General features: G+C 43.3%; 1 protein-coding gene, 1 long non-coding RNA gene and 1 pseudogene across 4 annotated transcripts; 1 reads left to right on the top strand and 2 right to left on the bottom strand.

Moving 5' to 3' along the window:
- Positions 1-37590: 37590 nt before the first annotated feature.
- LOC109434641 (large ribosomal subunit protein uL4) lies at positions 37591-38854 on the bottom strand (annotated as a pseudogene).
- A 9967-nt stretch (positions 38855-48821) lies between these two features.
- Positions 48822-65176, bottom strand: LOC109434652 (uncharacterized). The gene is made up of 3 exons (XR_002135847.2): positions 65027-65176; positions 62044-62185; positions 48822-49401 (listed from the first exon to the last, which is right to left on the bottom strand). It is a non-coding gene; the product is annotated as an uncharacterized LOC109434652 (long non-coding RNA).
- On the top strand, positions 63620-143824 carry BAALC (BAALC binder of MAP3K1 and KLF4). Of its 3 annotated transcripts, none has more exons than XR_012490669.1 (4): positions 63620-64228; positions 106264-106336; positions 127957-128123; positions 142505-143824. XR_012490669.1 is itself a non-coding variant. In XM_019711793.2 (3 exons), the coding sequence occupies exons 1-3, from the start codon at positions 64069-64071 to the stop codon at positions 142613-142615; spliced, it is 438 nt and encodes a 145-aa protein (XP_019567352.1). In that variant the 5' UTR covers positions 63635-64068; the 3' UTR covers positions 142616-143824. The 3 variants fall into 3 exon arrangements, 1 of the variants encoding a protein (XP_019567352.1); XR_012490668.1 differs by lacking the exon at positions 142505-143824 and adding an exon at positions 101895-101940 and having other exon boundaries at positions 63863-64228; positions 127957-128124; XM_019711793.2 differs by lacking the exon at positions 106264-106336 and having other exon boundaries at positions 63635-64228.
- Positions 143825-144179: the final 355 nt, after the last annotated feature.

Genomic DNA, 144179 nt, shown 5'->3' with positions numbered 1-144179 from the left:
TCTCCAAAATGCTTTTCATTTCAAAAGTTTATATTATTTCAAAAGTAATTGTTAACTTCAAACCAATACAGACAAACTCCTGTAAAGAAAACCATGAAAGATGATGCCTGCCCCTGCTACCCCTCAGCCCCATTGCTTCTTCCGAAGGAACTGTATGTATCCCAGGCCTCCTCTGTATCTCCACAGCGTATCTCACACGCGCGCACACACACACAGGTTATTTTAAAATCAATATAGGATTATACTGTACATACTCTATCCCTTGCTTTTTGGCTTACTCGTATATCCAAGATACCTTTACATATCGGTATATGTAGAGCTGCCTCATTCTTTTAACCAGTTACATGGTTTTCCATCATGTAGTTGTGCCAAATTATAGCTGGCCAGCTGAATATTTAGGTTTTTAGTTTTTGCTCTTACACTGCTTCAGTAAACATCCTTACACAAATATTTTGTTTCCTTATATTAGTATTTCTGTAAGACAAGTCCGGGAAGTGGGTTTGGTGGGTCACAGGGTGTGTACTGCTAAGTTATCTATTTTAATTCAAGACATGTTTGGAATACGGATTTTATTTTCAATTTTCCTTTGGTAAGAGGAAGCTGAAAACTTTTGGTTTTGATGTCAGAAAATTCTGGTTGTCTTTTTTTATTATTATTATTAAATTTATTGGGGTGACAATGGTTAGTAAAATTACATAGGTTTCAAGTATACAATTCAGTAATACATCATCTATATATCACATTGTGTGCTCACCACCCAGACTGGTTCTCTGTCCTTTGCAAGTGTTTTTTGAGTCTTAGTATCTGGAAAGGGGTATAATCTATCATGGAAGATGTGGTTTGATGATTAAAGTAAAAGATTCATAGGCCTACACGATGATTTTAAGGTTTTATTCAGACTTTAATATTGTTCTGATACCAGTGGGTCAGAATTGTGTCAAGCTTAACTTCCATGGTGATTTTTCTCAGGGATGCGGTGCAGCAGAGTGGCCAGGAGTGTGGCTCTGCAGGCAGACGCCAGCTGTGCTATTGAGTAGCTCTGCGATCTCCATGCCCAGTCCCTCCTTCATGGAATGGGGTCACTGGCGTACCCACCTTATAGGGCTGTTGTGCTGAGTAAACAAGACCCCACGGGCACATTAAGTACATAGAAAGGTGCCTGGTAAGCGCTGGCTACATGTACTTACAATCCAATAGGAGTGCCTGTAGCTCCTTTTCACTTGTGTTTAATCTGGGAGTGTCATGGTACATGTTACTGTGGAGCCCGAAGGTTAGAAAGAAGTAATTGTGTGTGAGGGGGCGAGATGAATAATAGAGTCTGTGTCTGTAACATTAAAGCAGTTTGAGTGTCTGAGCTTCAGTGTTGGATTATTTATATTGACCATGGCGGCTCCCAGTCCTGGGAAGAGACTGTTCCCATTGCTTACCTTGCTTGGCCTGCCAAGGAGTCTACTGGTTGTCCTCTAGGATAGAGCTCAGATAACTTTGAGATTCATTAAACATTTATCCAGTGTCTGTTAGAGACCTCTCTGCCGGTGCTCACACCCATCACCTCACCCCTTCCCGTGGTCACGCTGGAGGGACTGGTTGTCCCCATTCTACTCTTGCAGAGGCTTAAGGTCAGAGAAGTCAGGTGATTTTGTTGTTGTTAAAACTCAAATTTTGAGTCGGAATCAGAATTTGAACCTAAGAATTCTGACTGCCCTGCCTTCTGCCTACCGTGCCTCCTGCACTCCACTAGGTACTTACTGTATAAGGGAGACCAACACATTCCTTAACCACAGTCCAAGTTAGACAGTGATGTAGAAAAGACGTTAGGTGTGGACCATCAGGAAGGAAAATGTGTCGGTATTTGGCAGGAATGCAGGAGCCCAGGACATTTTGTTGATGTTGATGATGGGCGATCATGTGTGTACGTGTTGCATGCTAATTTCAATAGCCTAGTTTATTTGACCTAGATTTTCCTACCTCTGATAGTACCTGCCGGAGTTGCTCTGAACCACCGTGTGGTCCAGGTGGAACACAATCCGTAGGGCTTTTTGAGCACAAATCAAGTAGTACCTTTAAAGTAATACTTTGTACATTACAAATACTCAGCAAATGTGAACTTTTCTTTGCTCTCACTTCAAAATTAAATAGTCCCACATATTGGAAATAAAATACAAGAAATTGATCTAGATACGAGGTTATTTTCCTTCATTTTATTTTTAGCTGCAATTTAAAATAAAGTTTCAAAATAACATGCACAAGATTAAAAACTATATACCCAAATATTATAGAATAGCTTATAAAGAAAAGCTTACCAGCCTTTAGAAAACATGTGGTGGTGGTTTTTCTGTTAACATCAGTAAAAGATGATTTTTTCCTAGAACTTCCATAAAGTAGTCTTATGTTTTGGAGTAAACGTATTGAAAAGTTTCCTAATTTGGTTCTTGTCTGTTGTCTCAAATTGGAGTTTACCCATTTCAATAATATAAACTTATATATGGTCCTTATTTTTCTAGAATAGATAGTTTTAGAGTAATATGTGAATATAATTCTGGCTTAAAAAAATATGAAACCTCAGAACCATTTTATTCACCAGCAGATTTACCCTTAGAATAATTTTAGATCTGAGCCCAATGACTTAGGAGAGAAAAAGGAAACAGAATAAAACCATGCAAGTGATTAGCGGTGAGAGAATACCTCCTGGGATTGTTTAGTTAGAGAAGAAAATGAAACTGAGGGGCAACAAGACAACATCCTTTCTACCAGGAATGGTCAAATAGTGCAAGGATAAAAACGTTTGAAATAAGCAGAAGGCAGTCTGCAAATACAAACAGGACATTTCCTGATAGTTGCTCAGTATTGAAATTGATTATGTCCACAGTGGTTCTTAGTTGGGGAATTTAATAAAAGTACAGATTTATTGCCAAACCCCACAGAAATGAGGTCTGAGAAGTAATCTACATTTTTAACACCCAGGAGATTCAGATGCTAGTGGTCAACCAATTACAATCTGAGACTGCATTTCAAAGATTCTCCCTCTGAACCCCCAGATAGGGTCGTTGACTTATGATTCGTGAGCATCTTGAGGTCTCATTCAAATAGTGATTCTTCTTTATTTCACACAGCCCACACTTGATAGAATTATTATGGGTTAATCAGTTTTTCCTACCCTGTCACCTGAAGAAGCATTTTACATCATTAATCAATAGAACCAGAAAATTCTGCCTCAGCAGAAACTGATCAATGTAGGTGTCCTTTACTCTTGTGAGGTCATAGAATATCAAATTGAAATTTGCAAAAACTGTCTAAAATGATCAAGGTCACAGTTTTATCTTTTAATTCAAAACCCAATTGGGATGTGATTTATGACTGCTTATAATGTTTAAAAGAACAACCAAGACACAGACTTTCAAAGAATGGTTTGTATGAGAAAACAAAAAGGGTATTAAAGTAAAAGTGAAAAAAGAAGTTGGATGCAGCAAAGATTATTGCTGATGTTAGACCAAAAAAGGATAAACTGTATGTACACTACCTGAACTTGAAAGTATATTTTTTAACCAAAGGACTATCAAAAACTAACCAGAATATCAAATCCAAAGAGCAGCTTTCATGTATTTCACCATTTCCTAGGTATGTAGCTGACTTTATTGTATGGTTCTGCAACAAATCATCCTTAACGTATCTTTTTCACCAATAAAACTTGCCAGATTTCATATTTAACTATATACATATTTGGGCCAATTCTCAGAGTAATTACAGGTCAGTACAGGTTTTAATGTGTTACTAGAAGCATAAAGTAACGTAACCTAGTTTTTAAAATAAAAATTGTGACTACTGTACACAGGTACTGTGTTTTACCACAAGAGGGCAGTCTGGTGCCATTGGAAGGCAAACGGGTAATTTCTTCTCCCTACTCCCCCTCATGATTAGTTATGAAACATACAGTCCATTTAGAGAAGCCCGTTCTGGTTTGGATTATTTTATTACAAGTGTTTATTAGTACAAAGTTTTCGGAAAACGTAAGATGACTCATACTCATTTTGTGATTTAATCCAACGTGTGTGTGTGTGTGGGGGGTGTGTGTGTGTACATATAGAAGCACTGATTCAGCAAATAGTATTGAGCACACACTGAATCAGGCATTGTTTTAGGTACTGGCGATATGCTGAGCAGTAACAGGGCACAGTGCTTGCCTTGATGGGCCTCATAGCGTACTAATCTGGTGACAGTCTTGACAAAATATTGTCTGTCCCTCACCTCTCAGCCTAAAATTAGAAAAGTATTTTACTGCTTTGTGAAATCCAAAGTCTGAAAACTTACTGAGGATATCTGTTCAGAAAAGTCAACCTATATTATCAGTCAGTGGGTACAGAATAGACCCATATTTTTTTCAAATCTGACTACACAGTTGGTCTGGTTCAGCAGTGTCCAAAAGATTTGTCTGCGACGGTGGACATTCTGTATCTATATGACCCAGTGTGGTAGCTTCTGCCACATGTGGCTGTAGATCACTTGAAATATGGCTGGTCTGAAGAAAGAACTGTATTTTAAATCTTACTTCACTTGAGCTACATATAGCTAGTAGCTACTGCATTGGACAGCACAGGCCTAGTTGGTCACACTTGAGTAACTCTTTTGCCCTTGAGTTTCCCGAATGCCTGTATCCTTTGGCTTTTTTTTGTTCTTATAACTGGAAGAACCAGCCTACCTCCTATTCACTTTGGTTGCCAGACTTAATTTCCCCAGGAGTCTGAGAAACAAGGAGAGAAAAGGTTTGCTTTCTGAGTCATTGTTGATGAGCCTCAGGTTGCTACACAGCTTTTTCTTTGATCACAAAAGACAACTACACATACTTCGTGCATTTATTTGCAGGAATGCAAACTGGTCGCAATGCTGAAAGACCAAAAGCCGTTTCTGATGGAAAATATTGACTCAGCGGGCTTGAAAACACAGCTGTGATGTTCTGATGGGGACGTAATTTCTGCTGTCAGTCAGTGCTCGCTTAGCACTTGTTGTGTGCAAGGCATTGGCCATGCCAGGCTCTAGGGAGACAGCGAGGAGACGTCCAGCACATGCTCCTGAACGATATTATTTGGCTCTATCGACTATGAGGAATGTAAAAGGTTCATAAACTGTTAAACAGTTCAGGTCTCTAGCAAGAAGTTTTAGCATCTTACAGGGAGCCCTTGGAAAGAGGCAAGTTGTATATGAAAGGGCAGCACACTGTCTGTGGGTTGTTTTCATCAGGGATGTGTTGGCACAGACCTTACCTCTTGCTTGAGCCCAGTAACACCATTCTGCAGGACAACTGGCCCAGGGAAGGAGTCCAGTCAGTGGCCAAGCGCCTTCCCTCTAGCCTGCGCTCCCACTGCTCTTTGCTCATTTGTCCCTCACCCTTTGCATCCAGGACCTCAGGCATTCTGGCGCCCCCCCCCCAGCTCGCCTTTCCCCAGTTGATTGACAGCCTCCAAGCTGGCCATCTTGTCCCCCTCTGCTCACCTCTAGCTCACCCTAGCACTGCTGCCAGAGGAATGTCAAGGCACTGCTCACAGATCCTGAAGAGCTCCTCATTTACCCACAGAATAAAGTCTCTTTGTTCACGATGGAATTTTTCCTTCTTTTTAATTTGCTTCTCTGTCTTTTCTGAAAGAATATTGTTTAGTTTTGTTTTTCAATTTGACCGGAGTCTCTTTGATGGGGGAATTAGACCATGGGTGTTTGGTATGCAGCTGCCGTGGTTGGTGTCTGCTTTTCTGCGCTGCCTCAGAAGTGCCGCATTTGCCAGGCTCAGATCTGTGTGCCCTGAGTGTGATCTTGAGCAGCCTGACGTGCTAGGTTCTGAACCCATTTCCTCATTTGTTAGAAGAGGGATAATTATGATAACACTATGGGATTATTATGAGGATTGAACCTCGTGGTACACATGACTTGCTAGTAAGGTACATGGCACAGAGGAGGTGGCCAACATATTAACTACTACTTTTTTTTAGTATCCTTTTTTATACTAGATTTTTGTTTCTTTTTTGCTTCTATGTCTTATGTTAATTGAAATTAGTTTCCCTGTACATCTATGTAGAAGGCAAAATCTCCCGTTAAAAACCCGCCAAGATCTTATGACTGGCAATTTCACTCCAAGGTATATATCCAAGAGAATTGAAAACATATATCCACACAAAAATGTGAACATGGAGATTCATAGCAGCATTATTAATAGCCTCAAAGTGGAAACAACCCAAGTGCCCATCACCGTAACAATAAATGAATGGATAAGCAAAATGTGCTAAATCCACACAATGGAATATTACTCAGCCATCAAAAGGAGTGAAGTCCTGATCCATGCCATAACACAGATAAACCTTGAAACATCAGGCTAGGTGAGAGGAGGCAGACACGAAAGGTCACATATTGTATGATTCCACTGATGTGAAATGCTAGAAATAGGCAAATCCAAAGATACAGAAGGGTTAGTGGTTGGCAGGGACCAGGGAGAGGGAGGAACCGGTTTGGGAGTGACTGCTAATGGGTACAGTGTTTCTTTTTGGGGTGATAAAAATGTTTTGGGATTAGATAATAATGGTAGTTGCACAACTTTGTGAGCATACCAAAACCACTGAATTGTACACTTTAAAAGTGAATTTTATGATGCATGGTATTTCTCAATTAAACCCCCCCCCCAAGGATTATCTCAAATTTTCTAAAAATTCAATTCTTTGCTCTTATGTTTATATCACTATAGTTTTAAAAAATTCGAATTCCCTTTTATGAAAGATAAGGAGTTTTGCAGGTTAGGGTTTATACTCCTTTCAATACTCTTGCTATTTAATCTGAAATTTTATGGTCTCCTTTTCAGTCAGTTTTTTTTTTTTAACTTTTATTTATTTTAAGTGTGTTTTTCCAGGACCCATCAGCTCCTAGTCAAGTAGTCAGTTTCTCATTATCTTTTGCGTTTTCCTTTGTTCCACTCCTCATCCCAGTTATTCTCAGCTGAGCAGTCATCACACCCCACCTCCATGCCCAGCGCTAAAGTCATACATACGTTTCAACCTGATGTCACTGGTTGTCACCTCGTCGTCAGCACTCATTCCCAGCATTGTCTGAGGAAAAGATAAATTGTCTGAGTACTTTATTGGTCTGATAATTCTTTTTGTTGCTTTAGTATCTGTGTCACTGACCACTTATCTAGGTCAAAGTACCCTTAGTTCATTCATTCACCCAATAACCATTTACTGAGGGTATACAAGTTCCCTGCAGGCAGAATCCTCATTCACTTGGCAAATATTTGGTAGTTGATGAATAGCTGGGTGCTGGGGCAAGAGCAGTTAAATGAGGAAAAGGACCTCGCCTGCCTGCAGCTTACCTGCTAGTGGTTGAGAGGCAACGAACACATAAAACAAGACCTTTCACCTCTGGACTTGTGAGGTGATAGAGGGTGAACTGGGCTGGGAAGGGGTAAGGAGAGCTTCTTCAGACAGGGTGGTGAGTTGCCCTGTAAGATGCCAACCATATGAAGAACTCAGGGAAGAATATCCCTGGCTGAAGAAACAGCAGATGCAAAAGGCCCCACAAGGGAACTAGGTCAGAGAGTTTGTGTCGCAGAAGGCCTGCATGGCAGTAGCTTAATGAGTAAGGGGGTGTAGAAAGTGCAACCCATGCAAATTAGGCAGGGTCTCATAGGAACCACTGGAGGGCCTAATTTGCATTTTTCAAGGACCACTCTCGCAGTGGTCGTACTCATGTTTGTGACCCAGTTTCTTACATCGTATTTGGCACGTTCCTAGTAGGTACTGGTTTCATCCAATGGGTGGATTTGTTGAGTATATTTGTATACTGGGACAAAAAGTGTGCTGGACTCCGCACACGAAAGCCCTCCACCTTGTCACTCTTAAGACTATTTTGCAAACATACTTAATGCTCTCCTGCAAACACCCCTGAAGATCCAGGCAGCATTTCATAATTTGTATACTTTTCTCATTGGTTTCTTTTGCAGCTGCTTCAATTTCTTCAAAATCTTAGTTATTGTGTGTTTATAAAATTAGTTGGCATTTTAAATCATATTTGAACATTACCGGCTCACTGCAGGCTTGCACTAGTCACACAATAGTCCTTTGATAATAACCAACATATGACAACAGGAATTTCGGGAGTGTGGGGGACAATCTGGTTTCCTTCTCATTTTCCTAATAAGCCTATATTTCTCACTTCCACATTCCTTAGAGGGGGAAGTTGTCTTTTTCCTTCAAATTGTTCCAGCATTTTGCCAGGAGACAAGAGGCTATGATCGCCACTCATTAATATAAGAAGGGTAAATCTATCGTATAAATTGTTGCTACTCTAACTTCTCTGTTGGCTCTGCCTCTAAAGTCATTTGTCTCAGCTAAAATGGATCCCTAATATTCTTCCAGGGAAAAGACTGCAGTCTTGGAGAGTTGTGAACATTGGAATGTACGAGTCGATTGCTTGAGAAGTGTTACTGCTGAGTTCTGGAATGGGCCTGTGTAGATAGGTGTGTTGAAAGGAAGTGACAAATTTTCCATAGTCAAAGCTTTCCCGATTTTAATTGGCTGCTTGCCCTTGTGTCAGAATTTCTTTTCTAAAATAAATGATTTGGAAGACTCTTATCTCTACACCCAGGCACACAGCTTCAGTTCCTCCTGCCCGGGAAAGTTAACTCTCTAGCTATAATGTAGTACACATAATCAGCCTCCGAAAACTCATTAAATCCCGCATTGAAGTTGTAAGGCAACAGTAACATTTATTAGACTCCTCTTTTTGTTTTTCTTCTTTGATACCATTGTTTATTTATTTATTTTATTGCCTTGTTTCCCAGTTTATCCCGCTATTCTTTGCTTCTTAATTTTGTATGGTAAAAAAAAATAAAAAATTGTTTTTAACATTCTGGTTCTCATTTGACTATTTCACCTGGGTAATCCTTCTATTTATTCTTTCTTCCTTTTTTCTCCCTTCATTCCAGAACCCCTTTCCAACAAACCTGCTTTTTCTCCTGTAAGAATTGCAGTTTAAAGTGAAGCATACGTGCCTGAAACTTCAGGTCACTAAGCAGCAATTTTAAATCGTTTCTGAAGGTGAGGGGAAGAATGATAAAATCATGCAATTGGGCAGTGTATCAGTCAGGTTCTCTAGAGGAACAGAACCAATAGGATATATATAAGTGATTTTATATTCATAGGATATTTTATATTGATAGGATATATATGTGATAATGAATTGGGGTTATGGGATTATGGATGCTCACGGGATTATGGATGCTGGGAAGTCTGAAATCTCCAGAGCCAATGTCCCAGTTGGAATCCAAAGGCCAGAACCCACTGTAGAACCAGGGAGTGCTGATTTCCCAGATGAAAGGCCATCAGACAGGAGAATTCCCTCTTACTTGGGGGAGGTCAGCTTTTTGGTCTAGTCAGGCCTTCAACTGATTGGACAAGGCCCACCATGTCAGGAAGAGCAATCTGCTTACTCAAGTCCACCTATTTAAATGTCAACCTCATCCAAAAACATCCTCACAGAAATACCTAGAATATGTTCAACCAACTATCTGGGCACTCTGTGGCGCAGTCAAGTTGACACATCAAATTAACCCATCATAGGCAGTTCTTTCTTACTCAGGAACCACACAATCCTGGTCTTGGGGATATTTGTTGTTTGATATATACAAAAGCTGAATCAAAAGAAAAAAAGAACCTGAAATCTCAATCAGAGCTGTCGCATTGTTTTTTAAGTGGTACACCAGTATGGTTTTGCATCCTGGTCATGTACCCTTTTACCGTATTTTGTATGTTCTCTTCTTTACTGATATCTGTTCAACTGTCACCTGCTCCCCACAGGAATTGTTTCAGATCTTTCCATTTTCACGGTCCCTTCCCAACTCCTGCCCCTTTGCTCTCCTCTTAAGATCTGGCCTCTTCTTTAATAGGTGGGAGAAACTGAGACTCAGAGAGGCTACTTACTGTGCCTAAGGTCACACAACTATTGGATGGTCAAACTGGAATTTAACTTGAAGCAATCGGGCTTGTTAGTCCTGGGAGCCTAAGGGTGCTAATGCCAAGTGCTAAACGCCCTCAGTTCCCAACACCTCCACACTCTCTATCCTCTGTCCTCCCCATTTCTGGAAAGGAATGTCCTGCTCCAACCAGTATTTCCCTGCCCTTTCCACATGCAAGGCTCTGCTCCCATCTTACAGTGCAGTGCCCGCCTGTTGGTGCACAGGCTCTAGCACTTTTTCTGCTCCTGTGATTTTCTCTTCTGTCCTGTTTATTTTCCCTCTTTGTATTAGATAAGCCTAAGTCTGTTCTTTCATCCTAAAACTCTCCCTTGACCTTTGTCCCTCTAGAGCTTCTACTGATTCTTCCCTGTTGCTTTTGCTCCCCGTTCTTGATTCTTTTTAACTCCAAATAAGCCCTCAGCCTGCTGAAAGCCACTTTCAGTTCATCCACTGAAACTAGGTAAAGTGATCGAAAGCATCCCATTTAATCAAATGTAGTGGCTGCTCTGCTTGACTCCATAGCATTTTCCACTTTTTGTCACTCCTTTCCCCCAAAACTCGCAGTTCTTTCTTGTGCAGTTTTCCTCTTTACTCATGTCTGTCAACCTGCTCCCTCTGCTCACTTTCCCCCCAAAACACTCTCTTCTCTCTGAAGGGTTCACTGTCCCCGAGCCCCTTCACATTTTCAAGTTTCCTACTTTGCTAGGAAGCACCTGCTCCTTCCAGACCAGCTCAAAGGCCCTTTCTCTTTCTCTGTGGAGTCTTTTTCCTCTCTGCCTCCCTGTACCCTTGGCTCTCCCTGTGTGATGTGTGTGCCTCTGTTTTGGTGAGTATGTTGTCTTTAGCTGATTTCAGGGTTCTCCTTCACTTGCTGAGTGTGACGTGGTGGAAAGAGCATGGACTCTGGGAAGATACACACCTTGGGCTGCATCCTGACTCAGCCACTCCGGAGGCATGTGACCTTGGCACATAGCCCCTTTGTTCATGAGTAACATGGTGGTCGTATCCGCCTCACCGAGTCTGACGAGATCACAACATTAAGGCATCTGGTACAATTCTCAGTAGTAAATAGGTTTGGTAAAACAATGTGGGGTGCTTTCCACTTTCTCTAGACCTTCACCCTTTGAGACTCACTACCTAGGGTCATACCTATAGTATTACTTTTCTATTGTTGCCATAACCAATTACCACAAACTCAGTGGCTTTGACAATACAAGTTTATCATCTTACAGTTTGGTAGGTCGGAAGTCTGACACAGGTCTCACGCAGTCAAATCCAGGTGTTGGCGGGGCTGTGTTCCTTCTGGAGACACTAGAGGATGATCCGTTTCCTTGGTCATTTGGGTTGTGGGCAGACTTCAGTTCCATGAGGTTGAAAGACGGGAGGTCCCCGTTTCCTCGCTGTTGGCTAAGAGCCCTCCTTAGCAAATAGCAGTCTCTCTCTGGTCATTGCACGTGGTGCCCTGGAGCTTAGAACCAGCAATGGGACATCAAATCTGTCATTCTCTGCCTCCTCTGATCCACACTTCTGCCTCACTCTTCCACTTATAAGGACCCTTGTGATTACATCGGATCCACCAGGATAATTGAAAATACTCTCTCCATCCCAAGGTCCATAACCTTACATCTGTAAAGCCTCTTCTGTCATGTAAGGCCACATATGCCCAGGCTCCAGGGACTATGGCGTGGGCATCTTTGAGGCTCCCTATTCTGCCACACTTAAGCATTTCTCTAAATTCTCTGAAATATCACTGTGTACATTATTCCCTTCCATCACTATCCTGTAGTCATTTTCTTCCAAAGAATCCTTTGTTTCTACAGTACCAGACAGCTCTTCTTGTGCGTAGTGAGAGAGGTGGTTATTGTTTGTTCTTGGTATCCCAGATCTGGTCTTCCTTCTTTGGGTGATGATACCCAGATTCTCCTTGGTACCAGCCCCCATCCTCAGTGCAGCTGAGGTGGTGGTGACCCTGCCAGCCAGCTCAGGAGTGGGCCCTGACAACGCAACTTAAAAGTGATTGGGCCAGGGATGGGGACCCGACCCACACCAGGCCAATAAGGTACAGTCTTGGAACCTTTGCTGGAATTGTTGGGAAAGAGGCCTTTCTCCTTCCAGTGGGATAGACAACTGGATAGAATGGCAGCCCAGAGATGGAGGTGGTTATCTTGTGTCCTGCCCACTCCGTTTCTGCCTATTCTTCAGTTGTTCTGCTAAGCAGATGCTGCAGTCACAGACAGACCTAGAGAGATACTCAAATACAAAGATAAGCTTGTGGGGCGGGCCTGGTGGCTCAGGAGGTTGGAGCATCGTGCTCCTAACACTGAGGTCGCCGGTTCGATTCCCACATGGGCCAGTGAGCTATGCCCTCTACAGCTAAGATTGTGAACAATAGCTCTCCCTGGAGCTGGGCTGCCGCAAGCAGCTGGAGGTTGGCGTGAGCTGCTGAGTGCTGCCACGGGCTACCGTGTGCCGGTGTGAGTGTCCGGCAGCCAGTGTGAACGACAGTGGGCTGCCATGAGCGGCCATCAGCTGGCAAGAGCTGCTGTGAGTGGCCTACCAGCGACTGACTGCCTCAGCTGGGGGCAATGCAAGGCTCATAATACCAGCATGGGCCAGGGATCTGTGTCCTACACAACTAGACTGAGAAACAACGGCTTGAACCGATGATATGGGGAGTGTGTGGGGATGTGGGGAGTGTGTGGGGATATGGGGGGGATATGGAAGGGGTGGGGGGGTGGGGGTGAAGAAGGGGGCGAGAAGAAAGATAAGCTTGCATCTGGGAACACCACAGTGTTTAAGGAAAACCAACATGGCGCACAAGAGGCAAAAAACAAACAAAAATAACATGGAAGAAAACATGAATCAGATAAATAGAGCAAGACTTTTGAATAAGAGGATATCATATTTAGGTTTGTAGGTAAAAGCTTTCTCCATCTCAATTCCTTTTGGAATTGTTAAACATTAAAAAGTGTTGATGGTTTTCTAAGAATTAATTTACTCTCAATCTAATTTAACATTTCAACAAATTCTCCAAAAGCAGGTGAATATAATGTGCTTAGCATGGTGGTTTGCACACATGCTCAATAAACATTAGCTATTATTCAACTTAATAAATGTAAAAAAGAAAAAAAACAAGTTGAGCAAAACTCCAACTTTCTATACAGACCTATGTGCCTCAGAAAGACCTGGAAAGAGTCACTGGTGGTGAAAGGCCCAGGGTGGGGAAGGAGGAGTGGTCCATGGGGCTTTGGCTTCAGCTGCATATACACTGAGACTATATTCAAGTCCAGTATTCTGCTTTTAATTAAAACATATTTTTTTTGGTTTAAGTAAAGGAAGAAGTAATAAAATCCCGCAAAAGCCTGCTATTATAGTATAATCTATAACATGGGAATTAGTTTTGTCCCTGTAGCACAGTATAAGTAATTTAAAAAGTATCCTTAGTGTTAATCCTTGTTAATTTAAACTCACTTTTTAACTCAGTGTTTTTCAAGATACAGGCCCCGGTCCATTAGAGGGCTGTAAAAGCAGTGTAGGGGATTTCAGTCAGCCCTTTCTTTATAAAAGGAAAGAAGGAAAAAAGGAAGGAAGAAGAAAGGAGGGAAAGGGAAAGGAGGAGAGGAGGGGCAGGAGAAGAGAGGAAGGGAAGCGAAGACAGCAGAACAGACTAGAATAAAATAAAAAAACATCAATGCACTTCACAAATTGTAAGGGTCAATACTGGCTTGTGAAACTTTGTGATGTGAAATATATTTCTTGCTGTGGCTTGTGGCCCAAAAAGTTTGAAAACACACACTCATTTAACCCATTTTCTTCCTGACTTTTTGAGGCTGCTAAACAAGATTGAATTTGTGTGTGTGTGTGTGTGTGTGTGTGTGTGTGTGTGTGTGTGTGTGTTTGCAGTATACCTTATCTTGAATAACTGAACACTGAAGAAGAAAAAAAAACCAGCACTACAGATTTATCTTGCCATTTTCTTAGTAAGGTCATCTTTGCAAAGCAGAACCAAAAGAACTTGTAAATGTTGATGCAGGAACTTAGTCACTCCTTACATGTACTCATTAGCACGGGCAAAGGGCTCTCTCCAGTGAAGTTCAAGAGGCTTCTTCTGGGTTCTAAAGTGCCTCATCCTTCCTTTGTAACTTAATGAGTGAATGAGCCAGCAACTAAATGACCTGCCAAGAATTTCTTTTAGCCTAGATTCCCTATTGCAAAATATCAAAGAGACATTTGGAATCACGAGTATTTCAGATTTGTCGGTAAAGGATAAAGAAGTCATATCATTAGTGATAGAAGAATTTAGAAGGTGAATTTTCTGAAGTGTCTAGGATAGGTATACAATTTGTTTGTGTTGTGCAATAATATAGTTATATTTATCCATGTAAACCTAATAAATTATATTAATCACATAGAGCATGTTTAAAAGAGAAATCTTCATTTACTTCATTGACTTTAATAAATATTTTCAGAGCCTATGGTGTACCAAGGTCTAAGTGCTAGGTATATAGAGTGTAGTAAATAGACAGAAATCGCTGCCCTCAAGGATTTTGCATTCTAGAGAAGGAAGACAGGTAACAAGCAAATAAAGTAAATCAGAGAATGTCAGAAGATGATAAACTCAGTGGAGAGAAGTGAAGCTGGGAGATGTGGGGGGAGAGGTTGTAGTTTCAAACAGGATGTCAGGGTTCCTGAGAAAGTGAGAGCTTTGAACAAAAGGGATGAAGGAGGGAGCCATACATGTATCTGGGGTAGGAGCGTTCCAGCAGAGGGAACAGCAAGTGCAAATAGCCTGGGGCAGGAGGAGATGGCTCAGCATGGATGACAACAATTTATGTCACAGTGGCTGGAATGGAGTGAGCAAGGGCAAACTAGGACTCCTCCTAGTTTGAAGCTAATTCCAGTTCCAGAGCTAATGGGCAGGCAGCTTCTGGAGGGCCCTGCTTTGGACCAGAGAAGCTCAGAAAAATAACTCTTCACCAGTGCCCCTCTGAACACCCAGCTGGTTGATGCCACCACATCTGATACAATTGGTTCTAGGAGGTCCCAACCTGCCTATGGGTGTATTTTCTGCAAAATGGAAGAGGGCTTCTCTTAAAGTTCCCTGCATATCAGGCAGCTGATGTGTATGGATTTCTGGAAAATCCTGGAAAATTCAAAAGGCATTCTCTTAGGTACTGGGCAGTAGACTATTGTTTGGCTTCAGTTGAATTCAGCCTCTGGTCCATTTTTGTCAACCACATTTCTCTTGCCCAAAGGGAACACTGACATTGTATATATGACATTGAATATTGTGGGCTGCTGCAGATTAAAGGAAACCAAAATTTACATTTTAAAAACCTGATAAAATAATATTTCATCAAACCATACATTTATCACCAGGAATTTTAAAAGTGCTCCCCTTCGCTTGGCCTCTCCAGTGCCTTTAGCTCTCTGGGCATTGATATGGCATCTCCATTGTCTATATGAGTTTCCCTTTGGGTAACTTTTCTCCCTTTCAGGTAACTCTGCTGCTTTCTACCTGGTTCATCTGCCTGTTTTCTACCTGCCTTTGCCTTTTGTCTCTGTGGGCCTTTCTCTTGGGGTGTCAGTGGCAGCTGGAGCTCTGGCTGCAGGAGATGGGTTCAGTGCTATGGCGGGGGGGGGGGGCTCATTCTGGGGAATCACATAGGTTTCATAGCACTGAGAGCAACTACTGCTTCATTTTTTCTCCCATCATTGGTTATTGACCCTCAGGGAGTACTTCTGAAATATTTTTTTTTTTACTTCTGAAATTTTGACCTAACGTGAATCCTTGTACTGACAAGGACAACCCGTTTCTGCCCTCAAACTGTCCTTGGCAGATGAACAAAGTATCTTATAATTCCACCATGTCCACTTAATTCTCTCTACTCAGTTATTGGTATCATGTTCTAGTTAGAAATACCCACCAGCTGCTCATCAACTGCATACTGAACCTCAATATTCTCAAAGAGATGTCTGAGCATTCGGAGTGCAACAGTTATATCATGCATTCCTTTCCTGAGCACAGATTTGTTGAGTGCCTGCTGTAGGTCGGTGTTAACTGAAGGAGAAAGAAAGGGAAAGAAACATTCTGATTCTGGAGAAGCTCATGGGTTTCTTCTTTGGCCGTATTGAAAGGACTCAAAATACCATGTACTCTCCAGCTAAGGGGTTCATTTTGGACTTTTCCTTGTGGACTGAGGATTATTCTGTCCTCCTGGGGCCAGAGGACATGAAGGTGATTGACAAGGTTAGGGCTAGTGCTGACAATCTAGGAAGCTGAGGCTCAGAGAAGGCAGGTGTGGCCTCTGGACCACCTGGTGGTCTGCTGATAGTGTTGGGGAGGGACAAAGTACATGGGGGACGCCTGAGTTCTGGAGGACAAAGGCGGCCTAACTTCTATGAAGCAGGAACATCTCAGGGGAGATGGGGAGGGCTTTCAAGTTCTAGAAAAGAGAAATCTCCTCTTCCTCTTACCTGGCACTCTTCCTTACTCCAGGAATTCAGACTCTGTCCATTTGGGGCCTGAGGACAGAACTGAAGAGTTAATATACATAATGTGCTTAGAATTGTGCCTGGCACAGGGTGAGTGCTATATAAATGTTCGTCTGCCTATTGTTATGTTATTATTATAGTTCCCAAATGACCGAACATATGGACCTGGACTTTTCATTTGAAGAACCCTTATCAGCAGTGGGAATGCTGGTCTGAATTGCATGCAGGCCACTTTTTGGCAGATGGCACATCTCTCCTCCAATGTTATGTGCCTAGATCTCTCTGCTGCCTCTTTGAGAATTTACTTTCTAAAGGGTAGGATGCTGGGGAGGCTCCCAGGCCCTGTCCCTTCCTCAGAGCAGGGCAGAGTGGGGACAATGAGGCATCTGCTCTGGGTAATTCTGGTTGGTATTTATGCAGCAAAGACACCTCCCAGATGCAGTGAGAGGAGGCTCAGTTCTTTGTGAGGAGGTAAGGAGGATGAGGAAAGGGACTCTAGAAGCATCAAGAAGCATCAAGAAATCCCAATGTAGGGCCGGCCCGGTGGCTCAGGTGGTTAGAGCTCCATGCTCCTAACTCCTAAGGCTGCCGGTTCAATTCCCACATGGGCCAGTGGGCTCTCAACCACAAGGTTGCCAGTTCAATTCCTCGAGTCCCGCAAGGGATGGTGGGCTGTGCCCCCTGCAACTAGAAATGGCAACTGGACCTGGAGCTGAGCTGTGCCCTCCACAACTAAGACTGAAAGGACAACAACTTGACTAGGAAAAAAGGCCTGGAAGTACACACTGTTCCCCAATAAAGTCCTGTTCCCCTTCCCCAATAAAATACCTTTTAAAAAAAAGAAAGAAAGAAATCCCAATTTACCCCACCCTTGGAGAGGATGCCCTGTTACTATGGAGAGGACTGGTTTCCTTGTGTGGAACCTGTTCTCATGGATTAACCAATCCTCTTGAGCCTTACTTCCCAGGACTCCTTCTAGAAGGTTCCCAGGAGTTTGTCTGGAAATTGGATGAGAAAAGAACAAACAGACAAAAAAAGGTGGTTAGGGCTCCCCCAACAGTAGGGGGCTCTAGTCACCCATATGACAAATGTAAAATTAATGTTTTCACTATAAGAGATTCGTTTTGGTAGCATATTGGACATAAAGTTTAACATACATGCTTAAACCTTTTACAAAGGAAATCTTAAAATACTGTCATTATATAGGTGCTTAAAAAGCGAGACCAGAGCCATTACTTACAGTATTCAGTATCTATCTCTATGTAGCATGAAATAAGTATTCAAAATTTATAGTATCATCATTTATAGAAGGTTTAATAAGTGCCAGGCTCTGTGCTAAGTGCTCTACATCATTACCTCATGTAATCTTCACAACAATTCTGTGATGACGATAACCGTACACAACTAGATTCAGAGCCACGATCACCTGCCCAGGGTCACACAGGCGTCTTCCCCAAGCCCACCTGGCCCAAAGCTGGGTTCCTAGAACCACAAGAACTCACTGCTTGGGGAATCATCCTTTTCCTTTTTATTTTTATTTTTTATTTTATTTATTTATTTATTTATTTATTTATTTTTTCATCCTTTTCCTTTTGAATAGTCACGAGTGTTCTGGAAACCAGCTAAGCCTTTTATAGATATAATCTTGTTTTGGACTTTGAGGGACAGGGAGAAAATTTATAATCTAAGGTACAAGGGGAAAAAAGGAAATGGTCTCATTTGTTCTGAAATCTGAAATCAAATGTCAGGCAGTTGAATCATTTCAGCCAAAGTACATTTTTGTCTCTGTTCACTTAGCCCACTGCAGGGGCATTTGAAAACAGGGTTCCTTGTTTTCAGACCCAAAGTTCCATTTTCCTCTCTTGTTGGTTCACGATTAGGCTAGGAGGCAGGAAACCTGGGTTCTGGTCCAGGCTGCTCTCTGGCTACCTGGTGTCAAGTCCCTCAACCTCCACAAGTCTTAGTTTTCTCGTGTGTGAAATGGGGGTAGCACTGCCTCCCTGAGAGCTCAGGTTGCCAATGTCAAGTACTGCACAAGCGTGTGAATCACTTTGTCAGGAAGATGCAGATGGAGAATTTCGGCACTTGAGAGAGAAGAAGCTGTGAGCCAGATCCCTGCGGCCTGCCTTTACGTGGGCCTGAGGGAGGGAACAGGCAGGCTGCTGAGAGTGGAAATCTCCACAGAGGTATATTTTGAGACTGATGCAAAATCTCAGGCAGTGACGTTCCAGTGACTCAGCCCAGTGGGTGGAAGTGATTTTAAATAATGACAGTATCAACCATCTTCCTCTCACGCAGTGTCACACATCACTGAACACAAACTCTAGCCCTGCGTCCACTGAGTCAGCTACTCTACTCGGGCTGAAATGAATGGAACAATACATGTGTATCACAGCGCATGCCTCTCAGCCAATGGGAAAAAATAACCCATCTGTCAAGCAATGTCCTTCTCTTTCCCAGAAACCAAGCCCAGATAAACAAGGGGTGACAGAAAGGTCACTCTGTACATCCCCCAATTTTAAACAATCCTCGCAGAGTTAAGTGGGGCATAATTGTAGCTGCCACCATCAGGGAAGGGGTCACTTGAGTTAATTAGAAAGGAAGCCACCCAGTTTCAGTTAAAAATGTTTAGAAATTGGTGGCATTTTATTGAGAAAGAAACTGCAGTAATTGGATCGGGCAGCTTATCGATGTCTCTTTTCAGACAGAACTATAGGGGCATCAGCTCAGGAAAGAGCACAAGTCATGGTTTGGATCGAATGAGTTTCTCTGTGACTGGTGCAGAGGTTGACTTATGGAACCAAAAAGTGCCCGGCCACTATGTGAGTCTTGTATGGTTCCTTGACCCCAGGTGGCGTCAGAGGTGAGGGGTCTACTAGGGACTTTGCTGGGGCTTCCGAAGGATTGCAGGGACTCAAGCAAGACTCAAAGCCCTCAAGCTAGGAGTGGGAGGAGAGGGGAGGGTGGTTTCTTAGGAGCATTCTCCTCATGAATAAAAACGAGTTGGAGATGGAAAGGGCTGAGTAGGAAGATGAATGCCGAGCAGAGCCCATCACATGAGCCAAAGGATGTAGTGGGTTTTGGGCTCGTTCCCACCCCTCACCTTCCTCATCCCAAAGCCTGAGGCTCCAGACTGGGAGCTGGGCCCAAAACTGATGTACTTTTATGTGCATCATTTTCAGGAACAGTCGTGAGCTGTCCGGACAAATGCAAATTAAGAAGAGGTTTACTTCCCGTGTCGAAAATAAAGGAAGAGATTTCCCTCCTTTCTGTTTGAGCGTTGACTAGAAAACGTGTCATGGTGAGGGCATTCTCCCCTCGTTGAAAGATAGATAAGTCCTTTTGAAGACTAGATTGGCATTTTGTCAGCTTAAAGTCTTCCTTGGGAAACCGGGAGCCATCTCTTTGAAGTGTAAACAGGAAGGAAGATAGGGCCTCAGCCTCCCAACTTTGGTGGGAGGGTCAGACCTAACATCAGAGGGTGCAAAATAACCTCCTGGTAAAGTAGAAGTTTGTTTTGCATCAGGATGAAGCCAGTTAGTTAACAGATGGTCACCCCAATTACCAGGTAAAGTAAAGATAAACTGTGTGTGACCAGTGGTGCCACCATGTCCTCTCACATGAAGTCTAATGACTGTTTGTCTTGAGAACATGTGTATGTAACAGGTTGTGTCAAGCTGGCTCGACAGGAAAGGGTGAGCTTTCTTTTTGTCTCTGCAATTTTTTGTGGATTGCCTGTGCCATGCATCCCATTCTGGTTTATTGCTTATTCCATAAGACAACAGATTTTGCTCTCTACTTCCTTTGTGGAGAGGATTTCTGGGTTGGGAGAAGATTTTGTGTTTAGTTCTATTTCTGTAACAGTACCTACCACATTGTCTATTCTGTGCCTGACCTCCTGGACTCAGTCCTTATTTGTAAGTACAATGTATATCACCTCGGCTTTTTATAGCTAAAGGTCTCTTAAAGCCCCCAACCTTTTTCTAAGAGATGATCTAAAGGGTAATGAAGTAAGGACCAGCTATTATTACAGTAAGTCCTCACTTAACATCATCAATAGATTCTATGACTTTAAGTGAAACAAGATACAAGAAACCAATTTTAGGATAGGGTAATTGATATCAACAAGAGTTAACTTCCTACAGCATTTCATCAATGCTATAACTAAAATCACAATTAACGAAAGGATGTTATTTGAGGACCTGCTGTACTTTCATTTTTTTTTTTTTTTTTTTTTGAGGTTCCGGAAGGCTTGTCCAATCTCATGCAGACTGGAGAAAAGCAAGGAATAGTTAAATCCCTTTACTCCAGGACACTCTTACTGCTGCCAGATTGCCCACCGCATAGGAATCCCCACCGTGTGGATTTTCACTCTATTATAATGTTATAATTTTCTTTTCTAATCACTTGCAATAGTCACATTCCTCCCCCCCACATCCAATTCTGGGTCATGGTCTGCATCATCCCATTTTATGAATTCTTAAAAATGCAGTTTGCTTCACTTCTAGGTATGTATGCAAGAGAAATAAGTATATATTTCCACAGAAAGAGTTGCACATTAGCATTCATAGCGGTTTTCTTCATAATAGCCAAAACCAGAAAACAACTCAGACGCCTATAAACAGGTCAATTGGTGAGCCAATTGTGATATATCCGTATAATGGAATACTACTCAGCCATTAAAATGAATAGACTGCTGATACATGTAAAAACTTTAGTGAATCTCAAAAACATTACACTGAGCTAAAGAAGCTAGGCACAAAACAGTACACACTATATGATTTCATTTATTTGAAATTTTATAATAAGCAAAATCAATCTAGAGTGACAGAAAGAACTCAGCGGTTGCCTGGGTTGGAAACGGGAGAGCTTGACTGCAAATGAACATGAGGGAATTTGGGGGATGGTGGAAATGTTCTATACCTTGATTAGAGGAGAGGTTGCACAGATGTATCCATTTAGCAAAACTCAAACTATACATAAATTGGGTGTAGTTGGTCGTGCGAAAATTATACTTCAGTACAGTGTACAAATTTTTTCTTTATGCACAAAATTTGAGATAAAAACCAAATGCAGTTTGCTTTCTCAGGCAAGGTGAGCTGGTTCATGTGTTGATGGGAGAGTGGCACCTTCAGTAGAGCCCTCTGAATACGTCACACACTCAAAGTGGCCTGAAGGTTATCCCAGTTCATCACCCATTTCTGAAAACAGTAAACAGAGGGCTGGCTCACGCAGCTGGGAGTGGTGTGTTCTGAGTTCTCTGGGGAAAGCCTGCATTGTCAGAAGAATAACGTTCAGCTCACAGCTGGCAGGGCTCGTGATGAATCATGATGCTTTTACAGGAACAAAAAACTTGTGATTCACACGTGTCAAAGTTGATGGGAATATTAAGGGCTCCCTTCCCCAACGGGGGAAAATAAAAAACTCTCTCTTTAAATATTACGTTTCTTTTTTAAAAAGTGTCACTTCAGCTCCTCCCCACTGACTCATTTGGGAGCAATACCTGTCAGGTTTTGTATTTGGTGCAGACACATCCTTCCTCAGAACATGACAGTGTAGTGTGCAGGGTACAGGAAAAAAACCCTACCTCTCTGTCATGTGAGCCATGGCTCCTGCTCCTTGAAGGCCGGCAGTGACATAGTCCTTCTCTGAATGAGTTTCCCACCCCCAATGGAAGGTCAGGCAGGGGAAGATGGGGCTGAATTGTAATTCAGTGTTTGAAAAGAGACATAATGAAGCCAGCAGATATCAGAATGGGATCCTAGAGGGATTTCTAAAGAAGCCTTTGTACATTCATTAGATTTCCATCCACTGTAAGTGTGGGTTTCCTTGAAGGTCTGGGGAAGAAAGTGACCGAGCAGAGATTGGAGTGATACATCTACAAGCTAAGGTGTTCTGGATACCAGGAGCAGGAAGAACCCAAGCAGCACTCAGAGTTAGGAGAGTCAGCTTTATTACGCCGGCGGGCTCAGCGGGATCCTTCCCAAATACTGAATCCCTAGCAAGGTTTTGAGCAGGTTTTTATGGGTTGGGGACTTCCTTGAGTTGGGGAAGGGGTCGGTGTCGTCTGGTGATTGGCTCGGGGTGTGGCTTGGAGGGGGTTATGAGGAAGTAGGCTGGGGCTTAGGCAGGGGACTTCTCTCTCTGCTCGGGCCACCATTTTAGGTCAGTTCCACGTGGCAGGGAACCGTTTTAGGTCAGTTTCTCCATCAAAGGGACACTAAGGATTTCTGGTTGTCACCAGAAGCTAGGAGAGAGGCATGGAACAGATTTGCCCTCAGAGCCCTCAGAACAAACCAACCCTGCTGACAACTTGGTTCCAGAATTCCAGCCTCCAGAACTGTGAGACAATACATTTCAGTTGTTTTAGCACCCAGTCTGTGGTCCTTTGTTCTGGTGGCCATAGGAAGCTAACACAGGAGAAAGTACTCGGTATGTCTGAGGAAACATCCAAAGGCCGGTGTTGCTGGAGGTGATGCATGAGAATGAGGCCTCGGTGACCCCTCTGGCTGGGCTGTGGGCTGCTGTGACCAGTATGCTGGTGACTGCCCCCAGGTGGCCATCGGGGGGTAGTCCCAGCCCCACCATGGCCTTTTGCTACAGAAAGAGCTTCCAGAGTGAGTCAAAGGAGCTGGGTTCAGCCTCCACCTCCATCTGCTTGTAGCTGTGTAACTCACATTTCCACATTCCTCATCTGTGACATGGGAGGAGGACCATGACAATGCTTGGCCCTTACCTCTCTCAGGGTGCTGGCGAGGAGCTGAGGAAACTGTTGGGAAGCCTGCTGTGAATCATATGCACCAGGTGTGAGATGCAACTACTCCTGATGTTTCAGAGTGTCAGCAGAGACCCTGAAGGAGCTGCTTGTCTAGGCAGAATTCACTAAATGTTATGAAATTAGTTTTAAGACCTTTGACTTGTCACCTACCTGGACACTACATAAGAAAAGGCTGAGGGACACTGCAAGAAACAGGCAGAGAGTTGTTAAGAGTGAGAGCTGTTGGAGGCATGAGGTATGGGCTTCTTTCTTTATACCCCCTGACTGTCCCCACCCCCTCCCCACAATAAGCCAGTGAAACTTTGAGGCTTCAAAACACCCACAGGGGGCTGGCCCGGTGGCTCAGGCGGTTAGAGCTCCATGCTCCTAACTCCGAAGGCTGCCGGTTTGATTCCCACATGGGCCAGTGGGCTCTCAACCACAAGGTTGTCAGTTCAATTCCTCGAGTCCCGCAAGGGATAGTGGGCTCCGCCCCCTGCAACTAAGATTGAACATGGCACCTTGAGCTGAGCTGCCACTGAGCTCCTGGATGGCTCAGTTGGTTGGAGCACACCCTCTCAACCACAGGTTTGCCGGTTCAACTCCCACAAGGGATGGTGGGCTGCGCCCCCTGCAACTAGCAACGGCAACTGGACCTGGAGCTGAGCTGCGCCCTCCACAACTAAGACTGAAAGGACAACAACTTGAAGCTGAACGGCACCCTCCACAACTAAGATTGAAAGGACAACAACTTGACTTGGAAAAAAAAAAAGAAAGTCCTGGAAGTACATACTGCTCCCCCAATAAAGTCCTGTTTAAAAAAAAAAAAAATGTATGTTGATACCTTTAAAAAAAAAAACAAAAAACACCCACAGGGAGCTTGACAGGTGCCCTTTGGAGTTGGAGGGACAAACGGACACATACTCAAGTCACATTTCAAGCTATAACGGTAGAGCCTGGTTGGAGTGGTCTATAGTGGCAGGATGAGGAGAAGGGTCCATGGCAGTGAGCTGCCCTCACAACCACAGGGCTCAGGAGGGCATTTCCCACAGCTGCATGAGGACCCCACGGAAAAGAGGTGGCACTGAGTTACCTTGAAAGGGACACTGTCCCAAAGGACCATCAGCAAGACAAGGTGACCCTAGCAGAATGACTCAGGGTGGGGCGGATGTCAAAAGCCAAGGGCTGAGGGCAGTTTATAAATGGGCAACTTGAGGACATCACCTGTGTCTAACATTCCCTCCCAGAGGGCTCTCTGAGGAATCTGCATAAGTCTCACGTGGGAGAGAGTAAGCTTTTGGGCAGGCCACATCCAGGGCACTGGTTCCAGAAACCTCCTATACTGATCAAGTACTGTACTGGAGCTTTCCGCCCTTTACCTGTCCCCCACCCTGCTCCAAGTCTGGGGGGCGGGCAGAACAGTATTTGAGCAAGACGAGGAATTGGGGAGAAGCCCACTATGCGCCTCCTCACTTAGTTTGAGCTTCGTAGACCGAGTCAGGCCTGAGTTTTAAATTGGATGTGGAATTATAGCTTTGATAGTGGACTGAACTGGACTTTCCAACACCTGAAAAAGATGACTACTCATTAATAGAGTGACTGAAAAAGCTATGGAACTTCTCTTAGAATTCATCCAGGGACAGAGAAAAACAACCTGAGAGGAGTTAGTTTAAAGAAGCAGTGGTCAGAAAGAATCAAGATTTTTTTTTTCTGCTTGTACCACACTGAATCTTACTCTCTTAAAAAAGAAGTTATAGTAGATAAATGTTAACATTGGAACTTCCTTTCCTGGGAATAAAAGAATCAACAGAGTCTAATCCTCTTATAGCTAAATAAATAATCCACACAAGGGACATGTTTTAAACAATTATCAAATATAGGATGCTAGAAACCATTGTTCTCTTTCATTAATTTTATTTAGATTGAATCCTGAGTTAGCAATAAAACCGTAGGCTTCCATTTAAGAAATGGCATTTATATTCAAAGAAGGAAATGAGGCTATTCCTTAAATTGTACTTTACCAAGATGCTTGTGAATTGAGATGACTGGAGGAAATTATAATTAAGTTCTATAGGTTTTCAGGCACTTTGAAATGGATAGGAATGCATTAAATCATAAAATATTGTTAGAACAGCTGCATAGTTTACAAAGAATCTGATGTATCTTGAGTACCACAAATTCTAGTGCTTGAGTCTAATGTATATTGCTCTTGACATTAGTTAGGACTTCTTTGTTTGACAGTAACAGAAACCCAACTCAGACTAACTTGAGCTGAAAGGGAATACATTGGTTCATGTCCTGGGAGGTCCAGGGTGGACTTGACTTTAGACATGGCTGGATGTAGGTCTGCTTCTCTATCTCTTAGCTCTGCTAGTTATGCTTCACTTCATTCAACAAAATTTCTTCATATGGTGAGCAAGATATCTCCTGGGCTCATCTCCCATGCTCTCTTCTTTCCAGCTCAGCAACCACAGAAGACAGTGCACGTGTGTCAGCAGTGTCCACAGAGCTATAAACCAAAGACAATTCAGGTTATATTCCACTCCTGAACCAACCTCTTTTGCTAGGAGACCGGAAACTCTGGCCAGTATGGGTCATGTGGCCATCTCTGTAGTGGGAGGCTGGGGCACCAATGTTTGACAGTCTCTTTTGGACCTCACAGAATAGGCAAGAAATTCCTCCAGAAGAACTAGTAGAAGTGGATGGAATAGCATGCTACCTTAGCATACTACGAGCTCCATTTTCTTCTATTTGCAGAGAATATTCAGTTGGCACTTTCTAGTTCTGGAGTTGAAATGATGTTCTTTCACCTTGTGTCGTGTGGTCACACAGCAGCCTAGCCGTTTGTCCCCCCAAACCTTTCCCTAAGGAAAGAAGAATCTGTGGGCCTGTGCCTCTCTGGGACTGAGTTTGTAATACCTTGTGTCTCTCCACCTGGTCTGCAAAATGAAGGGTTTGCAGTCAAAGACGAGTACGATTCCTCATGGGAGGAACAACTCAAGCCAGTCGGGACCCCCTTGAGACCCCAATGAGCTGTTATAAGAAATAATAAAAAGGAGACTTGCCCCTCCTTCCTCTTGTTCTTGTGGGAAGCTGCTGCCTGCCTCTGCTACTCCCTCTCACCTTATTGTGAGAGAGGCCCATTAGAGCGATAAGATCAAGCTCTTTCTGCTCAGCTCATGGGACAGTTTCACCAGGAGAGACTCTCTCCCCCAGGGAGGTGCATACCGCACCTTAGTCATCATGGGACGGCATGCTTCGGCTGCTTTGGGACAAATAATTGGGTATTGAAATCATTTTTTTGAAATGGTGTAAGAGTTTCACAGACCCCGCCTCTAATCACGTGATGTTCATTGTTTGTAATCAATAAATACCGACAGTCGGCCCGATTCGGGGCTCCAGTCTCTTGAGGCTGCGAGTCCCTTGGTCCTCTGTGATTTAACTGTATTGAGTCTCTGTCTCTTTATTATAGTTTAACCCTCGCTGCCCCCCTCGCCTTCCCACGGCTTGTGTTGTGCAGGTCGCAACATCTGGCACCCCACGTGGGGGTCGAGAAGGGAAGGACGACCCAGAGTCATGAGGTCTGCAGATACGGCTGAAGGGCTCCGAGCATCCGCCGCGGCAGCTACCTAGGGTAAGGAGGTAGTCTTTGGACTTGGAGAATTTAACCAGGGTAACAGAGGGAATTTAACAGAGAACAAACTACTAACATTTTCGTGTGAAAGAGTGTGATTGTGTGAGTGAATGCTTACAATCCCACGGTCCTCATGGCTACGGGATTTGAGTGGGCTCGTTACCGAGGTTCCATCACCACGTCATAAGGCATAACGGCGATTTGGGGTCTCCCCAACCAGGGTCGGGAGTTATACGACCACGCCTCTAGCTACGACGGGTGCTAAGGTCCCGAGAGGGGCACGGCCGGCCGAGCATCAGAGTGGGGATCAAGTGAAAGTCCTTCTCTTTCCTTTCCTGTTCATTAACTAACATGGGTAACACAGAGAGCAAGTATAGACCTTACATTTGTCTGCTTAAGCAGCTTCTGATAAAAGGGAAGCATAAGACTTCAGAAAAAAAGTTGGAAGAACTTCTTAAAGTAATTGAAACTCATTGTTCTTGGTTTCTAAACCTGGAGACGTTAGACTTAGATAAATGGGAAGCAGTTGGCCAGGACCTCCGTGGTTTACATGTTAACGGAACACCCTTTCCTGGCTCAATTTGGGAAACGTTTGAGCTGGTTCATTCAGTTTTAGAACCGCTCCAAACAGATTCAGAAGAAGAGGGAGAAGGGGATGACAGAGATTCCTGTAAAAAGACCAAAGAAGGACAAGATGAGGATGAGGGATCTGAGTCATTCTCCACAACTATTCCTAGAAATTTGTACCCAGATCGGGAGGATTGTTTCAGGGATGATTTCTGCCCTCCTCCAGCTCATTGGCCTCCTCCACCACCGCCTTGTATAGAACAGGTGTGGAAACCTCCTAAAGTTCCCTATGGGAACAATAATCCTTTCAATAAGGATGTCCCTAAGGCAACCAAAAAAGGCTTACGCTCACCATTGTCAGCTATAGAGCGTAGTGTATATCAGGCCAGACTAGAAGGAGATATAGATGCCCTTCATTTTCCAGGACCTCTCAGACAGACTGCTCCACCAGATGATAATAACCCTGATGGGACTCATGAGGCTATTTATGAGCCTTTTCCTTTTAAATTGCTAAAAGAATTAAAACAGGCAGTTTTGCAGTTTGGGGCCACTTCTCCGTATACCATTGGCCTCATTAAAAGCATCACCAATGGTAATCAGATGATTCCTGCTGATTGGCATGTTCTAGCTAAAACCTGTCTGACTCCATCTCAATTCCTCCAATTTAAGACTTGGTGGGTTGAGGGAGCAGAAGCACAGGAAAGACAAAACCGGGAACGTAAGTTGAATATTTCTGCTGATGAACTTCTAGGACAAAGACAGTGGGCTGAAATTCGCCAACAATTAACCATAGAAGAATTAGGCATTGAACAGCTCAAACAAATTTGTTTAACTGCCTGGGGAAAGATTGAGGTCGAGGGAAAAACTCATTGCTCCTTTCAAAAAATCCTACAAGGCCCACAAGAGCCGTATTCTGATTTTCTGGCTCGGTTACAAGAGGCAATTCATAAACAGGTTAACAACCCTGTTGCTGCAGATGTTATCTTACAAATTATGGCCTATGAAAATGCTAATAAAGATTGCAAACGTATGATTGGAGCTCAAAAGGGAAAAACTGATGCTATGGGCTATCTCCGCTTGTGCCAAGAGGTAGAGACAGAGGGTCATAAGGCAGCCCTGTTAGCTAATGCTATTACAGGTGCCTTGCAAAAGAAGGATAAGTTCTCCGGCACTTGCTATAATTGTGGCAAGGCTGGCCATTCTAAAAAGAATTGTAGGGTTAAAAATAAAAATAATTCTCAGCCACAACAGCCTGCTCCTTCCCAAGGCGCTAGACAGCCTGGGGTGTGTCCACGCTGTCAAAAAGGAAATCATTGGGCATCAGCATGTAGATCCAAATATCATCAAGATGGAACCCTGCTTCAGGGAAACAGGAAGCAGGGCCAGCCCCAGGCCCAGAAAACAACCAGGGCGTTTGTGAGCCAGCCAGTGCCTCAGGCCGGAACGTTTGTGAACCCGGCAATGCCTCAAAATTACCAGTCAGTTCCCCCTCCTCAAGGTTATTAATAGAACAATTAACTCCTGCCACTGAAGAAAGTGCTGCAGTTGATGTTTGTACAGCTCAAGATATTTTGCTGCTTCCAGGAGAAGCCCCCCTTCGTGTGCCCACATGCTTAGTTGGACCAATTCCTCAAAATACAGTTGGCTTACATTCAAGCTTAACATAAAAAGGAATTACAGTCCACACTGGAATAATAGACCCAGATTTTAAAGGAGAAATTCAAATTATTATGCCCTCCTCAGTTCCTTGGTCCACAAAATAGGGAGAAAGAGTTGCTCAGCTTCTTTTAATTCCTTATATTCCACCTAAGATGCAAGGAACTCAAAAAAGAACTGGAGGATTTGGGAGTACCAGCTTGGCAAGTACTTTCCCAGCAGAAAAGATTTCTAATATTCACCCTGTTTGTCAAGTTAAACTTCAAAATAGGAAATTCTTAGGACTTATGGATACTGGTGCTGACATCTCTATAATATGTTCCCAAGATTGGCCAGCTAATTGGCTCACCCAACAAGCTAATATCAATGTTGTTGGAGTAGGTGAGGCTACGGGACTGCTTCAAAGCACTTGCATTCTCCCGTGCCCAAAAAGGATTTTTACAGCCTTACATCGCTGACATTCCTATCAGTTTGTGGGGTTGAGATCTGCTTTCTCAGTGGGGAGCGGAAATCAGGATACCCCCCGGACAATATAGCCCACAAAGTCAAAATATGATAAAACAAATAGGATATCAGTCAGGACAAGGATTAGGAAAATTTAATCAAGGTATTACTCAACCTATTCAGCCAGAATCTCAGATGGGACGCGAAGGATTGGAATTTCATTCACAAGATCAACAGCCTTTTTATTAGGGGCCACTGTTGCTGAGCTAAAAACTCCTTTAGCTCTTAAATGGAATAGTGATAAGCCTCATTGGATCGAACAGTGGCCCCTTTCAAAAGAAAAATTAGAGGCTTTAATAGAATGAGTACAAATTCAATTAGAACAAGATCATATAGAACATTCAACTAGTCCTTGGAATTAACCTGTGTTTGTTATAAAAAAGATGAGGAAAATGGAGACTGCTTACTGATTTGCGAATAGTTAATTCTTTAATTGAGCCTATGGGTCCATTACAACCTGGACTCCCCCAGCCATCAATGATTCCTAAAAATTGGCCATTAGTAGTAATAGACTTACAAGACTGCTTTTATTCAATTCCTTTGCATCCTGAGGATTGCCCTAGATTTGCATTTTCAGTGCCCTCTTTAAGTAATAAAGAGCCAATTAAAAGATATCAATGGAAAGTGGTTCCTCAGGGCATGTTAAATAGTCCCACAATTTGTCAGTTTTTTTGTGGCCAGAGCTGTTTCTCCGGTCAGGGAAAAATTTCCAGATTTTTATATCATGCATTATATGGGTGATATTCTTTGCGCTGCACCCTCTCCAGAAATTTTGGCAGATTGTTTTAAATTGCTTCAAGAACAACTTGAGTTAGCAGGACTTTGTATTGCTCCTGATAAAATTCAAACCACAACTCCTATAAAATACCTTGGAGCTATTCTAGATAGACAGACAATTAGACCTCAAAAGGTACAAATCAGAAGAGATCAGATTTCCCCATTAAATGATTTACAAAAGTTGTTGGGAGATATTAATTGGCTGCGTCCCACTCTGGGAATCCAAACCTATGCGCTCAGTAATTTGTTTGGTCTCTTGAGGGGTCCTTCTTAATTAAATAGTCCCTGTACTCTGACTCCTCAAGCCAGTCAGGAGTTAGAATTAGTGCAAAAGAAAATTCAAGAAGCTCAGATTCAGCGCATAGATCCATCACAACCTTTACAGATTTTGATTTTTTCCATTCCTCATTCACCTAAAGCGGTCATTGTTCAACAAGATGACCTTGTAGAGTGGTTGTTTCTGCCTAATAATTTTGTTAAGTCCCTTCCAGCATATTTAGAGTTAATTTCAGAACTTGTTTCACGAGCTCGCACCAGAGTTCTCCATTTAAACGGAATTGAGGCTAATAAGATAGAAGTTCCGTTTAAAAAACAACAAATTATACATTTAAATACCCATTCTGAAATTTGGCAAGTTGCTATTTGTGGATATTTTGGAATAATTGATAATCATTATCCAAAAAATAAGTTGTTTAAATTTTTATTCAAAACCAGCTGGATTCTCCCTAAGAGATTGAAACTAATTGCACCTCTGAACAGAGAACAGAGCTAGTTGCAGTCTTGACTGCCTTAGAAGATCATATAGAGCCTTTAAATATTGTTTCTGATTCAGCATATGTTGTACATACAGTACAAAATGTTGAGACGGCACTTCTAACAACCCCAACCCGTCTCTCCAGTTTCTTTTTAATCAACTCCAACAAGTTGTCAGAAACCGACAATATCCATTTTTCATTACCCATATCCATGCTCACACTCCCTTACCAGGAGCATTGAGGTGTGGCAATGCTCTTGCAGATTCATTGGTTGCTAATGTGTTGGTTACCGAGGCAACCAAGTTTCATTCTTTAACCCATACCAATGCCGCTGGCCTTCAGACTCGTTTTCCAATTACTTTTAAACAAGCTAAACATGTAGTTCAAACCTGCCCAACCTGTCAAATTCTCAATGTTCCTCAAAATGTCCAGAAGGGGTTAATCCCAGAGGTTTGGTTCCTAATGCTATCTGGCAAATGGATATGACCCATGTTCCTTCGTTTGGATGCTTGTCTTTTGTTCATGTCACTATTGATACATCTTCGGTTTTATCACGGCCACCGCTCAAAGCAGCAAGACAACGGACCGGACATTCTTGCAGACATTTGCTTATCTGTTTCTCCATTATGGGACTGCCTCAAGCCATTAAAACAGATAATGGCCCAGCCTATACTAGTAACAAGTTCACAAAATTTTGTGAACAGTGGAACATTAATCATACTACTGGGATTCCTTATAATCCCCAAGGACAAGCTATTGTAGAACGTACTAATTGTACTCTTGACAAACAACTTCAAAAACAGAAGGGGGGAGACTATAAGGATCTTCCGCAAGTACAATTAGCCAGAGCTATGTTTACTTTAAATTTTTTGAATTTTTCTGGCTCTAGCAGTAATACAGAACGACACCTTGGGTGCACAGCTGCAGAAAGACATTTCAATAAGCTCCATAGCCCCAAAGGTTTGGAAGATGTGCCCATTTGGTGGAAGGACATTCAGACTAATCAATGGCAGTTAGGGACTTTGTTAACATGGGCAGGAGGTTTTGCCTGTGTTTCTCCAGGACCAAAAGAACGTCCTTTGTGGGTGCCTAGTTGGTGCATCAAGCCATACCATGGAGTCCGGTCCCCTGCCCGATGTGACTATCACTCTCCGGTCCGGATCACCACTGATTGCCAGCGTGTATGCCACTTGTCGGATGATTCCCGCCCGAGTGACCCGAACCGTTGGATGAATCGCTTCATGGGCCCCCGTTTATCCGGCTCTGGCTCCCCAGATGGCACGCCCACTGTGTCGGCCCTATCCGGCGCCAGCGCCTCTGCCACGTGTGACGACCCCTCCGCAGTCCCCTGAGCCTGAACCACGCGGCGCTTCTCTGTGGTCGGATCCTGTCATCCTCGGCCGAGCTCCTTGTGGGGCTACTGCACTTCCTACTTAGAGACAACTCAGAACGCTGTCTCGCGAGGCTGAGAAAAAATTAATTGAGGAAAGGCTCCCTATGACAGCCACTAATATGTTTGTCTCTATAATGGCTGTTCTCACAGCTGTAAGTTGTTTTCCTTTGGGTGTTCAAGCAGATAATGTTACCTATTGGGCTTATGTTCCCAACCCCCCCATTGCTGACACCTGTGACCTGGAATGATGATCCTCCCTTAGTTTATATAAATGACAGTTCCTGGTTTCCAGGATGGGAGGATCAAAGAGGCCCAGAGCTTCCTAATGAAGAAGGCAGAGAGTTTAATCTTTTTGGTGCTACAGCTATGGGATATACATATATCCCCCTCTCTGCATCGGCCCCATTCCTCCCTGTGTTCTGATTTTTTATCAAGTTTGGGTAATCCCAAAGGGAGAAGGAAATAATTCTTATAAAGATTTATTTATGCTTTCAGGAAAAGGATTTCAGACAGAAGGGTTAAGTATCCATCTTTTTCCTCCTCCCATCCATCCGTGTCCTCAGGACAAATGGGTTGACACTCATTCCCACATTCATTGGGAAGAATGCAGAGGAAGCTGAGATAGAGTGTTGGCTCTACCTCTTTAGGTACAATTGTTGATTGGGACCTTTTGGTATTGTTATGCACACCTGTTCACAAGGAAGGTGTTCTGATCCCCACTCTCTTCAAGATAAATTAGTTCTGGGAGATTTTCCCAAGATTATTAAATCTTCATTTGATATTTCAGTTTATTGGATAGATAAAGTTCTGGCCCCACCACAATTAAGAATAATTACTCTTCTTCGGGGTCCAGTACAAAAAACTTGTGGAAAGTTGCCCTAGACTTGGGCCCAATTAAATTGTATAATGGAAATTATACTAAAGATGATACTAAACAATATACCTTTAGATTTGAAGAGACGCCGATGTTTAATCTACAGGTGTGTCTTAAAATCCCCTATGTTTTTCTGGTTGGAACATTTACACTTAATTCATCTCTTAATGTTGTTGAATGTCCTCATTTTACCTGTATAGATTCTTCCATTTATATTTCATCTCAAGATAAGGTTATGATCTGGAGAAAAAGAAGGGGTCTATGGATTCCTGTTCAAGCCCCTAGAGTGTGGAAGGGCTCTCCCACTGTTCATATTGTTCTTCAATTGCTTCATAAGATTGTATATAGAGCTAAAAGATTTATTGGATTGTTAATTGCTGCTATTATGGGAATAATTGCTGTAACTACTGTTGCTGCTGTTTCTGGTGTTGCTCTTCATCAAACAGTTCAGACCACAGAATTTGTACAAAAGTGGCATGAAAATGCTAGTAAAACTCGGAATCAACAAGTTAAGATAGATCAAGAAATTAATGTTAGATTAACTGATTTAGAAACAACTGTTGTTTTTCTTGGTGATCAATTAGAAAATTTGTGTACCATGATTATTCTTAAATGTGATTGGAATGTGTCCACTTATTGTGTAACCCATTTTCTTATAATCAGACTCGTACTCCTTGGTCTGAAGTCTGTGCTCACCTTTTGGGACATATGCCTAATCTCACTGTAGATATTGTTCAATTACAACAGGAAGTTGATCAAATGTCTAGTGCTAAGTCCAATTTCTCCCAGGAGAAGATACCTTTCTGCTGCTGCAGAGGGACTTTCCACCTTAAACCCTGTTAATTGGATAAAAAATTTGGGTGGTGGGTTTATTGGTGTTATTGCTGTATTAATTGTTATATTTTGTTTGTTTTGTTTAGTCCTCGGATGCGGACAGGCCTCCCTCCAAAGGGCGTTAAATGAAGAAACGGCACGGTCTGTGTTTCTCACACTACAAAAACAAAAATGGGGAGATGTGGTCACACAGCAGCCTAGCCGTTTGTCCCCCCAAACCTTTCCCTAAGGAAAGAAGAATCTGTGGGACTGTGCCTCTCTGGGGTTGAGTTTATAATATCCTGAGTCTCTCCATCTGGTCTTCAAGAGAAGGGTCTGCAGTCAAAGACGAGTAAGATTCCTCATGGGAGGAACAACTCAAGCCAGACGGGACCCTGTTGAGACCCCCAATGAGCTGTTATAAGAAATAACAAGAAGGAGCCTTGCCCCTCCTTCCTCCTGCTTTGAGAGAAGCTGCTGCCTACTCCTGCTGCTCCCTCTCACCTAATTGTGAGAGAGGCCCATTAGAGCAATAAGATCAAGCTCTTTCTGCTCAGCTCATGGGACAGTTTCACCAGGAGAGACTCTCTCCCCCAGAGAGGTGCATACCGCACCTTAGTCATCATGGGACGGCATGCTTCGGCTGCTTTGGGACAAATAATTGGGCATTGAAATCATTTTTCTGATGTGGTTGTAAGATTTTCACAGACCCTGCTGCTAATCATGTGATGCTCTTTGTTTGTAATCAATAAATACCGACAGTCGGCCCGATTCGGGGCTCCAGTCTCTTGAGGCTGCGAGTCCCTTGGTCCTCTGTGGTTTAACTGTATTGAGTCTCTGTCTCTTTATTATAGTTTAACCCTCGCCACCTTCCTCGCCTTCCCATCGCTTGTGTTGTGCAGGTTGCACAGTGTCGCTATTCTCCCCTCTACCCAGAGTCAGCCTAGTTGTCTGAGCCCCAGTTACAGAACCACTGGGAGAATGAACCTATTTTGAGTATGTGTAACTTTCTTCTTAAGGCAGCAGAGTTTATTTTATTAGGCTATCCATTTATTTATAAGTTACTTATACACCATTTGCTTCTGATTTAAGGCACCTTATAATGACATAAATAGCATATAACCAATAAGATCAAGGCAAAAAAGAGCAAACACCAAGTAAGAAGGGTACCAAGGAAACTAAAATAAAAACTCTAGGCTAAAGATGACTGCAAACACTTCTGCTACCGTGTTTCCCTGAAAATAAGACCTAACCGGAAAATAAGCCCTACCGTGATTTTTCAGGATGCTCCTAATATAAAATAAGCCCTAATGCGTCTTTTAGAGCAAAAATTAATACAAGACCCGGTCTTATTTTGGGGGAAATATGGTATTGATAATGGTTGAGTAAGGTTCTTGTTAGGTTCTGCCTCTAGGGAGCATGAGAGGGAAGACTGGAAGGTTAGAGAATGGAAAAGGGACTTCATTTCTGTTTGCTTACTATTCCAGCATTTTCCCTGGCCCTTGCCCCTTGCAGTTGCAATTTCTAGTGTCCAACTTCTTTCAACACTTCCCCTCAGAGGCACCAGCACCAACTGGGCGGTGTCTCTTTCTTAGAAGCCTGTTGTTCTAGCTTTTGGGGGCCCCTCCTCCAAGTATTTAATTTTTGATAGCCCCAAACTATTCCCTTTGTTCTCCTAACCTTAGGGGTGATAGCTGCTTCCCGCATTTACTATGTCTGTGTGACTTCAGTTTGTATTTTGAAATTTTCAGTGTTTTAATACTTGTTTTAAATTTTCTGTTCGAATAACTCATGTGGTTTCTGTTTTCCTGACTGGCCCCCAATGGATACACATTCCTTTGAGATTGATCATCACGTGTCAAGCAGGATATGGAAAAATCGTGAACAACTTTTGTTTGGAGTTTGTTCTTGGATCCAGGACACCTCCTTTCAGGGCTCTGTCTCCTAGATACTCACTGCCAGCCTTAGCCTCTTTCCTTCCCATCACCCACACCTCATTCTGATAGGTAGCAATGTGTAGTCATGGATCTTGGTAAAACAAACTAATCCCATAGTTTCCCTCCCAGGTAACCTATTGTCTTGGTTGAGATAAACATGCTTCTTCAGAGGGCTTTACAGAATGTCAAAAAGGGAGGAAATCTTGTGCCCAGTGGCTCACCATTGGTTTCCATGCAAACAGACAGAGCCACCTACTGTACTCTGTCCATGTGTAAGGCAACGTGGGAGTGCTGGGATGTTCCTTCTTTCTTTGACACCTTCCCATCTGGGCCACTGGGAAGGTTAAAGGAGCTCATGAATAAGAACAAAAGCAGATTAATGCATTCCAATGCTGCATAGTAAGACAAAGGGAGGCTGCCAGAGCCTCAAAGATGCTATTTGTTACAAATACAGTGAATTACTTTGAGCTGGTACAGATAAATTAATTTTCTCAAGTAGTCAATTTAAACAAATTTCCTCAGCTTTGCTTAGAGTAATTGAATGCAATTCAAGTTATGGGTTGTGTATTTGATAATGAACAACTATCCCCAATCCCCCTTTCTGTGGAAAAGGATTTTATGTTTTGTGATTCTTTCAGATCCCTCATATTATGTATATTTCCATGCTCAGCTCCTAACCTGCAATTTAATCAGCAAATCTAGTGCTTTAAGATATTTCAAGATAATACACGGAAGTTACAAGACATACACATGGCAGGTGTTCAGTAAATGGTAATTATAATACTTTGTCAGGTTGTATTTTCCAAAAATGGTTATAACAATTTTTTCCGCCCCATATATTCTTTCAGAACCTTGCCACTTCCCCCATCAAGAGGTGGAGTCTATGTCCCCCCCCCCCTTGAAACTGGTTGGGCTTTTGTGACTGTCCTAGACTTCTGATGCTAGCTCATAAAAGGTCTCTCTCTCTCTCTGTCTCTTCCTCTCTCTCTCTCTCTCTCTCTCTCTCTCTCTCTCTCTCTCTCCCCCCCCCCCTTTCCTCTCTCCACTTTCTTTGGAGTCCTGAGCCTCCATATAAGAAATGTATCTACCTGAAGCCTCCATGCTTGAGAGTCGAGATAGCAAAATGACATAGAGACAGAGAATGTTATCTGAGGAGCCTTGCTATCCACATCAGCTCTTGAGTCTTCCCAGCCCACGTGCCAGACACATAAGTGAATTAGGTGATCCTAGCCCTACTCATCATCTGACTGTACCTGCATGAGGGAGCCCAAGGGAGAACCCCCAGATCCACGAGGTAACAATAAATTATTGTTATTGTTTTAAGCCACCAAGTTTTTTTTGTTTTTCACATTTCTCACTGTCTCGTTGATCAGGTTTTTATTCAAAATGAGCTGTCCAAAGTGATTTAACCTTTATGTGATAAACAAATGTAAGTTTATGCTACAGCATTTTTTCCACTGTGGTGGATTTCTTTTCCTCAGGCTTCTTCTCGGCTGCTGGTATCTTGGTAGCTGCAGCCTTTCTTCCCACCAAAGGCTTCTTCTGCTTTGTAATACCAACAGCCTTCTTTCCTTTCTTCCCTACAGCTGGCTTCTTGCCTGGAATCCCCTTCTCATGTGATTTGGCTTCTCGTGCTGCTGCTGCTTTATCCACCCGGAGCTGGTGGTTCTCGGTCTCGTGAAGAAAGGTGTTCCGGTGCATGGTCTTTGACTATGGGTTTCGCTTCAACATGTGGCTCAGGTTTTTCAGTGGATTCTTCTTTAGGACTCTGTGATGAATCTTCTTATGTGGCACTTGGGGGGCTCTTTGGATCTCTGGACTTTTCAAGATCCTGTGAAGGTCTGTATTGAGCATCTTGTGTACGTGAAGGTTGTAGTTACTTTTGATGGAGGCAGCTTTATACCAAGTGACATACAGATCAGCTAAACTTGCACAAAGCACTTTCGTTCCAAATGCAGAAACGGCCCACGTGCCCACCACGAGCGAGTTTCAAAGTGTTCAGTTTGCTTACGTTGAGCAGAGTAATTCTAGGGATGTTTCTGAAGGCTCTGATGATGCCATTGTCCTTATTATAGATGATGCAAGGTCCCCTGTGCTGGATACAATGACAGTTTCTCATTTGGCCCCTGTGAGCTCTCATTCACTGAAAGGCAGAGACATTTTTTATATCATTCCAGGCCTTAATTTTCTTAAGAAGCAAAACAGCTTTCTCAGTTTTCTTGAAGGTTCAACTGTATCTTCAGCCACCAAAGGAAGTTCAGGAACTTCCTCAATATGGTGACTCTTAGACATGATCAGTGCTGGTAAGACCAAGGCAGCCAGGGCAGAACAGATGCCATATGGGTTCTGTGTTGTGTTCACTCTGCAGTGCCAATGGCGCCGGGTTTTGGTTGATGCAAACGTGTGGCCTCCAGGACACATTTTGCCAAAAGCACCGTGGCCAGAATGATGAATCCCATCACCTGAGCTCTGGGAATTCGAGCCACAGCTCTGCCCAGACCCCTCGACCCAGCACTGGTTTGATGACCTGCTAATTCTTCACAAGTTGGTGTGAACAGAGTTCACAATATCTGGTCAACTGGGAGCCTTGAACACAGCAGGCAAAGTGACATTTTTTGCCAGATGATTCCCCCTTTTCATAGTACACCGATATCAGTGGACGAGCGCACACCATGGCAGGGAGAGGAGATGGCCATGCTCCTCTCAGTCCCGTAATTCCCACAGGAAAAGGTTTAAGCCACTAAGTTTTGAAGTGATTTGTTATGTCACATCGCTAACTGATACAATATTTACTATTTGGCAAGTACTGACTATGAACCAAATACTAGGCTACTAAGTGCTGTACATGAATTGCCTCACTTAATCTTGACGATCCTTATGTGATGAGCATTTTTCACTTACCCTTAGAGAAGTGAAGTGATCATTCTAAGATCACACAACAACGAATGACAATCTGATCTGGGGTCCAGGCACCCAACCACTAAGACTCCCAAGTGCAGTGTTCCCCTCATTTATGACTTTTCTGCTGGGAAATAGCATCTCCTCTGACCCTCACACTCCTATTGCTCTGCTCCCAGCAGTGGAGAAGTGTAGTGAGAGAGCAGAGGAGGGGCCAGACGGGCTCAGGACCCAAGACAATCATCTCCAGCCCATGCCTGAACCTCAATATTATAGTTGTATTACTTTAGCTTTAAAACTGTGGTTGTACTAAAAAAGAAATACCCGTTGGTAGTGGCAATGGTGGATGGAGATACGTTATGTCATATTAGTCATTTATACTTAGTGAGGATGAGTTTATAGTAAGCTTTCCTGTGGGAAGATTTTAAAGGCAGCTGGGGGTAGGGAAGGGAAGGGAAAAGAAAGGAAGGAAGGAGGGAAGGAAGGAAGGAAGGAAAGGAAAAGAGAAAGGGAGGGTGGGAGGGAGAAAGGGAGTGGGGAAGAGAGAGGGAGGAAGAAAAAGGAAGGAAAGAAAACAGTGAAAATGTGGAACAGACATTCAGAAGGAAAAGCGTTCAGAGGAAGTTGCAGTGCCAGAGGTAAACATTCCTTCGTGTACAAATGCATTCATTCATCGTCATTCAAAAAGTGTATTGAATGTTCACAACATTCCAGGCTCTGCATTAAACGCTAGGGATGGATATCTCCTATCTTCAGTTAGTTCATAGGAATAGAGAAGCATACAATGTACTATGGGAGCACTTACTCCCGTAATAGGCATAATAGGCAGAGAGATCACGAAGGCTTCCTATAAGAGGTGACAGTTGAGCAGGGGCTTAGAGGATAACAGTTAACCAGGCAAACAGGAAGTGGAACAGCATGTACAAGGGCATAGGATGGTATATGTGGGGGCCAGGAGCAGCTCTGAGGTACAGGAAGGTGAAGTGCAAGTTCAGCTGTGTTGAGAGATGAGCCTGGACTGGAAGTTGCAGACAGTGCTTTGGTGGTCATTACGGAGCCTGAATTTTGTCTTGTGGGTAACGAGGAGCCACTGAAAGGTTGTCAGGGGGCTTTGAGAAATTGCTCATTGCCAGCTTTCCCTCCTCACTTCTGCCAAGCTCTGCCCAGCAAGATTGTTGTCTCAATTCCACAAGTTAAAGACCTTCCCTTTAAAACCAAATTTGTTCAAATTCCAGTGGCAAAATCAAAGTGGGTGAAAGCGGCCTGCTTACCAGGGTGAGGAAAACTGCCCAACCGTGTCTGCAGCTCTTACTCTGTGAGGTCAGCAAGCCCGGCGGGGTGTTCTCCTGACAGAGGTGTTCCTGCTGCCACCACCAGCATACTTCTAAGGGGAGAACTTAATTGACTTTAACAGCATTCAAATGCTCAGTTAGGAAAAATAAAAATAAAAAAGAGAAGTTATTAAAAATCAGGAGTGAAAGTCCGATGAGGAAGAGCTGTATGTGTCTGGGGTGTGGGTCCTGGGTCCAGAGAGTCAGCCACACAGGAGGGCTGGACAGAAGGACGTAAGGTCCCAGCCGAGGGCCCCAGCTACTCAGGGGTAGGGAGGGAAAGAAAAGAGGGCTAGGGCAAGTGAAGAAAAAGCCTAGGGTCTCAGATGTTAAAGCCAAACTGCCAAGGCTCCTGGTTCCCAGGAGGTTAGTAGGAGCCAGCCAGCCACTGGGTGTAGGCCTCATGAGGAGGCGGCTTGCATGGCTCCTTCCGCTTTCCTGTGACGTAGGGGCTGACAGTAGGGTGGTGGCTGCAGGCTGCCTTGTCTCCTTCCTCAACTGCTCCTTCTTTGAATTCCTTTGAATTCCAATGTGTCCTTCTTTGAATACACATATGGCACTTGTATTGTGTTACCTTGTATGGTTAATTGGTGTTTACTCTATAAATACTAACTCTTGGACAAGGTCATAAACTCTTTCTTTATTTTTTTATTAGTTTCAGGTGTACAAAACAATGTAATAGTTCTAAAGATTTTGTAGGGTATCCGGTGGACACTTGTCTTATTAAGGAGACCACTTCAGGAATGATGTAGATGCCTGATCACTGCACTGTACACCTGAAGCTGAAGCTGAACAATAATGAATGTCAACTATCATTTTATATATATATATATATATATATATATATATATATATATATATATATACACACACACAAAGTATACATGTATATATTTACAGGAAGTGGAGTACAGCATTAGGAATAGAGATGGTGGAAAAATAACAGCTGCGTGTGATGTCAGAGGGGTAGTGATGTAGGTGATGTTGGATCTGCAGCAGTTTCTGAGTGTGGGCCAGGATCGTGTCTGGTGAAGCCGAAGAACGGAAACACGGACCAGGGAGAGGCAAAAAGTTTTAAAAATAGGATAGTTTATTAGAGGCAGGAGAAGAGGTTGCAGCTTCCCAGCAGGAGGGGGTCCCGAATGGGGGTGCCTGTGACTGAGGCAAAAGCTCCTACCTTTATACCCTCCCTTTGTCTGTTTGGGGAAGGGGAGCGGTTTGGAGAAGGGAACTGGCACCTTCTAATGAAATTCATCTACCAGGTTGGATCTGCTTGCCCATCCTAAAGGAATTAGCAAAGCAACGCACTCTTATCTATCAGATTTGCTCCATTTGTCAGGCCAAAAGGAATTTTATGATTTACCTCAAGGCCTTGTTACATTATGTCCTGGAGCGAAGGAGTGATTTCAAAACCTGAAGTTTTAGGATATGGCTGTCTTTTCTTTATCTTACCAGGGACCTACCTATCTACCTAACAATCATACTCACTAATCTACTATTGTCTCAGTAGTAGAGTGGGGGAGGGGGGTTATTACTCTGTGAGGGATATAAATGTCTAGCTATTACATAAACTCTTTCAAAGTTAGAGTCTTGCTTTGAACATCTTGTGTCCTCATTGATTATTTGTTCCAAATAAGGTATGGCAGATGAGTTGCCAGGGGTGAATATGGAGATTAGAGATTTGGTCCACCTTCAGGGAGGTACAGTCTTCCTGGGGAGATAGGTAAGTAAACAGAAGATGTTGGCTGTGTTTGCTCTGGGCTACGCATTGTGATGGTTTGGGGCCATCCTGTATCCATTCCCCAAGGTTCTCTTTTGAAAACTGTACCCTACCTGAGAGGCTGCGTCCTCCCAACGGCAGTGTTCAAAGCCACAGGTATAATATTAACAATCCTGTACTCGTTTCCTTAGCTACAGTGATTAGGCAGGTGACCAATCAGATGGGCCTGCTGAAGGAGCCAAGTGCCTGCTTTCCTGCTGAACTTGAACTTGGGAGAGAGTAAGGCAGGAAGTGCTGCAGCAACATGTCTCTAGTGCCTGAGCCTACAAATTCTCCTTTAGCTCTAGCCAGTCTGAGCTGAATTTTCTATCAATCAATAGAAAATAGAGTGAGGCATTATAAGAGAGTGGTGTTATGGAATCATATATGATTACGTGTTGTGTGTATGTAAAAATAATATTATGTGTGTGTGTGTGTGTGTGTGCACGCGTGCACACATGTGGCTGTCTGTCTGTCTGATGGCTTCTAGGAGGCAGTGACACCTGAACCAGACCTTGAAAGACTGGTAGGAGTTAGCCAAAGATGTTCCAGGCAGAGTGGCAGCCCTGAGCTTGCATCCTGACTTCAGAGTGGGTGAAATTCCAAAAGCTGTTAGGGCCTCTACACTTTATTCCAGTGCTCCCCCAAACAGCTGTTGAGGGAAAACTCTTTCAGAAAATGTTACTAGATAGACATGCAGAAAGAAAGCTGAACAAAATTCCTGAGAACAAAATTGCTCTATTTTCTGCATTGCTGATTTTCTCTGAGCCTGTAATATTATATGTTAATGTGTATCTAACAACAGGATCCTTTGTCTGCAGAGCACAGATTACGCTCTCTCTGTTGGACAGTTTTGGAAAGTTTATGCACAACACTTTTCTATGAGGTGTGGAGTAATAAATCATTCAGAAACACTTACATCCTGCCATCCTGCGTCTAATTGGCTTCTCTGTCATAAAATCAAATTACATGGTACCAAAGACAGTATGAACACAATCCATTGGGTAAACAATAGCAAGACAGATTACTGTAGACTTGCATAGTTCCTGCATCAATCAGCCTTTTTCTGTTTTGCATAGGAATGGCTCTCACCCAATCATCGGTCTGTAGTGCATCGGAATCCAGTAGAGATGGCCTGGATAAGAGGAACGTGCCCAGAGAGTGTATGCAAATCGGCTCAGTTAGTGGAAACCTCTAAGAGAGGAACCCTTTATTATTAATAATGCCACGGGCATTTGCAGACACCCAGCAAGCAAGCGCCTGGACCAACAGGTGGTGGCAGGAACAGGGAGTCGGGATTTCATCCTCTAGGGAATAGGAAGCGTCTGGCGGCTCTTAGCTGGGGGAGTGCAATGACTAGGTGTATTTTAGAAAGTTCATTAATGGGAGAGAAAATTTGGAGTGGGGGGTTGTTGCTAGAGACAAAGAAACTAGTTAGGAAGCTATTTCAGAAATGAGGGAGAAAGAATTTAGGGGCTGAACTAAGGGAGTGGCCATAGAATGGAGAAGAGGTAGGATCTGAGGAATATTTAGGTGGTAGAATTGATTGACTTAGTTCTGGAGCAGCTGTGGGGTGAGAAGTGGAGGTGTGGGGTGGGTGGAGTCAAGGATCACCCACAACTTCTGGCTTGTTCAACAGAGCAAACAGCTGCGGCCCTACAGTGACCTTCCCAGATAGTGGGAACAATACAGAATGGAGCTCAGTTGGAATCCTGGCTCTGTCAACTGCTTAGCACTATGACCTTTCGCAAGTAAGTTAGCATCTCTGAGCCTTGGTTTCTTCATCTATAAAATGGAACGGTAATAACCCCTATCATCAAGGTGACTGGCTTAACAAGGAGAAGAGCTGCAGGAAATACCCAGATTTAAAACACACACACACACACACACACACACACACACACACACACACTCGCTCTCAGTCAATTCACCAAAAGCTAATACTATGTACATTTCCTGATTTATTAAAAAATGGCATTAGAGCTTTCCAAAGAGTATCTAAACAGCTTTAATAGATCTATTCCACCTTAGCATTTGATGCAGGGTTACTGTACATTTTCTATATAATCAATTTAATAATTAATTTTAAATACATTAAAATAAAAAGAATGGTAAGAGCTACAGTTGCTGAGGTAGAGATCACAGAAGGAGATGCAGCTTAAGGAGAAAGCCAGGGAGCTTCATTTTAGAAACGTTGCACTTGGGGTGACTTGGGCAGCCATATGGAGGTGTCCAATAGGATATTAGGTATATGGGTATGGAACTCAGGAGAAAGGTCTGGGCTGGAGAGAGAAAATGGGGGCCATCAGCCTTTTGGAATTAGACCAAGGCAAGGAAGTAAATGAGAACAACCAGAGAGAGTACAGATAGGGAGAGGAATGGAGGGCCTAAGAGAGAAACTTGAGAGTATCAGCATTTGGGAGCTGGGCAGGGGCAGAGGCTTTAGTAATGAGGAATCAGAAGCAGGTGCAAACTGGAATCAGAAGACTTAGGTTTGAGTCTCAGCTTCATCACTTAATGACTGAATGACCCTGGGTGATCAGTATAACCTCTCTAAGCCTCTGTTTTCCCATCTGTAAAATGGGAATTCTACCGATAATGCCTACTTCAGGAGACTTTGATGAGCTAAAGCATGTGAAATTATTTCTTAAGATAGAAAGGCTTATAAGTGGTTCCATGAGATCATTTTCCCCCACAGACTGAATCAGCCTGGGCCTGGAAACAAGGTAATTTTAAGAGGGACTCTGTGAGTCCGGCTTTACTTGCTTAGCCATTAAAATTCCTTCCGGGCAGTTCTGGGATTCCTGGGCAGGAGGATTCCTGGACAGAAAAGGAGTTCACAGTTCCTCCTTATCCATGGGGGATAAGTTCCAAGACCCCCAGTGGAAGCCTGAAACCGTGGATAGTACAGAACCCTATATATACTGTTTTTTCCAATACATGCAAACCTTTTCACTTAAAGGAAGCACTTTCCGGCTTCTTTCTGGCATATCTGAATTGCCAGCATCACTATTCGTGCACTTTGGGACCATCATTAAGTAAAATAAGGGTGACTTGAGCACAAGCACTAGGTACCATGACAGTCAATCTGATAACCAAGACAGCTACTAAGTCATGGGCAGGGAGGGTCTACAGCGTGGAGACACTGGACAAAGGGATAATTCATGTCCTGGGCAGGACAGAGTGGGAAGGCATGAGATTTCATCATGCTACTCAGAACAGCATGCGATTTAAAACTTGTGAATTATTTCTGGAATTTTCTTTTTTTTCTTTCATTTATTTTTCAATGGAATTTTCCATTTAATATTTTCTGACTCTGGTTGACGGTGGGTAACAGAAACCATGGAAAGCGAAACCATGGATAAGGGAGGTCTCCTTGTATTTTACCCTTTGCTCTAAGCCCCTTCTGAGGAAAGAGGCCCTTATGCACAGGGCCTTCCATTCTCTCCTGCTTAACCCCACTAACCTGGCTACACCTGGTGGGACTAGGGGTGGGCCCTGCTCCCAGGGCAGCTATCAGGCCAGCAGTTCCCCAAGCCTGCCCAAGGGACCATGTGCTGGAGACCCTGCTCCTCTCCTGTGGGAAGTTTGGACTCAGATGCACCAGAGGGAGCCCAATAACTGATAACGGGGTGGGGGTGGGGGTGAGCCTTGGTGACAGAAGGAGGGTAGCTCCTGGCGCAGTTAACAAAGATGGGGGCAAAGGTGCCTGGTGCCAGGGTGGAGCTGCTCTGCCTCCTGCCGCTCTCCAGCTGTTTCCAGTTTCCTTTCTTTTGTGCCTGCACAATAAACTCCCACAGTTCGAGGTAACCTAGGAGTGTTGCTGTGTCTAGCAGCTTAGAGGAACCTAATTATCACAGAGCGTGAGCAGAGAGAGGGGAGTTTGCTCAGCAAAAAGCACATGGGCTACTCGAAGAATGGAAATGTGGATAAGTCTTTTGACCCAGGACCGGTAAACAGGATCCGAGCATCCACCCAACAATGCTACAGCCGGAAAAGAGAACAAGGAAGATCTTTATGTACTGGTCTGTGAAAAGTGTGAGGTTCAGAACAGTGTGTATACTCTACCACTTGTGTAGCAAATGTAAATTCATAAAATATCTCTGGAATCTCATGCATGATCTAATGACACTGGTTTTCTATGAGGAAGGGAGCTGGGTGTCAGGCAGCAGTGGTGAGACAAGGGGTTTTCACTGAACATCGTGTAATAACTTTTCTAAATCTTAAACTGTGAAGTTAAATCATCTCCTTAATCAAATCAGAAAAAAAAAATCTCAAGAACACGGCCTATAAAGTTGAGCAGTCTTGAGTTCAAGTTGGGCTCTGTGATTGACTGCAGTGTAACATCAAACAAGTTACTCAACCTCTCTGAACTCAGTTTTCTTGAAAAAAGTTTTCTTTTTGGAACTCAGCTTTCTCATCTCAGCTGTAAAATAATAACAGTAATGCCTGCCTGGTAGGACTGTTGTAATACTCTACCCTGCCTGGCACACAGTAGCCATTCAGCTTTGATTGGCTATTGCTGTCATTGCCACAAGGCATTTTCTATTTCCCTCTTAGCCTGTCCCGTGCTCCTTAAACTACAAAACTCCAAAGCAGTGCTATCTTTGTGTTTTTGCTCTTTTTGGGGGTCCAATATTCTGTGTAGGATAAAAGCTGTGGGGAATGGGCCAAGAAAATTAGAATCAGCCTCTGTTGTACTTAAAATCAGCTCTTCTATTTGCAATATGCTTCTTGTCCTTGGACCCAGGACCTATGTCTGTCTCTCTCTTCCTTTAGAGTAAGCTCGTCTCCCAGCCCCACCTTGGCCCCTCCTACAAAGAGTCTCCTGACAGCCCACCCACGGACTAAACACTTCCAAGTTCTTGGTGTTTAGTGTAACATAAGCCATTATGATATTAGTTAGTATTATGGCCCTCACTTCCCGTCATCTTCAATCACAGTATTTTGTGCATTACAGTCACTCAAGTGTGACCAGGATTCCAGCACAGCAATGGCTCCAGGGCTCAGGGGCTGGAAAGACCAAGGTCCTGCTGTGTTCAGACAGGAGGCCAACAGCACCCAAGGCGACTCAGTCCCTATTGTCTGGCTGGCATTAGGGGGTGCTATCTTTTTAGCTATTTTCTTAGTTTTGCTTTAGCCTTCTATGGATGGGCCTGCTGTGTTCATATTGCGATGAATAGACAGCAACAGCTACAGGAATGTGATTGTGGAAAGGAAAGCTGGGTCTGTGTGCCTAGTTTTCCCTCGGTGGGGACTGAGTGTTAATGCAGATTCCCAGATTCAACCCTCAGAGCCCAGGCTTAGTAGGTGTGGAATGGGACCCAGTAATGAGCATTTTAGTAAGCATTCAGGTGATGGTGGTACGCGTGTTCCAAAGGGCAGACTTGGCAAAGCAACACATAGGTTTTAATCTCCTTTTCTTATCTTTTCTTTAGAATGTGTCTGCTGACTCTCACTCATAGTGGTGTAGCCCTCCTAGACCTGCTGGTCTCTGAGGGTGTGGTCATATTCCTCAGACCTTTATCTGTGGGAATCTTTCAGACTTAAATTGAGGGTGCTCTCTTCAGGGAAGATACGCATCTGCTTCTGCCAAGAGCCAGGGGGCATTGCCATCAAGGAACCACTTAGACATTTTCCAGAGTTCTGGCTTAACGGAAGGGTTGAAGGTTTGGCTCCCCCTGCTGGCCCAATGGTATGTGGATTTTGCCCCGGCTGCCAGGGCACTTCTGTTCCTCCCTGTTTGATCGCTACTTCCAGCTCTATTTCCACTTATAGTTTGCTTCTTTTTGTGGGCAGGGGTCCCTTGATAATCTCCCCTATTTCCTATAAGCCCAAGATTGTATCAGTAAGGATGCTTTATCTGGGAGGTAGTTGCTTTGCAGCAGGAGAAGGTCCACTAGAATATTAAATCCAACATGTTACCTGTGGAAGTCTTTTTGTTTTCAAATGTAGATGTTCTTATTTCTGTGAGACAAAAGAGGAATACATCCACTGAGGGAGAGTGATCCATCAAGCAGAGGCAATTTGGCATTCCACAGCCATCACAGGAGGGTTGAAAGAACATGTCTGTTGTAGTCAGTGTGTTACTTCTCATGGAATTGCTAGTGTATTGCATTGTGCTCTGCTCTGGGTGTTGTGAGGCCTGGTGAGACAAGAAGCAGGGTCATGACCAAGCCTACACGTCTATTCGTGTCTGCACCTATTTTTTCTTCCCTCTTTTTTCAGTGAAGGAGGTGCTTCTTCCATATCAAAGTCCATCCCCACCTGGTGGGTTTTGGATCCCATCCTCTAATCTTCTCAAGGACTTTGCTCCCTTCGGAATCCGCCCTCTGCTGCCCCAGGTAGACAATTCTCATCCCCAAACGTACTCTATTTCCCATCTTTAAAAAATCCACCCTTGACCCCAGCTACCCTAACTCGCCTTTCTATTCTTCTTTAGAACCATCACAAATATCACAAAATATTTGTCTATGCATGCCACCTTCGCTTCTTCACTTTCCATTTACCCTTGTTTTTATTTGGTTTCTATTTTTAGTGAGGTGATTCACACACGTATTTTAAAGAGTCAAGCAGTTCTATAAGATTGGTGAAACCAGTAGTCCCCTGCTCTGCTTCCCCATCAGACAACAACTTATGACTCCTTTTGCTGATTTTTTTTTTTAACATTAGCTCTTGTTTTTAAATAAAATGCTAGTATTATGCTACTTCTTGATCCCTCAGTTTTAAGCCGTATTTACTGTCTTCCTCTTAGAGAGAATGAGAATTCAACTCACATCCTTTCCTGTTCCCATAGCTCACACATATACTCTTCCCATCCCTTTACCCTTCCTGACATCAGAGTAAGGATCGGTTACATCATAATTTTGCTTAGTTCAAAAATCAGTGCTTGCTTTATTGTGATTATGTAGTGATACTGAGAGCTGAGCCATGTAGTAAATCTAGATTATTTTTTCTTTCTTACACAATTTTTAATTTTCCTTGGGAATAACTTTTTTATTTGCTTAGTTTCTATGTTCTTATCACCAGTTCAACTTCAAAGTGTCATTAATCAACTCTCCTCTCAAAATGTTTCGATTTAGCTGTCAGTTTTATCCTTTTGAAGAACGTTCTTTCAGAGTCTTCAGACCTTTTCCAATTGAGATCTTCTCCTGTCTACCCTCCAGACCTGCTGTAGCATTTTCTTAGGAGGTCCCTTCACCCTCTTCCTGGGGATTCTCTTCATCTTCTTTCTGGGTCCTGACTCCAAACTCTTTTTCTTTCCTGTTTTGGAAAGAAAAATAACATCTTCTAGTTATTTCTTGAGAAAAGTATACAAGAGGTAAATTTTTTGAGACCTTACAAGTCAAACTTCCTTTATTTTAACTTTTTACTTAATTAATGGTTGGGCTGGGAATTTAAAAAATAATCTAAGTTGAAAATAACTTCTTTAGAATTTTGAAAGCAATGTTCCACTGTGTTCTAGCTTCTAGTGTTATGATAGAAAAGTCCAAAGATGTTCTGACTCTTTTTTTAAAATAATTTTTTAATTACTGTTGACATACATTATTATATTAGTTTCAAGTGTACAACATTGTGGTTAGACATTTACATAATTTCCGAAGTGACCTTGATAAATCTAGTACCCATCTGACACCATACATAGCTATTACAATGTTATTGACTATATTCCCTATGCTGTACTTTACATCCACATGACTATTTTGTAACTACGAATTTGTTCTTCTTAATCCCTTCACCTTTTTCACCCATTCCCCCCAACACCCTCTCATACAGCAATCACCAAAATGTTTTCTGCATCTATGAGTTCGTTTCTGTTTTGTTTGTTCAATTGTCCTTTAGATTCCACATATAAATGAAATCATATGACATTTGTCTTTCTCTTCCTGACTTACTCCACTCAGCACAATACTCTCTAGGTCCATCCATGGTCTTGCAGATGGCAAGATTTCATTGTTTTTTTTATGGCTGAGTATATTCCATTATATATATGTACCACCTCTTTTTTATCCGTTCATCCATTGATGGACACCCAGGTTTCCTCCATATCTTGATTATTGTAAATAATGCTGCAGTGAACACATGGATGTACATGTCCCTTCAAAGTAGTGTTTTGGGTTTCCGTGGGTAAATACCAAGAAGGGGGATTATTGAGTCCTTCTTTGTCTCTTGTTATAGCCTTTGTTTTAAAGTCCATTTTGTCTGGTATAAGTATTACTACCCCAGTTTTTCTCTTTTTTTTCATTTTCATGAAATATCTTTTTCCATCACTTTACTTCCAGTCTCTGTGTGTCTTTCAATCTGAAGTAAGTCTCTTTTAGGCAGCATATATAAGAATCTTCTTTTTTTATTCTTTCAGCTACACTATGTCTTTCAATTGGAGCTTTAATCCATTTAATCCAATTATTGATAGATATGTAGTTATTGCCATTTAATTATTCATTTTTTTAAATCTTTTTGTGTTTTCCTTCTTCTTGAAGAAGTCCCTTTAACATCTCTTGTAATACGGGTTTGGTGGTGATGAACTCCTTTAGCGTTTCCTTATCTGGGAAGCTCTTTATCCTTTAATTCTAAATGACAACTTTGCTGGGTAGAGTAATCTTGGTTATAGGTCCTTGCTTTTCACCACTTTGAATATTTTGTGCCAACCCCTTCTGGCCTGCAAAGTTTCTATTGAGAAATCAGCTGACAGTCTTATGGGGGCTCTAACTGCTAACTGCTCTGTTGATGTGGGCTTTATTGGGTTCATCTTATTTGGGACTCTGTGCTTCCTGAATTTGTATGTCTACTTCCTTCACCAAGTTAGGGAAGTTTCCTGTCATTATTTCTTCAAATAGATTTTCAATTCTTTGCTCTCTCTCTTTTTCTGATTGGGCATTTTCTGCTACTTTACCTTCCAAATCACTGATTCTATCCTCTGCTACATCTAATCTACTGTTGATTCCCTCTAATGTATTCTTATTTCTTTATTGTATACTTTATTTCTGACTGTTTTTTTTAAATGATTTCTACCTCCATTTTTATATTTCCTATCTTTTTGTTGAAGTTCTCCCTGAGATCACTGAGCATCCTTATAACCAGTGTTGTGAATTCTGCATCTGGTAGTTTGCTTGTCTCCATTTTGTTTAGTTCTTTTTCTAGAGCTTTTTTCTGTTCTTTCATTTGGACCATGTTTCTCTATCTCCCATTTTGACTGCTTCCTTGTGTTTGTTTTTATGCATTATGTAGAGCTGCTATGCCTCCCAGTCTTGGTAGAGTGGCCTTATGTAGTAGGTGTGCTGTAAGGCCCAGTGGTGCAGTCTCCCTGGTCACCTGAGCTGGGTGCTGCAGCTGTGTCCCTTGTGTAGATTGTGTGTGCCCTCCTGTTGAGCCTTGGTTGCTGTCTGTATGTCAGTGAGAGGGATTGACCCTCAGGGTGGTTGGTTGTGAGGACTAGCCTTGACTACAGTGGAGGAGCTGCTATACAGGGGCTAATCCTACAGAGCAGGATTCTGTTTTGCAGGGCTCTGGTGCCTGCCCATTCAGCCTTTTCAGTGTATTATCCATGGAGGCAGCCAGGTGGTGCTCCAGCTCATTTCAAAGCCAGCCACCAGGACTGCTGTCCCCAGTGCCTCCTGGGAAGGACCCCACTGCTAGCCAAGTTCAGCCACTGCCTGTGCCTTGCCTAGGCGTACCTAGCATGAGCCACAATGTGATCTGCAAATGGCCACCACCTGCACTGGGCTTCGACGTGCCTGGGAGAGGCTAAGCTGAGAACCAAGACCAGCTGCCACTAGTGCCAGGCTTGGGGCTGCTCAGCAAGAGGTCTGGGGCATGCTGAGGCCAGATGCTGCTTGTTTGGGGTTTTTAACCTTTGAGAGATTTTAGGAAAGTCCACAGCCTGAGCCAAGACAGGCTGTTTGTGTGGAAAGCCATGGGAAGTAGCATGGGTGGGCCTGCAAATTGGGTGGGGCGGGGAGTCTCAAGGAACCACCAGGGCAGGACAATGGGTGTTAGCCAGGTGAGTGGAGACTCAGATATGGTGGCTGCCTGCGGCTGCATGCTGGGTTTGGTGGGGCAGGGCTCAACAAAGAAACAATGGCTTCTGCCAGCACTTGTCTGGGAGGAAGCTGCTCCTCCAGCCTTCGATCTGCAGCCAGACAATTCAGCTCCTCCCTGTATGTCCCTGATGCCTTTGGAGCTGCTGTCCCAGCACTGGAGCTCAGAGCAATGAGTCTGTCAGTGAGTAAGTCCATGCACAGGCCCTTTAAGAGGAATGCCTGAGAGTCCAGCTGCCCTCTGTCTCATTTAGCCACAATCTCCACTGGTTTTTACCACCAGAAATTGTGGGGACTTCTCTCCCAGCACTGTAACCCTGGGTTGGGGAGACTGGTGTGGACCTGGGACCTCTCACTCCTCAGAGAGAACCTCTGCAGCTGAGATATCCTTCCTGATTTTTAACTACCACACGTGGGTGTGGGACCAGTCCATTCAATGTCTCTGCCCCTCCTACCAGTCTTGACATGGCTTCTTCTGTATTTTCTTAGTTATAGGACTTCTGTTCAGCTAGACTTTAGGTGATTCTCAATGATAGTTGTTCTGTAGTTTAATTGTAATTCTGATGTCATTGTATAGGAGGTGGGCACAGAATTGACCTACTCCATCATATTGACCAGAAATCGACACTCTGATTCTTAATCCTCTGAATGTCACCTATTTTTCTCTTTGGAAGCCTATAGTATCTACTCTGTTCCCATAATTCTGAAATGTTGCAATGACGTATTCTAAGATAGATTTACCTTCATCCATTTTCATAGTTCAATTCTAGATACTTTTCTTGAATTACTTCATTGATGATTTCCTCCTTTTCTTATGTCTTTCTGGAACACCTATTATTTGGGTGTTGGACCTTCTAGACAGATTCTCTAATTTCCTTATGTCTTGTCTCCTATATTCCATCTTTTTGGCTTTTTTGCCTCAGTTTTATTTTTCTGGCCCTCCTACTGAGTTTTTTATTTTTTATTTTTTCTGCCATTAAATAGTTAATTTCCAAGGGATTTTGGTGTTGTTGTTTGTTCTCTGCAGGTCCTATTTTACTTGCATTCTGTTTCTTTACCCCCCCCCCCAATATCTCCTTTAATCTCTCTGAGGATATTAAATATACATAATTTGTATAGTCTCTGTTATCTCCAAGTAGCTTTTTCATATTAAAATCTTTCTTCAGATACCTTGTAATAGTTGCTGTCTGCTTACAATTGACAGTGGGGACTAAAAAGATGTCTTAAAGCTTTGTTAACATGAGAGGAGCTTATCAATTGTGAGCTTTTCATGAGGGCAATTTGGCTGGGCTGTTTCCTTGGGTAACCCTCATATAAGTATTTTTCCTCTGGACTGTTTAGTTTCCCAAGAGAATCCTCTCTGCCTGTGTTCTGGAAAGTGAGGCAGGGAAGAAGCTTCTCAGCACAGGTAAGCATACAGTCTCTTAATCTTCCCATTTGGCATTCCCATCTAGGACCTCATTGTTTTATAATTCTAGAGAATAAATTCAGTCTTCTGATAGATGGGATAGAGCAGTTAAAAGACTCTTCAGAACATGGTGGAGGTTCTGCAGATAGGATTACTTTTTAAACTGCATTCAACCATTTTTTTCTTGTTTTAATGCTAATTCCCATCCGCCTTGCCTCACCTCCACTTTTAAAGTTTCCCTCCACTTCTAAAGCTTCCTGATGCCACCAATCCCTGAGACTTTGAAGGTGTAAATTGTGTTGGTTTTAAGTTCCCTCACTACTGATTTAGGAATCAGCTGTCTTCAGGCTGCTAAATCAGTTAAAATTTAACTAAATGATTTCCAGCTCTCAAAATTTTGTCGTTGTTTTGTCCTCTCTCCTTCTTACCATCCTTATAGATTTATGTAAAAGACAATCACTTTATTGTTGTTTTTGTGGGATTTTAAGAAGGAGTAAAATTAGATGCATGTGTTCACTCACTCATTAACCTACTTACTCTGGCTCTGATTCCGCTGATATCACTCTCACCAAGTCACCAGTGACCTCCATGTTCTCAAGTCTAACAGGCTATGTTTCATTTTTCACTTATACAACCCCTCAGCAGCCTTAGTCAAAACCAAATACTTTCTTCTTGGCAGAATCTCTTTTCCTGGCTTCTGGAACAACACACCTGTTTGGTGTTCTGGTTTCCTACTTCTCTGATTTCCTCTTCTCAGTTTCCTTCTGTAGTTCATTTTCCTCTATCCATTCTCTAAAGAGTGGTTTCCTCAGGGCTTGATCGTAGGCCATCCCCTTTTCTCTCTCTCTACACTTACTACTTTCTCCTTAGGGAATCTCACACTTTTGTTCATGGCACCAACACCAACTTTGCTTTGATTTCCCATCTTCTCTATCCAATTGCCTACTTATCTCCCTGGCATGATTAACTTCAAAGTATCCAAAACAGAACTCTTTCTTTGGGAGAATTTTTATTTAGTGATTCAATTTCCTTACTAGTGATTGGTCTATTCAGATTTTCTATTTCTTCCTGATTCAGCCTTGGTAGATTGTATGTTTCTAAGAATTTTTCCATTTCTTCTAGGTTGTCCAGTTTGTTGGTGCATAGTTTTTTCTAGTAGCCTCCTATGATCCTTCCTTTTTCTGTGGGATCAGTTGTAATGTCTCCTTTTTCGTCTATAATTTTGTTGATTGACAAAACAGAACTCCTGCTTTTTTTCTCTAAATTTATTCCTCATCAAGCCTCCCTCAACTACCCAGATATGCAAGCATAAAACAGAGAGCCATTCTTGTTTTCTCTCTCTTCCTTATCCCCGACATCCAAAACATCAGCCAGCCTTCTTGACTCTACCTCTGTAATGTGTCTCCATTCTATTTTCTCCATCTTCACTGCCACCACCTTAGTCTATAAGCCACTATCATCTCTTGCCTTCACTATCGCAACAGTCTCCAAATTTTTTTCTTGGCTCCCTAAAGTTCATCCCCCACACAAATGATCTTTTAAAAACTGAACACCAGATTATTCTCTCTTCTGCTATAAATACTTTTCATTGCTCTTAAAACAAAATCCAAACTTGTTACCATGGTCTACACCAGACACCATGGCTTCCTACTGGGTATCCTTGTTATTTCCCTGGGTTCCACCACCTCTGGGTACCCCAGTTCCCGCTAGGACATGGAGCCCTAGAGGTGCCAAAGCACAGATCTCTCCTGTTTTTGTGTATGTTTTATGTGGTTAACAGAGAGCCAAGGGAGTGAAATTTATGCCCTAATAAACAAACAGCTTCGAGTGAAACTCTTTTCTAGTTTTGCTTACAGCTTCCTCCTTTTTATAAGATTTGGACACAAGTTCACAGAAGAAGAGAGTTTGGGAGGCTGGGGGCATGAATGGGGCAGGAGGTAAATCTGAATAACAGCACTGGGTGGCACTAAAATCAATCCCTCTTTCCGACAATTAAGACCTTTCCCCAAATCTTCCTCCCAAGAGGCTTTTCAGTCTCTCAAGCAAATAGAGCCCACCCAAGCCTTTGTCTAGATAGGTTTAGGTACCACCACCTACTTTTCTTTAATTCTCTAATTGTCCCCTTTTGTCCCCCTAGAATGTCTGCATATATTCTTGAGGGACCAAAAGAGATACACTGTTCTCTTTATGGGACTTATTCAGTAAGGTGCTTTTTTTTTTTTTTTTTTTAATGAGCCTAAAGTTTTGTTCTTATTTGAGATGCTTTGGTAAGTGTGAAACCACCTGTTTTCTGATGTGTGAGATAGTATCAATTCTCTGAGATTCATAAGTGAGTTGCTTGCTGGTAGCTGAAAACTTGAAATGCACATCAGCTAATTCAATGTTATGAAAGAATCTATCAGGAGGTTAAAATCAACAATGCAAATAATTCAAACGTTCTACCAGCCCACACAATTTTCAGTAGCTCATTTCTCCCCAGTGCTGCCAGGATAACATCCTATACAAACAACATAAGTAATAAACAGAATCAAATCATTATTCTTATATTCATGCTATTCCCTGGATTTAGTCATATATTTATGAGGGAGTTCAAAACTGCGGAGGGAGTATTTTTCACCTCATTTCCAATAACTGTTCTATTTTTCTCAATTCGGAAAAGGATTACTCACAGCATAGACACTGCTTGGAACCGGAAAATTTCTCCCAAGCCCTTAATAATCTTCATGCTTCTTGCCCTGAAGAGTAGGAGAGCACATGGAGCTTTCCCACAATGGGTTTGCCCTTGGAGAAGACCTCATGGGCTCTCCATTTGGGTCCGAGACATGTGCAGCCACTTAAATGTTTGCAAGTAACCAGCCCCATGGGAACAGCTTCAAGTGGAAGATTGGCATTATCATCAATGTGTGGCCTTTGGTGTCATACAGACCTGGGTTTAAATCCTGGCTTTGGTGTTATGGTTGACATTGGACAAGTCACTTAACCTCCCTAAGTCTCAGTGTTCTCATTATGAAAATGGGGCTTTTCATAGCATCTTCCTCCTATAGTTACTGTGAGGATTAAGTGAGCTAATCCATGTTCAAAGTGCTTATTATACAGAGGCTGAGACATATAAGTACTCCCTAAATCTTAACTACTATTAGTCGTAGGAGCTGGGTGGAGGACCGCTACCCGTTCCAGCCTGGGAAGCCTGTCTGCATGTACCAAAGGTCCAGCTGATCCACTGTTTACCAGACAGGTTGTCCTTGCAGTATGTCTCCAGTTGGTTTCCACGGTTGCCCCTGGATACAAAATGCAGCTACAAATGTTCAGAAACCTGATCCTGCCCATGAACCCATGAGTTCTGCTTTCCTGGCCAGAGGTGGGGATACCAAGGAAGGGAAAGGCATCTCCATACTTGTAGCCCCACTAGGGGTGAACTAGCTTGTCCCCATTCTTTATCTTGCTCTGAGGATGCCAGGGCTTTAAGGACATTGTGAGAGAGCAGGTAAGGGTGGCCCTACTGTGCTAGGGGCAGGACCGAAAGAAGACCCGGTTGTCCCAGTCAGTCAAGGAATAACAATGGCATGAATAAGACATTTTTAAAGATTAGAATAATAACTACCATTTACTGAATACTTGCCATGTGTTAGGAATGTGTTCAGAACTTTCCATGCACTGGGAAGCAAGAACATGCCCATTTCCATGTCATAGATAAGACAGAGGCCCTGAACAGTGTCTTACAGCAAGCATCAGAGCCAGAATTTGGACACAGGCTTGTTTGAGGGGGAAAAATGCAAAAAACATTCTCAATCCTTGGTTTAATTACACCCAATTATAGGCAGAGTTAGATCAGCCCCCTCTAATAGGCTGTGCATCAGGAGCTTCATGCATATGGAAAATACCCACCTGCAAAATGCCACATGGGCACCTTGGCTTCTTTTCCATAAGCTCCTGAGCTGCCAGCTCTCTCAGGACGCAGCGTTTTCACTGGGTAATTACCGATGAAAGACCTGGTTGTCTGCCCTGCTCATTTTTTTCCTTCCCCCTATTTACTATAATCAGGAAGTCATGTTTTTCATTTAGGATAAGGCAATTACTTTTCTGTTGACTGAAGACTGCAGAAAGCAGACTGAGCTTCATTTCCACAATCATTTACAGGGACCAGACTGAGAGATGGCCTGACTTCCCGGTGTCTCACCACCTCTGGTCATACCTATACCTTATCTGATGAAGAAATAAATCACAGTACCAATAGCCAAAATGGCACCGCCAGTGTAAATGACTGACGTCCTTTTTCCTTTATCTGGGAAATGATGAATAAAAGTCACCATTTGTTCCCCTGAGCTTCACTGTGGTGTGATCTAACTTTAGACATAAATATAGTTAACAACCTGCCCCACCCTAGGAGCAATACAATAAACATGAAAATAAATTTGTATTTTTTTCACTTGCCTGGGACTCATTTTTATTTGCTCTGACTGAATAGGCAAGCAACTCTTTGCAAAAGGAAATGAGTAAGATGCATCACATCTCTTTACGGATTGAAGGTCCAGGTTAACTGGCATATAATTAAGCAAACAGCAAACAAACAGTTGTCTAAAAGTGCTTTCTTTTCTTTCAGAGAAAGAATCTCAATTATCTGGCCTACTTTTGGCTACATGAACTTTTCTGAGAACCTTCAAAAGCCCCAGGAAACAGTTTGCTTCAATGCGCCTGGCCATGGTCAGAGCTGAGGAGAACATTCTGTCCCACATCTTGAGCTTTGCCTTAGAAACCCAAGCCCTGCGCTCTTGGGTTCCTGGCACTGCAAACTGTCAATCTTCTGCCAAAAGCATGAGCCCAAATCTATTCTATCTATTTCAGTTCTTCTCTTTTCATCAGATTATATTCTTACAGGTGCCTGCCGATTCTCAAACTACTCTTCAGATTCACATGTCAAATCTTCATGGGTTCAAGGTGAAGGTACAGTCAGAGAGAACTGATGCATGGGAATGGGACCACTGGTCTTAAATTAACATTATAGGAGGCATTATTCATATCCATAGAAAATGATCTTTCTCCAAACTCAGGAAGAAGTTAACAATCTACCTGCCCTTCCTTGGTTCTGAAAAGAAGACTTCGTACCTGTGGACTAAGAGATCGAGGCTGTAATAATTCTTTCCCTGACATTTAGAGTAACCTTTGAAAATTACTCAAGCTTTCCCTGTTCCAGGTATAGAGGAAGTGCAGAGGACAGTATTATTAATTCATCCAGTGCAATGTTAGAGGACATAGATAATGATGGCTCTAAAGGTCTTTAAGAATATGTAATGCTATGTGCATGTTTTATCAAAAACTTCTCTGGGTTTTCAGAATTCTCTTTGGAATTAGTTCTGTGGGTCATCTTTAATTCAGTCCCTTTTTCTTCTAACTATTACAACCTACAATTTGAAGTTGTTCTGTCATTTAAAAAAATTACCCATCTACCTCATCATCACCAGATTTCCTCTCCAGGCCATTTCCAGTAGAACGTGGCTCATATTCCCTTGTGAGCGAACAAATCATTTATTCATTGCATCTTATCAATGAAAGGAAGTATAATGAAACCAGAAACTTGGAAACATCAGCAACTGCTGAGTCCTGGATTTTCATTTGGGTGTGATAATGTGCCACAGGACGTTAATCCAGGTACTGAAATAGATTCTGCAGGCACTGAAAGAACTTGTTGAATCTCTTTAGGATTAACCCAAAGGAGGTGAACTCTCGTCTCATGAGAATTATTTGGTTCAAAGATTAGTGGAGGGAGAATTTACAGTGTTTAGTTTCACATTTAAATTTTATTTCCTATATAAATATTTTGTGGTAACATATTTAATTTCTTTCTTTCTTTTGTGAAAAATTTCCTTTTTCACCTTTTCTAATTTCTTGAACCAAGTCAAAAACTCATTTATCCGCTTGCCATTTCACTATGTCAGTTTCTCTTGTTTATCCTGTCTGTATCACCTGAATTCCAGGTATACCATACCTTTCCCCCACAGGATGGAATCATTCTTCAAAGGTAAGAGATGCATAAATGGGCCTGTGTTAAATGACACTTGCTGCTTTTCTTAACCTAGCTGTGGGGAGTGGAATCAGATTTTGAGCTTTGGGGTGCTAACTTCGAGCTCTCTGCCTTTACCACAAATTTGTAAAATTACAATTTGTAGATCAATGAGGATGTGGCAGCTAGCCAGGACTGGGGACTGGGAGGGATACTCAGTGGAAATTGCTTAAAAATCCTCCAGAGGGAGGACACAGGACTACGGTTCCTGTTTGTTCACTGAACCTGGATTGGTGGGGTTCCTGCTGAGGTTTGGCATTCAGGACTAAAGAGACTTATCTTGGGTCTGTACCCTGTCGGCCAGAATTATTGCTGCTATTGCTACTCATTTGTATTACTGTTTCACTTGGAAAAACTGAAACTTGTAAGGCAGTGAATCTATTATCTTTGCTCTTTTTCCGATGACTGATCCTAATGGCAGGTTTAGGGTACTGCAGAGTGCCTGTACTGTCCTGGATGCTGTTTCATCAGAGGTCACCTTTTTCCTGCTCACCATAGTTGCACAGAGCCCCTTGATGCTGGGCCACAGAAATAAGACCTACAGGTAGAATGGTTTGGGCCCTGAAGACCTCTGCTCCTGTTTCTGTTTCCATAGAAATGAGCCAGGGTTGTACTCATCATAAGGGGTCCTAAAACCACAGATAATATATATTTTGAGAATCCTGTCAGGTAACAAATACCACTCAGCAATAGCTTTTAAAGGCATAATCTACTGCATTGCTCTGGATGGCTTGGAGTAAGACTTTCCATTTCCCTGTTACAACTCTCCCCCTTTTAGAATAATTCTTTTTTTTTCTCTTGCTTTTAAACCTGATGAAAAAAGATGACCAATTCATGCCAGTTGAGTTACGGATTCTGAACAGACGGTTAAGATAATTGATAACACTTTACATATGTACGTTTAATTTATCACATTTATTCCTAAAGTTCTGGAAGAAAATTCAATACTGATTACAGAGTTATAATTAAAAGAGCACAGAGCCAGCAGTCAGAAGCTCTGAGCTCCTATTGAAACGTCAGCTCTATCAGGGATAACACCTTGCTCTGTGACTTTGGGTGACTCTACAAACCTCTCTGAGCTATGATTTCCTAATTGGTAAAAATGAAGGACTGGATCAGCTGATCTCTAAGTTTTCTTGGGTTCAAAATTTCTCTGAATTTATAGTGTCATGTAATAGCAAGAAGAAATTCTATGAAAAAATAGACGGTTGCTCTGTTGATAATGATTTTATATAGGAATGGTGGTAAGAAATGTATCTGTAGGAAGGTTGTCAGTAGTAACAACTAAGGGAAGGAAAAGGGAAGGTGGGAAAAGAAAAATCTACCATTTATCAAACTTCTGCTGTGTGCTAAGCAAATCCACAGACATGATTTCATGTGAAAAACACTGATTTCAGAGGTTTCCTCTTTAAAGGAGAGAGACACCAACGACTGTTGTTCCTTGTCCCAAAAGTGCAGCAATAGCTAACACTGATTGAGTGCTTTCTACGTGCCATGCACTCTTCCGAGCACTTGACACATCTTCACACAATTAATTATTCCTATTCACAGATGAGGAAACTGAGGCACGGGGACCTGGAGGATCTTTCAAAACGGAAGGTGGGCAATATTCTCATCCTTCAAGTCTTTGATGTACCTGAAGAAAGTGTTAAACAGTGGCTGGAATATCAAACTTGGAGTCAGATTCTGGGACACAGATAAGTTATTTTTATATGAAAGGGAATAAGACTCAGGATAGTAGCGATTGTGCTAGAAGAGGGGAAAGCAGCAGTGGGAAGATTGAGCACTAGAAAACCAAAACAGGAAAGGTCAAGATATTTGGAGAAAGAGACATTTATCAGGTATCTTTCATATGCTGATGCCTCCTAAAATTATTTTTCTAGTTGAGACCTCTCTTGAGTTCCAGACTTGGAACCATGTGATCAGGAAAACCAGCATCAATAAAGCTACTTTTGCTATATTCCAGTAACTAAGCTAAGTGCTTTACGTATGTGAACTCAAGTCTCACAGGCATCTGTGAGCAAGCAAAACAGTATTCCTCATCTGCCTGCCATCTCCAGACCTCTCCACCCTGATACACTACTGGTTTCCCTCTAGTATTCCTCTCCTCAGTAATTGGCAATCCTATCCACCCAACTCCTTGAATCATCCACCATCACTGCCTCTCTTCAGTAGCCACCCCATGGTCTCCCAGAACCCAGTCTGGCCTCTCTGCCCACCCTACTCCACTTACTTCCAGAGTCACACTTTGCTAATATAGATCTAATACTCGCAGTGTGTGGCTTAAAGCCCTCCCAGGTTTCCTACTGCTCTTAGGATAAGGTCCAAATCTCTTTCTATAGTCCTTTCCATGTATGGGCTCCTCCACTTCCTCTTATGCTCCCCTCATTTCCTTTGCTCACCGTGCTCCAGCTCCAGGGGCCTTCCTTCATTTCCAAGAACTCCTTGGCACCTTTCCAACTCAGGTACTCTTTCTGCTTGGACTGCTCTCCAGTGGTGACATCACAGAGTAGCTGGTTATGAAAGGAGCACATCACCCTAAAACTGAGGGAAGCAGAAGCTTCGTTAGAGAACTTGAGAATGCTCTGTCTCAGAAAGCGGGTTCTTCTTAAACAATAATAATCGGGGGTAAGAAAAAAGGGCACAGGGCATCTGAATTCCAGCGGGCTGGGGCAACTAGAAATTCTAGATAACTGCACCTCTGCCACCTCGCACAGCTGAACTGAGGTTGAGACCTGCTGCGGTTATCTTAAGAGGAGAAGTAAAGCCTGCAGGGGAAGGGCCAGCTTGAGCCCTGAGTAAGGAGCAGGGTCTGGGCTCAGCTTGAGCCCCTTGTCTTGGCTTAGTGAAACTTGACTCACTTCTGCCTTGTGGATTCTGATTTGTGCCTGCCAAAGGGATGTCTAGCAGCTCTGCCCCAAACTTGATCTTCTTTAGCCCGAATTGTAATCATTGAAGTAAATTGAATTACTACAAAGAATATTCTTCATGCTTCATTCAGTTGACGGCCTACTGTGTGCCAGGCAATGCCCTGAACTTGGCCTATCTACTGGATGCTACATACTAAATGTTATAGGCAATGAACTCTAGTCTACTTTCTATATATTATGTAAGATATCACGAGTACTAGATAGTCTGTACGCTTTGTAAGAAGTGTTAAACAGTACACACCGTGGTCTATGGACAATGGGTAATATACACAATATATTGTATGAGTATTATGTCTACTACCAGTGTTTTGCCATAATAGGTATTTAATAAATATGTGTTGAATGATTGAAAACTCATTCAACACCACGTTCTATTCTGGCAGAGCCTGGTCATTGAGGATTTATTCTTCCAACGCTTCTCCTTTCTTAGTCCTCACTTTAAGGGTGGTTTCCTTCTTTGATCACGTGTTCTGGCTTCTTTGGGACAGGTAAACTCATTTGCCCACCCAACTCTGAACTGAGTGTGCACCAGGAAATGAAAGGCTGACAGCTGGGTGGTGGACCCTGGAATGTCAAAGCTCTCAGTTAGGTTTGGAGGGAAGTCAACCATGCCCCTCAGCCCCACCCAGAGAGGGAGTTCGGATGTCACAACGTTCCTGGTCCTCTTGCTTTCTTGAGAACAAAGTTCAGATCACGAAGTGGCAAAACTGGACAGGGTGTTAGTGACAGGGTCTAGTCCGAGTCTCTCAGAAATCATAGGTCCCTCTCCCTACTCCCCAAATTAGCTAAGACAGGCATGGGCTCTGACTGCCCCTTAATTCTTAATGGCAATACTTTATCCTCAGTCTTCCAGCGTTGTCCCCAGCTTCACTGCTATTGAAACAGAAAGCACTGGGGTCCCTTCCTAAGTCCTTCAGTTCTCTTCAGGAAGGATGAATGGAACAAAGGAGGATGGAAGGAAGGAAGGAAGGAAGGAAGGAAGGAAGGAAGGAAGGAAGGAAGGAAAGAGGGAAGGAAGGAAGGAGGGAAGGAAGGAAAGACGAAAGGAGGGAGGGAGGGATGAATGGTTGAATGGGGGTGGTGATGGTGGGTGGATGGCTGCGCAACCGCCTGGGAGCGGTAACCGGGGCCCACCGTGCCAAACCCTTCGTTGGACCCCCCGCCCTCCTCCCATTCCTGGGCCGCGGCTCCTGCGCCCCCGGCCGGCTCGGGCACACTAAGGAAGGGTGCGAGGGAGAGGGAACTTGGGGCGGAGGGGTGGGCGGCTAGGGCGAGGGAAGGTGGGGAAGAGTGGTGGGTAAGGGGAGGGCTTTGGAGGCGGAGAAGCGGGGAGAGGGCACAGCGGAGGGGGCGGCTGGTACAGCGGGAGCTGGGCGTCTCGCTGCTGCGTGCACCGGCTCTGAGACCCGATGCCACCGCTGCCGCCTCGCCGCCCGGGGCTGAGCCGCCCGGGCTGAGCAGCCGCCGGAGCCGGGAACCGAGCGGCCACGCGGGAGGATGGGCTGCGGCGGGAGCCGGGCGGATGCCATCGAGCCCCGCTACTATGAGAGCTGGACCCGGGAGACCGAGTCCACCTGGCTAACCTACACTGACTCGGACACGCCGCCCAGCAACGCCGCCCCCGACAGCAGCCCCGAGGCGGGCGGCCTGCACGCGGGTGAGTGAGCCCGGCTCCTGCAGACAGAACCCCCTGGCGCTGGGAGGCCGGGGTCACAGGAGGGAAGCGGGAGGAATTGGGGGGGGGGAGGGGGCACGCCAGGGGCAGCGCAGTCCTCTAGAGAATTTGCAGGACGGTGCGGAGGGAAGGAGGGAGACAGACAGGAGCTGCCTGATGCTGGCAGACTGACAGACCCAGGCCCAGGGATCGGAGTCGACGAGGGACCCTTACAGAGGCTGAGCTGATAGCTGCCCCCCCATCCCCTTTTCCCCACTCCCCGGCCTCCGAGCCTTGGGAAAACCTAGCACTTTGCTTTCACCCGGGCTGGCTCACTGGCTGGGGCCCGATGCGGTGGGAGGACCCCCACCTGGCACTCACACCTATCCCTTAGCCCGCCCGTGCCCTGGCCCCCGGGTTCGTTCCGCCCCCCTTTGGTCCAAGTCCGCTGTCTAGCCTCCGGTACTCTGCTGGGGCACTTCTCCATCCACTGGCCACCTGGCCCCTCTCTCCCTGGACTTATAGACAGGGCACCTGACCCAGATTGTCTGAGTGTCGTTTTCCATGTGGTTTCCCCTCTTCTCCCTGCTGGGAAGGTGTTCCCTCGCTAGCTCTGAAAACTAGAATCCTTGTTGAGGGCAAAATAAATGCCGACTGGCCCAATACTAGTTCTGCACTTAAGCTTACTTTTCAAGCAGTTGTTTCATAGTGAAGGACTTCTCTCCCTACCCCCGGTGCCTCAATGTTTTATATGAGACAGGGCATAAAAGTGGATTAAGACTATGAATTAAATACTCTTACCTAGGTCATTACTCCTCCAGCAGAAATCTGATAGAAGGATATGCAAAGAACTTTTTGATCCAGTCACAAAATCAGATTTATTATTATTTTTTAGCAGATGCTAATAATTGTAGGATAGAGATGAAAACAGACTAACTGTTGCCACAGACTGACCTTTAATCATAAACCTGTTGGTGACGTTAAAAGACAAAGTCTCCCTACTTATTACAGGCATGTTGTCAAAAGCCAAATCAACACTTAGGTTAAAATGTTTTAACCATTTCCTGACCGCTTTATGTTGTTGGCATTTTTGAGTAATGAAATCTAAAGTAGAAAATGAGGTGAATTTGAAGTATAATGTATATTGTACGGAAGAGGAAATAAATGTGAATTACTCTCAAAAGATCAACAATCCAAAATCCATGCCTCTGAAATAAGAGCTGTCACTTTAAACTTCAGAATTGGTCTCTCCGTCTTTCAGGACCAAAGCTGGCTCCTTTTTCACATCAACTTTGTGATTCTCCCCCACTCTCACCTTTTTTAAAAGCAAGAAATATCAGTGAAAACTGTACAAGGCATAACACTGTCTTTGTCGCTAATTTTTTCTGACTCAGTAGCAATCAGAACGGTTATTTTGTGTTGCTGATGCTTTCAGCAAGTTTCCAAATGATGTGTTGGCTGAAGCCAATATCCGAATGAAGATAAAACGTAAGCCTTCAAAAGGAACTTGGTAAAATGTTAGATGTAACAGCCTTTCCCAGGGAGGTGTGTAACTCAGCAAAGGCCAGATTTGCACTCCAAAGAAATAAGGTTAAAAAGATCTAGCATGAAAAAGAACAAAGTACAGCGTCAGGGAATAAATATACAAGGTGAGTGTATGTGTACCTATTTATGGGTATGAGAGAGTTATTATGGGATGGTTAAATATATACATATTTATTCATTTCCAATTCTTATCCTTTTATTACCCTGTCATCCTGAGTCATAGCCCATCATGCATCATGAGATCTGGTTCCTGCAACAGGTGGGGCTTGGGACAAGTATACTCACTTGTGATGCCCTGCCAAATGTGGGACAGCCCTGCCAGACAGGGGGTCCTGAAGACCTGTGGGGAGAGGGACATTTCTGAAGATCAAGATGAAATCAAGGCTTCCCTGGGGGTGCAAGGCATTCTCTGAGGCCTTTATAAAAGTGGCTTGATTCCTGAGCAGTTTTCAGACTGGGAACTGACATCGTTAGTCAGAGTGGTCATTTGAGAAAACTACAAATCTCCTGGGCTTCAGCCACCCTGGGAAATTAGCCAGAGCTCTTTATTCTTTTCTTCTTCCCTGCTCTCCCTGCCTCACCCATCCCTGCCCATGCTGTACCCATGAACTCAGTGCCAGGCTTCTGGGGGGCATTACTGGCCCACAGTGACTGCATGGTGAGAGGAAGCTGGACTGCCATTTTTCCCCCATTTCCATCAACCCTTTTCTGTTGGGTGAGAACAGGAAAGGCTGGATTCAGGAGAGTCCAGATTGTAAAATCACAAAAATTTCTCATTGCTAGAATCCTAGAGCTAGAGAGGGTCTCTGGAGGTCACCCATTTAAGGCAGGTGGGACTCAGTTAAATTGCCCCAGTCTAGACAGACAGTCTTCATAGCTCTTGCTTACTCCCAGTTCTCCCTGTTTTCAAGGTGCTTTTCTTTCTGGGTCCCTGGTCACTCTCCTTCAGTGTCAAATCGAAGCCACTTTGCTTCTGGCCACCCTAACCTCAGGAGCTATGAGGATGGGGTAGACTCATCATCTCCTTGTCTTCTGTGCTAGCACTGTGGGGAGCACATGTGTGACCCCCGGTTGGGGTTTTGTGAAGGTTTTCTTGAATAGGCACTCTGTCTATTATCCTTCATACCTGTCACTTCTTCCTAGATTCCCTCCCCCTTTTCTCTCTTCATTGAAGTCCTTGCTGCTGAAGTTTTCCCACGTGAATCTGTTTAACCTAGATTCTTCAAAGTGCCATTCTAATCCCACAGCTTCTCTTTAAAAGTCCCTTCAATTTTACTCTACTCTGCTGAAACACCAGGCCCCGCCCAAAGATTCCATTTCTTCTGTAGTGCCCTTCCCACCTCAACACCACACCCATGTCTACCAAAAAGACCTGTTTAATCATCTCTGCTTGTAAATCTCACTTCATTTTCTCTTAGTCCAATCCAGATGGAGGGCATGTCACCTGACCGGTGTTCAGTAAATATTGGGAACAGGGGCCTGTTTTTTCTGACAGTCCCACAAAGGAAAGAGCTTCTGGCCTCCTCCTCCTTACTCAAAAAGTCATCCTGAGCATCTTTGGAGATCATTTCCACTAGCTAGCAGAATTCAATTAAGTTTTTAGATTTGGCTATGTAGGCTGGAATTAAAGACTTGACTGAAGCCACAGTATCTGATATTCATTGCTTCCCTGTGTCACCGAAGCCTGTCTCCCTGTCACAGGAGGAAATTAAATTGGTCTGACATGATTTAGTCCTCATAAAATCAGTTTGCTGGATTGATTTTTACTTCTGTTCTCTGATGGGAGTCTCCCCAGAAGAAATGGAAACTCTGAGGTTGCCATGCCCCCGCCTAGCTTAGCCATTCCATACGTGAATAGCTTCCTAGCTTCCCTTTGATTTAATCACAGGTCCCTCAACTACATCCTTAAACATCCCCTTTTGTACTGTTATTTTTTTTCCTCATTTCTCTAGAGAATAAAAGATTTCAAATCTCTCCAAAGTGCTTCTAGTTTATCGTTTTAAATTGCTATAATAATTGCTTTAGTAAATGCGACAGGAAGATTGTGGCATTAGAGACTCACAGCAAAATGATTTACCTAAATAAATGGAAACGTGACAAATACAATGAAGAGCACTTACTAGTACCGTTAGCTGACATGTATTGATGACCTACCAAGGGCCAGGCACTGTAGCAGTGACTCTTTGTGTGCCACTTCATTCAATCCTCACAGCCTCCGGGATGAGATAGAAACTACTACTATCATCCCTCTTGTATAAGTGAGGGAATGAGGCTTAGACTGTGCAGTAACTTGTCCCAGGTCAGGACCAGAATCCAAAGCCCACACTCCTAAATACTGTCTTCCTGATTAATAGGTGATTAAGTCTAGAATTCTTGATTTTACAGTCGATGGGACTCGGAGTCTAATCTGATTTCGAGAGTCTAATCTGATCTCAAACAGCACAGTTTTCTTCTGAAGCATCCCTGACGATGGGATATCTCTTTTTTAAGGAAGGAGGCTTCCTCATACCTTTGTGATAAACTCTTTCTGCTGTCTCGTAATTTCTACCTGATGAACTCTGGACCCCTGGGATCAAGTCTGCACAGACGACTTTTTCAATATTTCAAAATTGCTGTTGCATCTCCTCTCACGATTGGTCCTCCAGATCCAACGCATGTAATTCCTTCAATTATTTCTCTGACCTCTGTGGACTTAACCATATTCCTCCAAACATACTGTTTGCTTTGTCAGAGCCCCTTTTGGTACGAGGGGACGTATGGACATATGGTTAGCTCCAAGCTACTGATGTCAGCTGAGCAGCATAAGGCAACATGAGGTATACACGATGTGGGTACTGAACGTCTCCTGGTGCAGGTAAAATCAGGTTAGGATTGGTTTATTTTCCTGGTGTTGTCGCCAATATTAACTCATGACTCACATTAAGATTGTGTTTAGTTAAAATCCTTAGATTTTTCTTTCTAGTCAAATTTAAGTTCTATGACATCAGGGACGTTGTCCGTGTTTCCACTGCTCGTATACCTAGCACTTGGAACAGTGACTGGAATACAAATGGCACTCAATAAATATTTGTTGAATGATTCCTCCCCACCTCCCCCATGAAACCTGCATTTGTACTATTGATTTCGGTAATCGAAATTTGGGATTTTTGTATGTATTCTCGTTAACGTTAATTTTGTTTGTTTCAGTTTCATGTTTAAACTTGCTGACCTCGATTCATTTTGATAGTGTCATGAAGACAATATTCTAGGTCTTTATTTCCCTATGTTGAGAGACTAAAGATAAAAGACATTTTGCTCCTTTGTTCATTCAATATACATTTGGCACAAAAATGAGTAAGCTGTGTTCCTTGACCTCCAAAGGTTATAATATAGGGGAGACAGACATAAAGGTGGACACATTGGAACAGCATGAGGGAAAGGGGTGGGAGGAGTGCAGGCAGGGAGCAGTTCTTTCCTTCCGCCTGGGGAGGGGCTTGTATGTGTACAGACCTCTGCAGGAGCCCAGCGAGGAAGTGGCCCTGTTCCTGCAGACCTCGACAGCCCTGAGCGGTGACAGAAGGCTATCCTGTTTCCTTCCCTGAGATGAGAGTACCTGTGGAGAGCCTACCTGGGGCTTCCTGATGACTAAGCCTCCTCCTTCCCCCAGCTCTTTCTATATACCTGTTACACGTGTGGTTATACTTTGAAATAATTACTGACTGTCATGCAGGGTGTCATGTGGGGTCTCTGGTCCCGCTCCCCACATAAGAACGCAGGATATGGTGAGGCCAAAAAGGAACACCCACGGAACCATAGATAGGGGAGTCATACCACTATATTCTCGCTGGTGGCATCCGCCTCTCTGCAATCCACAATCCACGCTCCGCCGTGCTAAATGCAGTCCGTGCTTGCCAGCCACCATTTTCTTGCTAGCCCCCATTTTGCTGCTAGTGTAGCCACAGCAGTTATATTAGTGGCCAATGGTTCACTGGTTACAGCTGATGGCCATCCAATCACAGTAGATGGCCATTTACTACCTGAGCCAGCACCTTTCCACGTGAGGCTGAGAGCCTAGAAACTGCACTCCTGGCTCTGTCCCCACACTGACTTATGTCTGCCCCTTGAGAAGGACAAGCTCTGCTATTTAGGTAAGGGGTCTTTCCGCCCACCATTGTATCCCTGAGCCCAATGCTGTGCCAGCTATAGTAGGACCTCAAGTGATTTCATTGAATGAATAAGTCTCCTAAAACTTCTGTGTGTCCATTTCTTTCTTTCCATAGTCCCCAGAGATGACGTTTTCTTTCCTCAAAAATTCCATCTCTTCCTCCTTTTTGGGTTCTTGTCTACCTGACTGGTTGCATGGTAAGAAAATATCCCCACCTCTCTACAGTCCCTTTTGCCAAACACAAGCCTCTTTGTTAAAAGGGTTGTTTTGCAAAAATCACTACGAAAAACAGAGACTTTCTAAAGGTTTTAGGAAGTCTCCTGTTTTCATGGCCCTTGTCTCCTGGGAAGACTAGGCTCACGTTCTGCCTCTGGCTCTCTTATGAGTCTGTGAGCTCTCCGCAGGGTTGCCTGGCATCTACCACACCTGTTTTGAATGATTGTACAAATGAAGAAGTGGGTGAATAATCCCACTACGCAAATTAAGTTTTGTCTGTCTGTCTTATACTCTCTTTCTGGAATTTTATCATAGATGATTTTGTGTTAGACATCGGAATTGTGTCTTCATTGGACACTAGATAAAGCTCTTCTGACTTGAACCAGAGATGAATTTAAGGTCTCATGCTTTGGCCTCAGTGGGAGGAAGATAGTCCCCTCTCAGTCGGCAAGGAGTCTTTTCCTGGCTTATGCTGCACTCAGCAATCCCTCCAGCTTGGGCACTGGAGGTCCCACCTTCGCCTTGGGGTCTGTGCCTCCGTGACTCACAGCACCTTCTTCCTGAGAAGGCTGTTCTGTCCTTTAGTGAAGTTGGGTGTCTGAACCCGTTATTCCTGGCTGATGGTGCCTGGGCTTTCATCCCAGGAGCTTTTCCGTGTCAGGCCCATGGCTTCTAGCCACTCTCAGGAGACTATTTGGCTTCTGTTGCAAATCCTATACCATCCAGGATTTCTACAGAAGTTCTCTGGCCAGTCTGAATGTCACCTTTGCTTCCATCTGTAGAGGAGCCTGGGTGGGTATGCCCTGAGCCACACTGGGGTATAGTCCCTTCCAGTTTAGCTAGTAGCAGCTTTCACCTCCTCACATGCTCTCCTCCCACTCTGCTCCCACCCAACCACCTCTAGCTCTCTGGAGATAAAACTCTTTTAGAATGTGGTTATGGGTTGAACTGTGCCCTACCCCCAAATTTATATGTTGAAGTCCTAACCCCCAGTGCATCAGAATATTACTTTATTTGGGGATAGGGTCTTTACAGAGGTAATCAAGTTAAAATGAGGTCCTTAGGGTGGGCCCTAATTCAGTATGACTGGTGTCCTTATAAAAAGGGGCAATTGGGACACAGATACACACAGGGAGATGTGAAGATGAAGGCAGAGATTGCAGTGATGCTTCTACAAGTGATGGAAAGCCAAAGGTTACCAGAAAACCATCAGAGGCATGGAATAGATTCTCTGTCACAGCTCCCAGAAGGAACCAATCATGCCCACGCCTTGATCTTGGACTTTTAGCCTCCAAATACGTGAGACAGTAAATTTCTGTTGTTTAAGTCTCCTGGTTTGTGGTACTTTGCTGCAACAGCCCTAGAAAACGAACATAAACATGTTTATGAGCACAAACACTGTGAACATTTCAAAATAATGAGAGGATTTCTGTTGTCACTACTTCACAGTTCCTTTTGTGATTGGGTCTATTTCCTTATCATTTAAATTGAAATAGCATTTATGAAGCATCTACTATACGTGAGAATTTTTCTTTTGGACATTAGTTCACACAACTCTCTAAAATAACCTCATAAACCACAGTTATAACCATTTACCAGGTGAGGAAACAGGTTCAGTGAGATTAAGAGACTGAGCAAGGTCACCCAACTAGGAAGTGGAAGAGCCTGGATCAAAATTCAGTTCTCTTATTCCTAAATCCAGGGCAGTGTCCGTTTTACTGGAACTGCTAAGCACAAATTTAGTACCCTCCTCCACCCCATCTGCTTTTGGCTTTCTTGAAAATATGAGTCACTTGGAGTGGGGACCTCCTGCTAGCATTTACAAGGCTGAGGACAGGCGTCCTTGATGGGACACCTGCAGCCCTGTGGCTAACGCTGCCCCTCCTGTGCTGGGTGCCCGAGCAGGGCTGCAGGGTGTGCTCAGAACATCACGGTCTTTGGGCAGAATGTTATTTTCTCTGGTTTCAAATGCAATGCGTGTTTCTTACAGAAGATTTAGAAAGTATAGGGAAGTACACAGAAGGAAGCAATGCTTCGGTCCGCATTTAGGTTCCATCCTTCAGGTCCTGTGTCTGGGTAGCTAAGGTGCATGTCACATCTTCTGGGGGCTTATGTTTAAAGTTGGAGGGGTATAGGAGAATCTCTTAACTTGCTTGGAATCTCACAGGTGAAGACAGAAAACATTTTTGTTTCTCTTTGTGTTTGTGAAAATAGTTGGAGATAGTGGGAGCTAAAGTCTAGTTTGGAGGAAGAACAGGGGGAAGGGCCATGGATAAGTGAAGGGGTTTTTCTGCCTTATTTTGTTTCAATACTGAGCAAATGTTAGTTGATTTCAGGTGAATCACGTACCAGGTTAATGTAAATTGTGACTCCACTGTATATAATTCCCCTGTGTCCCGGTCTTACCACCCCCTCCACAACTGGCTCAGGCTGATCATGCTGTTTTATATTCTGCCCAGCTGTTTTCCGGAGTTTACGGTCACTTTATGGATGTACAAACATGGCCTGTGTGTACATGGAGTGTGTGTGTGGGGCAGTGTAGGGTGTGTATAAGTGTGAGTGTGTATGAGTGTGGGTGTGTGTAGTGTGTGTGTGATGCGAGTGAGTGTGGCATGTGTATGTGTGTGTAGGTACCAGCTCTCTGAGTCTCAAATGCCCCTGAAGTCATGCCACTTGGCTGCCCTGTGTTCTGGTTGGTACAGCCTCATGTGCTTCCAGCTCTGGGTCTCTGTGTCAGATGAGGGTACAGGGTGTCTGCCTACATCTTGCCCTGTGGCTTCTGTGTGATGAAGCAAAACTAGAAACTTGGGTAGATTTTTCTTAATCCAGCTCCATCTGCCGTATGAGTGGCGATAGTTTCTTCCACATTCTGAGATTAGGTTGTCTATGCGATCTGGGGTGCTGCTGTGATCTGGGGTGCTGCTGTGACCTGGGGTGCTACTGTGAGTCTTGGTCTTCCTCCTTCATAGGCATTTAAGTGGGCAGTTGGGCAAGGCCGAGTCAGTGGCTGCCGGCCGGACGCCCTCCAGCCCGGAAGTCCAACCCAGAGCCTCTTGACCTTCTCCACGCCACTGTACCACCCTTCGGTACAGCCACACCCACGGGACCACCCGGCCAGATCTGGGCTCTGTTTCCAACTTCATACACGTCCTCCCTTCCAGGGAGCCAGGTTCTCACACGCATCACGAACTCCAGTCCCTGGACCTTTCCCTGCTCTTTTCATCTTCATCTTCCTTGTTATTTTTCTTGGAGATAGTATAGTTCAGTGGTTAAGGAATTAGACTTTACCAACAGACATTGACCAGCAGTGTCATCTTGAGCAAGTTTCTTAACTTTTCTGGGTTTCAGTTTCCACAGTGTAGGGTGGGAATCACTGAAGAATTAATGTGCTCACAAATATGAAGGGTAGGCTGTTTCAATGTTGCCCATCCAAGCTCTCAGGATCCCCTCACCTCCTCAATCTTGCACTGGGCTCGTCATGCCAATCACAAACCTGGGGCCACCCTTCCGTCTGCTCCTTCCATCCCCGTTTCTGAGCTGCCTGGCATTGCTGGAGAAAGTCATGACGTTGGTGATTGCACCCAAGAGCAATTCAGGCTCTAGGACTTCAGTGTGCTTACCACCTCTTGGCAATTCTGTTAATTCCTTATTAATATGTTGTGACAGTTCCCATATAATGGCTCCCAACACTGTCCCGTGCTTTCCCTCTCAATACTAACACAAATCAAAAGACTTGCTGTGAATTTGCGCATCTTTCCCTCTAATGCCCTTATCATTGTACATCCTTCTTGCCACCTCAGCATTTTACAAACATCTTTTGCCATCTTCTCCTCAAATCTGCCTGTTTGGATTCTAAGTGCACTGAGGATGTTCCTTGTAACACGGGAGAAGACATCACAGGCAGTTCTATCAGGACGAAAGTCCACTCTGCCTCTCCCTTGGCCCTACCTGAACCCAGGCCACTGCCATCTTTTACTTCGCCCTCTGCAATAGTCTGCTTCCATTCTTGTCCTTGGAAGGTCATTCGCCACATCATAGGGAGAACAAGCTTTTAAAAACATATATCCGGTCCTGTCACTCTCTTATTGAATACCCTCTGGTAGCTTCTCATTTTATTATACATAGAATAAAATTCCAACCTCTTTCCTTGGCCTGCATGACCTAGTCTCCGCTGCTTCTCCGCCCTTGTTTATCCTGTTTGTTCCCTCTCCTGCTCCCTCTCCATGTTCTAGCCATGCTGGCTTCCCCTCTGTCCTTTGAACACGTCCACCACTTTCCTGTCACCAGGATTTTGTGCTTGCTACAATGTGTTCCCCCTCCTTCCACTTTTTATGTGGTTGACTCCACCTCACCCTTCAGCTCTCACTTCACATGTCACCTCCTTAGAGAGACCAACTTTACTGAGTTACTGTCTGGCTATTTCCTTCCTGACACCACAGCTTGTCACTGTCTTGTTCCTTTCTTTGTTCAGCATGGCGCCCAGCATAGAGCAGGCATTCAATGAATATTTGTTGGATGAAGGGAACCCTCCTCACCTTTTGTATCAGGGAGGAATCGTGTTTGGCAGCATGAACAGAAACCAGACAAATGTGGCTTCGCAAGGCTTCGCAAGTAGAGGGTTTATTGTTGCAGAAAGTCTGGAGGTAGGCAGCTGCTCGGCTCAAGGGTAACATGAAGGACCTGGGCTCTTTGAGTTTATTGCTTTGCCATCCTTGCTACGTGGATTTCATCCTCACAGTTGCAAGATGCTGCAGCATCTTATTTTAGATAGGAAGAAAGAGAAGGAGCATCCACCTTCTTTTATTTTTTTATAAAAAAATAAAGTCTTTTATTTTTTTAAAATCTGTGAAACAATAGCTTTCCCAAAACCCAGTAAGCTTTGCTTGAATCTCCTTGGCCAGGAGGACTCTGTTACTGGCTATTTGGCTGGAAGAGTCTAGAAAATCAAGACTTTTAGCTGGACACATGCCTCCCTAAAAGTATTGGATCCTTTTGGCAAAGAAAAAAAGAGGAGAACAGATAATTGGGTAGGCTGCCAGCAGGGGGACTGCAGCTTTCGTCCTGAGGTTATGTCAGACAGGAGAGAAGATCAGCAGCAGCCAGGGGGGAGGAAGGGAAGTAGGTAAGTGAGACAGGACTAGGCAGAGGAAGAGGTTGGTCTGCTAGAAACCATGGGGACATAACTAGGGGTATTAAGATTTTATAACAACAACAACAGTAGAAACTGTTTTTAACATTCCCATGTGTCAAGTGAGTTCATAAAGGTGAATATTTGCTGAAAAAAAGTGCTAATATCGAACTAATTTTAGAAAACATGCAACAATACCCCAAACATAAATCTTTTAGAATGATCTGTTGATATCAGACTCTGTGATGTGTACACAAGATGCCTGGTGGACATTCCTTTGTTTTCTGCTTCATTTTCCTGCAAAGTTAATGCCAGTCAGAAACTGATGTGTCAGCTGATGTTCTGTGGCACCAATTTCCAATTAGTGAGGTTCACTGCGCAGAGTCACGCAGATGCTCAGGCTGGGGCTTCTGTTTGAGAAGCAGCAGCCAATGGGCTAATTGAAAGAGTTGACAGTAGTTCCCGTGGAAGCTCAAAAATGTCACCCTGCTATTGTTCCTAGGGCTTGTGGACTTTAGGGCATGAGGAAACCCAAAAGGATTTGTAGAAAATTGCAGGGCTGTTTGGGAAAACTGGTCGTCATAACAACAGGGCATGCAGCAGTTACAATGGAAGAGGCATTCGCCTGCACACCCTTCCTAAGAGGGACGATTCAGGTTTAAGCACCTCAATAAACAACAGGCATGTTTGAAACCGAGGCCTCATTAAATTATTATGTCTACGAATAATCACTTTTCAAGGACAGTCTTCATAGCAGCCAGGCTCCGATTTGCTTGCTGGGGTGATAAGTGATGTGCGTGCCAACACGGATGAATATAGCCACTGCCTCATGAGCGTGACTTCTGTTAATTACGTGCCGGGCATGTGCCAGGCATTGCATGTTTCGTACCTGATTCTGTTATCTTCATTTCACAGATGGGAAGTCAGAGAGGTGAGGTGACGTGCGGGTTGTGGCTGAGGGGTTTGGCAGCCAGGTCTGGATCCTTCGAGCCCTGTGGTCTTTCCTCTATGCCAGCCCCTTAACTGATCACTAGCTCTGGTCCTCATTACCTTTCATCTAGACATTTGCAACAGCTCTCTGACTGGTCCCGCTACCCCCAGTCACTGCCACTCCAATCCCTTTCACACCATTGCCAGATGAAGATTCCTGAAGCATAGCTGGAAATCATTATCATGTTACTCTCCTGCTCAGAGCTTTTCATGATTTCCCTTTGCCTACTGAGTGCAAATGCCTTAGCCTGGCGTTTAAGGCTTTCTCTCCAGCTTCATCTTGCACTAGCTGCCTGTCTATCCTCTCCACTCAGCCTGACTCAAGGGCTGCCTTTTGTCTAAAGCATCTTATCCCATCCCCCACCCCTGCCCCCACCTCTGAGAGCCCTATAGCTCCAACATATCCGCCTCGGTCATCTGTTCCCTTCTAGCACTCACCTTCTAGGACACTTAGGTTGTTTTGAAATTTTTTAATTTATGGCCATTACTTATCTCTGCTGTCACACTGTATACGCTTAACGACAGTGTCAGGGAATACTCTGAGATGGGCCTTTATTGGGGAGTGCTTTACAGAACACCTGTGAGGGGTGAGGGAGGCAGGACTGGGCAGAGGAAGAGGTTGAATTGCTGTTGAAGGGGCCTCAGCTGATTCCCTGGGGAGTTCTGGAGCTGGGGTGGCCCTTCAGATATTGTAATGAGAGGTGGTTTCCCCCTATATCAACCACGTATCAGATGCAGGCTACTTCCAGCAAGGGGCAGTGGCCTTGGGTCGGGGCCACTGCCTTCCGCAGAGGGCAATTCTGAAAGGTACACACGCGTGAGCCTTCAGTGGTTGTCACCTCTCCCAGCAGCTGGAGGACCTGGTGTCAGTCCTGCAGGGAGATTCCCACGAGGTACCACAGCAACTTCTACCGGCAGTGACCACACATACACCTTATTCATCTGTTAGATTCACTTGGGGAACCTATAACAAAGGCCCCACCCCTGAGGCTTCTGATAGTAGTGTGGGGTGGGGCCAGAAAACCTGCATGTTTAACAGGTTCTTTAGGTCAGTGCAGAGTAGAATTCTGGAGGTCTGGGGTGGGGAGAGGGGCCCGAGACTCTGCTTTTCTAACAAGCTCCCAAGTGATGCTGATGCTGCTGGCCCGGGGACTTCTCCTAGAGAAGAGGGGTCCTAGATCAGAGGTTGGCGAACCTTTTCTGTAAAGGGCCAGATGGTAAACATTTTAGGCTTTGTGGGCCACATACGCGCTATTGCAGCTACTCAGCTTTGCTGTTTTCAGCACCAAAGCAGCCACAGACGATACATCAATGAATGAGCATGGCTCGGAGCCCATGCCCTCTCCTGTCCTAGGTGATTCTGAGGTACAGTCAGCTTTAAGAGCCACCGTCCTTAACCGTGAGGGCACTGTGGAAGAGAGTAAAGAACAGGGCATGCAGTTACTAGTCCCAGCCCCCAAACACACCTCTAAATAGCTCAACACATAGTGAGCTCTCAAGCAATGTTTGAGGAATGAACAAATAAATGGGATTAAGGGCATTTCTTAACTTGAAGGCAATTTTTAAAGGTTATGAAAGTATCTCTGATAACATTAGGTCACTAAGGTATTAGATATTTTATTATGTAAATCATGCTCTTGAGTGGGATTTGGGAAGAAAACAGTTTCATGGCACAACCCAGGGTAACACAGGGGGTTCCTAGTTCTCCCGGGAGCTCTCCCTGCCTTGGGTTCCCAGGAATGTCGGGAGCCTTCTGTCCCTTCATCCCAGGTCACTATTGATTCAGGAGGTGCCAGGGCAGTTGCCAATGGCCCAAGTTGCTTTTCCCAGCTAGCCCTCCGTACATCCTCTAAGGATGTGGAGCTGCTGCCAGGAGGTGTGAGGAATACTCACCTCCCTGGCGTCTCTCTGAGCTTTGCTCACCTTTCCTTAACACTCAGTTACTGCCACAGGCTGTGGAGTTGGGGGTGGTTAAAAAGCCACAGTATGGCTGGTCAGTTGTGGGTCTGGGCAGCTGATAGATGGGTTGCTGTTATGATGTTGACTTTTCTGAATCAGGTGTTGCTTTGTAGAGACAGGGGCTTCTCACCATTATGTAAGGCTTCAGGAAACAGCCAGTGCACTTAGAGAAAAGGCATCATTTAAAGAGAGTTGCAAAAAATGTTAACAAAGGGACCCAGGGAGAGTGCGCCCATGCCCAGAAGCTTACTTTTGCTCTTTTGCACATGAATTCAAAATGCAAACACTGACTAAGGTGTGTTCCGAATCCCCAAATCCCATAGCCATAAACAACAAATCAGTGGGAAATATACCAAAAAGTTATATGAGGAGTTGATTTAAACACATACACAGATTCACACATACACACACACACACACACACACACACACACACACACACCAGAGACTGTATTTTCACCTGAGTGTTGTCTCTTCCCAGCAGACACACTGGGGTTGCAATTGCTCTAAACAATTCTGGAACCCCTTAATTGTAGCCTCAGGCATTTTTAAACTGTAACATTTCAAACATATATGCGCTTAAAACTTTGAAACTACACAAACACACGCATTTCAAACATACATAAAATGAGAGAATAGCTTAAAGAACCCCATACACCCATCATCCAGCTTCAACAATTATCAACACATGCAAATCTTGTTTCATCTCTGCCTCCATTCCCTTTCACCAATTGGATTATTTTGAAGCAACTTCCGGAAGTCAGGTAACTTCATCCATAAATATTATTATGGATCTCTAAAAACTGACTCTTTTTTGGTGTGTATTTACTATACTATGCTTTTTATCATTATTCAGAGTGTTCTAAATAATGTACTCTTTCAACTGTAAAAAACTTTTGCTGTTACGTCAGCAGCAGGCTATTGATCTCGTTTACATCTCTTGATTGCATTTCTCTTGTGCTTGGTTCAGCCTAGTTTTGTACACCAATGTGCTATGCAGGCCTGTAGCCCAGGAGCAAGAGGCTGTCCCATACAGGTGTGTAGTAGTCGTCTGTACCATCTAGGTGTGAGGCATTTCCCACAACATGTCTCCCATTAAGTGGAACATGATTGTATGAATATTTTCGATTGAGGCTGATTCAATCCTTCATGCGGAACCCACGGATCTGGAGGGCCAACTGTATTCCAACTGCATGTAAAAAGTCAGCAGAGGGGTGGCTGGTTAGCTCAGTTGGTTAGTGTGTGGTGCTAGTAACACTAAGTTTCCAGGTTCCACCTTGGCATAGGCCACTATGAGCTGCGCCCTCCTTAAAAAGAAGAAAAAAGTCCGCAGAATCACACCTGCGGCCCTCTGGCGTCTCAGCTTCAGTTTCTCCTTCTTGTACGAAACAGCCTCCGCACCTCTCCCGATGGACGTAACTCTCCTCGTGTCCAGGTCCAGCTTCTGCACCAAGGCGCTGACGTCTGTCTTGGTCCTGGCAAAGAATAAGTACTCGCGAAAGCCCACTCCTTTCCGGACTCCGCGGGCCCAGGCCTGTGGAGGGACCGCCTCCTGGAGCAGAGGCACAGGGATGGCACCACCTCCAGGGGGCGGGCCGCACAGCAGACTCGCGCTCGGTCTAACAGCCCCCTCACTTTCCCCCTGTTAGGGGTTGAGACCAACTGCAGGTGGAAGGTTCTGGGAACAAGACAGGACTCTTTTAAAAAAGATGTAAAATACAAGATTAAGCCGTATGAAATTCCCATTTTTGTAGGTTGAAATGGTGTCATATCAGCAATTCTGTTTCAACCTAACATAACCACAATACTATTATCACGCCTTAAGATCAATGAAAATTCCTCTAATATAACCAAAATTTAGTTATTGTCCATATTTCACCAATAGTATCATAAATGTCTTTTCTACAATTGGTTTATTTGAATTGGGATATAAATAGTGTCTGCACATTGTATTTGGTTGATATTTATCTGGTAATCTCTCATGTTTGTGTTAAGATTGGCTGAGACAACCCAATCCATCCATTACGAACTTCATCAGCTTTCAGTCATTGTCTACGTGCATTCTTTCATTAGAAATTGCAAAAGAGTGATATTCTAACATTTCTTCAACATTTCTTAGCTGAAATTCTTTTTATAAAGAGTATATTATCAGTTTAAAATTTTTCAATTGTAGGGCTTTTCCTTAAATTTTTAGAATTTTTTAGATATTGAAATTCTTGGTTCCTAACAGCCTTATAAGTACTTATTTGCTTTGTCTTATATATATAACAATATGACTACTGAAAATATTTTAAGATGTTTGTAGGGTATATTGTCCTTATAATATATCCTTATACTAGGGATGCATAGTTAGCTATGTGGGTTTCTTTTTTAATTTTTTATTAGTTTCATGTGTATAGATGGCTATGTTTTAAAGTCACTTGAAATAATTTCTTGTGTGTTTAGCCATCAACTTGCTAAATAGGTACATTCATTTGTTTCATTTTGAGGCAAAATTGTTGTTTTTTTTCATTTCAGTTTAATTTTGTTTTATATTTAGGCAAAAATTTACATGGTTCCAATAACAAATCTATAAAACAAGAAGTTTTGTTTAAAAAACAAAACATCTCTGTCCCCTCTACTTAGTTCCCTTTGTCCTCCTATAGATAATAATTTTATTCGTTTTTGGTTTATCTTTTCATTAAAAATATATATATATGTATATATATACACACACATACATAAATATATATACATAAATATATGTATATATTCACATGCTCTCCCTTTTAAAGGTAAAAGGTAGCATATTATACACTCTATTCTGTACCTTGGGTTTCTCAGTTAACAGTATACTCCAGAAATCATTTCAAATCAGTATATAAATTCCTCATTCTTTTTTATGCTTTTTAATTCTTTTTGAGTACTGTGTAGTACTCAATTGTGTGGATATGTGTAGCTTATTAAACCAGCCTCCGACAGATGGCCAGTTGGGGTTGTTTCTAAACTTTTGCTCTACAAACAATCTTGTTCGTGTGTTTATTTTTGCCCCTATATCTTTAGGTAGATTCTTAAAAGCGCACAGCTCGGCCAAAGGCTGAATGTAAATGTAATTTTGCTAGATATTGCCAAATTCCCCCACATAGGACTTGTACCATCTTTCATTCTCACTAGCACTGTTTGAGAGTACCTGTTGTCCCATAGCTTTGCTAATAGAGTATATTGTCAAACTTGGGTTTTGGGTTGTTTTTGTTTGTTTATTTTTGTTTTTTGTCACTTTAATAAATAAGAAAGTGTAATTGATTTTTAATTTATTTTTTATTTTTTATTAGTTTCAGGTACACAAGACAAAGTAATATTTAGACGTTTATCATTTATATCCCTCACACTGTGTGAACCCTCCTCCCCCCATCCACTATCCTTCTGACATCACACAGAGCCATTACATTTCCACTGTCTCTATTCCTAATGCTGTACTCCGCTTCTTGTAAGTATATACATACACACACACACACACACACACACACACACACACACACATAAATTTGTAGTTGACATTCATTATTGTTCAGCTTCAGCTTCAGGTGTACAGTGCAGTGATCAGGCATCTACATCATCCCTGAGGTGGTCTCCCTAGTAAGACAAGTGTCCATCGGATACCCTACAAAATCTTTACAACATTATTGATTACATTGTAGCTGAGTTTTAATGTGCATGTCTATGAGTATGGTTGCTGTCTTTTCATGTGATTATGGGCAAACTACCTTTTTCCTTCTGCATGCAATCTGTTCACATCTCTAGCTAGGCCTGTTCTTTAACCAGATTTAGTAGTTGCAAATCTTCATTCATCCTTTGAGGATGACTGAGATATTTTGAAGAGCAAAAAGTCCCTGAAGTTATTTGGTGAATAAAATTGCTGGGTTTTTGCTGTCAGATGATGCAGCTGGGGGCTGGCTTGGCAACTTTCTCGCTTAGTACAGCCCCAGGGCTTCTCCATATGGTCTTTCTGCTTAGGCTAGTTTGGGCTTCCTCTCAGCATGGTGGCCTCAGAGCAGTCTGCTTGCATAATTTCTCAGAGCCAGTACATATCCCAGCTAAAAGGGGCAGAAGCTCTATTGCCTCTCATAACATAACCTTGGAATTCACGCAGTGTCACTTCTCCCGCATTCTGCTGTTTACAAGTGAGTCACAAGCCTGCTTAGATTTAAAGGGAGGGAATTACACCTCACCCCTCAGTGAAAGAATGGAAAGGTTCTAGAAGAGCATGGCAGTTTTAAGAACTGCAAAGGGTCTGAGTTGTTACCTGACAAGGTACCATTGAACAGTTTCTTGGAAGCTGGTAAGACAAGACACTCCTGGGTCATAAACAAAGGACTTGACTAGTAAAGCAAGCCTCAGGAGCATTAGCATATTTGCATCAGTTCCCCTTTTCCCCAAGTCTCACAGGGGTGACACAAATGGTTCCAGATGGACCCCCTGCACACGCAGTAGATTGTTTTACAGAAGATTTTTCTGCCTATGAATCTCACAAAAAGTGATCTGGTAAATGCAGAGTCTGAGCTCATTGCCCTTGACCTCCCTGCAGCTCTCAGCACCATTGATCTGGCTAATCTCCCCTGCCCACACCCTCCTCCCACTTTGGAAATTGACCTTCTCTCTCAGTTTCACTCTCTCTACCACTGCTGAGTTTCTCTTCACCTCTCATGTCTTCTCTTCCTCCTCCTCCTTTCTTCGCTTCTCTTTCAGCAAAGAAAGGGGGGTGATGGGGGCTCCCCCTCACCTCCCACCCACAGATGGTTCCCCTTCACCCCTTTCCCCAGCTCTCTCTCCTCGTTCGGCACGTGCTCTCCTGCAGACTGCATCCACTCCTCTGACTTCAGTTATTCCTGAGTGAATGGCTCCCTGATTCTCCCTCTGGTTCCAGATCCACATCTCCAATTGCTGCCAAGACATTTGACTGCTGTCAGCAGGTGCCTCAAATTCAACTTACCTTCAAACAACCTCTCCTTCCACCCCTCTGCCGCACCTACTGTGCATTCCCTCTCAGCTCACTGTAGCCACCTTCTGGTGCGGCCCTAGTTCAGACCCTCATTAATGCCCACCTTTGAATCACCTCCCATGGACCTTCCTGGATGTGGGGCATCTTGATGGCTAGGCATGTGTCCCCTTCCTCCCTCATTGTTCCATGCTTCTCTCTCCCTAAACCACAAGTTGAATTTTACGTATTTCTCAGAGACTGCCCTTCTTTTTTCCCTCCCTTCCTTTCCACAAATATTCTTCAGCATGCCCTGTAGGGTGGCCACTGTTTTAGATATTACAGCAGTCAGCAAGACAGACAGGACTGCTCTTGGAGCTTACTTTTGGGTTGGGGATAATGGTGATGGGCAGAGAAATACACGAGCAAGATCATTTAAGATATTGACAAGCACCGTGAAGAAAAACCAAGATAATGCAATAGAGAGTGACCGGAGATGGGAGTGTGGAGGAATAACAGATTAGGTGGTCAGGGAAGGCCTCTATGTGAGTGAAAAGCAGGGGCAGCCTCATGAACCTTAGGGGCCAGAGTGCTTTAGGAAGAGCCATCAGCAAGTGCAAAGGCCCTGAGACTGGAATGAGCTTGATGCCACTGAGGCACAAAAAGAGGCCAAAGTGATTGGAGGGGCGTGTGGTAGGAGAAGGTCTGTGTAGGGGGATAGGATATATAGGGCCTCGTGGGTCAGATGGGCAGGAGTTTGGGCTTTGTTCCAGTGGCAGTGAAAAGCAAGGCACCCCTGCTGGAACTTCTAAGCCTCTCGTTTACTTCTGACCTTTTCTTCCTTCAGGCATTCCTAACACTCCTGCCAAAGACTCTTTCTGGAGCGTGGATGAGATCCTGTCACTTTCAGGCCCCACAGCGTTTCATGACCCCCATTTCCTGCTGCACAAATGATGAAAATTTCAGCATGGAATTCCAGACCCTTGGCCACTCTTGCCTGGGTTTTCTGTCTCTACCAGTTCCACACTCTTGAATCCTCACTGTTTCCTAGGCCTGCCCTCTTCTTGCATCTCTATTTTTAATCTTGGGGTCTCCTCGGATGGAACATTTTACCTTCACACTTCCTCATTGTACACGTCTAACCCCAAAACCACCCCCTCTGCAAAACCTTCCCAGGTTGTCCCTACCTGGAGCTAATCTCTGTTTCTCCTAGCCCCATTCTATATTTTTTCCTTTTTGTCCTTATGTCCACTGCTTTGGTCAGCCTTGTGTACATGTGCACAGATTCACCCTTTCACAGGAATGAGGGCTTCTTAGGGGCTGAAATTGTGTCTTGCTTATTGTCTGTCTCCCAGGAAGCCTTACATGAAATAGAAGCTCCATTAATGTTTTCAGAGATTGATAAGCTAGGCACACACCTTCTTTGTTATTCCATCTTGCACTTGAAGAACATGGTGGGCTGTTGCTTGGCTATGAAACTGGGATTTCAGGCATGGTTCCATAGGCATTTAGCTGTGTGGTTGCATGGCTGCATAACTGCATGCACCAGTGACCACATCACTGCTTCACTGCAGGACTGCTTAGCTGCATAGCTGCATAATTGTGTGGCTGTTTAGCTACATGAGTACATGGAAGTATAGTTGTCTGGCCATAGTTGGCATAGTGACCATGAGACCATGTGGCTGCATGGCCATGTGGCTCCATTGCTTTGACAGAAAATCTTCCCTATGCTTTTCTGTGAGTTGTATCATGATTTCCACCAAGATTCTGAGGTTGGTTGTGTTTTCTATAGGGAAGCAATTGGCGTTTGGGGTAGGGATACTGCGTGGATTGATAAACATCAAGCCTCCCTTGATCCTGCCACCAAATGGCGGTATGGTTCCCTTGTCATCAAGATGACCCAAAATGCCCCTGTACCTTTCCATAGTCCCCCTCTCTTCACCCGTTAAGACCTCTAGATCATGAGCACGGGAATAAGGTGAAGGAAAAGTTAAAAAGAAATCCTGCTCATGAGAAAAAGCTTATAGCTGAAAGGGATCCAAGTAATCATCAAATGCAAATTCTGGTCTTTATGAGATAAGAAGACCTGGGAGCTTAAGGGACTTGCCTTAAGTCCCACAGCTTGTCAGCAGCAGAACCCAAACTAGAAAGCATTTTCTTATCCGTGATCTGTAAAATGGGGATTTATTTGTTTTTATACAACAAATGCTTGTATATTTTACTTACTTTGGGACAGACATTGTTGTAACCATACACTGAAACTCAGCGAATACTTGTAGCAACCCTATGAGGTCAGATTACCCCCACTTTGCAGGTGAGATCACACAGCACTCACTCTCTTTGTGCCACAGTTTTCATTTAATAAAACACACCTCAGAATATTGTGGTGCAGATTGAATGGTGTAATGTATGTCAAGGACTTAGCTTCCAGTAAGGGCTCAATAAATACTAGCCATCACTTTTTAAAATTTTTTAATCCTTGCTTTTTTATTTTTCAAAGAACCACCATAATTTTGAGGAAGATAAAGGGAAATATGTTATTATAATGTGGACTTTTAGAAATAGGACTGGCTCCACTACTAAATTGCTCTATAACTTAGCAAAAATCACTTATGGAATGGGGTATTGAAAACACTACATGATATTTATTATTATAAAATAGGATGGTTAAGGCTTTTTATTAAAATTGGTTAAAAATATTTGAAATAGATGCATGAAATAGAAAGGTTAAATAGATAGTGGATTTCCATACAGGCAACTTCAAATTAACACTTTCTCTGGGCTGTTTAAAATAATGAAGCACTAGGCCAAAAAATAACATGCTGTCTGTCTTACCTTTTACTTAGGGCTTGTGGGAAGAGCAGGGTGAGGGGCTGGTAAACGGGGAGTAATAGAGTTTGTGACAGAGTATTTTGTTTGGCTATAGACAAAGGCTGGGGTTGCGTGGACCCAGAGAGGTGAATCTGCTCTGAAAGACAGGCAGGAGTCCGTGACAGGGGAGCAGGGGCAGGTGGGTAACTTTTTGGTGGGTACTGGAATTTTAAAAATGAATTCATGAGACAATATTGCTGGGGTCAAAAGCCAAAAAAATCAAACTGACCAGAGTGAGAAGTAGCGGGGGTCCTAGCCGGCTCTGCTGCCATGGGGATTATTTTCAGTTTTGTTTAACAGTCCACGTTATTTATTATACAGCGGGTGAAAAAAAATTGCATATACAATTTAAGAAAGTGAAAAATCCATCAAAATTGTAGTGCTCAATACATACCGATAACAAAAGATGAATACAAGTCACGTTTGACTTCTGCAATTACAAGAGGTGCTCAGAGTGGTTACCATCAGCCTCCAGACCCTTCTGATTACGGTGAGCATTGTTCGGTAGACTCCTGTGGTGAGCGTGTAAACTGTTCCGACACCACAGCAGAAGCAGCAGGACTTGTTGCTGTGCGAGGCCTCCCGGACCTTCCCTTGTGCACATCACACACAGGACAGTGCATCTCAAACTTACCACGAATGCGTGCAATTGTCAGGTGTGTTGGAAGTGCTGTTGCAGACTCACGCCTCCACTGTCATTGTACTTCCACAACGTTCTCAAATTCCATATACCACTTCAAAATGGTCTTGTGGTCTTTAAAAGGCAACCGTGCTTTCGTCATTTTCTTTGACTGTCCTGCCTGTCACATGGTGACGCTAGCATTCATTTGATTAACGCCATCTTTTGAGTGAACATCATACTACATGTTGCTACTGTAATTCAATTCAGCTTCAAAAAGTAATACATAGGTAACATCTCTTAAAATGTGTATACATTTTTTTGGTACCCCCGGTATTTGTAAGACAGGAAATGCTTTTATTCAACCTACTAAAAAAATATCCTATGCAAATATAATCACCTATATCTTCTCTTTGATATACATTCATATTTGTTTACTAGAAGCACATGCCTGCCATTTTGAGTTCTGTAGTTAATTTTTTTCATTTAATAATATCATCTATTCCGTTTCCAACATTATCTATTTCCTTACAATATATATTTGTTTTCTGGGACTGCTGTAATGAATGACCACAAACTGCGTGACCTAAAACAACAGAAATTTATTCCCTCACAGCTCTGGAGGTCAGAAGTCCAAGATCAAAGCGTCTCTGTCTGAAAGCTCTGGGGGAGAATCCTTCCTTGCATGCTCCAGCTTCTGGTGGCTGTAGGTGGTCCTTGGCTTGCAGTGGCATAATTCCAATCTCTGCCTCCATCTTCCCTTGGCCTTCTAGCCATCACTTATTAAGGTTGTGACTATGTCCCCTCCCCACAGCTTCCCCCATGGTCCTCCCAACTTACTCCATTACCTAATTGTACAAGTTAAACTTCTTTCAGATGTCCTAGGTCTGTCATCCAAGTATACCCTCCATTGTTACCTTTTCCCTGAAATGACCACACATTGTGGGTACAGGACACAGATCTGTCTTGGGGAGTGGGGGCTATCTTTGCACAAGGTCCTTTAGGGACCCAGAATTTAAACTTTGGCCACTCCATGTAGTGCTTGATTCTTTGAGTCCATTTGCTTCCGTAACCACAGACGCACATGTTTCTGCCAGTCTCTGCTCTTGAAATGCTGCAGGGCTACCCTTTGGTTGTTTTTATTCCAGAGAGTGGGACAACAAGACAGAAGGGAGACAGATAAAAAGAAGGCAGAAGCCAAATATTCGTCATTGAAAAAGAGAGCAGGAAAGAGCTCTGTTTTCCCAGACTGCTTTTTTGAGGCTTGGGAATACTTTCCTTGTTGCCAGGAACCTCCCTAAATCAGAGCTTGAAAAATTCTTAGTGCAGCAAAAATAAAATATTGTGTGAAAGGAAAAATTATCACAGCATATCATCATATGGTTCTTCTGTGAATAGTGTTTACAAAGTCATAATAATACAAACAATGTACATCAATCGATCTAGACAAATTATGTTACAATTATACTGGGAGTAGGGGTAGGGATGAAAGAGTGAAAACTTCACCTTCCATGCATTGACCTTAAATTGAAATGTCAAGAAAGAGTAAGACTTGCATATTATTAAAAGACCAAGAGAATCAGCTGAAAGAGTTGAAAGTAGTTACCTCCAGGGGACTAAAAACCTGGGAAGCATAACAGGGAACTGTTGATCTTCACAGCAAGCCTTTTGGAAACTTTTTAAAAATTTATTAAATTTATTGGGGGTGACACTTTAATAAAACTATATAGGTTTCAAGTGTACAATTCTATAATACCTCATTTGTACATTGCATTATTTGTTCATCACCCAAAGTCAAATCTTCTTCCGTCACCACATATTTGACCCCCTTTACCTTTTTCTACCTCCCTCTCCCCCCTTACTCTCTGGTAACCACTAACTATTGTCTGTGTCGATGAGTTTTTATTTGTGTGTCTTGTTTGTTCATTGCTTTCAGTTTTATTTGACTCTAAACTTTGTGCTTGTATAACTGAAAAGTACTTAAAATGTATTTGGATCAAGTTACTTTCCTGCTCAAAACCCTTCCAAGGCCTCTCATTGCTACTAAGATAATGCCCAAGATCCTTACCTTGGCTTATAGGGTCCTACGTGATCCAGCGCCAGCCCCGCAACCTGCCTCCTCTCTCTCACTTCTATCACGATGTTCCATCACATTGGCTATCTTTGAGCATCTGGAGAGTGCCAAGCTTTTCCTGCCCCAAGGCCTTTGAGCATGCTGTTCCTTTTCCTGAAAATGTTTGCCACACCAACCCCAACCTAGTGAATCCCAAGCACTCTTCCATTTTTAACACAATTGTCAAAATCTCAGAAAAGTCTTAGCCAACCCTTAGATTAGGTTACTTACATTTCCCAGTTTTATGTTCCCATCATACCTGGCATCTCTTTTGTAACACTTGCAACAATTATAATTCATTAATTGTATGAATCAGTTTCTTGTTTATCTCTTCTTCTACTTGTGTTGTCCAATATGGCAGCCACTAGCTACACTGAGCGATGCACAGTTAAATTACCGTGAAAGAATATGAAAAACTTCAGCTGCACGAACCCCATTTCAAGCGATCCATGGCCATAGCTACTGTATTGGACAGTGCAGATATAGAACATTCCATCATCATAGGAAGTTCTACAGATAGCACTGCTCCACAAGATAAACTCCACAGGGCTGTTATGGATCTATCCTGAGTGCTTAGGACTACATCTATCACTTTATAAGTGTTCTCTAGCTGATTGTTGATTAAATAAATTCATTCATTCATTTAGGGTAAAAAGTAAGATCACTTTCCTGACTAGGAAGATATCAATATTAGGTCTATCTCAGTCTCAAGCCCTTTAATAACGTCTATTTATATATCGTCCCAACAGCAAACTCTGCATTAATGAAAATTAAAATCTAGTTAACAAAATAAATAAATACTTATGCCACCATTTGGGGCATAATAATGGAGTTCAGTGACCCATTAAGGCAAAAGGATCACATTTTACCCCAGTTGCCACTCTTCGAGTTAGATTCTCAATTTGTCTTACGAACCAATCGTTAGAATTAACCTGTAAGACGTATATTTTCAGAGTCCATTTAGATGTTTAGAAAACATCCTAATGTGTCCTATGACCGTGGCAAGCTAAGTCACTTTGGGCACTGTGGAGTATAAATCCAGTTTAGATGCTATATTTAGCATTCCACACAAAGAAAGAGGTTAAATAGGCATGATTCTCTTTTAAGAGGATTATTACCATGCTTTCAAAGAGGCACAAGAACCTCATTAATGGTTAATATAGTCATTGGATTTGGATAAATTCAACAACCCAGATATATTTATTTAAACACTCTGGAGATTTAAAAAAAAATAAAATCAAGTCTTCCAGGATGACAGTAAGTCACTATCTCCCTGTCTCCAACATGTTGGCTATGGGAGAACCTTCAAACCAGTGTCCTCTCCCGTTCTAAAAAATGATATCTGCCCTCAAGCCTTCCCCCTCCCACCCACACAAATACTTGTATATTTCAAGCCCTGATTTGATGTCACTCTGATCCGTGTTCCTTTGTATGAAATTTATCCCTCCCCCCAGCATGCCTCCCCCATCCTCCTTCCTCCCTCCTGTGAGCCTTCTTTCATCTGGAACCTAAGAACCTTCGATTATGGAAACTTTTTCTCCTTGACTGGTCCTCTAATTTTCTTGTCTTTTTCTCTCTTATTTTCCATGTCTGGTTTTTTGCTCAACTTCTTAGGTTTCCTCAACATTATTTTCCAACTTTTCTGTCGAAGTTTTCATTTCTCCTACCTTATTTTTAGTTTCTAAGAACTCTCCTTGGCTACCCTGAATGTTCTTTTATATAGCATCCCATTCTCATTTTTTAGATGCAGTAGCTCCCTGATGATGATTTTAATTAGGTTGTTTCCCCCATACAGTCTTCATTTCTTCATGTTTATTTGTCTCCTGCTTGTTTTGCTGCGTATCTCTCGTTTGGAGGCTTTCCTCAAATGTCTGGTGGCCATTGGCTGTTTGCGCATGTATTAGGAGAGTATTAAGATGTTGGTTGGAAGCTCCACGCACAAGGTTGGGGGTTGAGGTTTGTCATGTTCACTGTAGAGTATCTGGCTAGGTCATTCCTTTGAGAAACTCTTGATGTCTGTATTTGTAGGCTTTTTTTTTTTTTTTTTTGGTCGGGAAGGGAGTGACTAGATTCCACTGAACAGATTCTTCCCATTTGCATGTCTGGTGTCTCCACACTCTCTATTTTTAGTTTACTAGCCCTGACCTCAATTGCTCTAAGTGATCTTTAGTCCAGAAACTTTCACCAGAAAATAGAACCGCAACCTCTTTCAGGGTGGAGGAAGGGCAGTCATTCAAATCTGCTGTGTTGGAGAGAGAATCTGGGGTTCTAACTGCTTCTTAAGTAGCTTCTCCACAAATCCCTTCTCTCCTGTTTCCACATGTACCCCATGTCTCCAGTCCCTGAGTTCTTTGGGGATACAAAGATATGAACCATATTGCTTTTCAACTTTCCCCTCTTCTGCTTAGGATTCATCTTTCTTGGACTGCTAAGACAGTAACCACTTGCCCGTCTCCTTTACAACCTCCCAAATTTTGTAGTATGCCTTCTCTCCCCAGGTCCTTGTGGGTTTATACTTTTAAAAGATCCCTTACTTCTCTTTTGGTGGGATTTGAGAGTGTAATATAGCTAATTGCTATTGCAATTATAAAATGTTCCATTTAAAAATTAGAATTCAATGAGCCTATTTTTTAAAAGCAACAAACACGTTGGTTATAGTGTAGAAAGTGGATTTGATGGTTCCTGGTGGATTTGTATTGAATGAAGCAGTGGGTAAAAATTTCCCCCCCAGAAAGATATATTCAAGTCCTGATCCCCAATACTTGTGAATGTGACCTTATTTGGATATAGGGTCTTTACAGGTGTAATCAAGTTAAGATGAGGTTATACTGGATTAAGGTGAGCCCTAATCCAATGATTGATGTGCTTATAAGAAGAAGGAAATTTGGATACAGACACAGAGAGGAGAACAGTATGTGAAGTCACAGGCAGACAGTGGAATCATGCATTTACGAGCCAAGTAACACGAAGGATTGCCATCAACCACCAGATGCTAGGAGACAGGCAGGGAACAGATTTCCTCTCAGGACTTCCAGAAGGAACCAACTCTGCCAACATTTTGATTTCAGATTTCCAGTCTCCAGAACTGTAAGAGAATAAACTTCTGTTGTTTTAAGTCACCCAGTTTGTGGTACTTTGTTATGGCAGCCCCAGGAAACTAATACAGATGGATATTAAATTATGTGATTTCGTATTCTTAGAAATGGAGGGTGCTTTGAGAAATGGAAGGTGATTTTTCTCTGAAACGGGAATTTGTTCTCGATATCATTTATCTGGCAGTTGCATTGAGTATGTCTTAATTTTTCTTGGACACTATAAAAATTATCATAGTGTAGCACACGTCTGTATGCGTCTTATTTTTCTGGCTAGCTTTTAAGATGCTTATTTAATTTTTTAGAAAACCATCAAGCCAAACAGAGCCAGCTGAAGTTTAGGAAAGTCAATCGGGGAAAAAAAAACAGTCCAGATATATTTCCATTCATTTTGACCCAAACAATGGAAAATCTAGCAACAATGACCCCAATAGGACTTCCTCTAGTTCCTGCTATCTCTTCCTCCTGGGGTTATTGGGACCCTCTAGAATCCAATTTGGGTCCCCCAAATATTTCCATGCAATCCAGATTCTAGTTCCTCCCTCCACCCATGGATTCTTCTAAGGACCTCCTGTCACTTGTATTAGTTAATCTTTCCACTATAACTACCGTGTTTCCCCGAAAATAAGACCTAGCTGGACAATAAGCTCTAATGCGTCTTTTGGAGCACAAATTAATGTAAGACCTGGTCTTATTTTACTATAAGACGGGGTCTTTACAATATAATAAATATAATATAATATGATATAATATGATATGATATGATATAAAACATAATACTGAGTTTTATAATTAATTTTTGCTCCAAAAGATGCATTAGAGCTGATTATTGGGCTAGGTCTTATTTTCGGGGAAACAGGGTAAGTACCTCATCTAGGCTGGTGGCTGTCACTAGGCTTTTTCAGTGGCCTTGGGAACACTAATTCTAAAGGACACATTGGGCAACAATAGGGACCTATGGAGAACAGAGAGTCGCAGTGAAGACAGAGGAGTCTTGAGGAAAGATTCACTAACAGATTTTCCGCCACCTCTGTTTACCTCTCAGGTCAGAGGACCTGACTGAACTCAGGAAACCCAGCAAGGAGGGCTTCCCACCCCAAATCAAGATTTCACACGAGAGAAGAATTGACTTTCTATCAGTCCAACGGCCAATTCCCCACAAATAAATTTGCCCGTTAGTGAATCCACTGCACACCCCTAGCTTGGTTTCTGCCTCAACTTTGCTGTAGCTACTTTATCTCAGCATTGTTAGTCCACGCTTCTCTTAAGTACAAATGACTGGTCTTCCCTTTAAATCATTCTTTTGCTGTCTTCAGTCTCTCTTTGGACTTCTGTTCTGCTCCTGTTCCCACTCCAAGCCCTACCCATGCTCTTATCTGTATCTTTTTTTGCATGGGACAGCAAATTTTTCTAGACTGCATTGAAAATAATTGTCTGATCAATTGGGCGATTGATCATGTGGCTTTTTTCTTTCAGTGAAAAAAAAAAAACTTGACTAATTAGCTTTTGGCAAATTGGTCTTTCAGTGAATCGGTTGTGGGTTAATTATTTTTTGACAAAGTGACTCACAGGCCAAACATCTTATGAAAGGAAGCATCTTTTGCTTTAGGAAGTCAAGTAGAAGGTTGTGAAGGTTAGGAAGCCTGGATTCTATTCTGGCTTGCTTCTTATTTGCTGAGCACACCTCCTAAGCTCCAGTTTATCTATAAAATGAGGCTATTCATGCCAACTTCCCAAATGTAAAGATTAAATGACCCCAGAGGTAACTTAAGCAGGTTTTCTTTTTAAATTGCAATCTACTTAAAAATACACTCATTAAAGTAGGTGGTAGAAAAATATGTTTACTTTTGTCCACTTGATGCTTTTGATTTTGTAGCACAGTTGACTGTCATTTGAGTCATCATCATTATCATAGTTATTTTGCATTTTAACAGTGATGCCAACTTTCACCGTCCACTACACTCACTACAGGTCGGTACCTCTAAGGATGGGAACTGTGTACCACATCTGCTTACAATGGGAATGCCATCATTTCCAGCTCAGTACCCCTGTGGTTTCTTGTGCTGGGGGATGATGCACGTCTGCAACCCTTCTCTCTATTTAAGTGACTCAGAAATCTTCATCCATGGTGTCATATCCCCTTCATGGACGTAGTGCTGAGGTATCATTTATACCAACATGGTCTCCTTCGAGGCTATTAAAGGAGTTGGTGCCAACACAGCCTTAACCACAATACAAACATGGACACCAAAGTTTGGAATTCTACTAAGTCGAGATCATCTGGCTGAGCACAAATATGTGTATTTTTTTTTTTTCCACAATTATCATCCAAATGGAAGCAGGAGAATATATTCTCAGTCTCCCCAGGAGTTTGCTGACCCCTATCATTTTATGCATATTGACCCACATGTAGGCAAACATCTGATATGTAGTAGGCACTTGGTTAAAGGAACGTTTTTATGAAATTTATGTCAAAACTATCCACGAAGGCCAGATATTTTTCAACCTGGATACTTAAAGTTAAATCAATTGGGTTTCAATGATCCCATGTTTCAAAATATTAAAAAGAGATTAGGAAAAACATTACTCAACTTACACCTTGACAAAGTTGAAGTTGAATCTAAGTAACAAGTAACAGTGGTGCCAGAAGTGAGTAAAGTGATGTGCAGAATGCAGAATTAATCATGGTGCTGTCCCCACAGCCCTGTAATTTTCATAGGAACAAAAGGCCCTTGAGAAATTGCTTTTGAAAACTTATCACATAAAGAAGGAAGAGGCTATGGAAAAAACACCATTCTCACATTGAGCAAGAGCTGTCCTTGCAAACAACACTGGTGGCCTTGATCCATAAACAATCCTGAAAATGAAAATTTGGCAGCCAGGACACGGCACCACTTTTGGAGGATTCAAAGCCCAGGTGCTGATGTCTAATTAGACTCTGAAAGAGACTCGGTCCTGAATCTACTCCTCCATCAAGATGGACTTCTCGCAGGAAAGGACAAATACACAAATTCCAATTTAGTTGTCAGGGAAACCCCTCTCGCCTATCACCCAAGGAAAAAAAAAGTGCCTGTGCGTTCTTGGAATAAAGGAGAAAGTCACCTGTGTGTTTGGTGAGAACAAACTGAGTCAAGGTCACAGCTTCCCACGTCAGGCTCAGCCAGGGGCCTAACAGCAAAGCCAACTTCATGCAGAGACCTGGGAAGGGCTTCCTCCACGGGGCTCATAGCATAGCTGCTGCTCTTCCAAGACCTTGGGCCTTTGCCACGGATGCCAACTAGCTCATTTTCTGTGCTCACCTTATGAACTGCGAAGATGTATAAGAAGGCCAGAGGAAGTCCTGGATGAATGTGTTTGGAAATGTGTAATGTGCAAAGGATGATTTAGAGACATTTGGACCTGGAAAAGACCTACGGATATAGCAAGCCACTTCTTAAGACTTACTCCAGGAAGGTACCTGGGCCTTGTCCTGTGGTTAGCTAAGCTCAGGAAATGCTCCACACTGTGAACAACTCATAGCGGGTCACAGTGTACTTTAGCATATGCAAGGCTATGCGAAAACCTGTAGTAAATAAACCTGTTTACCTGAACAGTGGCCCCCAAACTAGGTCAAAAATCCTAATCTCCAGAACCTGTGTATGTGCATATGGCAAAAGAGTGAATATTATCTCAGATGACAAAAGATGTTAAGGATCTTGAGAGAAGTAACTCATCCTGGATTATCAGGATTGGCCCCAAACACAGTCACACATAACCCTAAAAGAGAGAAATAGGGGGAATTCTAATACCGCACACAGAGGAGATGGCCACGTGACGACAGAGGCAGAGAAGAGTGATACAGCCATAGGCCAAGGAACACCGCGGAATGTCGGTAGCCACCAGACACTAACGAGACAAGGAAAGCCAGGGGGAGATGGCCCTGCCTGCTGACACCTTGAATTCATACTTCTGGCCTCCAGAATTGTGAGAGAATACAATTCTATTGTTTCAAGCCTCCATGGTTGTGGTATTACAGTAGCCTCAGGAAACAAATATCCCTTTGATTAATGAAGAATTGCCCAAACTTATACATTTATCATAACTTTCTTTCAAAGAACACCAGTTGTCATTCTATAAACTTAAAGTTCTGAGGAATCCACTCTGGAAAACAACACTTGAGTTGAGTTTCTGAGTGACTGGTCTACAGTGGTGTCACTGAGAAAACGTACAAGTCTGGGTCCATCCCTAGGCTACTAGAGTTCACAGGATGGCCAGCAACTCCAGCCCACGCCAGGTGCCTTCCTCTGGTCCTTCCATCAGAAACGGCATCCTGACATTTCTTGCTGCCTCTTACCCATGGTATCTATTTGTACTATTTTATATCTATGAGATGTAATATTCAGACCTTGCTGCATTTCCCTCTACTACACAAGATATAAACGTTCTCACAGGTGTGCCATCTTAGCTTCTGAAGTGTTTTTGTGATCTCTCCCAAGGTCGTTTTGTAGGGGAAATCTTTCTAATGCTGGACTGCACAAAGATTGTCAGGATGCCTGAGGACAGGAATTAGTCAGAAGGAGGGTTTTGCCTGGTCTTTTATTTCCTGTTAAATGCAGTGCTCACGCTGTTCTTCAGTATTACCTACAGCTTCAGCTCTCCGCCTGGAGGTGACCACTCCAAGGGACTGTGTGATCCTAAGCTCCAATACAGTGCCGCTTTCTCAAATGTCCACAGGTGGACCTTTGCAGAGGATTTCTGGGTCACGTGGTCAACAACATGTCCTTTTAAATGCAGTATACAAGGACAGAGGTTTTGATTGTCTATTTAGCTTTCCCTCAACTCCATTCCAACCTCCATGTTTTAATGCCATTAGATCTCACCAAAGGCATTGTCCCAGAGGGAATACTTCAGGGACAAGGCACTCCGTATAGGTTAAAAAGTGTACCCTCAACAGGGAAAAACTGTCAGGAATTTGTTTCTTTAAAAGCCAAGAATTTTAAAGTGTGTGGGTGTGCGTGCATGCTAACATACAGTTGCTAGCTTTATGTTTTGCTGTCAGGGCATGAAAATGACCTGTCATTTACCGCTACTACCATTTTATTGGAAAGGATATTTCACACACACACGAAAAAACATTTCTAAATTAATTCAACAAGTATTTATTGAATGCCTATTACGTGCCAGGCACTGTCCTAGGCACTACAGAATATAATAGTGACAAAAAAACCAAAAATACCTGCCCTCATGCTTACATTCTAAGCATGGAGTGCAATAAGGAAAAAAATCAGGCAGGGAAGAGAGCTATAAGTGTGTGGGGGAGGAAGCCCTTGCTGAAGAAGGTGACAATGAGGGTCACGACAGGATAATAAAGCCTGGCCAAAAGAGAACATGAGGGTGTGGTTACTAAAATGGCAACCCGGGCATCCTTGTCTGATGGAACTGTGCTGTATCTTGCCTATGGTGGTAGATACAAAAACCTACAGCTGTAAGAAAATTCTATAGGATTAAATACAAATACACAAATGAGTACAAGTAGAACTGGGGAAATATGAATAAGATGGGGGGATGTCCCATTGTCAACCCCCTGGATGAGGCTGTGACCTCCTACTATAATTCTGGGGAAACTGATACAGGGCACACAGATCTCTTGGTATTATTTCTTATAATGGTATGTGAATCTACACATGATCTCAAAATAAGATTTAATTAAAAAAACAAAATACATAAATAGCTCAGCTAAAAAGAGAATGAGAAGCTGGTTGTTGTTTTAAAAATAGGCAGTGGAAAGAAGGAAAGCTGAAGTAAGATTGTTGAATTAAGTATGAAACCTGTTGTATTCTGTGAGGGAAAAAACTCCATAGTCTTTGGTGTTATGTTCTCTGTCAGATGGAAAGGACAGTCATCCCACATCAGTTCACAGAATTGTAAGATGTTTGGGCCATAATCCAATGTGCTTACCAAGTTACATACTCTGGAGCAGAGTTTCTCAGCCTTGGCACTATTGACATTTTGGACCCAGAAAACTGTTGTGGGGCGCTGTCCTGTGCATTATGGAATGTTTAGTGGCACCCCTGGCCTCTCCCCTTGAGATGCCAGTAGCTGTTCCTTAGTCGACACCCAGAATGGCTCCAGATGACTGCTGGGGCAAACAAATGTAGTTGAGAACCATTATTCTAGGCTTTTGGGTCCACAGAGCCAGAAAGCTTTCAGGAGAGCGTGTTAGGACGTGCTCCTAGTATACCGTCAATCATCTTGTGTCATTATTTCCAAGTTTGGGACAATTGTTCTTCACAAGTAGAACTACCAGTGACAAGGTCACTGTGCTGGACAAAGCACAGTTCACTCTCAGGAGTCACAGACTTAGCAGCCCAGGGGCCTTAGATAGTCTCCAGTCCTTGTCCAACTGCGGCATTTTACAGCTGAGCAACATGAGTAAGGGTGGCTTCCCTGTGGGCAAACAGCTAGTTCCTCGCAGAGTGTGTTCAGTGAAACCTTGTCTTCTTCCAGAATGGGTTTGAAGGGATCATTATGGAGTCATTACAACTCTTGAGTACCGATCATGTGCCCGACACTGTACTAGGCTCCAGGTTCTGAAGATGCTGGGTTCCAATCTTCAAGGAACTGACTACCGGAGAGATGAGGCTGTGGGCAAATCATTACTAGAAGTGAATATGCAGCAGGAGTGGAAATGGTATGGAGGCGGATGGATGGTGATAAAGGGTCATGATGGCCTCAGGGCTTAGGGGACGGTAATGGTCCAGGGCAGGCCTGGGCCAGGTCTTGGTATTACTGGCAGACCTAGGAGAAAATGATAAGAGAGGGGGATGCAGAAGTGGGGAACTATGAAGAACAAGGGAGCAGCTTTATAGCCAAGAGATAAGTCCAAAGCTAGGACAGGGTGAGCTAGTGAGAGGAATGCAATTGCAAGATGGAGAATGGAAGACAGCTGAAGCCCAAGGAAGAAGAAAACAAGTGGGTTGGTTAAACCAAGGCCGTGTTTAGAGCACGGTGATGCCAGTGGCTCTTTGTACTAGTCGTTATGCGTTCTCAGGCAGCTGACGGCACAGGAGTCTGAACCTGGGCCTTCCAGCCTGGCTGTAGCAGGCAGGACTCCTATACTTGGTCTTAGGGAGGAAATGGCCTCTGGAACTGAGACTAGGATGCTAACCTCCAAACAAAACCCTGGCAGAGTGTGAGTCCAGGCCTGACTGGCACAGACACTGTCATTGACTCAGTTGATTTCTAACTTGCCTGATGAAGGGGTACCTTTGGAGTCTGGTCAAAGTGGGAGCTGAGTAATAAGAATGTCTCAGTTTTTTATCCAGCCCTCGGTAAAGGGAGGGCACAAGTGTAAGGACAGATAATAGAGCAATCTGCCTCTCCCCGGCGTCACACCTCCAAAGTCTCGGTGGAACAGCCTCAAAACTTAATTCTTTCTGCTTTGATTCTGTACTCACCTAGCAAATTTGTGCCTGATTTCATCTTTTATAGCTGATTGGCTGTCCTGCAAAACCAAGATTTCAAAACTCAGCCAGGCCCTGATTACTGCAAGGCAATCACTTGACCCAATCAAGATGGGCCTCTTCTCTCATTTCCTTTGTTTAACCATTCCAAAACGTCACCACCCCTAGGGCCCCAACTTTCGTCACTCTCAGGGAGCACCACACCTCCTACTTCTGGTGAGAAATGGAGACATAAATGCTTCAAATTTTCTCCTTCCAACTTTTCTCTTTATTTCCTGTTTTCATCTTCTTATGGATATTTTTTTTCTCATTTCTGATGTTTTCCCCTATATGAGTTTGGAATTTTTGCATTCTTTTTCTATTCTAGTGGTTATCCTGAAGTTTTAACACATATAATCAATTTATCAAAGTCTAAACTTTATCAGTTCCTTTCCTTGTTCCTAGGTCAGCTTAATTCCTTGCTATAAAAAAGAAACTCGTGCTTGTGAGTAATACCTGGGGCTCTGACCCAGGCCTCACAGTTAAGTGATTCCCAAGAACCCATGGGGAGATTGGAGGGACTAGGATTGCAAACTGGAGTCTGTATGATACCGTGCTTCTTTCCTCCCCCAAACAAGGCCGTTTTTTCATTTGAGAAGGGATTCAGCCACCTGCAACGCTCTCTAATTTTTGCTCGTCCTTCCTCGTTGATTACTAAGTGTATTTGTTTTTTAGGGCTGCTGTAACAAAGTACCAGCTTAACATGTGTGCGTCTGTGTCCAAATTTCTCCTTTTACCTATAAGTAATTCAGTTTTCTTGGATTAGTACCCACCCTAATGACCTCATCTGAACTAATTACATCTGTAAAAACCCTATTTTCAAATAAGGTCACATTCTGAGTTCCTGGGGATTAGGACTTCAACATATGAATTTTGGAGGTACACAATTCAACCCATTATATGAAGTAATATGCTGTAATGCACTTGTGAGGGAAAGCATCACAGTGTATCTAAGGGTACTTTTGAATTTAAGAGTTTAACCCTAACGGTACTAATAAAGCATTATACTTTATCTTTTCCCCAGTTTTATTGAGATATAATTGACATATAACATTGCGAAAGTTTAAGGTGTACAACGTGATGATTTGCTATACATATATATTGCGCAATAAGGTTGGTTAACACATCCATCACCTCACATAGTTACCTTTGTGTGTGTGTGTGTGTCTGTGTGTGTGTTTTCTTTATCTATTTATTCACTGATGGACACTTAGTTTGTTTCCATGTCTTGGCTATTACAAATCATGCTGCAATGAACATGGGGGTATAGATATCTCTTTGAGATAGTGATTTCATTTTCTTTGGCTATATACCCAGAAGTGGGTGATTGCATGGTCATCAGCTATGACTAGTTGGCCGTCAGCTGTAACCAGTGAGCCATTGGCCACTAATATAACTGCCGTGGCTACACTAGCAGCAAATGGGGGCTAGCAAGAAGATGGTGGCTGAGCTAGCAAAAGCGGATTGCAGCTAGCAAGTGAGGTTGGTTAGCAGAGAGAAGTGGACGGTGGGTTGCGGACAGTGTGGCTTCTGCTTCCTGTGTCTCCAACCCAGCCGCCATCTAGAATATAGTGGTATGACTCCTCTACCTATGGATCCTTGGGTGTTCCTTTTTGCCCTCGCCATATCCTGTGTTCTTATGAGGGGAAAGGGACCAGAGACCCCGCAGGCCACCCTGCACGACAGTGGGATTGCTGGATCATGTAGTAGTTTTATTTTTAATTTTTTGAGGAACCTCCATACTGTTTTTCATAGTGGCTGCACCAATTTACATTCCCACCAACAGTGCACAAGGGTTCCCTTTTCTCTACATCCTCGCCAGCATTTATCTCTTATATTTTTGATGATAGCCAACAGGTATGAGGTGATATCTCGCTGTGGTTTTGATTTGCATTTCCCTGATGATTAGTGTAGTTGAGCACATTTTCATGTACCTATTGGCCATTTGTATATCTTCTTTGGGACAATGTCTATTTAGGTCCTTTCCCCCCCACCTTTTTTTTTTTTAAGTTTCAGGTGTGCCTTGCCCATTTTTTAAATTGGGTTGTTTGGGTTTCTTTTTGTTGTTGTTGTTGTTTTGCTTGTTTGTTCACTATTAAGTTGTATGAGTTCCTTATTACTTGGGATATTAACCCCTTATCAGATTCATGATTTGCAAATGTTTTTCTCCTATTCCATAGGTTGCCTTTTCATTTTGTTGATGGTTTTCTATTCTGTGCTTTTTAATTTGATGTAGTCCCACTTATTTATGTTTGCTTTTGTTGCTTATTTATTTGTACTTTTAGTGTCAGGTCAAAAAATCATTGCCAAGACCAATGTCAAAAAGCTATTTTCTTCTAGGAGTTTTATGGTTTCAGGCTTACACTGAGATCTTTAATTCATTTTAAGTTTTATATGTGGTGTAAGATAGAGAGGTCCAGTTTCATTCTTTTGCTTGTGGATATCCAGTTTTCCCAACACCATTTATTGAAGAGGTTTTCTTTTCCCCTAAGAAAGCATTATACTTTAGTTTATGCCAAGGCCTCCCCACTCACCTTGCTTGCATTACTGCCTCACAGGTAGTCTGGGAGAACAGAGACCACCATACTCTCCATCAAGAGCCAGGTTTGTACCTTTCCCTGTTCTTAAAGGTCAGCTGCACTTTCATGGAAGATGTCTTACCTCCAGGGAATAGCTTGGTATTGCAATTCCAAAGGTACCATAAGTGCTTACCTAGAGATCTCTTTTATTAGGTGCACCTGCCTTAAATTGGTGTTTGTTTCTTTCGCCTTCCTGTTACACCTGCAGCAAACACTGTCTTTTTTAGAAATGGTTGAATGATGGGGCATCTAAATCCCTAAATTTTGTTGGGCACTAGAACTGGAATGGAAACCCATCCCTCATCTCTAAAGGGAGAAGAGGAGACTGGGGAATTTATCACTCACTGCCTTCATTGTTCAGTTAGCTAGAAAATACCTTTCTACCATTCTAAGAACTCTGCAGATTGTACAATAATTTTAATAACAACTTTTAGGAGGGAAATACATGAGCAGGTTAAATATGCACATCAATTTAAAAGTATCCTCTAATTTTAGGAACAAAAATATGTTTGGAATTCAAGATGTACAGTCATGCACCACTTAACGATGGGTATATATTCTTAGAAATGTGTCATTAGGTAATTTTGTCGTTGTGCAAAAATCATAGAGTGCACTTACACAGATCCAGATGGTCTAGCCTACTAGACACCAAGGCTGTATGGTATGGCCTGTTGCTCCTACACTACAAGCCTGTACATCATGTTACTGTACTGAGTACTGTAGGCAATTGTAACACAATGGTATTTGTGTATATAAACATAGAAAAGGTACAGTAAAATTATGGTATAAAAGATTATAATGAGATTATAATCTGATAAAACCATCACCATATATGTGGTCTGCCGTTGACTGAAGAAGTCATTATGTGGCATGTGACTGTGCACTATTTCTGAGTATCCTCTAAGTGCTGTTGCTATGAGTAGAGTGGACAGTAAGTCAGACACAATCCCTGCCCTCATGGGGCTGGTCCTCTGACACTGGATAAAACATTAACCAAATCATTAATAAAATAGTCACAAGTGTGCAAACGGCTTTGAACTTGAGCTGCAATGCACTGTGGGAGTGAACACCTGTGGGTACCTTGGGTTCACTGCTTCATCTCCTGAGCCACTTAGTCCAGGCCTATAGAGTGGGACCACTTGCCATTTCTTGTTTGTATAAGACCGCTTTTCTCTTCTCTACTTGTTGCCAAGGAATTGTTTGTCCTCACTGTAGCCCACATGCTCGGTTCTATACTTGCACACAGTTTAAGTGCTTGTTGAATGGGATTGAAGAATGAGATGTCAAACCCCTTCAGGACGGGACCAAGTTTCATTTGTCTGTGATTCCCCCATCAAGTTGTAGTGCCCAGTGGTCACTGTCCACTGAGTCAATGCCCAGGAGTCGTGTCCTGCTTCCCTTTGTGGAAGGTCAGCTAGCATGTGGTAAGGTAGCTACTAAGTGTCAGGCCTGCCCTAGCCGCTTTATGAGAGGGGGAAACAGATGTAGAAAAGAAACTTGCCCAAGACCATATAACAAGTAGGTGACGGTGAGGGGATTGGACCCCAGGTCTGTCTGACTGCAAAGCCAATTCTCATTACATTATAGCACCTCAGCATCAGACATAAAAGGCCAAAAATAAATATAAATAAATAAAGTGGTGAATAAATGAATCTGGCTCCTTTTAAAAATGCCAAAGGGCCTTGTCTCTTGTCACCAAACTCCACTTCTGTCACCTAGAGGGATTAGTTTCTATCTGCCGCAATACCTCCTCTTCATCCAAGTCTTCCTGCTGCCCAGGAGACTGTTGATTAAATTTGTCTGGGAAACACCATCCTGTTTTCTCTGTTCCCCAGTACACATACTGCAATGTCCAAGCTCCAGAAAAAGAGCCTGGAGTTTATTACCATCTGGCTGTAGGTAAATTAACTTGTGACTGAGAGAAAACTAGTGGGTAACCTTGAATCAAGCTATTTGATACAGTTCAAGGTTATAGAGTTTTCTAAATTTAATCCACATGTGCCCTGCTCTCATGGCTTATGGGTACAAATGCGCTCACATGAAAATCAAAGAGCGTATTTTACTATTTCTTGCCACCACTTGTTCTCTAGGACATGAGCCCTTTGGAGTCTCCCAAAGTATTTCAGGGAGTTCTCAGGGTGTGGCTCACAAATAAGTTAGGCCAGCTGCTGTTCTGCTACCATGGGGTCCTGTTCTTGCTTTTTGTTTTTTTGATTTCCTGCTTAAGAAACTACCCCTTCCCTTCCTGCCCTCCAGCCCCACCCCATGCACATTCCGGGCACTGCCCTATCATCTAAGCCCATTTATTTTGTAGCATTTATTTTGCCTGCTTCCAGTAGGCACTGAAATTATTGCCCTGTTAGTAATTGTCACAACCACTAATACTCTAGAGTAGTGGTTCTTAAACCAGGCGATTTTGTCCCCGAAGGGACATTTGGCAAGGTCGGGAGGCATTTTGGTTTGTCACAACTGGGAGGCGCATGCTATTGGTGTCTAGTGGGTGGAGGGCAGGGATGAAGCCAAATATTCTGCAATGCTCAGAACAGCCCCCCCCCAACAAAGAATTATCTGTCCCCACATGTCAATGGTGCTGAGGTTGAGAAGCCATGCTCATGAGCCAAGATATCCAGAATGAGCGGGTTATATTATAAAGTAGGGGAGAAGAACTCTCTCCTTTTTGTGTTATGCTGTAATTTTAGAGGGGCTCCCAAGTAGTATTGCTTATACTCTATGTCTTAGATACTTTTGTGGCAAACAGTTTGCTGAGACTTTGCTTACAGCCCTCTTTTCTCCATGGGATCAAGCTGTGGACAGAAGACAGATCTGAGAGACAAATGTTGATTCTCTTTAAGTTTGCTCCTCCCCTCTGACCTTGAGGCTTGGCTCTTCTGCTGGGCATGGCTCCTCTCCCTTAGGGTGAGTTATTTTCAGGGAGGCAGCTTAGTCCCTAATGCAGATACGCTGCTAGCACCCACCAGTTTGTCCCGACATGTCTGAACTCCAGTGCAAATCCCAGCTTAAGCTCAAACGAGAGACAGAATCTTCTCTGAATTGACAGCCAGGTACTACAGAACTAGGATGAGTGCTATTAAAGGGCAAAGCTTGTGCTTTACCCTGTATGTCAGTTAGGACTTTTCGTTTGCAAGTAATAAACAAATCAACATCTACCAAAACAAAACTATGAGCAAAAACAAAGGGGGACTGTATTGACTCAGGGAACAGAAAGGCCAAGGATAGGACTGGCTTGGGGTGAGGATGGGATCAAGGCTCATATACTGTCAAGGACCCTGTGTCTCTCTCTCCATCTTTCAAGCCCCTTCTGTGTGGGCTCCATCTTCAGAGAGGCTCTCGCCTTGTAGTGGCCAGACCACTGCCACAGTCCCACCTCAGAGCTCCTAGGTTCCAGTCAAATGAGAAAAAGAGAGGCTCTTTTCTAGTAGCTCTTGCAGAGGTCCTGAGATTCGCTGATTCCTGTCATGTGATGCCCCTAAGCCAGTCACATGGTCTCGGAGAATGCAGAGTGGTGATTTGCTTGCCCTTGGTCACATGCTCCAACCCAGACCACTGGTCTGAAAGTGGGAGGGTGGGGTTACTGGGAAAAAGATACTCCAATGATTGGGGCAAGCCCACTGCACATGGTTTAAGAATCTTAGGTTGTGCGGCATGGGCTGTGGGATTATTAGACAGGTCAAGAAGGGGGTCTCTAAAGAAGAATACATACTTTTAAAATAAAAGAAAAGATTGATAATTTTGTGATTAAACAAATAGGAAATACACAGTGTGGGCAGTAGGGGGGCTGGAAAATGTAGGGAGTTCTAAAGGAACCTCTGATAGAAAGGAAATATCGCCTGCATGTTCCTCCAGTTACACTTTTCATGGTCCCATATAGTCCCACCCTCCTCTTACTCGACCTTTCAATATCTGAAATTTATAAACATTTTGTTTGATTTTTGCTTGATAATATGCTAAGGTGTATTTGTGATGATACTTATATTTTTCCATATCTTAATTTATTAATGTTTTAGAGGTTTTCTAAAATTGCTTGTGAAATCTCACATCTTTATTTTAACAAGCAACTTTCTAAACCAGTGTTTCATTATTTTCTTTGAAATGTTACAAGTGAAGTACTTTTAATTTCCATTGGACTTTACAGTGCATTTCAACTTCATATCTAAGTACTATTTTTAAACATAACTTTTAAATAAAAATCAGTTTTTAAGGGGAAAAAAAAATGCCTTTGTACCTCTCTCAATCCAAGAGTGAAGTTTAAATAAAATAAAACAATTAGTTCCGTGCCTGACATGTGGTAGTGCTCTATAAATAGAAACTCCCTTCTGCTTATTTTTAGGACCATTAAAAACTGATGAAGAAGGAAAAAGGAATCCAGGAGGCCAGCTGTAGGCTACTGCAATAATCTAGAGGTGAGGTGAACGGTACCTCTCCAGTGGGAACATAAATGGAGAGCAAAGAGCTATTTGGGAAGATGTGTGAAAGAAATGACAGGGTTTAGTGTCAGACTTGATTATAGGGAATGAAGGAGAAGGGAAGGGAAATAACTCACAAGTTTTTAAGGCCACAGGCTAGAAAATTGGTGACATAACTGATATAAATGGGAGAGTCAGCAGGGGGAACTGGATTGAAGGTAGCAAAATAAGTTTGGACATACTGAGTTTAAAGTGACTGGAGAGACCTCCCTGCGAAAAAGTGAGTCTGCTGCTGGTCTGCAGGACTGTCAGCCTCACTTCCTGAATTTCCCTTCCTCTGCTCCCCTATCTCTGGAATCCATCCTGTTCAGCCCACCCCCATCCTGTTGTTTGAGTTGAGGTCCTCATTCTCTCTTGCCTTCAGAGAGTTTAACAGTCCTAACCAATTTTCCTTTCTTCAGTCTCATCACCTTTAATCCATCCTCCTCCGTGTCTTTGAACTTTCCTTATATTTTCATTATGCCCATCATTTTGTTTTCCAGATTACTAATTCAGTGTTTATCTAGGGATATTACAAAGTGTTGCAGTGGATTATGAGTGGAACTCCCTTTGGTTTTCTCCAGAAAAAAGCAAGTAAAGGATTTAGGTGACTTTTAACAACTTATGAGTTTTGACAATTGTTTCCTTCGATCTAATGTCATCCTGAGACTGGACTGCAAGGGTGACTTGATTTATAAGGACTGCATTGATTTCTGTTTCTGACTCTCACTAGATGTGAGTAGCCGCAGGGTAAAGACCGTCATTTATGCTTCTGGGAGTCACCACCAGAGCCTGGTGAAATATCTTGCATGTGTTGGGGGTTCAGAAAATACTGATTGAAATGAACTGATGGGAGCAGAGACTTGGGTATCGGGTATGAGATAAATTAGTGAAGATGGATGTGGTCTCTGAGAGAGGACCACATTAGAACAAAGAGTGGGGAACAATATTTTTAGTGGCCGTCTTCTCCTCAGTGATGTATGTGCCACTATGTACTGAGGTTTCTGAATAGAAACGACAAAGCCGTGGGTCAGTAGTGTGTGGCCTGAGTGAGCCTGTCCCAGTATTGCATCGCCTGCGTAAGTCTCTGCATAACCTTGGTTTCTTGAAGTTTTCTGCAGGGCTATCTACCTTCTTGTATAGCCCTGGGGTCTGATCCAGATATTTGGAATAGGAAACTTGAAGAAAATCCGTTTTGCTATTAATTTACACTAAAGAAAACCTGCCCTAGAGGAAAATCCCTAGAAGAGATTTTGGTTTTTCTCAGGCTTCATATCCCCTGGTTCTGTTATGCCAAACCCAGCAGAACTGTTTCACAGTGGAATCTGTGCCTTTGGGGTGGGATCAGGCCACACAAGCAGCTTAGTGACTCTACGGATGACGTCGTCCAAATCCTTCCACTGGAAAAGCCACCTCCTTTTGTAAATATCAAGAATTGTAATATGATTTAAATCAAAGTGAACTGCACCTACTTTCAGATGTTAGCAGGAACTCATCAAAAGGGGAGTTTGAACTTGACTTCTCAGAAAAAAGAAAAGCTTAAACTTGCCTGAAAGCTATCCAGGGAAAGCTGCAAAGATAAGAACTGGGATTTAAGAGCCAATTATTGCATTACAGAAATACAAAATCAAATCAGCCCAATTAGAGTCTTTATTTATGTTTCCGATAGAAAACCCACAGCATCTCTGTCCTATTTGGCTGCTACTGAAGAGATTTTGGATAGCATCAACTACTTACACATTACCAGTGAGCTACATAGTAAGGAGGTTGTCACATTTAATCCTGGGCATGCTGGCTGTGTCCTTTTGAAATTGTTACTGAAAACCTTCTCATCTGGATTGTGGTTATAGATGATTATCCTAATTAATTCACTATCGTTTTTCTTTTTTTACCCCTTTGTTTCTAAATACTCAGTTGCACTTTTCAGGTTTGTGTTTTGGCAAAAGCCATCTTTCTGAAGTGGAATAATTTCCAGTTACAGCCTCTGAGAGTGGTTTCCAATTTGGTGAGTCAAGTTGGGAAGACAATCATTTTAAAAATGCATTCAGATGGCTAAGGGAAACTCTAAAAGGAGGCAAAGCCTCAAAGGCAAAACTTTCTCCTCTCCAGACTCCCTGCCTCCAGACTTGAGCCCTTCAAATGGATCCTCCACACTGTTCTAAGGCTGCCCTTTCTCGCAGGACACGGTCCAAACTCCTTAACAAGGCACAGATGACCACCCAGCATTTGGCCTTTGTCTCCTTTGGCCTGTTTTGTACTTGGACACCAGCAATACTTTTTGGGCAGCTCTCTTCCCTACGTCCCAGATATTACTGCCAAAAGGCGAAGATGGAGTCTGTCTCCTTCACTTCTGCCTCCCCAGCCTGGAACAGAGCCTGGCACCTTGGAAAGGTGCAGTGGGTACTCAGGACTGCATGAACCCTTCTGCCATGGTCTATTTTTCTCTGGCTCTGTCAATTTCTCTTCAGCACAACAAAGACCCAGTAACTGGCTAAGCTCCAAACTACCTGTCCTTCTAAGGAAGGTGAGGCAGAGTGAGGGTTTGTGAATATTATGCTTTATCTTCTGTCCCTGTCACATGTGTCATGTGTCAGCCCTCGGATAACACGCATTGCACAGACCTGGTGTAACAGCAGTCTGCTCTGTAATCTGGGGCTTCCGCTTCAGCTCAACCTTCTGACCTCTTGATTGGCATTCTGGGGCCCCTTAATCTGGGTCTTAGACCCTTGAGGGGTTGCTACACCCTGCCCAGATCTGGGACAAAGTTGTGGACTTGGTGAAGTTGATCTTTGATGGTATGCTCTTGTTTCTGTCTTTTCTCCATTTTCTTTCAGCCACCTAGTGCCCTCCCCCTGCTGTCAAGAAAGGATCTCAAATCAGCCATTTGCGCCTTGTTGTGCCTGGGGTGAGAAGTTGTAAAATTAACCCTGACTGTGTGCCAGGCTCAGAGCCAGGCTTACCTTCACTTTTCTTCTTTGACCACCAATTTTTTTTTTTTTTTTTTTTTTTAAGTTTTAGGACTTTAATTTCTCTCAGGAAAGTTTTATTTATTTTTTAACATTTTTTTTATTAGTTTCAAGTGCACAAAACAGTGTAATAGTTAGACATTTATCATTTATATCCCTCACACAGTGACAACCCCCTTCCCTGCATCCAGTACCCCTCTGACATCGCACACAACCATTACATTTCCACTGTCTCTATTCCTAATGCTGTACTCTGCTTCTTGTAAATACACACACACACACACACACACACACACATATAATTGTAGTTGATATTCATTATTGTTCAGCTTCAGCGTCAGGTGTACAGTGCAGTGATCAGGCATCTACATCATCCCTGAGGTGGTTTCCCTAATGAGACAAGTGACCACCAATCTTTGATGCAGGTATTATAATTCTCATTTTCTACCCAAGGAAATTGAGATTTAGTGGTACTAAGTAGTGGGGCAATGACAGGGACAGTAGATGGGAACAAAATGTGTTTAGAATCATATAGGTCTGGGTTTTGAGTCCTGGTTCCACCACCGACTGGTTTGTCTTTGAACAAGTTATTTGGTCTCTGGGAGTCATCATAGCAGAGGGTTTGACACATGGGAGACAGAAACAAAAAGTAAATGTTATTACATCACTTCTGAAAGGTCACATAGCTTACAAGGAGCAGAGGTGGGATTTGAACCCAGGCCTGCCTGGCTCCAGAGGCAGTTCCAACCCCACTGTAGCACCCTCCTCCTCCCGGGCACACAGCAAGCTGGCCACCGGTGATGCTTGCTGAATGAACAGGCATTTAAGTCATTCAACTCGCAGACACTGAGGGCCCCAAGAGGCTCTTGGAGTCAGATTCAGAGATATACACTGAAGGAAAAAAGCAATTCAAATCCTCTTCTGTCACAAGAAAAATACCGCAAAGGAAGGGTTTTACTGTTTTTCCACTATGTTGAGGCATAATTGACAAATACAACTGCAAGATATTTAAATTGTACAATGTGATCTGATATACATGTAGATTGTGAAAGGATTCCCCTTCCAGTTAACACATCCATCACCACAGCTCTTATTTTGCTGTGTGAGAACATTGAAGTTCTACTCTCTTAGCAAATTTCAATTATATAATACAGTGTTATCAACTACTGCAGAGTTATCGTGTTTTACATTAGATCCTCAGGACTTACTCATCTTATACCTGAAAGTTTGTGCCCTTTTACCAATCTCTCCCTATTTCCCCATCCCTCCAGCCCCTGGCAACCACTTTTATATTCTGTATTTCTGTGAGTTCAACTTTTTTATTTTTTTAAGTGATGTGATGTGGTATTTGTCTTTCTCTGTCTGGCTTATTTCACTTCACATAGTGCCCTCCAGGGTCATTCATGTTGTCCCAATTGCAGGATTTTGGAAGGAGTTTACTTCTGATGTGTAACAAAACCTCTTTGAAATCCTGTGACTCTCAGACTTGCTCACAAACCAGGCCACAACTCCCCTTTCCCCAAGTCTTCTCCTTTCTCTTTCTTTCCCTGACACCTTTTTTCTCCTTCCCATCCCTTCTTCACCTAAACCCTGTTAAATAAATCAACTTAGTCTCTCTTTGCTTTGACTTCCTTTCCAGTGATTAATTACCTGGATTCTTTGACCCAGAAGCAGACCATGAGGTATTCCTAGCAAACAACAATCCTCTCTGCCTTTCAAAGATTGGGAGAGGTAGAGAGAGGTAAATTTAACTTACTATGTTCCCTCTCATGGAATTAGCTAAATTTTAAACCTTAGTGCTAATCATAGTGAGAAAGATATTGTCCCCTGAGTAAGGAATTTTAAGCATCAGTGGAAAGGAGGGAGCATTTTGGAGGCTGGGGACCCCTCCTCTTCTGCACAAAGTTTGCCCTGTAGATTTTCCAGCCTGGAATCAAAGGCCCAGGGGTCAGGCCCTCAGCAGCTGTTCAGAGCTCCATCATCAGTCCCCTTCCCAGTGCAATGCGGCCATCTGCAGAGAAAGGAAGGAAAGCCCAGTGTGACTGCCTCTCGTCTGTACTCTGTGCCGTTGGTAACCCCCAGGCAGCATTGCCCAGCTCTGTCCCCAGCCCTTCTGAAAGCAGCTCGGTTAGGGGTGACCTTTACTGAGCTGAGGCTGTTGGAGAACTGCTTTCACCAGGGGGCCATGATGTTCATGATGAGAAGCTACCCCTCCTTCCTGTGGTACAAACTGCCAAAGAGCAAATGAAATATAGAAGACCAGCAGTGTTGTGGTCACATTTGCACTCAGCCCTCAATCCTGGAAATATGCCAGCCTTGCTTGGAAGCCCTGGCAACCTGTGGGGGCCAAGTGGCTGGAGGCATATGACTGGTCTCTGTGGGGGCTGACTTCCCTGCTTCTGTGAGCTCTTCCCTTCATGCCCTGTTACCTCCACAATAGTCACACAGATTGAGAACAGCAAGCACACCTCATGTTTGCACTGCTTCCTTTGGAATTTCAGCCATTTAGACGATCAAGGGAGAAAACATTTAACATATAGAGGTCTATATGGCAGCTTCTTTTTGCAGTGATGACACTAGCTCTGGCCATCTGTCCGGTGGTTCAACACTAACATTTCTTGAATGCCTAATACATGCCAAGCATGGTAATGAACACGACAGGCACAGCCCTTGTCTTCATGGAGCAACCAGGCTAGTGGGGGAGGTGGGCATGGAACAAAAAATTCCAACAGCGATGAGCGCTCCTAAGAGGAAGTACAAGGTGCTGGGGAGGAGAACAAGGAACCCACCTCGTGTGAGGGAGGAGTCTGGGAAGGGCCGCCTGAGGAAGTCATGTTAATGTAGAGACAGAGAATTAGTCAAGCCAAGGGGGGAGCATGCTGAGACGGGACAGTGTTGTAAAGGCAGTGAGGTGCCTTTGATGTCCAGTAAGGCTGGCACATAGGGAACAGTGGGGAGAGCGCAGACCCCTGAAGCCACGAGGCAGGAGAGCTCACGGACAGTCCTGCACGGCAGGAGGGATTTGGAATTTTATCCTGAAGGCCTTGAGAAGTCCATGAAGGGGTGGGCCTGGATCGGATTCATAGTTCTAGAAGATTGTTTTCTATCCAGTGGAGAATGAAATCCACATCTGCCACCCCTTCTCCTCTGTCCCCTGGATTGGACCAGCAAATCTCTGCCATAGCCTGATTTTATGTCCCACCCTAGCACAAGCAGCTATGGTCCTGCCTGGAACAGATTACCCAAGGCCAACTGGCTGCACCCCTGAAACGGGAGCTGTTGTGAAAACGAGCCTGGCAGGGCCTCCGAGTGTTAAGGAGAAATAGCGAATCTTCAGTGGGTGACTCAGAGGGATGAGCACCTGTCAGGAGGACAGTTTCCGGGGTCTGAGGGGTAGGCAATGCACCACGGAAGTTTAATTAAACACACTCATTTTCTCACGGTCTGCACTCCAGTGTGATTTACTTGATTCTGCTGGCAACTTACTTGAATTCGAAATTATTCCAAAGATCTGCTCCACCCTGGAGCAGTAAGACCTTTAAGCCGGGATTATCTTTACAAAGCCTTTCATTTATTTTGTTGACACCATACATCTCCTTATTGTCTAGCCCTGAAAAGGGAGAATATGATTCATTGTAGATTTTTTTTTTTGTTTCAACTGATGTGAGTAAATACAAATGCCTGTGAAAGTAAAGGTTTTAGGCTCTGGCAAATTTAGGATGGAAGCCTGGCTCTGGCACCAGCTATAGGACCTCAGGCAAGTTACTTAACCTCCCTGAACCTGTTTCATCTTCTGACAAAAGGGGGATAGGGTGGAATGGTAGCTATTACCTACAAGGTTGCTGTGACAATGAAGTAGAATTGCGAATCAAATTCCAACTCCATGCTCTTAGCTACCAGTTATTTCACGAGTCTTTGTATCCTTAGCTCTGAGCTTGGGGATGGTTCTCAGCTGGAGCCCACAAATGTGAGTTTCATTTCATTTCTTCTATTAGCCTTCGTGCCAACAGCCTTTAAAAGGCTTTCCTTTTAAACACTACTCAAGAATCCCTCCTCTGTGAGGACAAACCATGCTTTATTTCAGTCATGTCAGCAGCCCCCAGGTTCCTATGAACAACAATAATTTGTTCTATCCACGTTAACTATGACGATGCCTCAGTGAATGTTATCAACTGCCCTATAGAGAAGTCAGACATCTCATGTCTTCATTTTAAAATGATTGCACTTTTTTTGGGTAGAATAGTCTACAAAGTATTAATTCTTGTGCATCTTGCTCTTGTGCGTCATCATATTTGATTACTATTTTTATAGTACATTTGATGATTAAATGTAATCTAATAACTAAAACATAAATAAGCAAATACTCTGGGTGGATCCAGAGCCATTACTAATGAGAAAAGGCAGAATATGACATAGCTCTATTTTTAAAATCATTTTTATTTCACAAGTAATATATTTTAAAAGTAGAAATGTTACAGATAAGGCCCCATTAAACACCCTCTCACCTTGGTTCCGTCTTTTTCCCCCAGAGAGAAACATTGTTATCAATTCGTTGCACACACACACACACACACACACACACACACACATATGTATCCCTGTGCAAAATATAATAACCATATTTATGGTGACAAAGGAATTTTTGGTAACGTAGGAATTTTTCTCCTGTATAAAAACTGTTATTTGTATATGTTTACCCTCTACTTGGTTTTTCCACTCATTATTATATATGACTTCTATCTATATTAATCTATTGTATACTTTTAGTTTGTTGTATAGTGTTGGAGAGGGAGAAATTCCCCCCTCTATCCTTTTTGAGTTATTATGGCCGGACTAATAATAAAATTGACACAAATCCAAATACAGGAGAAAAACCAGTTTAATACGTGCGCACAGGAGCTCATAAATGATGCTCAGAGAAATGATGAACGAGCCAGTTTTATCCTTTTTTAGACAAAGAAACAATAAATTTGTGAAGAATTGATAAGATAAAAACACTTAGGTTTGAGTGTTGATTAGTGAAGAATTTAAACAAAATTTGGGCTTGGGCAACAAATTAGTAAAGGAGTAAGGAGGTTTGTTTATGTAAGCTTTACAGCCCTGGATTCCTTCCCTCTAGTGGTAAGGGTCTTTCTTAGCCTCCCTGGAGCAAGGAGGCTTCTTTCACATGGGGAGATTTACTTCCCACATTCAAGGAGACGATGGAGGGTCAGCATGCCCTTCTTGCACTGGCTGCTTGTCAAGTAATTTTAAATCAAAGCTATCAATATGCCACTGTGGGGTATTTTGGGGTAGTCTGCTCTGGGCTCTGACAATAGAATTCCATAGTATAGATAAACCACAGCTTATTTAATTATTCATCAGATGAATGGCTACGTCAGTTCCACTTTTCACTATCACAGTGGCATAAAGAACATCCTCGGTAGGACTTTTTGTGTAATGGTAAGAGGTTTCCTACAGTAGATACTGAGGATTGGAATTGCTGAGTCATAATGGTGTGTACATTTTAAGCTCGAATAGATTCTGGCAATTGTCCTCCAAAATAGATAAAGTTCTCTTTGTACTCCCACTGGAAATATACGAGAGAACCCATGAACCCACACTCTTTAAACATTTAATATTATCAGACTTAACTTTTGCCATTCTTATGGGTAAAAAATGGTATCTTGTTATTGAAATTTTGCATAGCTCTGTTTTCAGTAATTGTTAAATAAGCTGTTAAGTTCCCAATTAAATTACAAAAGCATAAAGGATTCAGGTAGATGTTTTATTAATACATCCCCTAAAAACTGTTCTAGACACAGGGTAGGCTGTAATAGATATAGATTCTTGAGGATTGATTGATTGCTTTGGATGATTTTTAAATTTTAAGAAATAAAACAATTCAATTGACCTAATTCTCCTAATTCTGACTGACCCAAATATCCTTCTTATATCTAATAAAGTCGTATCAACTAATTTCTAATGTCCACCTAAGAGAACAATCCAGTGCCAGCTACAGCAATCCTCAGACAGAGTCTGCTGAAGAAGCTGGTTGTACTAAGCTCAAAAAATGTCAAGGAGTAAAAAAACAACCAGGAAACCAGTGCTTCCTGAAAGCACTAACCACCCCAAAAGTGATTGAACCAAGGAATAAAAGAAAATAGGGAGGAAAATTGCATTGGAAAACTCCCTAAGGAATAGTTTCCCTGACTAGGAAAAAGGTCTAAAGGTAAGGCATGAAACTGAGCCTGGGGCCACGCACCTTCCACTGGAGGGGTGTCACCTCTGAGGTGTTTTTAAATCCCTGACTGATTAGATCTGCCTACTTTGTGAAAAAAAAAAAAAAAAAAAAAAAAAAAGAAAAGAAAAAGCCAGGCCACAAGCACATAAGGAAGTGGGATAAGAATAAAAGATCAAAGTAAGCCTCCCCACCCAAGCAGAAATGGGGCATGATGGGCAGGGCCTTAGCCAAGGACTATGTCAGGCACTGGAGGTGCTGTGTGATCCACAGGGTCTTCCTCCTTTCACCTGACCCCTGGGGCTCTCTTCCCAGGCATCACCCTAGGAGAGTATTCCATGATAAGGGCACTGCTTGTCAGAGTGCCTTGTGGAATGTGCAGGTAAATAAGTCCCTACGATGCAGTTTCAGCCTGAGTAAAAAGGTGGAATCCAAACTGGGTCACGTGGAAGAGGAAGGAGGAGTTAGATACATGGACAGATAAAATTGATTGTCTTCTTGATGTTCCCTGTCTTGCCTCACCATTTCTCAAAGAGAATTATGTCAATGCTCGTTCAAATGCTTGTCTTTCTACTTCCTTCAATGAGAACTCAGTCTTTGCCATCCATCTCCCAGTAGGCTCTTTGGTGAGGAACTGGGGGACTAGGTAGAGATTGGGACAGTCAGGAAGCAAAAGAAGGTGGATGAGAAGAGGATTTGGCTGAGAGACTGCACCCCTGGGCTATAAGCCTAAGATGTAACCCCAGCACCCCACCCAGAGTAGTGTCTGGCCAGTAGTAGGCACTGAATAAATAGTTTTCAAATGATTGACTGATTGAAAGATAAATGGTAAAAGAAGGAATAAGTGATATATGATAAGGAAGAAGAAAATGAAGGAAGAATTAAGCTGAGTAGAAATCCTGATAAAGGGGACATTAGAACAGCGTTATGGTATTATCTCATTTCTCAAAAACTATGTGTGTCTGCATTGAAAAAAATTTGGGGACACAATAGGCAAAATGTCAATTAACAGTTATCCCTAGTTGGTAGGTGTGGGGACAGGGCCAGGAGTGCAGTTTCCAGGCTCTCAGCCTCACATGGAAAGGTGTTGGCTCAGGTAATAAATGGCCATCAGCTGTGATTGGATAGCCATCAGCTGTGGCTAGTCGGCCGTCAGCTGTAACCAGTGAGCCATTGGCCACGAATATAACTGCCGTGGCTATGCTAGCAGCAAATGGGGGCTAGCAAGAAGATGGCGGCTGGCAAGCGCGGATTGCAGTTAGCACAGTGGAGTGCGGGTTGCAGATTGCAGAGAAGTGGACAGCAGGTTGCAGACAGTGTGGCTCCTGCTCCCTGTGTCTCCAATCCAACCGCCAGTGAGAATATAGTGGTATGACTCCCCTATCTATGGCTCCTTGGGTGTTCCTTTTTGGCCTCACCATGTCTTGCGTTCTTATGTGGGGAGTGGGAGCTGAGACCCTGCATAACAGTAGGATTATGGATAATTTTCACTTTCTTACTTTTGTCTTAAAAGTATAGTCAAGTTTTCTACAGGAAACATCTATTTCTTAATAAGAAAAACATAATTTTATATATATATATATATATATATATATATATATATATATATATATATATATATATAAAAGCAAGGTGTTATGGGCTTAAGTGTGTCCCCCACCCCCAAATTCAGATGTTAAAGTCCTAATTGTTACCCTGCTAAGGTCCAGCTACCTGCCGCTTGAAAGAGTGAAAAATTGAGAGACAAGGTTGATGGAAAGAAAAGTAGTTTTATTCAGAATGCCGGCATTCTGGGAGGATGGCGACTCCTGTCCAAAGGCCATCCCTCCATTCCTAGATCTGTCAGAAGGTTTTAAAGGTACACAAGATGAAGAACAAAGGAAAGGTTGAGTTGGTCAGGCAGGTCAGAGGGCTGACATCACTTCCTGTGGTCTGGTCTGTTTTAAGATAATGTTATCTCTGGACTGGGCTATCTCTAGCTGGGGCTTTATGCATCACCAGTAAAAACTGCAAGGGAGTTGCAAAATGGATTCCGGTGTCCGGACGCCTGAGGATTAAGAAATTGTTCTTTTCATGTTAGGATTCTACTGATTAAATGAATTAACGAGGTATGTGTAGACTTAAGAAAGGGAATAAAACAGAGTTCTTAATCAGTGAGGGAGACATTAAAGAGAAAACAGCTGAATATCAGGGCGGATCAAACTGCAGGCGGGCTAAGTCTAACTATGTAATTAACCCTGAGTTTTGCCCTTATATAACTTCCAGTACCTCAAAATGTAACTGTGGGGCCGGCCCGGTGGCTCAGGCGGTTGGAGCTCCGTGCTCCTAACTCCGAAGGCTGCCGGTTCGATTCCCACATGGGCCAGTGGGCTCTCAACCACAAGGTTGCCGGTTCAACTCCTCGAATCCCTCAAGGGATGGTGGGCTCGGCCCCCTGCAACTAAGATTGAACACGGCACCTTGAGCTGAGCTGCCTCCCAGATGGCTCAGTTGGTTGGAGTGCGTCCTCTCAACCAGAAGGTTGCCGGTTTGACTTCTGCAAGGGATGGTGGGCTGTGCCCCCTGCAACTAGCAACGGCAACTGGACCTGGAACTGAGCTGCACCCTCCACAACTAAGATTGAAATGACAACAACTTGACTTGGAAAAAAAAAAAAGTCCTAGAAGTACACACTGTACCCCAATAAAGTCCTGTTCCCCTTCCCCAATAAAATCTTTAAAAAAAAAAAAGTAGCTGTTTGGAGATAGGCTCTTTAAAGATGTAATTAAGGTAAAATTAGGTCATATGGGTGGGCCCTACTCTAATATGACTCGTATCCTTATAAGAAGAGGTGATAAGGGCACAGATACACAGGAGGAAAACATGTGAAAACACAGGGAGAAGACAGCCATCTACAAGCAAGGCAGGAGACCTGAGAAAACCAACCTTGTTGACACCTTGATCTCAGATTTCCAGCCTCCAGAACTGTGAGAAAATAAATTTCTGTTGTTTAAACCACCACGTTTGTGGTACTTTGCTGTGGCAGCCCTACAAATTAGTACACAAGGTAAACATTTTAAAAGTTTATGAGAATTATTCAAGGAGAGACAAAGAGGAAGGGAAAGGCATCAGAGAAGGGTTGTGAGCAATTAGGGAGGAAGGCTCTGGAAAAGGACGGTATTGTTATGGTCATAGCAATATTACATACCTTAGAAACAGTCAAGTAGAAAGAACGTTTGATGGGAGAGAGAACGGAATTTTTATCACAGAGCAGGGGCAGTCCCTTAGTAATGAACACAGAGATAGGGCAGTACCTGCTCTGCTCTATCATGATCTTGGAGTAGAGGTGGAAACTTCAAGGAAGGGATGAGCCACTGAGTGGATCAAAGGAAGAAAAGGAAAGGTAAGTGAGCCCTCAGAGAAGACGGACAGATTCTAAGGGTGTCAGTAGGGAAAAGAAAAGTGCTATTTTGACTTTTCCTTTTGGCTGCCTCCCTGTCACTAGCGGGTTTCCTGCCTCCTGGGTATCTCCTTGGGGAGAGACTTCAGACCTGATTCCACCAATGACAGACAGGACTCTCCTTGCTTCTTGCAGTCCTTTCCATTCCAGCTGTTGCTCTCAGCAGGCGTCTTTCTTGCACGCTGCTTGGTACCATGGGGAAGCTGTTTCTATCACCTACACCTGAGGCCAAGGGCAGATAGGACAAACTGACGATTTATCGCAGGGAACAGGAGCCTTCTTAATCAGGACCCATGGCCTTTGGGAACTGATAGGCTAGTTCTGCAGTTGTCCTTATAGACTAAATAGGTTTATTAGTCACTTTCTCTCTACAACCATTGCTGTTCAAGTTCAAATGTGCTTCTTTTGTCAATATAACATTCCAAAATGTGTTGCTCACTGTTCCTTAAATTACAGCTTTACTGAGCTATAATTCACATACCAAACAGCTGACCTATTTAAAGTGTACAATTAAATGGTTTCTAGTATATTCTAAGAGTTGTGCAACCATCCTCACAATCAATTTAAGAAGATTTTTATCACCTTAAAAAGAAATCCCGGGGCGGATAGGTGGCTCAGGTGGTTAGAGCGCGAGCTCTGGGCAACGGGGCTGCTGGTTCGATTCCCACATGGGCCAGCAAGCTGTGCCCTCCACAACTAGAATGAAATCAGTGAGCTGCTGCTCAGCTCCAGGATGGCCAGATGGCTCAGTTGGTTGGAGCGCGGGCTCTTCAACCACAAGGTTGCTGGTTTGACTCCTCAACTCCCGCAAGGGATGGTGGGGCTGCGCCCCCTCCAACTAACAACGGCAACGACCTGGAGCTGAGCTGCCCTCCACAACTAAGATCGAAGGACAACAACAACTTAACTTGGAAAGAGCCCCGGAAGTACACTGTTCCCCAATAAAGTACTGTTCCCCTTCCCCAATAAAATCTAAAAAAAAAAAAAAAAAAAGGAAAAAGAAATCCTGTATCTATTAATGGTCACTTCTCATTTCCCCCCAACAACCCCAGCCCTAGGCAACCACTAATCAACTTTTCTATCTATAGATTTGCCTATTGCTGGACATTTCATATAAAAAAAATGGAATGATACAATATGTGGCCTTCTGTAACTGACTTCTTTCACTTAGCATATTGTCAAGATTTTTCAATGTTGTAGCATGTATCAGTACTTCATTTTGTTTATTGCCAAATAATACTTCATTATATGTGTGTGTGTATATATATATATATATATATATATATATATATATATTGATATAGATAGATAGACAGACAGACAGACAGATAGATAGATAGCTAGATAGATGCATCCATCAGTTGATGGATATTTGGGTTGTTTCTACTTTTTTGGCTATTATGAATGATTCTGCTAGAACATTCATTTACAGGCTTTGTGTGATCATAGCTTTGCATTTCTTTTGAGTATATACCTAGGAGTGGAATTTCTGGATAATATGATAACTCTATGTCTAACCTTTGGAAGAACTGCTAGAGTGATTTCTAAAGTGGCTACACCATTTTACATCCCCACCAGCAGTGTATGAGGAGGGGTCCAAATTTTCCACATTTTTGCCAATACTTGTCATTATCTGTCTTTTTTAGTATGGCTATCCCAGTGTATGAAGAAGTATCTCATTGTGGTTTTGATTTGCGTTTCACACCTTTTCATGTGCTTCTTGGCCATTTGCATATCTTTTTCTGAGAAATGTCTGTTTAGATCCTTTACCGATGTTTTAATTTGATTATTTGTCTTTTTATTATTGAGTTGTAAGAATTCTTTAGGAGTAAGAATCCCTTATCAGATGTATAATTTGATTTTCTCCCATTCTGTGAATTTTCTTTTCAGTTTTTCATCATGTCCTTGGAAGCACAAACGTTTTAAATTTCGATGATGTCCAGTTTATTTATTTTTTGTTATTATTGCTTATGCTTTTGGGGTAATTAAAAAGCAACAACAACTATTGCCTAATCCAAGGTCATTAAGATTTATGTTTATGTTTTCTCTTAAATGTTTTATAGTTTCAGTTCTTACATTTAGATCTTTGATCCATTTTGAGTAACTTTTGTATATGGTGTCAAGTAGGGGTCCAATTACACTATTTTGCATGTAAACATCCAGTTGTCCCACACATTTGTTGAAAAAACAATTCTTTCCCCATTGAATTGTCTTGGAACCTTTCTCCCAAACTAACTGACCATATAAGTAATTGTTACTTAACATTTTAAAAGGATTTTCTTATATTAGCCATATGAAAAGTCACCAGCAGCTTCTTACACATAGTGTATGCTTGAAAATTACTCATTAGATTGAAAACATACCCATTCTACTTATTTGGGAAAATGAGGAGACAAAGTATCAGTAAATGGCTGGGTAGTTGCAGTTTATTTAATGCATACCTCATTTCAGACAAAATTATCATCAGCAATGTGTTCAGGATCTAAGCCCAGACAGTCTTTGATGAACTACAGTTTTATCTATTGTGACTTTAGGAGATTCTTCCCAAATAGATTGTTAATGTCTTATATTAATACTTTGGTTTTCAGTCATTGAGGTGAATGAGTTGCAAGTGGTTTCAATGACTTTGGAAGATTCTGATCACCTTCACCAAGGAAAGCCAGGTGCTTGGGTTCAGGAGGAACTGCCCCTTGGCCTGCTCTCCATATCGCTTCCAGCTATCATTTGTAATTTCTATGCTCTGCCCCACTCTCAGCTCCATTTCCAAAACAGCAAAAAAAACTTTGGCAAGAAGTCATTGCTTGCAATTTATCAGCAAGCTTTGGACACAGCTGTTTCCTATTTTTTGGCCAAGTCGGTGATTTGGCTTGTCTTCTGGGTGGAATGAAAATTTTGTGAAGAGTGTAAAAATAATAGACATACCCTAGGGGCACATGAATGTCCCTAGATTTACTGCTACAGAATTCATGGTGGAAAAAAAATACAGATGGGCATTTTACACACAACCCTCAAAACCTGCATGAGTGTTATTGAAGCCTCAAATGCAGTCTTTAGAATTCTCTGCCTCAGAATCACAGAGGGTGAAATGGGGTAGAGGAAACTTGGTAAAATGCATATTTCTGGGACCCTACTGAATCAGAAGTTTGGAGGTGGTGGTGCATGTAGAGATCTGTAGTTTACCAGACTCCTCAGATGGGTCTCATGCACACTAGAATTTGAAAGCTACCTACTTGGGAGCTTTTCCTCTAAGGAATTGTAAATATTTGCTAAGACCACAAGCTTTGGAAAGATACAGAACCCGGCTGAAGTTCAGTTCCTTTTATAAAATAAGGGTCACTCTCCCACCGACCATGCTTGAGAAGAGTGGCATGGACTTGCAGGTGGAGCTCAGGGGCTAGTACAATGCAGCTTTCACAAAAATGTTCTCCCAGACGGGGGCACTTGACACCCAGTAGGGTTGCCATATAAAATTCAAGACACCCAATTCAACTTGAATTTCAGAAAAACTATAACTTTTAGAATAAGCATAGCAGCAGTGCTGAGGCCAATTTCCAGGGTCAAGGGGTTGGTGGGACAGGCTCCCTGGAGGGATTTGGAACATTGTTCCTTGATAGATAGCCCGTGCCTCAGCTTCCAACCCTCCCAGAAAGTCTGCGAGCTTCCCAGATCACTTAAAAGAATTGGTTTTCTACTTTAATTCACTGGAGTCACTTTCTGTTACTTGCAGCTAAGAACCCTGACTCATACAGCATCTGTAACTCCCTACTCAACAACTTGCCATCTGTTTTCTCTGTTCCCAGCACTCCTCTGAGCTCTCCCTGAAGTCATCAGGAACCTCCTAATTCCACACGTTCTTGGGCTTTTTTTGGTTCAGTACTCTCTTGTGGTGGAGGAATGTATAGAAAACACCAGGCACCCATGGCAACACTGCAGGGAGGGAACCAGGGGAATAAAGACCGGACCTCAGTTGGCTCCTGCAGATTCCTTCCCTCCATAGCTAGTGATGCCCATTGGCAAACCCAACTAGAAGCCAGTGGGCAAGGGAGCCTATTGACATGGTGCATTCAGGTCAGTGTCCTGAGACACAGAACAGGATAGAGAGGCGGGGAGACTGGGTGTGGATGGGGCAAAAGGAATATATCTGGCATGCAGCGTATATGCGCTGTCTTAGGGTCAATTCTCTAGAAGCAGAGCCTGAGATGGGGATTTTATGTAAGTGGCTCCTGGAGACAATCCTGGGGGGAGAACTGTGTGAGGGAAAGAATGAAGGAAGCAGGACGGGCCAGAGGAAGGCGCCGGGCCAAGAGGTGGTTTCAGAAATAGTCTAGCCTCAGTCTGATCCCATGGTTGCTTTGGAGTGAAGGGACAGAAATTGTGCTGCTTAGAGGCAAGGGGGCTGGGCTGTTGTACAATCCCCCCCATCACACACACACACATGCTTTTAGTTGAACATGGGCCATGGCTGCCCCTGGTATAACTGGCCAGTGTTTCCTGGTGAGAGGGCTTCCTTCAGCCAAAGGCAAGCCTTGGGAGAAGGGGACAGGTGTGAACCATTAGCCACCAACACCCACCATAGCTGGGGGTCAGTGCAGGAGTTTGGGTAAGTGGACCTGGGTGGTACCTTCTGGAAAAGCATATACCTCCTTGCATCTTCTGGAAAGCATATACCTCCTTGTTAACAGAGTTAATCTCTGGGAAATTTGGTAAAAATTATTTGTCATTGGTGCTTTTCTGCAGTTTACAAGTTTTCCAACATTGAGATTTTTTTGGAATTAGAAAATACAAATTCAATTAAATCCATGCAGCAAAATCACCTGGTTTATTGCAGGCATAAGTAACAGCAAATGACCCCATATTCCTGACCCCCTGCAGTGACCTCTTGACCACTCTGGGCAGGCAACCCCTGCTCACTGTTAGGCAATGCCAGTTCCCAAGCCCAACCCTGTTTCTTTGCTCGTCATCAGAGCTTTTCAGCTTGTTTATCAAGCTCAGTGGGCCAGTTGTGAAGCACTTAAGGGACGCTGATAGTAGGACTCATAAACCAGGAATGTAACTAATGGATAGGGGCACCTCGAGGAGGAGACAAGGCAGCTGGTGTTGGGCCATAAATAACAATAAGGACAATGTATGTGCCAAACACTGTCAGAACCTTTATATACGGTGTTTTGTTTAATCCTTACAACAGCCCTATGAAGTAGGAATTGCTATTCTCATTTAATAGATAAGGAAGTCCTTGAATTGGGGATTAAGAAATCATAGTTCTAATTTTTGTTCAGCCACCAATGAAAACTGAAAACGCTGGACCAGGTGAGTGATCTTCGACCTGTGTTTCCAGGAGCCCTGAGGCTCAGCAGAGACACCCAGGGAACCGGGGAGCTGCTGAGAAGGAAGGACTGGCCGTCTGTACCCCAGCCACAGCAGCTCTGCCTTGATCTCTGTTAGGTGTTAGTGGTTTCGTGGGTGTGCAATTGGTGCAGGTGCATGGGGTCTGCCTGGTTCAGGCGGGGTCCTGTGTTTAGGATTGAGTGCTCTGCAGACGCACCATCTTGAAATCCTTAATTTCATCTCTGAATCTGTGTTTTGTAAGTGAAGTCTGATGGAACAATGGAGTATGTGCCAGGGGCTTGGAACTCTGACTGATGCTCGGTCCCACTGCCTGTTGTCTATCTGCCTCCCTGGCATGTGTTCTCTGCTGCCTGCTCTTGGCCCCCTGGTGCATCTCACCTCCCCTTCCCACCTTGCTGCCCTCTTCCTGGGTCAGAAAATGGGTTACTTTGGAGGGAAAGGAAAAGGGAACTGTGTTCCATGTCCTCTAACCCCCACAGGGGGTTGGCCAAGGCCATGGAATGGATGGGGGTCAGGTGCGCATCTTGAAGTGTCTCAGGGTAGGACGAGGTGGTGTCCATCCCCACCCAGGCTGGAAGCACCATGGTACATTCAGTAGATGGCTCAGTAGAGCCTCTTACCTGCCCTCAACCCAGGTATCCATTCACGACTTGCATAGAAAATAGTAACATTCGCCTCTGACAACTGTGAAGAAATCTATTATGTGTGGATCTGAATTTGTAGACTCGGTTCAAATATCAAATACATCTATAACAGAAATTTTTTTAAAAATTAGAAAAAGAAGAGGGTAGCATTCATACGGCACACTGGTAAACAGCCAAGGCAGCACTGGCTAGCCTGAATCCCACTCAGCAGCTCTAAGGGCTGAAGGCAGGCCCACCCTAGACCTTATTAAGCTGGGTCTCTGTCTCGGCTTGTGTTTTAGAGGCCCACTCCCCCATTACGGCCCCACCCTTCCTCACAGAGCAAGTTATCCAGGGACCAAGAAGACATACTTACCAAAGCGCCCAGCCCTCCTTCAGGACCAGTTGCATTTTCTTTCCCCAGTCCGTCACAGAAAAATATGTGGTCCTGCTGTGCACAACTAACACACAGCTCACACCATTGTGACTCACCACTTGAGTCTGACAGCACCAGAACTGGTCTATATCTCATTTAATCAGAAATTCAATCAGACAAGTTCACCCTTGGATGCTCCAGCAGTGTCAAGTTGTCATAGAAATTTCTAAGTGCTGCGTTCAGTTTTTATACTTAGCCCACAGCAGACCAGTAACAACAGCTTGGTCCCTGCACCACACTGAGAATCTCTGTTTTAGAGTCTTATGTGGGTGCTGGGACCCTGGAATTACCAGCCCAAATCACACCAAGCCTGTTTTCAGTCATCATGAGCCTTTTTTCCTGATCCATTCTCCACGTTGGCACATTCCTAGGCCAAGGAGTGTGCCAGGGGCAACTGTTTGCAGGGAGTCGTGGAGGTAGAGATTGACTGTGTGTACTGGGGTATGCATACACGTGCACGTGAGGTCCTTTTGGTGCAGGATGGAGGGGGAATGGGAGGAAAAGCGGTGCAGGCTGCCAGCTGGTGGAGGAAGGGGTGACAAAGACTTGGGGTAAGCCAGCGAAAGGAATCATTGCTCTGCACATCTGAAACCCATCCACAGTGCCCCATGTACTATAGCCCGCCAGTCAGGAAACTCTGGACCAGGCATTTTCTACTGTGACTGTCAATGTTTTGAATTCTGATTTTTTATCGAACAGCCACAGTTGAGAGCCTCTTAGCAGTCTGCAGAGCTGGTGGGTGACACGTGGACGTGTGTGTCCTTTGGATCACTTCTTCTTCAGCTGTGTTGGGACTGGAGCCTCATGAACTCTGCTTAGTCAACCGCCCTTCCCTCCCTTAGTACATCAGACACATTGCCAGATAATTTGCTAGAATGACTCACAGAACTCAGGAACACTTTACTTACATTTACTGTAAAGGATTTATAAAGGGTACAAATGAATAACCAGGTGAAGAGGCACACAGGGCGAGGTCCTGTGCACAGGAGCTTCTGTCCCTGTGGAGTTGAGGTGCGCCACCTTCTTGGCACATAGGTGCTTTCACCAAATTGAAAGCTCCCTAAACATTGTCATTTAGGGGTTTTTATAGAAGTTTCTTCATGTAGGCATGATCAATTATTAACTCAATCTCTAGCTCTTCTCCCCTCCCCAGAGGTGCGACTGAAATTTCCAAGCTTCTAATCAAGGATAGATATTTCTGGCAATCAGTCCCCGTCCTGAAGCTATGGGTGGGGGGGTGGGGTGCACATGAGTTGCCTCACTAGAACAAATGGTGCTCCTCTCTCTCCTATCACTCACAAAATTCCAAGGGATTTGGGAGCTCTGTGTCATCTTATAACAAAAGATGCTTCTCCCACCCCTATCACTCAGGAAATAACAAGGGTTTTAGGAGCTCTGTGCAAGGAACTGTGTTCAAAGGACAAATGTGTATTTCCTGTGTTATCACAATATCCCACCCTCATAGGCTGCTCCATCATTGCTGACTGGCCCCTGGTGGAGGAGTAGGATGGCCAACCCACTGGGCTGTTCTTGGCCTTTTTGGGGCTATCCCAGAGCCTCTGCCCACTTCTTGTCTCCCACTTGGTACTCCCCCTCATGCTTCTGTGCTTGTCTTTTCAATCAGATACTCTTCATCTATGAATTCATCCTCAGTGTCGTCCTCCTCTTGTGTTTCAGTAAGACAATTTATTTAAACTTCATTCTATCATTTCTTGGCATTTGTTATGGTAGGGACACAATCCAACACCTTGAGAAGGAATTATGAAAAAACTGTATAACCTTCAAACCAGTAATCCCACTGCTAGGAATTCATCCCAAGGAAGTATAATTAAGAGTAAAGCTTTAACCACAAGGTGTTTCATCACAGTAGCATTTATTTTGAAAAAGTGAAAACAAATATCCAACTAAAGGGGATTATTGAAATAAATGGTAACACTCCACACGACAGTAGACTGTATGAAAAATCATATCGCAAAATTCTCCTCCACCCCACCCCCAACTCCGAGTCAAGCCGTTGTTCTCAGTCTAGTTGTGGAGGAAGCAGCTCACTGGCCCATGGTGGTATTATGAGCCTTGTGCTCTACCCAGCTGAGCCAGTTGGTTGCCAGCCCCTGGCTGGCCGCTCACGGCAACTCCTGCCGGCCTAGCTCCAGGTCGAGCAGTTGTTCTCAATCTAGTTGTAGAGGGCGCAGCTCACTGGCCCATGTGGGAATCGAACCAGCGACCACCGTGTTAGGAGTACAATGCTTGAGCCACTCATCTGAGCCACCTGAGCCACTCATCTGCCCCAAAATATTTAATGATATGGAAATATGCCACTGATGTACTCATAAGTAAAAATTTCAAGTTACAAAATTTTTTAAATCTCATTTTTGTAAAAAATGAAATACTCCACATGTTCTTATAGAAAAGGGTAACTTGGCATGGTGGGATTTCTGGTGACTGTTCTTCTATTTTTTCTTTTTTTTTTTTTCCATGCTCTTGGGGATTGATTGTAGCAATTGCCCTGTGGAAGACTCTAGTGCCATCCTCTGCTTCCGTCCCCCAGGTGTGCTGGAAGATGGGCTGTCCTCCAATGGTGTGCCCCGTTCTACAGCCTCAGGTGGAATATCCAACCCAGAGAAGAAGATGAGCTGTGGGACCCAATGCTCAAATCCGCAGAGCCTCAGCTCAGGCCCTCTGACCCAGAAGCAGAATGGCCTTCGAACCACGGAGGTAGGTCACAGCCACAGAACTGACTTGGGACCAGAGAAAGGGAGAGAAGCTTGCTTCTGGGCTGGGCCAAGTAGAGACTGTACCCAAGGTTTACCTTGCCAATGGAAATTCTCTGCCTCACCCATGTGAAAATTGTTGCAAACAAAATAGCAAGACCCCAGCCCTATCCCAGCCCCTGCCTTGAGCGTTGCCAGGTTTTGTTGAAATCAGTGGAAATGGGTCTTTAGTATTTGCACTCCAAAGGAAGCCTGTGTTTGCTTAAATGCAGCTTTGTTCAAGGAGCTCCTTTTCTGTGTCAGCTCTCACCATCTTGATAATGAGGGCTGTGCTGGTTCCGGGAACCAGTCTCTGGCCAGGCTGTCAGGGTGGCAGCCAGGGGTTGGCAGGGAGGGGAGAGAAGACCAGTGTAGTAGGAGAGAAGCCTGGCATTTTATCTCAGACCGTCCAACCAGGTGGGCATTGGCAGGGTCCCCAAGAGGGCTCTTAGTGACTGTAGAACGTGGTGGCAGCATCACCCCCAGACTGTTGCTATTAGAAAGGAGATAGGCCTACAGTGTCCCTGACCTAGCTGGCACCCTTTCCAATCCTGTTTCCTCCCAGAGCTATTGTTGGGCAGTGCTCCTCCCGCTGGCCCTGGCCCCTCCCATGGGAACAAATGCCCTTAGTAGGCCAGCTCAGGCTCTGCAGTCTCTTTCTCTTCTCACTCCATTCCTCCCTCCCACTTCCTCATCTTCCCCATGCCCCACCCCCATTCAAAGTCCACTGCTTACAGGATGCTCCAAGTCCATCCCCCCCCCCCCCTTTTCCCTGTCAAAACTTACTGGTTTTGTCACCTCACACCAATGCCACCTGTTTTCTGAGGATCCAACTGGTTATCTAATGATGGAATTCTTGCTTTCATCAATGAGCTACATCTCTAAGCTTTGGTCAGAAAACCTGTTGCAAATTCAGCTCTGACACTCATTAACTAAGTAGCCTTGCAGGAATCACTTAATCTCTCAGAGTCTCAGGTTCCTTATCTACACAATGGAAATAATACCAAAACGAGAGAACAGATGGGCCTGTTCTTTGTAAACTGAGAAGTGCTATAAGATTTAGTGCTATAGGATTAGCAGGGATGGTTAGGCATGCAGTGCCATAACCCAATTAAATGAAACACTTATAGAAGACAAAGGGTGGAGGATAGATTTGAGGGTTGCAGTTGCCTTGCTAGGGTCCTGTATCCCCCACTTTGCCTATGTATAAGCTGGCCTTCTCGAGGACTAATTGCCACCTCCCAAGGCAGGCTGGGCCCTACAGAACTATGTTCAGAAGCTTGGTGACTGCTCTAGTGTGGATCCTGACATTTGTCCCATCTTCCCCACACTGTGCCCTCACCCTTTGAGCAAGGATGGGCCATGGAGGGAGGAAGCAGCTTTGCTGGGTATGTGGCATGATCCACACACTTGCTTTCCTATCTCACTTCCTGCCTTCATCGTCCATCACTTTAAAAACTGTGCTCTGCGATTTACAAAGTGCTTTTAGGTCCCCCGGCTCATTAAATCCTCCCAAGAGTGTTGTGAAGTAAGCATCATCCCCATTTTATAGACAAGGAAGCTGAAGACTGTACGGCATGAATAGGCCATTTAAGTGCTAGAGGTGGGTGTTGGTAACTTTAAATTGAAACAGGTGAGTGTTAGAAAGGGGGAAGCATTGAGATCTTAAAGTACTTTTTTACTGAAGAATAACGTGTTAGTTACCTGTTGTCATAGTAACGCTTCATAACAAACCACATCAACATTCAGTGGCTTAAAACATCAATCTTTTTTCCCCTCACAATCAGCTGCAACTTGAATGGGACAGGCCAGAATGCAGGTTCCAGGCTCCAGGGCTAGCTGAATCTCTTCCATGTAGATTATTCTAGGAACCAGGTCAAAAGAGCAGCAGTATTCTGAGGTATATTCTTCTCATGGTTATGACAGTGTTAGGGCTCAGGACAGGCCTCCCCAAAATATGCCCCTTTGGCATATTGATTATTTTGAATTAAAGTTACTTAAGAAACAGCTGGTGCAAAAAGGACACTCTGACCATCCTTTGTCTCTCTGAAAGCAGGAAATAAATCTCATGTGTGAAAGGAGCCCTCCCTGCACCAGAAGGTGGAGAGACCTCCTTATCCCCAGAGACAGGAAATTCAGAGCTGAGAGGGCTGTGGAAAAAAAACAAAACACAACTCTGCTTCAATTCTTCACCGATTAAGCAGCCAAGCACAAGTTTCTCTGTCTTGTCAACTCCTCATAAATTTATGGTTTCTTTGTCTAAAAAAATATAAAATCTACATATTTGGGTCATTTCTTTAGGTCCCATATCTATGAGACCTCCATAGGTATGAAATTAAACTTGATTTTCTCCTGTTAATCTGCCTCATGTCAATTTAATTCTTAAACCAGCCAGAAGAACTTTGAAGGGTAGAAGGAAAGTGTTTTCCTTCCTGGCAACAGAAACCCAAAGAGGCAAAACCAAACTATTCAAACATATTTCATGTCTTGCTCATGTCATACCGACCAACCTCCTATTGGCCAAAGCAAATCCCATGGACAAGCTCTACATCAATAGGGCAAGGAAGTATACTGTGTCCCCAGTGGAGAGATAGCTAAGAATTAGGACCAATTACACGATCTACTACATGTAACAGACATATAGGAAAATGCACAAATCATAAGTTCAGTGAATTTTTATAAGGTGACACACCCATCTTCCATATGAAGACATATAATACTATCACTACCCCAGAAATGCTCCTTGTGCCCTCCCCAATCACCATCCACACCCCACAACATAATTAATTTAGGACATGAGGACTATTTTTACAAAAGAAGAAACTAGGAGGTTGGATTCCAAGCTTGCTGCCTATGTGCTCCAACACACAGAATTCAGGCAGACATTACTCAGTCACACAGAACAAACCATTCAAAGGCTATTGAGCAAAGAGATTTCATTAGGCCATTCACATAGTTAAACCTACTACAAATAAGCCACGGGTTGTGCCTTACAAAAGTTAAAGATAAACCTGCTCTTATTCTTCTTGCACTTTACAGAAGTTAAAGATAAACTCACAATTGTTCTTTCCTCCTTTTCCCATACCAAGAAATTTCCCATAGGAGCAAGAAAACACATATAAACCCTAGACCGGGGGATGGAGATGGTCTCTCTTCCACTAGCAATTAGAGACCACCACTCCGTCTGGGGTGGCCTTTTCTTACTCTTTGCTAAGTAGACCTACTTTCACTTTAAACTCTATATTGGCTCACATTTGAATTCTTTTCTGTGTGAAGCCAAGAATCTTCTTGGCCCAGGGCTTGAGTCCCAGTCTGGGGGATTTACTTCTCTGGTATCATAACCACTTTTCAGCGTTCAGCACTGTAGACCAGTTTTATTTTTGAGATTTTTATAAATGAGATCATAGAGCATGTGCTCTTTTGTTCAACATCATGCAAATCACCCATCTTGTTGTGAGTTGCAAAAATTTCATCATCTTTATTGTTATGTATATTCCATTATATGAATACAATTTAACCATTCTACTGGAGGACATTTGGATTGTTTCCAGTTTGGGGCTATTGTGAACAATGGAGCTACTGTGTTTCCCCAAAAATAAGACCTAGCTGGACAATCAGCTCTAATGCATCTTTTGAAGCAAAAATTAATATAAGACCGGTCTTATTTTACTATAAGACTGGGTATAATATAATATAATATAATATAATATAATACCAGGTCTTATATTAATTTTTGCTCCAAAAGATGCATTAGAGCTGATTGTCCAGCTAGGTCTTATTTTTGGGGAAAGAGGGTATTAATGTTTTTTGTTCTGTATGTATATATTTTTTTAATTAAAATTTTTTAAATTAAATTAATTGGGGTAACATTGGTCAATAACATTATATAAATTTTATTACTAACATTATATAAATTTCAGGTGTACAACTCTATAATATAACATCCATATACTCCATTGTGTGCTCACCACCCAAAGTCTAGTCTCCTTCCATCACCATACGTTTGACACTCTTTACCTTCTTTGTCCTCCCTCCACTGTCTTCCCCTCTGGGAGCCACCATTCTCGTCTGTATCTTTGAATTTGTTTTGTTTGTTCATTTCTTGCTTTCTGTTTTATATTTCACATATGAGTGAAATCATACGGTTCTTGTCCTTTTCCCTCTGACTTATTTCACTTAACATGGTACCCTCAAGATCCATCCATGTTGTCACAAATGACAATATTTCATCATTTTTATGGCTGAGTAGTATTCCATGGTATATATGTACCACACCTTTAGCTAACCATCTGTCAAAGGACATTTAGATTGTTTCGGTGTAATATTCTTGTGCATTCCCTTCTGTGGACATTCACTTCTTTGGGGTATATACCTAGGAGTGGACTTGCTGGCTCATAGGATGGGGGGATATATGCCATTAATGGAAACTGACAGTAGTTTTACAAAGTGGTTACACCACTTTACACGCTAACCAGCAGGTGATGAGTTCTGGTTATGGAACAACATGAGAATTTAGAGCAAGTTAGTTGTACTTCATCCTGCTTCCTTAGGCCTGTGATAGCTTTCTAGGCACAGCACAGGGTGCTATGCACTTTGTTATATTATCTTACTTAATCCTCATGATAACTCTAAAATGTTGATATCGTTGTCTCCGGTTTACAGATGAGAATGGAGACTCACAGATAACTAAGGAAAGCATTCTCTCACACCACACTCACGTGCACTCTGGGAGCTTGTGGTAATTAAAATGGGGCCAAGGGAACCAGCCCCTGGGACTCCAACAGCAGTTGAAACTGTGTTGCAGGGGAGTGAGGACCAACACACCTGACTGCTGCTGGCCCCACAGGACAGATGGTACATGCCGATAAGCCATCCAGGCTGCTTTGGTTTTCACAATTCAGTGAACAATGGCTGTGTTGAACTATTTCCAAAATAAGATCAGGGAGCAGATAACTTTAAGTGTTCAGACTGTTGCTGAAGTGTATCAGTGGTCTTCCTATCCTGAGACCTCACCAGCCACCAGACGTCCTGGGTCCCTGAAAGGCTAAAGGTTTTTTTTATGTAAGGTGTCAGTTTACAGGACAAGTTTACCTCTGATTGAATCTTCTCTCAGCAGCGCTATCTCATACCAGTACAGCTTTCAGCTGCCTAGAATCTGTCCAAGGAAACTAGTTTTCTTCCTATTCCTTCCAGGGCCTTTGGCATACCATTTCTTCCTAGCTGGTCTCAGAGTCTGGGCTAAAGCTTCCTGCATTTTCAGTGTCTGACTCAGGCAGTATCCGCTCACCTCTTCCTGTTTTCCTTTGCTTCCTCAAGATGACCTATTAGAATTTCACAGTGTTTCCCTGTAGCTCACCAGGTCACCCAGCTGATGGTTCTTTGGCACTTTCTTCAAGCGTTCCATTCCTGAACCATACATCCTCACGCATGTGCCTACTGCACCATCCCCATTCAGGTTTACAAAACAAGTTTGGGTGTTAAAGGCAATCCTTGGTTGGCCTGGAAATTGTCCCCATCATTTCCCAGCAGCACTGTTTGAATTCATTCATCTAATGTTCTTTTACTGAGCACCATCGAGGTACCAAGCACTGTTCTAGTGCCAAGATTCCAGGAGTGGAAAAAGCATGTATGTCCTCTGCTCTCAACAGCTGCCAATTTTAATAGGGGTGAGGGTGGGGAGTCAGCTAATATAAATAAATGATTAAAGCATTTATAGATTCTCAATGATGCAGTGAAGGAAATAAAAAGCCACTAGTAGGGGACAACAACGACTCTAACATAGATGTGACCCTACAGTTCAAATTGCTTTCTGAAGGGTAGTGAGTGGCAACTAATGTTGCTAATGACTGTGAACAACATATGTCATGTTCTGAGCCTTTCTCCACTTCATGCCCCACCAAACAAACCATATCTTCCCTTTTCAGTTCCGTCTGGCCCTGTCTTGTGCCTGGTGTGAATAGGCGCTAACTGGCAACAAGAATGTGACAAAAATGATCTTTCACAAATTGGAACTGACTGTCTCAGCAGGGAGCTCTTTCGCTCTCTCTGTGGCTCCTTGGTTTCCTCTATTCACTTGGGACCTTTCTGACTCTACAGCATCTGATAAATCATTGACTCAGTCTCCTTACCCCAGCTCCCTCCTGAGCTCAACGAACAACACAAGAGGAAGCTCTGTAGTTGCTTGTTTTCTGCGAATTAATTATTCAAGAACTCTGGACAGCCTCCAAACATTCACTTTCCAACCTGAACATGCCAATTCTTCAGACTTAGGACTCTTGTTTTTCTCTCCCAGAGCTACCTCCTCAAGTATTCAGCTAAGGTAGAAATTGTTTGTGGATATAGTGCTGAGCACACAAAGCTCTGAGTATGTGGCTGGCTTCCCAATGCCCCTTCATGTCTTTAGAAGTTGCATCTTGTCAAGTTGCTTTATTATTCTTGGCAAAGTGACCAGACCATGCTAAAGGAACTAACCAATGTCTGCACTGATTCTCAGCTAAGGAGCTTGCTCCTTTTGCTCTCCCTCCCCTCACCCCCCAGTGTCTGATTCTTAGCAAGGCTTGGTCCAGTCCAGGAAAGATGGGTGAAGTCTCACAGAAATGGCTGTGTTCAGAAAAGAAGACCTGACCCATAAAGCAGGCTAGGGCCCGTCCAGAATCTCTCCTGGTTAGCAGTAATATGAGACATATGAGAAGAGTTTGGGAAGCAAATGAACTTCTCCTAGAAAAACAAAACCAAGACATTAAAAGAGAGAGAGTAAAAGAGACTACTGGGGAAAACCAAAGAGAGGGAGACCTCTCAGAAGGGTACTTGGATGTACTCACTTGTCGCGTCCAGCACAACACGAGCTGTGGGAAGCGAGAAGGGCGGCTCAGGGCTAAGAACAGACAGTAGCCAAGAATAGAGTGCAAGCAGGGCCAAAGGACTCAAGCCTCAAGGGACTGAGCCCTGAATCGAGCCAACGTGTAGTTTTTATTGGTAAACTTCTAAAGAGGCAATGATTGTTATTCTCAAGATCTGTGTGTTACGTAGCCTGCTGGCTCTTTCCAAAAGTTCCCATTGTGTTCCAGTTTGTACTTTGCCTTCACACACACACACACACACACAACTCCAAGGAATCCATTGAAGGGGAGGGACCCATATAATTCTATCGGGTCTCAGTTTGCTGAGACTTCCCCTCAAAGGAGCTTTTCCGATATCTCTCCATCGGGCCTCAGTTTGCTGAGGCACTCCCTTGTGAAATCCTGGGAAGAGCGCAGGGGAACAAACGGTTTGGCAGCTGTAAGGCAACACTCACTAGTTTTAGTCTGGCAGTATGGGGATGTAGGGTGTGTGTGTGTGTGTGTGTGTGTGTGTGTGTGTGTGTGTAGTGATTTCCACAAAGCATCTATATATTGCTCCTATCTTATGTAGATAAAGAATTGCAAGACTCACTATTTATCTAAGGATCTGCAGAAAAAACAATTTGATTAGACGCCTCTTGGGGCAGAGACCTCCTTCTTTATATTCTTCCATTGACCCCTGAGCCTACTCCAAGGTTATGCACCTACCGTAGTATGTACTTATTAACTACATGCTGATTGAATGAGACCAGACTACTACTTCACTATGATTAGAAAGGTTTCCCAAGGCTTCATTCCCACTCATTCCCACTCCAGCACCACCATCATATGATTGATGACTGTTCTGTGGGAGCCTAGTTGCTTTTCTAAAGCAGGTTCTATTGCCTTCCCAGTGTTTGATCTATCTGAGGTTCAAGTTGCAAAGCAACACCTGCTTGCTTTTGGCACTTGATACCTGATAGATAAAAATTCCAGGCTGAGTTAGCTTAAGTTAGTACCTTGCATGGGGCTGCAGTCTGCGCAGGATTTGCTCCAGGCTTGGGGAGTTCTTGAGAGTTTTGCCTGAGGCATGGTCTGATGGGAGGCTCGCAACCTGGCCCTTGGCGGACTTGCTAAGATTAAATGTTTCCTGACTGACCTTGCATGAATGCCATAAAGTTTATGAAGCAGCAGCAAATAAATTCATGGAATTCAAGAACAGCTCGAGGTTTGTTACTGTCTGTTTCTAATGGGATTTGACTGAAAAGGAGAAAAATGTCTTGAGTTGCCCCTGACAAGTCTTAGTCTTTAATCTTTTCGGACGAAGTAGAGGAGGAAACTAACATTTTCAGAGTGTCTACTATGAGCCAGACACGCTATATATGGCGTTATCTTTAACCCTCAGGACTCTAAGAGGTAAGCAGCATCACTCCCCACCTGGGAAACCAGGCTGGGAAAGGTTAGGTGTTCGGCCAACATGGCACAGGAGTAATGCTTTGGCTGTGTTGGAATACAAACCCAGGTCTGTCTGCCTCTAAACCCGATGATCTTCCTTCCCATTACCTGAAACAAAATGGTGGAGGATTTAGAGTGAGCTTTGGCAGTTGTGGGAGGCTGGTTGTGGGACCTGGGGCCACCATTTTTAGTTCAACTCATCACCTATGTTGATATTGGGCAAATGGTATGGCCAGAGTGACTTCAGCTGCCTCATTGGAAAAGGGAACACATTAACATTCCCAGCCATCTCTCAGGGATGATGAAAGGAACAGTCAATTAGGAGCATAACTGAAACCTTGTAGGAAAGTTCTATGGTGTTTAGGCAGGGCAAAAAAAAAAATAAAAAAAAAAATTCTGTTCCCAGGTATTTATTTCTCTCTCTTTCTCTCTGAAGATTCATCTTCACACATGTGTTCTTCATTAGATGGTTTGTTGGGTGTCTATTATGTGATAGGCACTAAGTTAGACTCTGGGCATACTGTGGTGAACACAACAGACTGGGTCCCTACCTTCTTGAAGTTTACAACCTGATGAGGGTGTAGCAAATAACAAGCAAATAAATATATAATCCAAACCACAGTTAAAGGCCAGGAAGGAAGTACAGAGTATCAGGAGAGAGAAGAAGATGGCCTTATGCTTGGATAAGCTTAGGAAATCCCAGCCACATCTCATAAGAAATCATTCTCTATGATTAGTCTGGGAGAACCATAAGGGTGGCCAGAGCATGGGAGCAAGTGTTGTTTTTCGTTGTGCCCTTCTCTATATTCCTATATTTCCTTTTACCATAATTATGTATTGCTTTTATAATTAAAAAAATACTAGTTATACAGAAAAAGTGTTGTCCGGTAAATCATAATCTCAGTAAAAAGCCTTCTTTTCTTTGTTGTCTGCAAGGAACCCCATGCTAGGTATAGATATATTTGTGGAATCAAAGTAAAGCTGAGGACATTTCTATTTCCATTTTGGGGGAAAGTGAGAAAAGGCTGAGCAGATTTAGCAGCACTCTTGAGCCTAGGCCTCCCAGAAGCAGCCAGGCTGCCCCCACTTCCACACGGAACAAGCTGGGGTGTTGACTTGAAACCCCAAGAGAAACAGGTCCATCTGGGTTTGAGGTTGCCAGGAAACGATCACAGTCGATCTGGTTACCCTTGAGAAATGGCAGCCAATACATTACTTTTAATTAAATAGGCAGTATTAAGAGGACTAAAATCTATGATTCACAGAGTACTAAACCAGCAGAAATTAAAATGAGGCAAGGGAAGAATTGAAAAGCTGTAAAACTGGGTGAGAAAACAAGAGGTGGCCCATTAGCAAGAGTCAGTGGTGATGACACTCACAAAACAAGAATTTTCGGTGGAGGAAGGATTGAATTAGCAGACAGCCGAAAAAGCTGAAGGTGCCAAATAGGCCTCTCTCATCATTAAGTTGGGAACCATAGATTTTTTTTTTTTTTAAAGCCAGTAATTGTTATAAGGACACATTTTCCTTTCCTGTCACTAACTAAGGAGGGTGGGATGTTAAATAAAAAGGTTTGGCTAATTCAAAACCACATAAGAGGGGAGACTATGTATGTTATACAAAATGTCATAGACCTTGAGGAACAAATGGTATAATTAATTGTTCTTTGTATCTACATAGCTCTTTTTTCATAGGAAGGGATAGCAACCTACTTCTTGGAACTTCTTGAGAAAATAATCTGGCATTATAATTCTCTTTGCATCTCTTCTTTCTCCCTCTGGTTTGAGCTTAAAAGTTTCCAAATGGTAACTAGATTGCAGCTGAATATCCATGCTGCTCTAAAAGGCGTGGGTAGCTTTCCACGGATTCTTCAGGCTTGAAAGCTTCTCTTTAACAAAATATTTCCAAGAAAATGCAGTGTTGTTCTACTTGTTTAATTTTCTAAATGCAATACAGTGTAATTATTCGAAAAAGGATTTGTTTATGGCTTGGAACCTTCTGCACCCATCATTGGAACACAGAACTCCAGCTTGTCCTTTATCCAAATGCGTATATATCTTGTAGAGTTATTTATTCTTATTGGTATTATTTAGAAGTAGTAGTAGTAATAGTCGAATAAGAAAGTTTTCTATTTAAACTTGGTATGTTTGACGGCATCATTTTGCAAGTAGAATTAATGTTTGCAGGGGCCTGAGGAAGTTCTCAGAATGTGGGACTTTCAATTTTAAAACAGGTCAGTTTTGGGGCAAGCCAGGAGAAGTTGGTCACCCTATTAATGCTAAGTGACATGCTTAATTCTCTCAGAAAAACCTAAGAGGTGACATTATTTTCCCAATTTCAGGTAAGGGGACTGAAATTCAGAGGCTAAAGCAACAGGTCTTGTGACAGCTAACAGGTGACAAAGACTTGCACTAAATCTAGGTCTAGCTGGCCCCAAAGCTTGTCATCTGAACACCTCCATTGTGCAGGCTTGTGACATACAGATTTAGGAAATTGCCCCATTGTACTTGGGATTCAAACTATACATGTTCTGTGGCTGTTCTGGGAATGACTATTTTGTAGCCTTTGACTCTATAGGTTGGGAAATTAAGAATCAGCCAAGTACTGAATATTTGTTGAGGTTTTTAAGCTTAGAAAAACAGACTGAAATATAGAGCAGAACATTTTCTGTATATAATCTTTCATAACCTTTTGTGAAATCTTGCCAGTGACTCTAAGGAAAAGCAGTTAGGCAGTTCAGAAAATTTACATTTCCATTCTGGAAAGCTCTCTTGCTGCCCACCGGTTTGAGGAGAACACTGTCATCAATTCGGATCGTTTCAATAAGGCCTCTGTGTCTCCATTCCTTGCCCCAGTCCTCAACACTTTTATGCAGCAACACCTGACATGAAAATCAGATGGAATTAGCCTCATAATTGCCACACTTTTCTTTAGAAAACAAGATTGGTTGTGAGACTTTGAGTTCTCTGCTTTTAGGGAAAAATAAACCCATAGAAGTTACTGCTAGCCCTGGTGCCAGTTCAGGCTTGAAAGAGCAGAGGGTGAGACTGAATCCTTAGACAGCATGGACTACTGATTGTTAAAGCAAGGGTAGACTGACAAATGTGGTATGCTGATGAAGTAGGAATATTTCTCTGTGCGTCCCCAAATGATGTAAATGATGTGGGATCTGCCGACAGTTTCTGGGTGCGGGCCGGGATCCTGTCTCGTGAAGCCGAAGGACGGACACTCAGACCAGGGAGAGGCAACGAGTTGTAAAGGAAGAGTGTATTAGAGGCAGGAGAAGAGGTTGCAGCTCCCGAGTGGGCGGGGGTCCCGAATGGGGTGTCCAGTGACTGAGGCAAAAGCTCTTTTATACCTTCCCCTGCCTGCTTGGGGGAGGGGGCTGGAGCCTTGTAATTGAATTCATCTATCAGTTTTGTCCTGTTTGCTCATCCTGAAGGGATTAACGAACCAACCCATTTCCATCTATCAGATCTGCTCCTTTGTCCAGGCGACAGAGTCCCAGACACCTGTTTCCAGACAGCCTCAGGTGGAAAGGTGCTGGCTCGGGTAGTAGATGACCATTAGCTGTGACTAGTTGGCCATCAGCTGTTACCAGTTAGCCATTGGCCACTGATATAACTGCCGTGGCTGAGCTAGCAAGAGCGGATTGCAGCTAGCAAGTGAGGTTGGTTGGCAGAGAAGCGGACGGCAGGTTGCAGATTGTGTGGCTCCTGCTTCCTGTGTCTCCAACCCAGCCGTCAGCCAGTGAGAATATAGTGGTATGACTGCCCTATCTATGGCTCCGTGGGTGTTTCTTTTTGGCCTCACCATATCCTGCGTTCTTGTGTGGGGAGCGGGAGCTGAGACCCCGCATGACATCATGCATGACATCCGGCCAGAAGGGGTTTGAGATTATCTGTTAACCTCCAGGCGTATTCTCATGTCTCTGTCCTGGAGTGAAGGAGACAGTCCAGGACCTGGAGTTTCAGGATATATGGCTGCTTTTTTGTTTATTCCACCAGAGACCTTCCGGTCTACATAGCAATCATACTAACTAATCTGCCTCACTGATGCATTCATTCATCCATTCATTCAACCAAAGTTATACTGAGAGCCTACTATGTCTCAGACTGTGTCAGGCACTGGGAACACAGAGAGGAAAACAATGAAACCCTCTCTCATTAAATCAATGGATAAGGTTAACATTGCATATAGTTAAAATTACCCTTAAACATCCTTCAAATCGCCCATGAAGTATTATTTTAGGTCAGGTTCCCTAGAAGCAGAGTCTGAGATGAGGATTCTTGTGCAAGTAAGTGAGTGAAAGAGTAATCTCAGGTGAAACCCATAAGGAGCGGGGGAAGCGGTGTGAGGCAGAGGATGAGTTCAACAAACACAGGAACTTTGCTGAACAGCTGTCACGTAGCCTGGGCGCTGAAGCATGAATGATGTCATAGATTCTTAACCCCCTGAGGCAAAAGAGCCAGCCTTTTGTGTCCCCAACAATCAGGCATTGGCTTTGGGCTGCCTCCAGGACACTTCTGGACAAGGTGGCTCCAATCAGATGAGGGCAATTCTCAAAAGAAGGGTCCTGGTGTGAGCAGCTAGCAGCCAAAACTCACAGCAGTTGCGGGGTAGAAGCATCAGAAGAGTAAAGGGAATCTGAAAGGGGCATTGCCGGCAGCAGGATTTATGTGACATGTTCAAACCTGCATGTCATCTGTTGACACAAGCAACAGAGCAATTTAGTTTTCTCTGCTGGTGCAACAGTCCACCACTTCCTTGGATGTACTACAGATGAAGCAGCTGGCTTGTGTTCGGGGCTGTACTATAGAAGAATATGCATCTATCAACAGTAGACTCATACCCAGCATGGGGAGATGCTCACACCTTGGGAAACGCTCCTGCAGATGTGAGACTGTGTTTCCCAGGAAGACTCTGACATGTCATTATTAGACAGGATGTTCATGGGGAAGTGCCCTGTCAGCACCTGTGGGGGAGGGCTGGAAGCAGGCTTGGGCAGAGGGAGAAGTTGAGCCACAATGCAGGTCTGACAGCAGCCCAGACAGACTGCACCCCATGGGAGCTCTGGAGCTAAGTGGCCTGTCAGAGCTGGCCTGCTTTGTGGCCAGGCTTTTGTACCTCCATTTACTCCTTTCATTGTACCACCTTGGGAAGGTCAAGGCCCTGGGTGAGGTGGCTCTCTGCAGCTGAGGCCGCTCTGAAGGGACAACTGGAGGGTCTTTGCGGACCACACTCTCTGCAGCTGGGCAGCAGTTCCTTTCTGGAACGGGGATTGGACGGTACCTGTCTCTATCCATCCACAGTGGAGATGACCCACAAGGCGCATCCTGTGCTCCCTGCCAGCATATGGTCACTGAGTGGAATGGGCACAGAATTGCCCCCCACTATTTAAAATTGTTTCCTTTGGAGGGGGGATGCAGGGATTGGGCATATTTGATTGAAGAACCTATAGTTTAGTCAGTAGTTTAATATTTAATTCATATTTAATATGAATTCTGGACTTCTATCATTGGTGTATCTTTGCTTAGAAGGGAGTAATCTATCCTATCCTATTCTTTACTTAGTAAGTCTCTTTTTTTTTAAATTTTTATTTAGTGACAGGCACTGTGCTAAGTACCTTACATCATTACTTTATTTAATCCTTACAATTTTACAGATGAGAAAACTACGGGTTAGAGAGGTTCGGAAAAAATGTATCCATAGTAAATTGTATAGTCAGTATTTAAACCAAAGTCTGTCTGACCCCAAAGCTCACACCCTTAACCACGCTGCTAAAACCAACTATGAAACTTTCACATTACCTGTTAATGGACTTTAGCTCATTCATTCACAAATGTTTTACTGAGCATGCCTTATGCCAGGCTGTATGCTAAGCTGGTACTGTTAGTGATTCAACAGAGAAACCTATGAAAAGAATCATGTGTTCTTGTGGGTCATTCTTCCTGCCTCTGTGTGTGTGTGTGTGTGTGTGTGTGTGTGTGACAATCACAAGAAATTAATGCAAATGTGAGGGTTTTAGGATATTTTCTAGTAACTCAATTCACTGTGTTAAATTTTTTAACAGGCTAAAAGAGATGCTAAGCGAATGTCAGCAAAAGAAGTCACCATTAATGTTACAGACAACATCCGACAGGTGGACAGAAGTCGAAGACTCACAAAGAACTGCGTCAACTAGCAGAGTGTTTAACTAGAAGGGCAGATGGGCTCCTTTGGTGCCCGTCACATACTGGATACTACCAAGGAAACTTGAAGAAGCGGGTGCCCCTGGCTGAACGTGAGCGCTGCTGAGTGCCTTGAGAAACCGTCTTACGGGCAGTCAACGGCTGCCTGGGCTGTTGGGACATTCTCAGCCTCCTATTTTTCAATAAATGTATTAGCAGCAGTACTAACATATGGTACTAAATGGCAAATGTGCAGTTCAGTTTGCCTCTTTGCAACTCCTGCAATTTGGTCTGATGTAAAAGTGGTGAGCTAAAATCACAGGCCAGTTTATGAAACAGAGAAAATAGAAGGGATGAATTCCCAGGGTGAAAGAGGCACACTCTCTGCTCTCCTGGCCACAGTAGTGTGCACGGTTTCAGGCAAGCTTATTCTTTAGTTCTTTCTTTTTAATATCACCATTACAAAGCTACTATGTTCGCTTAAAAGTTGGCTTTCACCCAACTCTAAATCCAAACATGTAACAAATCAAGAAGCAGGGAAATTCCCTGTTATTTTTATTTCCTGAGCTCAGTATGAGGCAGGTTCAGATTGAATTTCATACATACTAACCCCACCCACACCCACAGCGTGTCTTAGGGAGGTCTCTATGATGCCATCACATCCGTTCCTCATCGGCCTCCAACGTCTCCCCACGTGTCCACGTCAGCCTCTGAACAGCCATATCACAGTCATGGTCAGTGCATCCTGTGTTTCATAGCTTTCCAGTTCTTTTTGCTTGTGTTCTTCAGTGTTTTCTCTCTCTAGTCAGGTCATTTGCAATTGTTAATCAAAGACTGGACATTGCTCACAAGATGGAGATAATCCAGAACACGTTGGCAGCCCACACAGCTTCCCTTACCCTCTGTGTACACAGTCCCAGGACTATGTCCTTTTGGTATCTGCAAAAGAATCGCTTGAAAAAGCCAGTACCTGGGGGACATGCATTCACATGGATACGGATTGACCCAACTGTGTTAGAAATCAGGTAGCTGATGCATAAAAATATAATAATAAATGTGAAGAATAAAACTTTCTGGCATTTCTTTGAACATGTTAAGGTGGAAGTATTTTCCCCCAAAGTAATGTATCATGATTTTTAAAGGACTGTTAACATGCCTGGGCCTGGGAAAGGTAGGACTAAAGCTGTACCAAGAGAAACCAATAAACTCCATGTTTAGCAGAATTGGGCGGCCTGATGGTGTGTGCTGTATAACATTGTCCAGAGAATGGACATCAGCTGGTTGCAATTCAGATACTTGGCATCCTTACCTGCCAACTCTGTCACTCCTCAAACACAGCTGGCAGTGTCCCTCCCTCCCTCCCTCCCTTCCTTTCCTTTTTGCTTCCTTCCTTTCTTCAGTATATTTATTCATTAAACATTAAATGCCAACCCTGTGTCAGGTGTGATGCAGATGCTGAGAGAGCTAAAGTCGGGCCAGTCCCAATTGTATATCCGGAATCTGACAGTGGACTTAACAACCAGGAGACTGGCTGAAACACTGAGGTGTCGTGTGTGTTGTGTGTCTCACTTTTGTACT

The sequence above is a fragment of the Rhinolophus sinicus genome, linkage group LG12, assembly GCF_036562045.2.
Source record: "Rhinolophus sinicus isolate RSC01 linkage group LG12, ASM3656204v1, whole genome shotgun sequence".
NCBI classification, from domain to species: Eukaryota; Metazoa; Chordata; class Mammalia; order Chiroptera; family Rhinolophidae; genus Rhinolophus; species Rhinolophus sinicus.
This window is presented reverse-complemented; position numbering and strand designations above follow the sequence as displayed.

Excerpts from the sequence above, each read along its gene's own strand:
- BAALC (XM_019711793.2), top strand. The coding sequence starts at position 64,069 with ATGGGCTGCGGCGGGAGCCGGGCGGATGCCATCGAGCCCCGCTACTAT. Across the intron at positions 64,229-127,956 it reads GGCGGGCGGCCTGCACGCGG|GTGTGCTGGAAGATGGGCTG; the intron begins GTGAGTGAGCCC and ends TCCGTCCCCCAG. Across the intron at positions 128,124-142,504 it reads ATGGCCTTCGAACCACGGAG|GCTAAAAGAGATGCTAAGCG; the intron begins GTAGGTCACAGC and ends ATTTTTTAACAG.